Genomic DNA, 138,800 nt, shown 5'->3' with positions numbered 1-138,800 from the left:
GACAGAGAGAGAGAGGAAAAAATAAATGGCAATCATAGTAGTAATAATAATAGCAATAATCGTCATTAGCCTGTGATATTGCTGCATTTTGCCTGAAGCTGGCAGGAAGGAGGATGTGCCCCAGTGGCTAGATTTCTCTCCGTCTAAAGGCAGACCAACAACAACTAGAACAAAAAAATTTAAACCCCCAAGTCAACAGCAACCCAAGCCACTGAGAAATCGAGAAGGAATGTTTTGTGGACCAAGTATATTTAATCTGTAAGGGAGGAAACCAAAAAATATGCAATCCATCCTCACTGATCTGGAGGTCTACAGCCCAGCGCGGGATCCTAGCTGTCAGTCTCCGTGGGGATATATTTTTGCGCAGGCGAGAGACTTCTGGATGCTTGGGTAAGATTTTCATGCTCTTCCTGGAAGCTGCTGAATGTTTCTCCTCTCCCCCTGGCTCGGTGGTGAATTAAGCAAACAAGCCAACAACAAACACCCACCCAGTCCCCCGCAAAGCCCCCCGCATGACTGGAGCGAAGTCATTTGGAAGGCCTTTGTGGAGGGTTTCCCAGGCCCCTGCTCTCCCCCCAGCCCACCCACCCACCCCGCTCCCTTTCTCCCACGGTGTATGAGGCCAAAGTGCCGCTTCTGCTGCGGGGACCTGGGTGAAGAAGGCTGCCTGGGCTGATGCTAATAGAGTCGAAGAGCCCGTTGAGAAAAGTAAGACTGCTTCTCTAGCTTGGGTGCTGGCTCCACCTTTCCCAGAGATGCTGCTTCCTATTCTAGCATAGGTGGAAAGCAAAGAAGGCCCTTGGCAGGAAAGAGGGCCAGGAGAGGCTGGGGTCAGAGCCTAAGACGCGGGCAGACTTGCAGATAGTGCTGCTGGTTGCTTAGCTTTGTGCTGCACCAGGTTGTCTTGCAGAGTTGGGTCTGGCTGCATGGAAAAGCGACTCCTGGGTTTTATTCCCGGTTGTTTTATTCCGGTGTGTTTGCCTCTGAAATTGTTTTAATCATTCAAGAGCCAGGGAGGACGGTGGACTGTGTGTGGAAGAAAGCAGGTGAAGGATGCTTAACCTGTCTGCTTTTCGCTGTTGCCTGTGTGTATCTAGAGAGAAAAATGCCAGCCGGGCGTTGTAACCTGCCAGTTTAAATTAATCTGAACTTCGTCGTAATTGCCTTGATCTGAACGCACCGAGCAAAGGGCTTTCATTTATTCCTGACCGTATATATCGGCCTCTAGTCGGCTTGGGCGAGGAGTAATGGAAAAGCAGGGTATTTAAGTCTGGGTTTAGCCTTCGAGATGCCCTCGGGTAGGCATAAAAAAGATGGATTTCAATACAAAACAATCTTGGATGGGCTTCGTCTCCAGCTAGTGATTGGTTTGTGTTTAAATATGTGAGGGTTTGTAAAATGAAAATACAGTGCTGTATGGACACTTGATGGGAAAATAAAACCGAAAGAGAAAGGACGAATAACCCCCGCACTCCGCCTAGCTTGATTCGGTCGGGGGAATTCACCCAAATTCCCCCGGCCTCTGCGGCGTGGACCTGTCGTGCTGATGCGCCCCGATTTCTGTAAGAACGGGTGTTAGTATCGGCGTTTGTTGAGAAGTCGGGAAAGGGCAATAAGCGGGACCGTGAGCAGGTTTCCACCCCGGCATAGGCAAGAGCAGCCATATTAGGCTGAGGGGAGAGCTATTTTTATGGGTATCTTTGCATGACATAGGGGAGAACAGACAAGAAGCAGTCCTTATAGAGCCGGCTGAGCCGTGCGTGGGCACACGATTGCATCCTCAACTGCAGCACGTATTTTAAGCTCGTGTTCGAGAAATAGTTTCCTATAAAGGTTACACGAATACAGGTACCTTCACTATAATGCAATTCTGAGGGTCCATCAAAATATGAAGTTGGGGCTTTGAAGTCGTTGATTTGACAGCCCCAGTATAGTGATACTTCCTGTACCCGCCCCCTAAAACAATCCTTGATGAAGAAATGTCTTTACTTAGGTGGGTTTCACAATATGTGAATAAGGCTCTCCTATAAAGTTAGCAGTGTGGTACAGTAAAATCTGATGTGTTTCTTGGCGAGTTGGGCAAAATAAAATAAAATAGAAAAACCCCACAATTGAAATACCTTTATAAATCATTGTTAAAATTCAATGTGCATTAGAGAGAACCTTATATCCTATAAAATTCAGTTTAGCTTAGAATCCCAGTCTATTACCTTGACTTGAATTTCTCTGGCAAATTGTGGTTCTTGGCATCACAGGAACAGTCTAGCTACGACGACCTTGTCTCGGCGGTGAGGCATTTCACTTTCTGTCGCTTTCTGCTCTTAATCTAGAGGGCACATTATATATCTCATAACTCTGGTGTGTTGTTTGCATCTTAACTTGGTAGGCAGAAAAATGCTCGTTTGTCAGAGGTAACGCAGTAGGACTTTTTTCCTCTCATTGAATATATTTCCTGGATTAACAAATCTAAGGTCAAGTTCAAGGCATTAGTCGTAGCAATACTTTTAAATGTAAGTCGACATGGGAATGTTTTGGCGGACTTTTTTTCTTCTTCTTCTTCTTCTTCTTCTTCTTCTGTGTAGGGTAGAGCAGCATTCCGGGATATGTGTGAACTTTGCATGGGAACATCGCCTGCGATGGGGCTGTCCGTAGAGATAACCGCGTCGACTAATAGCACCGCGCTTTCAAGGGGTTTCTGGGGATGTTCCCTAAACCGCTCTGATTAATTCCACATAAAATACATCGTCATGAAAGGGGATTGATACTTGCCTACTACAAACGGCGCTAACGACCCGCTTCTTTGTGGGTCTAGGTGGGGATCGGTGGAAAGTGTCTGCTTTTCTGTACCGGCGGGTTATAACCGGGGAAGTTTGCTTTCGCACTCGTTTTAAAGCCCCGCCACTTGGTCTAGACAGTCCTCTCCAGCAGCCTAGTTTTGCCAGAAGTCTCTTGCACTCCATATTTCTTGCGGACGGGGCGGGGTGGGTGGAAGGAATGGTGGTAATGAATGACTGGATGTGCGTTTTCATATATCGGGGACTCTCACAGAGGGTTCAAGGGGAGAAAAAGAGACATTTATGGTAGCATCGTCAGTCAATTAATTTCTGATATACTTGGTTGTCTGAGAAAATATCTCCTCGTGTCCCCCTTGTCCCCAAACCTACTTCCATTCTTTTTCAAGAGCAAGCTACGAGCAGTAAAAATAAACAAAATTTTAGCGGGGTTCAGCGCCCCAGAGCCCTGGCGCGCAGGGCTAGAGAACGGGGTGGGTGTGTGTGTGTGTGAGGAAACACGGCGTTATGAGAAACTCCCCGTGCTTGAGAAGGCGCCGGGAGCTTGTCACCGCAACAAATCGTTTGGCTGCAAAAGGGCAAGAAAACAGCCGTCGAAAAAGAGACGTTGTCTATCTGGAAGAAGCTTAAGAAGCTTCCTCTCCTGAAAAAAAGCCCTGGATATTTCGCCTTGTTGCAGCTATCAGCTATCGGAGTCAGGGTCTGTCTTCAGACAGAGCCCTCGGATGTTCATTAGCGCAAAGGGATGCAAAATATCGTGGTTGGTCGCCAGCGACGGGTCGATCTCTGTACGTCCGTAGCCATTTAATTTTAATGGTCAAACTAAAGGGGAGGGTTGGAAGGAGAAAAAAACCAACCACCCTCTGAAGCTTTTCCATCTCGGCGACTTGAAAAGACACAGAGGGTGACGGAGAAAAGGAAAGGATTTCAGTAATCGATATTAAAAATCAATCTAAAATATTCTACACACAGATGAGCACAGCCTTTTGAGATGTTCAAGCCTCTGAAATAATATAATGCTATTAAATACAACAAAAAAAAACACCCTCTGAATATTCCTTACTTGAATCCTGGTTACATCTGCCCTTTCTGTTTACATGTATTTTGTAGTTTCCTAGTAAAATCACAACCATACCGCTTCAGGTTTTGGACAATAAATAGTCTGTCCCATATCACAGCACGGGGCTTCCATCTCGCCAATATAAAAAAAATAACCTATTATTTAAATTATTTGAAAAATCTTAGCTAACTACTGTAACATTACCTTCTATTGTAGTGTTAAGGGAACACAATTAGTTAAAAGGAAAAAAAAAATAGATGGCTCTGTATAGCTCCTTTCCACAACGGACAAAAAGGCAAACAGAAAAGAAACGCCAGTTAAGAACTTCTGAGCCTGAAATATTGAAAATCCAAACAATAAGCACGCTTTTCTAAAGCTTCATTCATGGGAAATTTTGCGAAGAATTATCGCCTTCTGGCCTTACTTTAATTGGGAAAGGTGGGAAGGGGTTGCGCTTCTCGTTGGCAACAAGGTTGCGAATTCCCTAATACTACGTTTTTCTAATAAGCCTTTGTAGATTGTAATCAACCCGCAAGTTTACAAAACAGTGTCCTAATTCCTGAGATATTTTCTCCTGCTCGAGCTGTAACACCCCTCACCCTTCCTACACGAAAGGAGCAGCAGCGGTTGAAGCCAGCGATCGTGTAATATTTTAATTAGCTCCTCTTGACGCAAATTCCTTTTAGCACAGTTTCTCCTGTTAATTACAGGCACCCACCCTACTGGCAAGGTAAATGGTCAGTTTCAAAATTTTTTCAAGCAAAACCCGGTGCAAAAAGACAACAATTTAGATACTGTAGAACTTGACCTTTTGGAGACGAGCAGTAGTAAGTTAAACAGTTTCCTTTGCACGCCATCTGTATATATAAAAGCTAGGCTATCGAGGCGTCCTAGCTCTGTTTATATTCCTCCAAAGAAGAGATGTAGCTTTTTTTCCACGCTTTGTTTAGCTTAGCTATGGGTAAATGTGCTCACAGCCTCCCCACCTCTTGGCCACGCTTGTCCTTTGCAAGAACGTCCTGCAGCAGAGCTCCCAAATTCAGAGCAGTTTTACCCTCTCTAATCCGGCCGAAATACATGGGAAGGCGTAACGAATGCATTTTGCTTCTCCAAACGAAACGCCTGCCTTGTTGTTTTCAGTGAGGTTAGCGAGGGGAAGGCTCGATTTTCCCCCTTCCTCAACGCGGAAGTCCCAATTACTGTATTAAAAGAGCAATTCAACATTAGACCAAATAATCAACATTGATAATTGTGCTGAACACAGCAACTTAACAGCAGGCTCCCTGCAATTACCCACACATTCCGGGGCTTTAAGCGTACATTATCTCTGTTTCACTTAACAGCAAATAAAGCAGAGAACAGCCTGTGCCTTGGGTGTCTCCTCGCTCCCAGACGAGCTGCGCCCCTCGCAGCCTTCCCCATCACCCTTCCCGCTTGTTCGGCAGGGGGAACCGGGAGGCGTTTTGGGGTCCCCTTGCGCTGCAAACCCGCTTGAAGAAATAGGCTGCTTGGTTTGGGGAGCGGCAGGGGGTGGGGAGCAGCTCAGGCTATTCAAAAGTAGGCATCGGGGCCGCACGTGTGCATGCTGTGCAAGCACACATATGCCCAGATACACGCACACCCACGCACACACACGCCTATTTCCAGTTGCCTTCTCGCCCTTCTTGCCTTAATTTCCCTTTGTTTCCCAGAGGCAGCCCCGACCTCTGGCACGGCGGAGCCTCGCACGGCGCCACAGCCCCGGCTGCAAAGAGGACCGGGGAAGAGCCCCATACAAACCTGTGCCAGCTCTGCTCCCCATTTCTAGCCCCAAGGTTTGAAATTTATTGAAATGCAAGAGGGGGGCTGCAGTGAGTCCGAGGAGGTGGCGTCCCGCGATTAAGCGTTGGGCAGCTCTGTCATGTCTGCTCTGACACAAGCTGAAGTTGACTGCCAAAGTGCTATAAAACCGCAGGTCAGTCTAGAACTGTTTTCGGTTCTCCTAGACGCGCCGTGTTCAATTATAGCCTTAAAAGCCCTAATACAAGTGCAAGAATTTGTTTGCCATCACACAGAGGCGGGGCGAGGCTCTGCAATGGTGGCGCCTTTGTTATCTCAAAGTCACTGAAATCCTTATACATTCCATTTTGTTTCAAGGAGGGGTGTCTGCGTGTGTGTAGGGTGTGGGGAGAGGTTTTTCATCAACGGATTTGAAGGGTGGGGGGACACAGGGAAAATAAACAGTGCTCGGATACCAAAAGAAGGCTTCCGACCCCCCAAACCTGATCCCACCCCCCGCCCCCACCCCCCGCAAAAGCTAGGGGGGAAGTAAATGCAAGCAAAAGTATAGCATTAAGGAAAAAGCCAACCAGAGCTCTTGCACCCACCTTCCACCTCCCCACCCCCACCCCCAGTTAAAAAAAGAAAAGAGAGGGGGAGAGAGAGGGAAAACCCCAAACCCCTTTTACAATCCCTAAACGACACTGCAGTCTTCTGCTAGCGGTTTTGACAACATGCAATCTCTTTCCATCCACTTTCTAGCAAATATGTCAAGCCGGAAGATTAATTCATTAATTTCAAGTTCAGCTCGTAGACATGCAGTAAGCGTAAGAAGTTCTTGCAGCAAACAAAACTAAAGAGTTCATTACAGGGATACGTCCAGGGCATTTGATTTGTGAACGGTAACCCTTGTAAAATAAGAAAAAGGCATATAAACATTAATGCTAATAAATTAGTTTACTCCACTACAAAGTAATTACTTGATAATACTGAATTTACAGCTTGAATTCAAACGCAATAGTTAACTATAATGTAGGGAAAATACATAATGAGAATATTTTCTCTGTGCACAACATGATTAGATTTGTTATTGAGTCAGTTACGATAAGCTAAGCAATAAATAAACAAATCGATGTTGACATTTAAATACCGAAGATCTCCAGAATTTACTAGAGAACTTTCTCCGGATATATAAATACTTCCACAGCACTGCAGAGGAAGAGGGGGGGAAATCCAAATATTCTTTCCCTAACATTTTCGTTTCCCTTCCATTAGCCTCCAAAGTCCACGGGGGCATGGATCTTGAACTACATCTGATTTCCTAAGAGCACCGACTTCAACAATAGCCTTTTGCCGTTCTGTTTTTCTATTTTGATGAAATCCAGCCGGAACCCAAATATTTCTTTTCTGAAATCGAGCATCAGAATAGCAAAAAAATATTTTTTCCGAGAGCCTAGGGATGTCCATGCCTCAAAAGGTGCTGTATTCTTTGGCGTATTTCTCTGTTTTCTTTGGCTCTGCTCATTCGGTGGGGTGTGCATTTTTATTGGCAGAGAAGTACTTTTTAGTCTCTGCCCGGTACAATCCGCTTTCTATATCATCCCTTTCATGCAACAATAGTAAAAGTTTAACCACGTTTTTAAAATAGGTCTCCCTGGGTCTCAGCCTTCAGCGACGGTACGATGCAAAAAGGAAAGTATCTCGGTACGGCGAGTTTGTTCCTAGGGGTTAACAGTATGTCAAATAATTTTAACTAGGCTTCTGGCAACTAAACTCGGAGTATTTGTCAAGCCGGGGTAGCCCAATATCCACTGTTTCTCCAAGTGTTTAGCGGCAGCGTTGAGGCAGAGAGATCAGCAAACACTCTTTAGCTCCGTGGTCTCAATTTAAAGGGCTTTCTGGCATTGCGAGTGAGGCAAGGGACGGTGTGGGGAGGGTGAGGAGAAACAACCTGCGTCCTGGGAACCCCACATTGTTAACTACGTCCAGTAAAGCTTGGCTGAAGCCGCGCGGGGTATTTGAGGTTAATATGTAAGTAAGGGAAGGAAGACACTAAGCGCTTCGGAAGTGAACATGAATGCAAGCATGTAATCTATTCACCATGAAAATCAGTACAGACTTGACCCTGGCACATTCTTTCTAGTAACGTTTCCAGAAAAACCCTGCGGGGCGAGGGATTTTGGTTTGGGTTTTTTGTGGGGTGTTTTTGCCTTTTTTGGGGTATTTTTTGGGGGGGGAGGAGGGGAAGCCGAAACCGAACCAAAACAAACTTAAAAAAAAAAAAAAAAAAGAGGGGGGGGAGAGAAAAATAAACCCGGCCGATTTCTTCAGGAGCGTTTCCCTCTCGGAAGCAGCTTTGCAGAAGAAACGGTGCCTGCATCTCTCCTGTGCCCTCCTCTCGGAGCGGGCCAGCGAGCCGCCGAGCGCCCCAGCAAGCACACAAACAAACAGAAAGGTCTCACCTAACCCTGGGGGGATTGCTAAGCCTCGCTACTCCAGAGCCAGTGGGTGCCATGGGCCGGGCGGCCAAGCCTGGGACAGTGGCAACGCGGCTTTGTGTCCCCCAAGGCTACCCCCCCGGCCAACCTGCGCCCGGCTCGCCCTTAGGCGCTGGCGACGAGCTGTTGCTTCCCCCCGCGATGGCCACAAAGGGAGCGGGGCCCGGACCCGCCGCTCGTCAATGTCAACGTCGGGCCACGTGACCGCACCTCCCTGCCGCCGCCGGGGAGAGCTTTCCACGTCAGCTTACGTCTCCCCATCTCTTACTTCACGGATCTGCTTCAAAGAGGCAGCTGCGTTAGAGAATCATGTTAAGCTCAGCTAATGCGGAGAAGCCGAGGTAGCCCTAATGATGGATTTTGATGAGCGTGTTCCTTGTTCCTCTAACATGTATTTGCCAAGTTGTACTTACTACGTCTCGGGTCCTGATTTTTCCAGCCTCCCTTCTTTTTTGCCCCAGACCCCGTCTTCTCGCCCTATGACATACTCCTACTCCTCCAACCTACCCCAGGTCCAACCTGTGAGAGAAGTTACCTTCAGGGAATATGCCATTGATCCCTCCAGTAAATGGCACCCCAGGAACAATCTGCCCCACTGCTACTCCGCAGAGGAGATCATGCACAGAGACTGCCTGCCTGCCACCAACACTGCTAGCATGGGCGAGATGTTCGGCAAAAACACAGCTAACGTCTACCACCCCAGCACCAACGTCTCCTCCAATTTCTATAGCACGGTGGGCAGGAACGGGGTCCTACCCCAGGCTTTCGACCAGTTTTTCGAGACGGCTTATGGCACGGCGGAAAACCTGGCCTCGGCGGACTACCCGGTAGACAAGAGTGGCGACAAGGCGCCCGCGGCCGCCGGGGCGGCGGCGGCGGCAACTTCAAGTTCGGAGGGCGGCTGCGGCAGGGCGGCGGCGGCGGCGGCGGAGAAGGAGAGGAGGCGGCGGCCGGAGAGCAGCAGCAGCCCCGAGTCATCTTCCGGCAACAATGAGGAGAAATCCGGCAGCTCCAGTACGTATAAAGGCAGCGCCCGAGCGCTTTTAGGAAAGGCAGCTTGAAATCTAGCGCACCGCCGCTGTTAAATTTTTATATGCTGTTTTATAAGCATATAAGGTTTATGAAGGGCCTTTAGATTTCCCCCAACAAAACTTTGTTATAAAAGGCGAGATCACGTGTTTAGTGCTGAAATTGGCCGTGAAATACCCACCGGGCAATGGATGCCTTAAAAAATTTTTTTCTTTCTCCTTCCTCTTTTTTTTTTTTTTAATAATAATAAAAAAGAGCTCTGTGGTCAACTCTCGAAAATATAATAACGTACGTTCGGTGCCTGTAAATTCGGCAAAAAAAAGGAGATCCCGACTCCTTTGATATCAATGTAATCCAGTGATTTTATAAAAGCCATGTGTTGCACCAGAAGTCTAGTTAGGAGCTGAATTCAAAGCCTTCGCCGTTTTAACGATTGCACTAGAATAGCGTTTAACAGATAAAGTAGCCGCCTGAACTGTAGCAATATATTAAAAGAAACAAATTAACCTAAAGCTGGCCTTTTTGTCTAAAGGAAGCCATTTTACTAAGGCACTGTGGCAATTACGTGTTGCCTTCTGTCCAACAGTTTGTTACTTACAATTGTTATTCAATCTGTCAAAGTCTGATTTTTTTATGTGGGCTTTTTAAAAGGCAAAGCTAGTATACGGCTAGAGGAAAAAAATACCTCGACAATGAACTGTACCAGAAAAGGAAGTTTTTAAAGGGATAGCAGCTACGTTTAATGTAAAGAGCTCCTGAACCTTGAAACCTTTTATATTCTGCTTAATGAACTTTAAAACCGTAATGGATAATCGAGAGAAGAATACCTCGATGCGGTGGAGAGCCCGCTTGAAAATAGCCGGCTGGGGGAGAATGAGGCGCCTTAGCCTCGGGCTCAGGGGCTTTTCCTCTGCTGGGGACGCAGAGCCCGGATTAGTCCAGGGAATGAGGGCGAGATCCGAGCGGGTAGGGCTCGGGGAGGGCTGGGCGCTGGGTCCCCCTGCCCGATGCCGCGCTGCCTGGGGCAGTGTGCGTGGCGCCTGGCGGAGCAGCTTACAACGGCTTTCTTCCCGCTCGTGGGATCCGCAGGAACCCCCCGCCACCACCCCTTCCTCCGGCCGCCCTCCCCGCGGAGGCAGCAAGGCTGGATCCCCGCGTCTCGGCGGGGGCTTCGCCCTGCCCCGCTGCCCGGGGCCGCGGCACTGCGGGAGCCGCCGGGTCCCGGTCCCCGGCTGCCCGCGCCAGCCACGGCGGAGGGCTGGCGCCCAGCCTCGGACCTGCCAACGCCGGCCCCGGAGCGAGCAAAACGCGTCTTTTCCGTATTAATATGTTTTGCCCGAATGTCCTCCCCCCGACGCCTCCTCAGCCCCCACAGCCGGCCCCCGCCGGGTCTCAAACGCTTCTGCCTTTTTTCACTCCACAGGTGGACAACGTACCCGTAAAAAGAGATGCCCATACACCAAATATCAGATTAGGGAGTTAGAAAGGGAATTCTTTTTCAGTGTCTACATAAACAAAGAAAAACGCCTCCAGCTCTCCCGAATGCTCAATCTGACCGACCGCCAAGTGAAAATATGGTTTCAGAACAGAAGAATGAAAGAAAAAAAAATTAACAGGGACCGATTACAATATTACTCAGCTAATCCACTACTTTAAAACTCATAGCGTTTTTCAAGACGAGATTAAATTCAGATTTCGCCCTTGACAAGGTCAAGCCACGGGGTTATGTGGAGGAAAGAGGTGTGTATCTGACGGGACTAGAAGAATCCAAGGTTTTACGTACATGTAAATCCACTCTGGAACTTCAATGATGATTTTTATATATATATATATATATATATATATATTTACATATCAACTGGAATCGATTTGATTTTGACACACATGGCATCCATTTCTCAATGTGCACGTCACCTCTGAGTGCAAAATCCATACCTCTTACCTTTCCAGGCACTGCGGCTCGCCCTGCCACCGCTTTCGGCAGGCACAGGCGGGGAGGGCACCTCTCCGTCCCCGGACTCGCCCACCGCCGGCCCTCCCTCACCCCTGTGCTGCTGCGGAACAGCTGTCTGGAGGTTGCCAGGTCGAGCTCACCCAACCAGGACCACTGCAGAATACAAACTCTTGAGAAATAATCTTTTGTCCTCCCTTAGCGGAAAATGTCTAGGTTAGAGGCAGTGCTCCATTGCCCATGGGTTTGCAAGGAGAATTTAAGGGACACACACAGAGAATTAAAGGGAGGGAGGGATGACATGCCTACACCTTCACGAGGCCAACCGCGAACAGTTGTAATATGGATGTAGACATGGTTATAATAGTGTTTCCTTTGGGGGTGTGGGGAGGGATTGGGTAGGGGTAACAAAGAGGACTAAATGAAAGACTTAAATATTTACTTTAAAAAATCAGGTATGAATTCGCCATATATCGTAAAGAAACAATCACTGAAAAAAAAAAAAAAGATTTAGCAAATTTTAATTAGCTCTCGTTTTATTTATGACAACTGACTATGCGTTGCCATCTTTTCGGAGACAAATCATATTTAAATACTAAAAATAAAACGGAATAAAAAAAGTGTAAATTTCAGTGTTTTAAAAGAAACAACTCCATAAAGGAAACTAACCTTCTGGCTTCTGGCTCACAAACTTTCTTCAGGAAATACCTGTGGAGAACGACAGTTTAGCAAATACCACACAACACTTAATTGAAACTTGGAGTTGTGCAATGCACTAACGTTGGATCATTAAAATAACTCGATCGCATGTTCGTTTAAAGGTGACTAGTGAGGAGTTTAAACAGAAGCCAAACAATGTAAATATGGTAATTTTCTTGTTGTCTACTCTAAATGTCACGAGCTCTAGCTCTACTTTATCGCCCAGTCGACATATGCAAAGAATGGAGAGTTGTTCGGACTTATTTTGAATATCTATAAATATATCTATTTCCCTGCAGGAACCAAAGCGTGAAAAAAAAAAAAAAAGCAATTTAAAAAATAAAAGAAAAAAAAGGAAAATATTTAAAATTCTATATCAGTTTACAAAGGATATGGTGTTCTATCGTTAAGGTAATTTGCTGTTGAGAATATCTGAATGTATATTTCATACAGGAACGGTGTTTTACAAGATTGTAAATAATAAAAAAAAGAACCCATGACCTATTTTGTTTGAATGCCTTCCCCCTCCGGTTTTTTTCAGTTGGGGTTTTTTTTGGTTGTTTTTTTTTTTCCTTTGGGGCTAAAGGGTGTGGGATTTCTTTACATGTGCAACAAAGTGGTGATAAGAATGTTTTTTGATTAATAAATTTACCAAATGGATGTAATTTCTTTGACACAGTTCACAAAATGCAATATCTTTATATGACATCACTGTTTGCAATATGTATCATCTGTATGTATATACAGTTTTCTTTTAATATGCGAAAGTATTTGGTTGCATGTATACAGTGGAACAGCGCACAAAGAAAATAAAAAAATGGAAACTTTATATTTTTACTCTGGTGTTACGTTACTGCATGTTCTTTTATCCAATGTAACTCTGGGACCCGAAATTCCTCATGACCTTGTTCAGTCATTTGGGGCGAATTATTCTTCTTTTGTGAACTTCGCCATTAAATCTTCTACTCTGGAGTTAACAAGTGAACCCAGGCTTGTCCAAGCATCGTTTCAGCGGGTCACAGGAAAAGGAAAATGAAGTATCTTCATAGCTCACTACGTGTTAGGCCTTTTCCTTATCCTGCCAACGCCAGTGGGGCAAGGTCCTGCGCTCGAGGGTTTGATGTGACACTGCTGTTTGCTCCCCATCACATGTGTCCAGGAGAACTGCTCGATAGCGTTTGGGGCAGGTTTTATAAGCCTGGCACCAAAGGGAAGGTACAAGCCAGCCAACAGATGTGGCTAGAAGTGTGAGAGCCCTAAGAAAATTGTTGTCTTTGGGGAGGTGGGGGATCTGCATGGCAGTGTGGTGGAAATGGACTGTTTGAAATTGTCCTTGATCTCCAAGGAGGGAGGGGGTGGACTGAGGTGGGTGGGGGAGGGGGGCGAGGCGGAGGTCTGGAGGGAGAAAGCTAGGAGGGAGGAAAGAAAACCCCAAACCCCAAACAATAGCTGAGATAAGAATGTGTTTTGGTGAGAGTGTTGGAATCCTTAATGTTGACACTTATCCTAATCAGGAGAAGAAAGTACGGTCTGTTTTCGCATTGTTTACTGGCTTTGAACTTCTGTATTGCTTGGACATCAACCATAACCTTGAGGTGAAGGACTTACTGACTTTGGGCCTCTGTTGACAACGCCACACAGCCAGACAATGTCTACCCAAAAGAAATGTTAAAAAGTCGGGGGTGGGGGTCGGGGGAAGGGGACGTTTTGTTTGTTTGTTTGTTTGTTTGTTTGCATAGTATGTAAGGAGGAGCGGCGGTTAAAAGGAGATGGACAGACGGACGGGCTGTGGGAGAGGGACAGAGGGACGGATGGAGAGCTGAATGGCAATGAAAGTTAAGCCAGCAAGCTTCCTTTCCTGGTTAAAAATTAACTGGCATTCATGGCCAATCCCAGAGGCAGCTAAACCATGGAGTTTCTCTCGTCGGGGTTTTGATTTCCTAGCCCAATAAAATCGCATCCTCTGTGTCGCTGTGGCAATGTGGCCATAAAAAGTGCCCGTGACTCGTCCGCTCGCCTGTACGAAATGCATTGCTGTAAAGGCAGCGGAGCTTCGCCCGGAGGTTTGTGCACCGGGAGGTGAGCGGCCGCTGCCCGCCGCCGCCGTCCGCCCGCCCGCCCGCCCGCCGTCCTGCCGCGGGGCCCCGCGGCAGGACGGCGGGCGGGCGGGCGGGCGGACGGCGGCGGCGGTTTGGGGGCTGCTTTGCCACAAGATGGCGATCTTCAGATCAATGTCAAAGCCGCCCGGGGCGAGGGGAGCAGCCCTGGAAGAAGGAAAAAAAAAAAAACAAAAAAAACCCTCTTGGCCTTTGTTCATTTTGCATCCCTGGAGCCGCACGCGTAATTATTGCACTTACCGGGCTCCGCGTTACAAAAAGCCGCTCGGGATGCCGGGGAGGCGAGGGAGGGGAGGAGATTTTGGGGCTTCTCGGTGGAGTTAAAGCCTGTGGGCTTTGGGTTAGGAAATGCGCGAAGGTAAGTGTTTTATACATCTACCCTGCGTGGAGAAAGGCGAGGAGTGTGCGGTGATCGGAGTGGCTGGGGTGGCCCCTGCCCCGACCACTGAGCACCGCGGGAAAGGACCGTAGGGAGGGGAAGAGATGCAAAAAGTTGGTGATTACGATGTGAAATAATATAGAAGGGACTTTCTAAGTTGCAGTTGACCTTTTATTTTCTCTACGAGGAGTTTTGGCCAGCCGCGTGGAAAATCCACGTTATCTGGAAATATTTTTTCAAAGTAACTTGTAGCTTTCTTCCAGTTATAAAAAAATTGTAGCACTGGAAATATTATGAAACTTGACATTTATGTGTGGAGCAGTAGGTGTCTTCAATCAAATAGATCTATGGCAACACAGACTGCAAATGACAGACAATTCTGACGATCTTATTGGACTTGAACTGTAGTTTAGTTAGGGTCGTTTGGTAACTTTAAAGGGTAGTCTGCTTCCTTGCAGCTGGACACAGATTGTGGTAAACAAATTTTGACAGGCTTATGCTAAAAACTTCATGTGATTGCATATTAAATCAATGCTCATGCAAGACCAGATTTGGATTTCCCCTTCCTTTCTTCCTTCCCTCCTTCCTTCCTTCCTTCCTTCCCTCCTTCCTTCCTTCCTCCCTTCCTGCCTTCCTTCCTAAACCAGCACATGTGCTGTAAACAAACAATAGTCACACATTCTCATGTGCTCAGGGCTGCTCTGGGTTGTAGCTTTGAAACTCTATCCTCTCTGCGAGTATCCCTAACTCCAGGTTACTTTTCTCGCCCATAAAAGTTTCACATGTTTTTGTTATGTCTCCATTTGAGAAGGGCGGGAGGGGAAGGTGGTATTATATGGAGGAGATACTGGTTTGACTACATATTTTAATCCACGTGTTTCTTAGGAGAGACTGTACAATTTTTAAATTTCTGTCCCGGGGGGTGAAGGGAGGAAGAGGATGATTTTGTCCTTGCTCTCGTATGTAATGTAACTTGCCTGCAGCATTTTTTAAGAAAGCGCCTTTTAAAACTGTGCTTCCAGGGAACTGTTGCAAGCGTAGTTAAAAGCACATGGTCGGTCGGTAGAGAGCAGTTTCTAGATTATTATCGGAACCTATCGATTTCATCAAAGATGCTCCATTAAAAGCTCGGGGACGTTGATCTCTTTTGACCTCCCCTTGGCAACTCCAGGACGTGAGAAGCCACGTCTTGGGAAGGAGCAGGGCGATTTGAGGGTCCCTCTGCAACATTTCATTTTACACCAGTCAAGTTAAACTCAGCATATTTGATCAAATATTTATTTTTCCCCTTGTTGTTTCCCTGCCCCATTCAATACTCGGCTGAATAAATCAAAGGGACCCCAGCAGCAGCTAAAGCGCCCTCTGGTTACGAATTGTTTACTGACGGCCGCGGTCATAGGATAATATTTAAAAAAAACAAGCTTGTTTCTTACAATAACTGTTTATTATTTCACATGATTTGGGTTTGCATGTTTTGGAGGGAAGAGGCGAAGCCAATTCAGTGTCTACAGTGTGTTTAATTAATCGTGTACTCAACCTCAGCTCGCATACCACATCCAAACCCCTGGGAGGCTTTTTCATAAGCTCTTTGGGTTTGTGTTTTGTTGTCTTTTTTTTTTTTTTTTTTTTTTTGTCACAATCTTTTCATTAAATGCTCTGAAATCGAAACTTCAGGCCAACGTGTGTGCCTGAGAGCCAAGCTATACCACAACCAAAAAAGATATTTGTATATGCGTCCAGATCTTATTTAAAGGAAAGACAGCTACAAAAAAGGGAAGAAGGGATACAGTTTCAAATGCTTAATACAGCTGTGCGACCCATCTCTTGCAATATAAGGGGTACACTTAAAAGACGGACTTAAGATTTTCCCGACACATATATAACCCGATACCGTTGTTGCTTCTGCACGGGGTTTGGGGCTCTCCGGACAATAGAAAGCCCGTTGTTCTCGCCGGTGCTGGAGGAATGGCGAGGAGATAAAGCCCTAATGAATTGGTTTGGGTGTATTTTGTCCTGCCGCACACTAGAATTCGGAGCTCGTCAGAATTACTTGCAAAATATGTTCCTAATCCAAATGAGTAAAACGATACACACATACTATAATACATAGTTAGGAGAACAAGCCTCCGGATGGCTGGAATAAAATTAAATCTCAGGCTAATTTTTAACAGAATAATCCGCCAAAACAAGCCAACCTCACCACCACCACCAGCGTGAAAGAATTTCTAGTAAAGATAAAATTAGTGGGGCTGTCATTTGTCACCTAACTTGGCACAGATGCAGTTCCTAAACCTCCTGTTTGAAATCCGCCTTCTTTGGAGCAAATCCAGAAAAGTGGGGGGAGACAAAAAAAAAAAAAAAAAAAAAAGGAGGAATCTGGCACACACGCACGTTCCTGACAACTGACAGTTCCAGTATTAAATAACTATACCCTGATTGCATTAATTTTTGGAGCTGTATAAAATGTAATCCACGGCTATATTCTCAGATAGGCGGCGCATGCACTCCTGCAACAGACTGCAAGGCCATTTACGTTTTCACAAATTGCAGTTTGCCCGTGTCTGCAAATAAAAGCATATTTTAATTAGCTCGCAAAATGCGTCTCTGGATTAACAGTGCTGATCTTTTGGGTTATACGGGCCAATAATAAAAAGATAAATCACGGTTTAACATGATACATTTTGAGATTTCCAGTCAGAATTTACTTAGGCTGAGCTGTCGGGTTTTATTTATTCCCTTTTTGTTTTTAATTTTAGTCCATCCAATAAAACGGCTTAACGACACTATTAATGCATCTATTATATTTTTCTTAGATCAATAAAGTTTTATTTTGATAGCGTTGTCTATGTACGCCTGAATTTAGATTCTCCGCGAAAGCACCTTCTCGCCGATTTTGTTATTTATCAGAATTTTATTTGCTCGGTTTTATAGACCCTCGGATAGCTGTACTTACAGAAGTAGAATTAAAAAGAAAGTATTTCTCGTCCCCTGGCGTCCACAATATTCTTTAAAATTTCTTTTAAATAGGGGTTAAGCTCCAAGGGACACATTGTTAAGCGCTGGAAATGCAGTAGCTACACCCAGAGCATGCCAAATTAGCTCGGTTTAGTCAGAATTGACCATTATCTTTTATAGTTACGAATCAAGTGAACATTATTAGTTTTACTTCACTGGGTTTGATGATGCTGGTTACTATTTGCCTTGGCCTTGTTAGCGATTAAAGAAAGCGGAGATAATGCAGCGCCGAGCTGAGTTCATGATCTAGATGGAGGCAGTGCCTTGACCATCAAACCGGCACCGTTCACAGCGATCAGCACAACCCCGCACGGCCTTGCCGGCGGCAGCTCCCGCAGGATATGACACGGGGGGCAAGCCCCAGCCCGCTGCTACAAAATCTAGGAGGGCAGGCTAAGGAAAACTTCAAACCTTCCCGGGTTTTTCCCTGGCCTCCGTGCCTTTTGTCTGCTTTCTCTGCGTTAGCTTGCAGAGAAGGAGAAGAATCCAACCCGTGTTTCTTCCGACGCATTTCGAGTCGTTTTATCCAGCTGAAGAGGATTGCAACGTACTTTTATAGGCCTTCTCTCCTCCCCCCCCCCCCTCCAATTTTTAAAAGAGAGCTGCTTATTTTAAAAACAGCTTTGGAAGTATTTCAAGTGTTGCTCCTCGGTTCCGTATGGCTTTTAGGTTTGCAATCCATTTCTATTTAATTTGGCAAATGCAAAATAAACATACCACAAGAGCGGACTTCCCCGGAGTAATTTTTATACCTGACTTGTGTAGAGAAATGTATTTGGAACGCGGCGTTGGGACTCACGTTTCATTTTATTTAGATCTGTATTTATAACGCTAAGCCTATTGATAATAGCCTTCCCGTATACCACCCAATAAACCGGTGCCTTATGTGGTATTAATTTTGTTAGCAGTGATACGGCCCTCATAGGAATCTGATAAGGGTTTGTCCATCGCACATTAACACATCGCGGGGTTAGTCGGGTTGGGGAAGTACAAACAGTATTACAGGAGAAAATGCGGGAAGGAAAAAAACCAAAAAACTCGAAGGGTTTCTATAGGCTGTGGGATCTACCCCTGTCACCGCATCCCACGGGCCGGTCGGGAGGAAGCCGCGCCGTGATGCTCGCCTCATCACACTGGAAAAAATCAGACGCGTTTTCATAAAGGTTTTATGGGTGTTGCAAAGTTGTAGCAGCCTCCGCCTGCCCCGGCGCTTCCCTCGGGCGCGGAGGGAGGCTGGGGAGGGCCTCGGCCGGCTCGGCAGGTCCGCGGTAAGGGACACTTGCCTCCCGCCGCAAGGAGGAACCCCTCCGGAGGAATGTCACGCTGTGGAAAAAGCATTTCCCCGTGGCAGGCAGGCACTGGGGGACGAGACCACGTGGGGCTTGACAGATCCGTGGCGCGAGGGGAAAGGGCCGCCCCAGCCCCTGCCCCGTGCCGCTCCCCGGGGCCGTTTGAACGCCAAGGGTAGGCGCCGGGGGATGCGGGGCTCCGCGCCCACCCCGCCGCCACCCCGCCCGGCGGGCAGTGGCCCCGCCGCCCGGGACGGCGCTGACGCCCGGCCGGCAGCCGCTCTCCCCCACCCACCCTGCTGGAAGCGGCGACGGGTCGGCCACTGCTTCACCGGGCAGTGTGCGGGAGAGAGGAGCGAGCACTGCTCCGCAGGGATGGGCAACCAGTACCGGGCAGCCTCAGGGTCCCCTTGGACTAAAGAGCCCTTAGTTCCTCGGGCCAGGCAGCGAGGCGACTTCAAAATGGCATAAGCGAGGGATGATGGAAGCGAAAGCAAGCCATCATTAAGCGATTCATTAGAAAATCTATCTGTCTGTCTTGTTTGCGTCCCTGTCTGTCTGCTATCTGTCTGCTACATCCGCCACAATTACATATTGACTGGACAGAGCTGTCTAGCATCTCAAGATTCATCTACTTACTCTTCTTTCTATTATTTAGTACACTGCTTGTGAAAGAGATGGTGCTTTTGAAAAGGCGAAAAGTGAATGACCTAAATGGAGGGGGAGGGGGGGGACACACATATAAAAATGATCGTCCAAATATAAACACATCAATAAACAGGGTGCGCAGCATCTTGCGAGGATCCATTTGAACTGCTCGCGTCTGGATTCTTTCTGTGGCATATGTCTGGCTTTATATTTTAAATGGTAATCAGACCTCAGGAAGAATCCAGCGTTAACTAAAGCATTAGGAGCGGCAACCGCACAATCAATCCTCCCAGAGTGGCACTACTCCCTAAGAGATTCTTCAGCGCAGCAGCGAGCATTTTATCTCCAGGAAATTTAAGCCCAGCCTGGCGTCGTGGTGGTGATGTTAGGCTGCAAGCAGCCCCCTTCCTCGGTAGTTTAAAGCGAGAGGCACCAGGCCCCTTTACGGTTTCCAATGATCCGTGATAAACAATAACACGTCTTTTATTTCTCAAAAAACGAGACAATCAAATAAAATGAGCAGAGCCTGAGCATAAAACACCGGGCGAGCCGTGGCTTTATTAATTTCGTGAGACACACAGGCTGCGCGGGGAGGTGAGCAGGCATTGCTGCCGGAAAGCCCAACCGCGGGGAGAGAGGAGTGATAGTAAAAGCTTCATCTGGACACCGCTTCAGCCTAGGTATAATAAACATCAGGACCGCCGGGCTGTTTTATAGCGGTGCGTGTGATAAGAGGGGAGCAAAACTTGGAGCCAGCACCAGCAAAGCCCGCTCCTTCCCCTTCCCGGGAGCGCGGCTCCCGCCTGGGCGCAGGCACTCGCCCATGTGGGCGAAGCGTGCGCGGCTGTGTGTATGGAAATCCATATTACACATTAATATACATCTACCTCCCAAATTCAGAGGTCGACCTGAGAGCAGCTCGGCGCATACGAAACCAGACGGGGAGGGGTTGCTGAGGAGGCCCGGGCTTCCATTGGCTGCAAGCGTCTGCCGTGGTGCGGGGGTATCTCTAATCATATTCAGCATGTTTTGCACAAGAAATGTCAGCCAGAAAGGGCTATCTGCTCCCTTCGCCAAATTATTCCACAACAATGTCATGCTCCGAGAGCCCGGCTGCAAACTCTTTTTTGGTAGACTCCTTGATCAGCTCGGGCAGAGGGGAAGCGGCGGGAGCAGGAGGCGGAGGCGGAGGCGGAGGCGGCTACTATCCCAACAGTGGTATCTACCTGCCACAAGCGTCCGATCTGTCCTACGGGCTGCAAAGCTGCGGACTTTTCCCCGTTTTGAGCAAACGCAATGAAGGTACTTCTCAAAGCATGGTCCCCAGCTCGCACCCCTACGTGTCAGGGATGGAAGTGTGGCTAGACCCCCCCCGGTCCTGTCGCATGGAAGAGCCGGAGAGCCAGCAGGCCACCTCGTGCTCCTTCGCTCCAAGCATTAAGGAGGAGAGCTCCTACTGCCTCTATGACTCAGAGAAATGCCCCAAGGGCTCGGCCGCCACAGACCTCGCTCCCTTCCCCCGGCTGAGCGCCGAGGTCAGCCCGGCCAACAGCGGCGGCGGGGTCCCCGTCCCGGGCTACTTCCGCCTCTCCCAGGCTTATGGCACCTCCAAGAGCTACGGCGCGGGGCCGGCCGGGGCTGCCCCCTTCCCTCCGCAGCCCCCCGGCCGCTTCCAGACGCCTCCATCTTTGCCTCCCGTCCCGGACGCGGGGAGGAAGGAGGACGAGGAGCGCTCCCCCAGCCCCTTGGCGTGTGTCTCCCAGAGGGAGGACGAGACTCAGGCTTCATCTTCCACGGCAGAGGAGCTCTCTCCGGCTCCGTCAGAGAGCAGCAAAGCCTCTCCCGAGAAAGAGCCCGTAGGTAAGCGAATGATGATGGTGGTGGTGATTAAAAGAAAAAAAAAAAAAAAAAAAGAGGGTGGTGGTGGTGGAAAAAAGCGGTTAAGGATCATAGTGGCATCACGATGCGAAAGGAGGATCCCAGCTGCCCCGCGGGGCTGCCAAGAAGCGCTGCTCAGACTGACCTTCTGAACTTTGCAATATTCGGGCACGGGGTTGCCGTAAAAATTAATGTCCATCCTATAGTTTAAAACCCTTAGAGCCTCCGCTCTGGGCAACTTTAGCCTGCATGCTGCTTAAACATATAGAAAAACAAGATCAGTCTTTCCCCTGTGATGTGAAGGTGCCTACCAGATAACAGAGATGTTTGTAAAGCATCCAAAATAAGCAATAGGCAGTGCCAATAAATAAACCTATTAACGCGGTAAGTTATATTTTACGATCCTGAATGCTTTTCGGAATAACAGCCGCGTTGAAATGTGCCATCTATGAACTGCTATCAAATTAGACTGATGAATGCACCGCGAATATCCTTCAGCGTCTACACTAGATAACAGGATTGTTATTTATTCATTTGCCTATTTATTTCCCTTTCGGGTCCCCATGGTAAAAAAAACCAAACTCCCCTTCCCTGGGCGGCAGACTTTTCAGACGATTCCCTCCGGCCGCATTTCAGACGCCCTGTTATTCCTTCCGGGCGCCCCGTAGGAAAATAATAAGATCAAAACAAAAAAGAAAGCGGAAAACTACTAGAGAGCCAACCCCAAACCACGAGCCACTCTGAGCCATCGAGGGATCAGTGTTACTTCTTTCCCAGCCAGTTCCACCGACAGGAGTAAACACCCTGCAACAGGGGATGTTTAATTTTTGGGGGTTTTCTCCCCCGAAATGGTTGGAAAAGAGAGGGCCGGGGCGCAGCTCCCCGGGCAGGCAGGGGCTGGAGGCTGGGAGGCTCCGACTCCGCAGCTCACCTTGTTTTCCACCTCCAGAGCACACTTACAAAGTTCAGATCCGCAGGTTTTGGTTTTTTGGAAGCAGGTGGCCGGGGAGGTGGGGGGGGGGCAAATAAGACTCCAGGCCATTCACCAAGCCGCCCCCAGTAATAGTGGGCTCAGAGCGGCCGAGGGGTAGCGGGTAAAAAGCCTGTTTGGGGGGGGTTAGAGATGAACTGCCCAGCAGGGCATGCTGCCCTGCCGGAGGCTGCCCGGAGCTTTTTGAGCAGAGGCAGATTTTCTCGGGCGGATTCAGGACTTTTGGGAGACCACTTTGAAGCTCTCAGTTCCCACAAGAACACCCCACTTTCCAACTCCCCGCAGCTGGCGGAGCGAGCCCCCCGCGCACGCACAGACATACACACAGATGCTCCTTCAACCCTCTCCCCTCCAGCTCTTTGCCTCCTACCCGCTGGTAATGTCCCTTTTTTACTTTCTCAAAACTAGGCAATTCAAAAGGAGAAAATGCAGCAAACTGGCTCACGGCAAAAAGTGGCAGAAAGAAACGGTGCCCTTATACCAAGCATCAAACTCTCGAGCTGGAAAAGGAGTTTCTATTCAATATGTACCTGACTCGTGAGCGTCGCCTAGAGATCAGCCGCACAGTCCACCTCACAGACAGACAAGTTAAAATCTGGTTTCAGAACCGCAGAATGAAACTGAAGAAAATGAACAGAGAGAATAGGATTCGGGAGCTCACAGCCAACTTTAATTTCTCTTGATGAACCTATAAACACATCTTTATGGTTTAAAGAGCCAGTATCATTTTCCTAGGCTGTAGTCATCCGCACCTGTATGGATTAACGATATTAGACGTTCTCAATATGTCCTTAACCTCTTAAGAGCTACTTTGGGGGGTGGGGGCTGTGGGGGGGCGGACTGAAGCCACGCTAATGCACAAAATGCCGTGCGTGAACCTCCCCGCTTCCTTCAGCCTTCCCCCGGGCCGATTTGTTCCTTTAAGCTTTGAAACCCAGAAATACCATTTCGTGAGCTGGAAATATCTTCCCCTCCCGCCCCATCTCTCTCTGAAAAGTAAACAAGCTTGGTTAAAGGCGCATTCTTTTAAATTTTAAGCGGTGTAACTTTGTATGTAGCTGCACAATGAAGAATTTAAGCCTTGCCATATTTCTATACATTGAGAGCTTTTCCCCCCTCTGTTTTTCTTTTTCCCCCCCTCCCCCCTTTTTCCTTCGAAAAACAGGACTTACAATAATGAAATGCAGGCATCCTTTAAAAAGGCTTCATGGGAACGGGTGTTAAGAGCGATTCTTTTTTTGCTTTACCTTAAAAGTCAATATTACAGCTTTAAAATGGGCCAGGAAAATGAAAGCTTTTCTCTTTAAAGGTATAAAAGAGTTCGTGTTGCTCATGGACTAAATTATGACACTTACCTCTGAATTTCTCTCGCTCTTTCTGGTTGTAGATATTTACTTAATGTAGTTTTGCTTAAATATGTGGAATTAGTGATTTTTTTGTCTATAAATAACGTTACCGTTGGTAACGCATGACAAGCACACAGAAATTCCCCCTTGTGAAGAAAGCAGTCACTTTTTCCTCACTGATTTCACTGAAAATATATATATCCTGAACATCAGAAGGACTTTATGAGCCAGAGTCTGAGATTGCGAGGGAGAATATGTTCGTCTTCCTTTATACTGTGAAGTTACATACATTAAGGGGTCAAACATATAGGTGAAAAAATTAAAAAAAAAAAAGAGAAAAAAAAAGAAGGGGAAAAGCTATAAATACAGATATGTATAAATGTCTATTATTATTAAAATGCCGATACTGTTTTAAGCAAATGCATTCTATCGTTATTATAAATGTTAGTTCTAGCTATATCTAGTTCTTACCTTAAATCGGAATAAATTAATATTGTAATGCTGCTGTGCGTGAAAAAGACGATGTTTATGTTCTCATAGAAGAATAAAAACCCGTGGAAATAATCCTTTTAATTTTACCTCTTTTTGTGACTGTTTATCCTCAGGTTCTACTTTATGTCTTCGAGAACTTTTACAACAGGAATAGTTGCCTAACCCCCCTGCAATTACTTTAGGAATCTATTTAAATATTACCTAGACGGTCGTAATTTGTCTGGGCCATATAGCGATGGTGCTCTAAGGTTTGTCGGCTTTTGTTCAGTTTTATGACTTGCTAGTATATCTGGATTGTTGCTGTCTTGAACGAGTGGTTTCAGTTGACTGAGGAGCTGCATAGACTGAGGAAGCAAATTACTATTTCTTGAGGGTAGGGAAACGATTTTTATTTTTTTCTTTATCAAACACCTACAAGTGTGCGGAGATCTTTAACTCCAGAGGACGGTGACAGAATTCTAGCTTTATCTCAGGGCTGAGAAGAAATCGTAAAGGTGAGCGCATGGGGAGGGGGGGACCCCAGCCTCCCCTCCCTGCCGGCGGGCCCCTCCAGACAAGGCTATTCCCTACCTGGCTGCATGTGGAAGAGCTTATTTCGCCCAGGCTGCTTTTTTGCATCCTCCCTTCCTTGCTGCATGTTTAGCTCATAGCCTTGCACAAAGGGAAGGCAAGAGGAGGGCTGGGGGAAAAGCGACAGCTAATGCTGCCTTGCAGGGTGTATGTATGCTGGGAGCGGGGGGGGGACAGACTTTGAACCCGGGTTTCTTGGGAGCCGTTAGCTTTTCATGATGTAACATTGTCGTGCACGGCCTTTTTCTTCCCGATTGCATCTGCATGGAGAGGCGAAAGCTGCCCGCGGCGGGGGGGTGGGGGGGGGTGGGGGGTGGGTGTTGTGTTATTATATTTTTCTCTTGTTTTCATTAACCCACCCGAGGCTGGCCGGGGGGTGCGGAGGGGCGCCGGCGGGGCGGGCGGGCAGAGGGATGTTTTAGTCATGTTTCTGGTTTTATTTTCGTAGCGGGATCCTTGCGTTAAGGACCACGGCAATGGGGAAAGTAATAATTAGCGCCTGAGAACTGCTCTGTGGTTTAGGTAGTTTCATGTTGTTGGGGCTCCACCTTTCTCTCTACAGCACGAAACTGCCTTAATTACTTCAGTTGATATCATCACCAGGTATGCTTGGTGCGAGGGTCCTTTCTGCCCGAAGAAATCTTAGCGCTGAAGTGATCTGTAGGCGTCAAGTCCCAATGCCATTGTTCCCCATCTGCAACGGAGCCTCCTTTGATTCCTCAGATAAACACAGCAGCCGAGGGGGGAAGCTTGACAAGTTCTTCAAGGTTAGCTAGCTTCTAAGCGAGTCCCTGCCTGCTTGCGGGGTTTTAATATATCTCGTAGGCTGCATTCAAGGTCAGGTGCGTTTTTGCATTCTGCCCGGCGCGGGTCGAGCTCGGGGGGCGGGGGGGAGGAGGGGACTGTTTTTATTTTTCTGCCTGGATTTATTAAAAAACAGAGACCCAAAAGCCTGCCAAGGGGAGGGGGTGGGGAGAGATCAAGTCTACCGGCCTCGCTCCGTGCACCATCACAAACAAGTCCCTGGAGCGCAGTGCCCGCGGCCGGGCGGACCCCACTCGCGGCGGGGGTGCCCGGCCCCGCCGGCGGCTGTCGCTCCCGTGGCGGGTGACTGGTGCCCGCCGGGGCCTGTGGCAGGGCTCCGCCAGCCCCGCGCCGCCGCCCGTCGGGCCCACTCCCCCGGGGCTGCCCGGGGGCGCCGGCTGCCCCGCGGCCCGCAAGGCCTCGGTTACGATCACGATTGCGGCGCGGGCGCGGACGCTCTCCGCGGTGGCGGAACGGGCAACAGCGACCTCTCCGGGCCCGCCGCCGCCGCCGCCGTCTTTTGTGTCCGCAGCGCGACTGCGGGCAGGGGCGGCCTCCCGCCGGGCCCTCCGGCCGGCAGCCAGCGCCGGCGCGGCAGCGGAGCTGGCCACCGGCTGTAGCGGGAAGGCGGGCAGAGGAAAGGGCAGCAAACTCACTCGCTGGGAGTTTATTTATACATATGTATATATATATATATATTTAGTAAGCGTGGTTATTCTTGCCTAAAAAATAATAAAGAACTAAAAAACCCAACCCACTATAAACTTTTTCGAAACTCCAGGCTGGGCTGCAGGCCCTCGGGGAGGTTTGGATAGCGGTTTTAGCTAGACCCGCCCTAGCGGGTTCCTTAGAGAAGCAGGCGTCCTCGGCTGGGGCAGGAGCAGAGCTCTACATCGCAGTCAAATTTAAGAGCTTTTGCCTGCCTTTGCACACACTGCGCATCTGATGGCTATCTGCTGGGTCTGTGTACATATGGAGAGTGTATATACAGTGTATATGTCTGTGCGTGCCTGTATGGCGTTTGTACATATCTTTACCTCTGCCCTTCATTTCCCCTTTGAATCGCATTAGCCTGATTGGTACTGCTTCCCCCCAAATTCTGAATCATTTTTTCTCTCCGCTGTGCCAAAACTTCTCCGTGCATTCGTAGCACTGGCGATTCCGTGAGAGAGGTTTGCAGTGGCAGGAAACCCTGGGGAAAGGCGATCCTGAACTTCCCGTTCAGGAGAGATCGCCAACGCCCGCGAATTCCTGCCCCGCGTCCGCGGACACTCCGCGCCTCTGCGGTGCGTGGGTAATGGAGCAGGGCTTGCAGATGCCCCGCGCTTAAAAACCGACGGGGTCCTTCCTGTTGCAGCCGAGGGTAAGAGGCAGCAGAACGGGAGCTCTGCTGATTTGGTTATATCTGCATGGAGGGCAGGGAGCATTTTTTCATGCACGATGGTTCCAGCGGTGCTTCGCTCCTGGGAATTCCGATTTCATATCGCAATTTGATGTGAACGTCTGTTTCTGCCCTGTTTGGGGTCTTTTGCCTCCGAGGGTGTAAGCCACCAAAACCTTCAGTAATTTGCAACGCAAATTGTAGGAAGCCCACGATGCCCCCGCCAGCCTTCGTGGCTTGTACGCAGAATATACTTCGGGGAAAAAAAGGGTCGAAAAGGGTGAAAAGGGAGCCGGGTGCTGCAGTGTTATTATCAGTAACGTGACTGCATGAAAAATGCCTGTAATTATTGCCTATATTCTACCTCTTGCCTTCTGTACGCCCTCTCCTGCCGCTTGGATGCCGGCAATGAACAAATGCAGAATTTTACAGGGAAATAAAAATGCAGGCACGTTCTTTTAAACGTTTTTGTTATTGTTATTCATTTGCTATTATTTTTGGTGAGGAACCAAAAAAATGAAACCCGCTGCAAGTTGAGAACCCAAATTCGAATATAAACATCCAGGACTCCTGCAGCTAAGATTATTTTTTCTGAATGGAAAAAGGAAGTTCTACAATCACATTTCACCACAGCTGACTCTTAATAATAAATACAAATGACGTCGAGTTCCGTCTTTCCAGGAAAGAAATACAATTATTTTTTTTCTATTACGGCGTGTCTATACAATGGCCAAAAAAAAAAAAAAAATAGCAGAGGAGAGCTTTATTTGCATTTTTTAAATTGTTAGAAAATAACGGGCTCCTTGTTTGTGGAGATCTTGCAACTGTTCCGTAATTTTCGAACTCTAATGGGGGATAATAGTTTCATTATGGGCCTTTGTAATCCTGAACGGGGGGAGAGAGAGTTGTTAAAATAGGATCTCTGTAAGATTTCGGATTAAACTGTTGGGAAGACATGAAAAGAAAAAGAAAGAGAGAAGGAGAGAGGGAGAGAGTCAGCCCCCATAGCGATGTAAAACTAATTAGAACCACACTTTCGCATGCACAATATTTACACGTGATTTTAATTATTACTCAGCCGTCCCTACCATTTGCTGGGCTCTATTTTCAATAAAAGATATTTCGAGTAAACTGAGCCTTTCGCAGAGATTTTTTTGTGACCCTGCATCCCACTGACCACGCTCCTTCGCCAGCCACGGGGATAAACAGCGTGAGCGTCCGCCGGAGAAAAATCAGGGAGTCACAGGCATATTTGCAAAGCGCTCAGCCACGACTTTAATTCCTAACACTGGACTTGGATCTGGCCGCCTCTTACTTTCCCCCGCGCACCCTCCCCTCCTCCGCGGCGGACTGTAACCCTCCGCTCGGCTTCCGATGCCGCTAGCGTGTGTCCTGCAGTCAAAGGAGGTGCCAGCAAATAAATAATTATATTTGCACATAAATTTGATTCACCAGAATGCGGGACGGCCGACTGCGAGCGCCCCTTTGATAGCCGCCCTGAGAAGCAGGGAGCCTTTCGGCAGCGGGGAGACGGGGCTTTTTCTCCATTTTCCCCCCGCTGCTTCCTTGCATAGTTAAAGAATTAATCGTCGTGATAAATACCGCCGCCCGGCTCTGCCCGCGCTCCTTCCCTCCCGGCCAGGACGGCGGCTCCGCGCTGCTCCGCTCCGCGCCACCCGGCCCCGGCTCCTGTCCCCGGCCTGGCGAGGGGGTCCCCGGCCGCAGCGGCCCCGTCCAAGGGCAGGGACAGGCAGGCGCGGCGGGGAGGACGAAGACGGTGTTTCGGTCACTGCCGCGCTCTGCCCGGCGGGGTGGGTGGTGAAGTGCAGTTTGATGCGGGCCAGCCAAAATACCGAGCCAGCGCCTGCCCCGGTCCTCCTCCGGCCGGGCGGGGAGGGCCGGCTCGGCGGCGCAGTTTCGGAAAGGGGATACGTTGAATTTGACTTTCCGCTGCCAGCTCTGAGCCGATCGGAGCGGTATTATTTACAGTGAGTTCCCAAACTAAACACAATAGTATAATTTAACCTTTCCAAGCACTCGTAAATTTTTACTGCTGTGAAACACAGCGATGCAAATGAGCGCGCTCATAGTTACTGACTTAATAACAACCCCGTGGCTCCCGAAACAATAACTCCTTATGAAATATAATAAATATATATTTAAATACAGTATACCGCAACTGCTATTTTGCCTTTTTTTTTATTGCTTCAATTATTGTATAATTTTATGTGAAGGTCTCCGATCACAAGGGTGGTGGTAGGGTTTTTTTTTCGCGGGGAACACGACCCACTGATGGGATGATTAATTATGATATAAAATAGTCCGCTTAAACGGGGTGGAGGGGGGGGAAAAGGGGAGAGAGAGAGAGAGAGAGAAAGAGGGAAGGGGGGCTGTAATACGGAATCTGATCTTTTAATCTCAGTTGGCCACAATTAAAACAAACCCCGCCGTATAACTCAAATATGCCTTTGCATAAAAACATATGGCCTCGCTATAAAAATTATGGCTGGAAAACACTGACCCATTAATAGCCCGCGGACTGATTTATACTTTATTGTTCTGCTCCCCCGCCACGTGACCGGGGCAGCCAATGGGCGCCCGAGCTGCCCTCAACTTATTACTGACTCTACTTCTCCGCCAGCACCAAGTTGTTACGTGAAACCCGCAGCCCCGAACCGCGGCGGGTCCGCCGCCCGCGCCCGCCATGTCGGCTCCCGGGACCCTCAGCAATTACTACGTGGACTCCTTCCTGGTGCCGGAGGGGGACGAGCTGGCGGCGCCCCGCTACGCCCCCGCCCCGCTGGGGCCGCCGCCGCCGCCGCGGCCGGCGGCGCTGTCCGAGCACCCCGAGCTGGCCCCCTGCAGCTTCCAGCCCAAGGCGCCCGTCTTCGGCCCCCCCTGGAGCCCCGCGCACCCCGCCGGCGCCAGCGGCGTCCCCGCCGTCTACCACCCCTACGCGCACCACCAGGCGCCCGTGGCACCGCCCGACGGCAGGTACATGCGTTCGTGGCTTGAGCCTGTGCCGGGCTCCTTGTCTTTCCCCGGGTTACCTACCGGCAGGCATTACGGCATTAAACCTGAACCGCTGGCGGCCAGAAGGGCTGACTGTACCACGTTTGACACTCACACTTTGTCTCTCTCTGATTATGCTTGTGGTTCTCCTCCAGTTGATAGGGATAAGCAAAGCCACGAAGGCGCATTCTCTGAAAGCAATGGAGAAAGTGAGGCAAACGGAGAGAAACCGCAGATCGATCCAAGTAAGTGGAACTGCGAGGGTAATGGACTTCAGGGCGCTGCGCCGGCCGCGGGGAGGTGTCGAGGCGCTGGGGCTAATTACGCGGCCGAGCACCGGCTGCTGCTGCTGCCGCCGCTGCTCCAGCTCGCCGGGCTCTGCGATCTGCCACGGCCAGCGCTGCCTGTCGCAGGCTCGAACGGGATCTAGGATGGCTCGGGCTTTCCAGGCTGAAAGGAAAAGAAAAACCCACCCTACAACTGCAACTTAAACAGAAAGAAAAAAAAAAAAAGGCAAAAGACGCCACCCCCCGCCCCAGCCACCCCGGTAAACTCCGCAGGACGTGCTCGCATCCTCCTGCCTGGCCGCGCTCCCGGGCGTGGGCAACCGCCGGGGAGAGAGGGGGTGCCCCAGAAAGCATTGGATGTGAATCTGATCTCTTTGAGACGGCTCGCAGGCCGGGGCAGCTATTGCGGGGCTGAGAGCAGAAACCTCGCCGTTGACTTGGTGTCCCCTCCTCCCCCCTTCGTCTCCTCGGTGAAAAACCCCAGGCTGGATGCTCTCAGGGCTGCGGGACTGATGGCAGAGCGCCTCGGGATTGCTATCGCGATTAACGCCGTGCGAATAAGGGTCCTAAGCGGGCGAGGTTTTAATTATGCCAGCTGTAAACCGACTCGCCAGCTCCCTGGGTCTTGCCAGTGATGACACGGGAGAAGGTCGATATTAAAAAGTGAAATAATTTCGATGACATGTTGGTCTGGCTGGTCACTCCCCGGGCTGGCAGTTGGGAGCGGGGGGCGGGGGGTGGTGGGATTGGGGGGGGGGGGCGGGGGAGGCCAGGAAGGAGGGAGGGAGCTACCAGAGAGAGAGAGAGAGGAGGAGAAAGTATTTTAAAATTGCATCCTACAAACAATAAAAAAGGCGAGTGGAGGCGGGGGCGGCGGGGCTTTGCCGCGTGTAGTTGCGTGTGACCTCTCCATGTGTCTGTATTTTGGAGTCCATTGTGCCTCACCATCCTCTGTGTCTGGGGAAAAGAGCGCCACGTCCTAAACCCCAGTACCCCAGTATCGGGACACCTCCGCGGCTGGTCCTGCGTGCGTCTCCCTCCCAGCCCCCTCCCTCCCCCCGCCACCGAGCCTGAACTTCTCCTGTTGTTTTCGTTGCAGATAATCCAGCTGCAAACTGGCTCCACGCAAGATCCACCAGGAAAAAGCGATGCCCTTACACCAAGCATCAGACGCTGGAACTGGAGAAGGAGTTTCTGTTCAATATGTATCTCACTAGGGACCGTAGATACGAGGTGGCCAGACTCCTCAATTTAACTGAGAGACAAGTGAAAATCTGGTTTCAGAACAGGAGGATGAAAATGAAGAAAATCAACAAAGATCGAGCGAAGGATGAATGATGGCGACACGCGGGTTAAATTGAAAATGCATAAAGTTTAAAAATATAAGAAAAAAAAGTTAAAAACAAAACAAACAAACAAAATACCCTCCCCTCGAGCTCTGCCATGCAATGCGTCTGGGTCCAGGCCTCATTTTTTTCCCTTGGCAAATTCTGATTATGATTGTACCTTGTCACAGAGGCCAGTTTGCCAGGACAGGTACAGTAAGACTTTTCATTTTCTAATAGGAAAGAAAAAGGGGGCATTAGCACGAAGAGGCTGTTTAGCTGGCTTGTATAAATCTACCTGTTTCTTCACTTACGGAAAGAAAAAAAAGAAAAAAAAAAAGGAAAAAAACTACCTTTTCATAATGCACAACTATTTACAGACTGTATAGTTTAGTCTACGTAGCTAATTTTATTCGCTCTTTGCGCGGCAGAGAGATCTCTGCTTTAATACTTGAACACTGTGTTTTATTGTGGTAATTATGTTTGTGACTCAATTTATGTGCTTGGGTGCTGTACCGGATGTAATGTTGTAAGCTAGAATTCAATTTGAACTCAGGTTGTTTATTATAAAAATTGCATAGAGTATAGCTCTGTAGTGTATTAAGTCTTTTCTGTATAATTAGACAGTTAACCTTTGATTGTAAAATATATATTATATAAATATCCCAACGCAAAAAAAAAAAAAAAAAAGAAAAAAAAAAGAAAAAAGAGTTCGTCCGGGATGTCTGAGAATTACGGTTCTCAAAATCAAGTCATTTTAGTATGCACAGTTGATACATATAGAGTACTGTCTTTGTCGGTTGTATATATAATCTATATATTAAAAGAAGTAAATAAACAGACTAGCTTAAATATTGTTTTTGCACCAGTGAGCAGTTATCAGATTTCGGAGCTATACGTATATGTGAAAAGGGTAACTACCTATGGTTTACGTTTTAATTTTAATCGAATGATTTGATGGTTATTGTAATGAAGGTTAATTTTATTGATAATAAATTATACAGTATAAAAACCTACATTTGGTTATTGTAAATTTGTATCGAATTAAAAAAATAAATCTGGGAAGTTATGTTGATGGAGAACGTACACTGTCTATTTTGAAATAGTTACCTCATGGCCTACTGACCAAATCGTTGTGTTGAAATTATATTTAACTTTTTGCCAAATAAAAGATATTGATTCTTTTATATTTTGTGATGTTTTAAGATTATTAAGGAGGGGTTCTTCTACGGCACACAGAATCTCACCAGCTAGGGCAGCTGCGGAGGCGAGGTGAGCAGCGGTATTATTTCTGAGCCAAGACAGTCCCCCGGTTCTGTAAACGAGACCCCAGGTGATGAAAATTTAGGCTTATTTTCGTCCTAACTGGGTAGATTCAGGTCCTAAATGCCCTTGCTTGGCTGGAGGGGAGGCATTGCTCCCCCCTCCCGGGTATAACTTGGTAAGCGGGCGCTCAGCAGTGCGAGGGGGGAGCCCCTTCGGGCGGCGGCGGGGGCACAGCCGCGAGGTAACGCGGTTTTAATAAATCCGCCTGGCGGGGCGGGGGGGATTCAGGACCAAACCAAAATGTCCGACGTTTTTCAGTGCGGACAATAATGTAAATCAGCCCAGACAGCGACATTTAAGCCGAGATGGTTAATTAGCCTCCACCAGAAAATGTCCAGCACTAAGTGTGCTTCAACAAGCTCTGTGAGAAGGCTCGCCTTACCAGCGCCTTCATTGTAAATTCCCTTCTAGAGATAATTGCCCATGCAAAATATGTTTTTTTCAAACATCATCTATTTTCTTCCTTCCCTTCCCTTCCCTTTACGTTTGGGATTTTTTTTCCTCTTTTTAAATATCTCGTGGCAAATAAAAACAACCCGTTGCCTTTTACTAGCGCCTCAGATTATACATGTATGTATAGATATAGATACAGATAAAAATTTACTGAAAATTACGGTAGAATTTATGCTGTCAATTTCACTCGCTGATTTAGCCGAAGGAGAGAGGTGGGCTGGCACCAGGCTAATGCACAGAAGATAAATAGGATTTATTAAAAAAAAACAACGCAGAAAGAAGGTTTATTTGGAGTGGAAGATTTCCATACACACCCCCATTGCACCCACCCCTCCCCCGCCGCCCCAAGCCAAACCAAGCTCAGCAACAAAAGAAAATAGCGAAGTCTGTGAGCTTGCTGAAATTTACCCTTGTTTTGGGCGGACATCTTACTGCTCAGAGTAGATATCCTCCATAATATGAGCCGCAGCACACTTCTGCGTCACACCGACCCTTGTTTGCAAATATGTCGAATAACAATAAAAGCATTCTCGTTTTACGGAGGTACACTTACACATATATATGTACTTAAAGCAAAATAAGACGGAACACACTTATGGTCTTGGCAGAAGCTGTTGTTAGGAAAATTCAGAGCCATACAGTGCAATAAAAGAAAATGACTGCTGTAACCGTTTATGGGGTGTAAAACGCTGCAGGGCTAAAGACAAAACTTAGGGAGCCGGCAAGAAGTTTACAGATGTGCAGAACTGCGGGAGAGAGAAAAAAAAAAAAGCTTTCGGCTTCACCTTAAAAAAAAAAATCCAGGATAAGATTTGATGAGTTCTAATTAGCAAAGGGGAGCTCGTTCTGGTGTGCACACACACAAAAAGCCCCTAATTGATCCCTGAGCCAGTATTTGGGGATGCTGGGACGCCCTCTGTTGTTGCAGACAGAGGCAACTTCAAAGAATCGGCATTAAGAGTGTGTAATAAATGACGGGTCTGCAAACTGTCTGGAATTCGGCTCTTAATGAGTTTACAACTGTCCAGCCACAATTAAGATTTTCTACAAAAGCCTTTTCATTTGTTTTGTCTGGCTGTTTTAGATAAAGCGGGCGAGCGGAAATAACAACCTTTTATTGGCCTTCCCCTGCTTAAATCCAGGCTGGGAGGTGGACATTTATCTTCCCGTGCGCTGGCGGGCAGAGGCGCTGGCTCCGCGGGGCCGACGCGGCGGGGCGGCGGTGGTGGCGGCCGGCCGGCGGCAGGTGGCGCTGTGAGCCCGCGAAAGAGCGCGCGGCCGCCCGCCATCAAGCGCTCGGCCGCCTCCCCGAAAGCTCCTAAAATGTCGACTTTATGGGAGCATAACTAGGGTCGGAACCGCCGGTGTGGTATTCGCAAAGGCCGATAGGTTTGAGTTGTTGGGGTTTTTTTCCCCCCTTATCCCGGGAGTACGGTGAGGGATGCACCGCTGCCACCGGGTGTGGTTAGGGTGGCATTTTACGCCTGGCCACGCTCGTTGCACTCGTGGTAAAAGTCAAGCTTGCTCTGCACCAAGGACATACCCTGCATTTATTATTCTCAAAACAGCAAGGCATTTCCTAGTAGCTGACAGAGACGGACGGAGCCCTGGCACCGAACTGCCAGCTCCTCTTCCCCTTGCCCCAAATCTTCGCCCTTCTCCGGCGAACCTCTGAGCCTGCAAACAGGGTGTCCCGATCTCCCGAAGGGCTGGTGAGAACTGAAATATTTGGAGAAAGGGGTAATCGAGGAGCTCGGGCAGGATCAGCCCGATCAGCCCGGGAGGAGAGCGCCCGAAGACCTTCGCCCTGGGGGCGGGGGGCGAAGCGACGGGTTCTCCAGTGTCCTCTCGCCCCGCGTAGCTGGAGACACAGCCGTGCGGGGAAACGGCAGCGCCGCAAACCTCTCGTCTGAAAATTATTTACCGGCCAGTGAGATTCCTCAACAGCTGTCTTTGATACAAATAAAAATCCCTGCCTGTGTCCCCAGCAATTCCAGATCTGTGGGACCCGTTGTAATTATATGATACAGATGCTAGCAGGCTGATGCTCTGCAAACTTGACGTGTCTCAAAGTCATTCCTAACTTCTCGCCTTCTATTTTGATTTCCTCCAATCGTTTTCGTATTTTTTTCCGTTTTGCTTTTGTTGGCTTTCGTGCCTTGAGAATGAGGCTTAGCGAGGAATTGCGGAGTATTTTCAGACTGCAGTTGCCAAAAGAGAGGGGGATAAACTAATTGGAAGGAAAATAAAGGCAGGAGGAAAGGAAGCAGAAAATGTGGGCTGAAGTATGAACGTTGTATTTTTCAAGTTTAAGCCAGACAACTAAACAAATCGCTGCACAGTACTCCGTAACAAAACTACTTTCTCTGTGTTTTATTTACTTTTCCTTAAATCAAAGCCAATCTCTTTATATCGAAGTTCAGCATCGGGAAGGAATGCAAGCACTGAGCTATTTTTCCCCCGCACTGTTTCAGAGATTTAATTCTTTCCAGGGATAAAGAACAACAGCCACTCCCTGCTTTCTAACAAGAGTCTTCCTATCAAATGTTTGTCTACAATGGCATTGCTAAACTTATTATGATTAATTATTTTTTTTCCTCGAGCAGTAAAATTATATTGAAATTAAAAAGTGTTTATGCGTCGTCATATTGAGTAATAACTTGGCACAGTACGCTCCATTATAATTGTGGATAAATTACGGCGGGAACAGATTCCAAAACAACAACATCTTCTCTAGTATGAACCACATCAAGATACTGCTTAATACACAAGCCATAATCATGTAGTGCTCCCAGGTCGCTTATAACTTATGAGCACCATTTTATCACTACCTTTTACTTCCCGGAAAAGCTCAGAAGGCAAAGAGAAGTAGTCCAGAGCTCACACGAAAAAAAAAAAATACCACGAATCCCGCCTAGAGGATTTTTTTTTAATCGTGTGAGAATATTGCGGTGGTTGAAACCTTGCAGTCTGCTCCCATTCGCCGTTTCCTCGGCTGGGAAAAAGAAAAAAAGAGAAGGAAAAAAAAAGAAAAAAAGAAATTAAATTAAATGTATGTTTTCAGGCGCGGGGATGTAGCCTAGTTTTGGAAGCGACAAAACTGGAGATTACAGAGGCTGTTTCAGAGGCAGTGCTATGCCTAACACGCAGAGGGTGGGGAAAGTAAATAAGGTGGAGGGAACCCAAGTCTGGGGTTCTTTTAAATTTATTCAGTGAAGACTTTTTGAGAAATCTTGGGGGTTGGCTGGAAAAAAAAGCTGAAAGCAAAATATGTTAAAAAAAAAAAAAGGTGGCGGCAGTAAACACACACACGCAAAGAAAAATACATAAATGTGCAAATTGTACAGAATCAGAGAGCTCGAAATACAACCACCCAGCTAATCTAAGTGGTTCTACGCTATCCATATTTAAGTCTAGACATTGGTTATATTTGCTGTTTCTTTCTTCTTGCATCTTGGTACGTTGTCACTAGAGGAGCAATTTATTGGTCTAATGTCATCTACTTCAGCCTCTTTGATCTTCTTGGTCGTCGTCTTGTTTGCATCGCATTCGTTTAACTTCTTGGGCCTTTATTTCCTTTCCAACAGCCTCTTCTGCCGGCGTGTTCCCACATCGCGATTGCGACCGCGGGGATATTGTCTAATATTGGCGAATTGGGAGAAATAACCGAATAGGGCTCTTTCACCAGCTTCTGCCTTACGCCTGCAAATAATAACTGCATATTCACGTACTTAATACTTGGCAAATATCTACATACAGCCGCCACATTTGAATGCTCTGAAGCACCAATATCTTAGGGATCCGGCTTTAGAGAATTTACTTGCTTCTGTCAGTAACCTGTATTCATGGGGCTGCAATAACCGGGCATAAAGAGTCCCAAAGGGTTCGCGCGCGCGTGTGTGTGTGTGTGTGTGTGTATATATGTCATGGAGGTGTGTGTGGGGGTAGACGGTGTCCCACGTTTACAAAACGTAAAGTTTAGGGTCCGTGCGAAATATCACCGAGAACAATTTTAACTGGTGAGAAAGTCTTTGTACACGGGGCACCAAACTATAATTGAAAGGAGAATTTCCGGGGCAATTCCATTGTGCTCCTTCCAGTTTATGATGTGCAATACAGGCAGGCAGTAAAAGCTGTCTTTACCAGGACTCCCTGTCTGAGGGAAGGAAACTCATTTTACGATCCGTTTAAAGGAAGGGCACGGTGCAGCATCCTCAATGGAGAGCCATTCGCATTGTTGGGGAGCCCAGTGTTTAGAAAAGCAGCGGCGCTCCCCGTCATCTGAGCGTGCCGCCGCCGCCTCACGCGTCGGGCTGTAAGGTACGTTAGGGCAGAAAGGTAAAAAGGGGCGGCTGAGATCTGAAGCCATTTGTAGGCGATTTCTTCAAATCTGGGGATTTTGGTTGATTTTGTTTCTTCTTTTCGAGGCGCTCAGAAAGTTAAGCGCTGGCATAATTATTTTTTTCTTCATTTTTGGTGTTTGGGTGGTTTAGGGGTTTTTGTTTGGTTTTTTTCCGGGGAGGGTGCCCGTGTTTTTTCCCGGGGGGGGCTGGAACCCGGCGAGGCTTACTCCAGGGCGCCGCCTTGGATTTTCAAGGCTCGGGCAGCCCTTCAGGGCCGGCGGCGGTGCGGCTGGGGCCCGGCGTGGCGGGGGTACCCCCCGCAAACCCCGCCGCGGGGCTCCCGCCCGCTTATTTTCCTCACGGAAAAAAAACCAACGCGTGGGTGACGAGCGGCCACCTTCGAAGTTTCTATTTTATTTTATTTATTTTATTTTGTGTTCCGAGACACCCCTCGGTCCGCCTGAAGGACCACATGGTGTGCGCGCCCCGTCGGCGGGCCGAGCGCCCCCACCCCGTGTCGGCGCCGTCGGGGGCGAGGGGGCGGTGGCGGCTGGAGGGCGCTGCCGGGCGCGGCGGCGGCGGCGGCCCCGGCCCGTCCATGGCCGGGCACCGGCGGGCCGCGGCCGGCACCACCTGTGAGGCGGGCGGGGATTGGCGGGCGGCGTCACATGACCGGTCACGTGCTCGAGGCAGCTCAGTCCAAAAGAAAATGGGGTTTGGTGTAAATCTGGGGGTGTAATGTTATCATATATCACGCTACCTCGTAAAACCGACACTGAAGCCTGCCGGACAACAAATCACAGGTCAAAATTATGAGCTCTTCGTATTATGTGAATGCGCTTTTTAGCAAATATACGGCGGGGGCTTCTCTTTTCCAAAATGCAGAGCCTACTTCTTGCTCCTTTGCAAGCAACTCCCAGAGAAGCGGCTATGGACCAGGCGCGGGTGCCTTCGCCTCCTCCATGCCCGGCTTGTACAATGTGAACAGTACCATATATCAAAGCCCGTTCTCTTCCGGATACAGCCTGGGCTCTGATGCCTACAACCTGCATTGTTCCTCTTTTGATCAGAACATTCCCGTCCTCTGCAATGAGCTAACCAAACCCAGCTGTGAGAAAGCGGAGGAAAGCAACCTGCACAACCAGGCTGAGCCTAATTTCCGGATATACCCCTGGATGAGGTCTTCAGGTAGGGGCAAGCGGAGAGGGCTCGGAGCCGTGGCAGCCAGGCAAAGCGTGTCGCCAGAATTACTGTCAGCACAGCCTTTATGGTTTTAATTATAGCCGAGGCGCCATTGCGTAGAAAGCCCGTGGCATTGTATGTAAATGAGTATCATAAAACTTTTTATTGCCCAATTAATGGGTTCTAGCCTCGTAAATTTATTTAACTCCATTTGCTATGGAATTTTAGCATTGAGTTGATTTGCGCTGTTTGCTATAGAAATGTGGAGAGTTGGCTGCGGGCTCCCAGAGCCCCCACGGGTAAACGTCTCCCCTGCCCTCTGCCGAAGTTGGGCAAAGAAATCCCGCTGGCGGGGGAAGGCGGAGGGGAGAGGGGCGTTCAGGAGCGGGGGACGGGCTGCTGAAGACTTTGCCAGCCCACGTTGCCGAGACGTGCCACTTTCGTCCCCCCTGCCCTTTCCACGGAGATAAGGATCTATAGAAATGTACTAAACAGGAAAACGGGGCGGGGGGGGACGACGACGACACGGGGGGACGGGACTGGGGGCGAGAGTGTGTGAAAAAGGAGAGCTCTCTTCTGGAGCTAAATGCGATGTATTGTTTACGATCCAGGCGGGGTTGGGGGGTGTGTGTGTGTGTGTGTAGGGAGCCCCCGACATGAAAATAAAATAAATACAGCCCAGCCTTCCAGCTTTTTATTTCCCCTTGCGAAACGCGAAAGTCTGGAAGGTTTTAGGGAAATACATAGCCTGGGGGCAAAGTTCCTCCTCCCAAAAGCAATTTCCTCCCCCACCTCCTCTCCTGAATGCTTTCTCTCCACTTTTTCTAGGTCTCGAGCAACTTAATTTTTGCCCTGCCTGAGCAGGGCAGGTCGTGTGGCTGAAATGTCTTTGTTAGGGCAAAGTGGGGGGGCGGGTGGAAGTGAGGGAAGGGGATCATTCACTCTCGCTCGGCCGCTTTTTGTTTGTTTAATAATAATAATCATAATAACAACAATAATGAACCCAGACACACACCCAACACTAAAAAGAGAAAACTTTCCACTTCTCTTCTTGCCTAACTCCTGGCCGTGTGTGCCTGCTTTCAGGTCCAGATAGGAAGCGAGGGCGCCAGACCTACACCCGCTACCAGACCCTGGAGCTGGAGAAGGAATTCCACTTCAATCGTTATCTGACTCGGCGGCGGAGGATAGAGATCGCCCATGCCCTTTGCCTGACGGAAAGGCAGATCAAAATCTGGTTCCAAAACCGGAGGATGAAGTGGAAGAAGGAGCACAAGGAAGAGAGCTCCAGCACCCCGGCTCCCAACGAGCCCACGTCAGCAGCAGCCTCGGTCGAGAAAGTGGAAGAAGACGAAGAGGAGGAGGACTAAGGAGTCCCACTCGAGGAAGCGATCTCAGTATAACGTATGCACATGACAGTTGGAAAAGCTCCCTTTAAAGAGGGGAGAAGAAAAAACAAAACAACAACAAAAAAAGAGAGACACTCACTGTTTTTATTTAAAAAAATACAAAAATATCAGTTCCCTTTAATAATCATCTTGCAAGTGAGCATTTGCAAACACGAAAATGTTTCTTGGGGTGGCTTTCCAGCCTTCTCTCCACTCTCTTGTACTCCCCAAATCTGCCCTGTGCCGAACTTCTCGGTAATATCTCCTAAGAGCATCCTACAATCATTTGTTTTTTCGTTTACCCAAACCTGGCTGAGTTTGTCCAGGAGACATTTCAGTGAGAGAACTGCTGCTTGCACAGATGGTAAACCGTGACCTTCCGAAATAACTACCTGACTCAATAGTCCCAATCATGTGTAAGGGGAAAAGTGCATTAGGCTCACATTAAGAAAAACTACCTAATTTTGAATAAGTAGCTCTGCACTTCTCTTTTTTTTTCTTTTTTTCTTTTTTTTAATTATTGTTAGGAAAGTATCATAACTAACAGCTACACTAACAAAAGGTTAAACGGCAAGGGGAAAAAAAAAAAAAAAAAAAAAAAAAGATGTTCCACAAACCACTACAATCCACAGCAATGATTTGTACTACCTATTTTCCAGACTACCTATATATCTTGCTCCGCCTACCTATCTTCGAAAGTATACTGTATTTTAGTAGTCGAAAGAAGATAACATTACTAATGTGAATCGCAAAATGCTTTTAGAAATGTAAGTGTAGTCATTTGAAAAGCACGCATCAATAGCTTTGGTATAGAATTTGGTACCGAAAAGGCTGAATATATTTAAATTTAAAATAATATATTTATTCCAAAGCAATTATAAATGAAAACCATATGCTGCAATATATCTTTGTTCTCGATTCTTTACTATTCCGAGGAAGCAAACATGCCAATATTGTACAAAGCGGTTTAATATCTCCCGTTGGCTTCTACCTTCGGCTGCCTCTGCTAAAGGCCGTTTTATTCTAGGTTGATCTTAATATAGCGGGAAGTGTTCTTTGAGAAGTGAATTTAAATGACCATGTAACCACCTTTAAAAAAACCCTGTTTGTCCTGAATATCTGAACGTGTTAATATGTAATACCGTGAATTTTCCTACAATAGCAGATACTGGTTGGGGTTTTTTTTGTTGGTTTTTCTTTTTTTTTTTTTTTTTGTCATTTATATTCGTCTTGGAGTTAATTTGTAAGATCATGTCATAAATTGGGAAGTATGTAATTAATTTGGAAACTTTGTAGCATGATGTATTGTTAAGAACTCTGTATAAATCCGTCTTGAAGGTTTGGCGAAAGTTTATTCAAAAATTGTATGTTACAATGTGTTTCGATGTGTTCGTTGTGAACATTTGGGTATGCCGTGTAAGTATTGGAAGTGGGGAAAAAAATGTCTGTGAACTCTCTTTGGAAGTGATACCGTGTTCAAACATCTCCCACAATAAATGTGTTTTATGTTACACAGAAAATAAATATGCTTGTTGACAATGAATTGTGTTTGTTTATTAGGGAAACATTTCGAAGGAAGCATAAAAAAATAATTTACACAGACAAATAGAGAAATCAGACCATATAAATCTTCTTCTTCCGTAATCAAAGGAAAAAAATGCAAGGTGATGAATTGATAGGAATCAGTCAATTTCTGAATTTTTTTTCCCCCTAGCGCAGTTGATTAATAAAGCGGAAAGCCTTCTTTATGGGAGGGCTTCCTTCCACCGTGTTCCCGTGTCCTCTTGCAATCATAACCTCTGTCCAGCCGGCCGGCGATCAAGCCGAAATCACATGCAGTGAAATAATAATTTGTAATGAACAGAAAGTGAGATGCGAAAGTTCCAAGCATAAATGATCTGGTCAAGTACGTGTGTGGTTTGTGCGTGCAGCTTTTGGGGGGCGGAGGGGCATCAGGATAGCATTAAAAAGGGGGGAAATCCCCCCGCTTTAGAAAATGTATCGGTTTTGCCAGCTACCACGTAATGTCTAGGAGATCTAATATTTTCAATCTTTTTTAAAAAAAGAAGAAAAAAAAAATCTCCCCCTAAAAGTCCCTTTATTCGGCCGGGTAAATGCAGGTAGAACCAGAGCATCATTTGCACAGAAGTTCCCTTTTCCTGCTATACTCCATTCCTGGTCAACGTACTAATTGTAATTTTAATAAAATTAGTACAAACTCCAGGTCTTTTAGAAAACTCCAGGGCTGCCTCTGTGGTAAGATGGCGCCTCTCTAAGACCTGCCTCTTCTTAGTGATGAGGAAAAGGCCATAAATCCGTTGTTGTTTATGAAAATTTACAACTTTGCAATACAACTTTATGAGTTGTTCGGTTTTTCCATTGGTCGTTGTCGGTCATGTGGATGGTAACCGTGAACATGAACTTTTTTATAATTTCCCTTGCGAGAATAGAGCCGCATTCTTTTGCTGAGCTCTGTCCTGCTTCGGATCTCTCTGGCTTTCAATCCCCATTTCATTTGTTCTTTGTAAGGCAATAGTGAACAAAGTGTGCGGAGGTTCGGCATAAGCAGCCGCCTAGAACACAGATCCGGGATGGCAATTTCCAGTTCCCCCGCTGGAAGGTGTGGCATATTGGATTCAAAGCACTGGCGTGGCAGATTTTCAACTTGCAACCTGGCTAATTTCCTGCTTCTTCTGGCACCAAAAGGAGGGCGATTCGTCTCCTGTGCAGCCAAAGCGACAGCTGTCAAAGTCGCAGGGGCTCCTGTGAGCCAGAACCTAAAAGGTGAGAAATGTATATGACACTACCGTAAGCAGGGAAACATGGTTTAATACGTTTAAATATTAGACATGTGCAATTAAACCAAATTGAAATGTTACCGGCCAAAAATAGAGGTGGCTGCAGCTCAGTTGATTTTGACCAGTGCATGCAAAAATATGCCTAAATAAATTGTCTACTTTCTATTATTTAGCAAGGACGCTGTGGATTTTTTTTTTCACGAAGTTTATTTCTGTTTGCATTTGCCAGAGGGTTGCTGTGACATTCAGGTTATTTTCTCAGAATGTAGGTTTATAGTATCAATCCGGGTTGGTTTGATTTTTTTTTTCCCCGCAGCACAAGGAAAAAAAAAATTAACCCCCCCATATTTTTTTTTTTTATTTCGTAGCATTAACTTAAAGTTCATTTGCGGCAGCTGAAATGTAGATGTAATTTAATTTTTACTGTTTCAGAAAAAAACCCAGCAGTCAGCACAATGACTCCTGGCTCCCCTGGCATGTTCAGGAGAAAGGTTATTTCTGCGCGGCGGAAACAGCGCGAATGTGTCTTTGATTTTCTTTATCAGATCAAGCGCTGCCTGCAAACCCCCCATGCCTCGCCGTGGGTCCATCGGAGCAGAGGTGCCGGCGCTTTCCGGCGTGGGTAGCTTGCGCTCCTCGGCTGCGCGGAGCGGGATTTGCAGCAGCTAAACTGATCTCAGCGCCGGAGATGGAGCTTTTTTCCCCCCTTTCCCTCCTTGTTGTGACTGTTACGGTGCGGCGCTGGGGCGGGGGGAGCGGCGGCTGGCGAGCCGGTGCCCCGCGGTGTGTGCCGACGGGGGGGGGAGCGGGGCCCCGGGGACGGCGCCCCCGAGACCCCCCGCCGCCGCCCGGCTCCGCTCCCGCCTCCTTATGGCAAGTGAGCGGCTCTGGGCGCTTTAAGTGTTGGCCCCGGCTCTGCTTGTACTGCCGGGCTGATAAAGCATTGCATTTGCATTGCATTGCGGTATCCGCCGGACTGGAGCTGCAGTGAGCGCCGGATTATTTATTGCGGGGCCGCGGGTGCTCAGTGCTGCCACGGCGTGGCGGAACGGCGGAGGCGGGCGCGGAGCGGCCCCCGCAGCCCCTGGGAAGGGCAGCGCTGGGAGCCTGCGCTGCTCGGGGGAAACCCAAATAAAAGACCAAATAAAATAATTAAGAAAACAACAACCCAACAAAAAAATCTGGCCTACCTTTTTCTATAGGAGCATCGCGGCTCGCCCCCGGGCAAGATATTCCTGCGGGACCGGCTCTGCCCCCTCCCCTTTCCCTCCGCTTGTAGCTCGGTGCGTGTCAACTGTAAAATATTACAGTGGGAGCGGGCTGGGAGGACCCGCCCGCGCCTCCCCGGCCAGGCTCCCGCACCCCGTCAGCCTAAACAACGGTTCGCCTTGCCCAAACTGTTTGGATTAGGAGCTATTAGTTAAAGGTTGGTTTTGGTGACGCTGCCGAGCATGATAAGGATTTGTAAGTGGTTTTATATCCTAGGAAAAGGAGGCTTTTCAGTTTAAGAGGGTTACTGCCCCCGCACCTGTATCCGAGGGTGGCTGAGGTTGCCGTCCGGGTTTTCGGCGGGAGGAGGAAGGCGAAGTGTGTGGTGGAGGAGGTGCTGGGGATGCGGGGAATTCCGAAAACAAATAAAAGGCGGATTAAATACACGGGTATCGCAAAGTGTGATTTTGTTGCGGTGGCAAAATGCAGCGGTTGGCTTTCTGCTTTCCAGGGGGGGAAATGGTGAAGGGAAACTGCTGCGAAATGTGTCCGGACAGGGCATTTCCCCAACAGAGCTGGGGGGTAACAGATTATTGTAATTCGGGGTTTTCTGGGGGTAGGGGGGAGGAGCGGAAAGGATGCCTGAATGTGACTGAAGCGGAGATTGCAGTGCAGATTGTTTAGCTGTCACTGTAACTATTCTAACACGACCCAGCCAGGCAAACGTGCACATTTCATTCCTTTTAATATTATGGGATCAACGAAGAAATATTTTCGCTGCCTGCCGTCGGGCTTTCGACAGTTTGGTTTGGAGGCAAACAGTATCTTGAAAAGGAGGAAAGAAACAAAAAGAAAAAGAGAGAAAGAGAAAAAAAATCAGTCTGTAACTGATGCTATAAAATGTAAATATAACTAAACTTAGAGTGATTTTTTTTTTTTTTTGTCTCTGTGTGATGGATTGAAACAAAAGACTGTCTGGCCACAACTTGTTTAAAGTGAGGCTGGTGGGTTTCGCTCGGCCCGAGTATTCATTTTTCACGGTGCGTTTTCGTTCTGACCTATGTTGGCGAAAATCTACTCTTTTAAAGACCTCTTTGTATTTAGCGTGCTGTGTATCTGTTTGCTGGTGTTCCCTCATTTTTTAACTCTATTCTCACTGAGTAAAAACCTTTTTCTGGAGAAGGCTGGCTTTCAGGAAATACATGTTTCTGAAATGACCTTCCAAAGCATGCAGCTAGTGAGCTGTAATTCTACCAGGTGTGTTTATGGATTAGCCGGGCTGAAGAGGTTAAGGAAGTTGGGAGCAAAAAAAAAATAAAATTGGAGGCAATCAACATCTGAATGTGAAAGTCCAGCTGAGACTGTGAACAATACAATCTATTGTGGAGCGATGTTTTAACTCACTACTGTTTTATAGGTATCGTAATCTGCCCCCGGAAATGAGACAAATAGTCTCCCAACAACAACAAAACTCTCCTTTGAAAGCTACTTTAGGAAACAGGGCTCGTACGAATGTCACTTTCCGTCAGAGCGCGTTTAAAGTCAGGCTATTCAATCTGTTGTAATGAGCACGGATTATGAGTAAATACAGCTTGGAATGAACAACCTCATGTTATCTCCAGGAACTGCAGGGTTACGGCTGAATTAAAAGCGCCTCAGCGTATTTCATCAGCACTGTTACTGTCCCTGCCCTGGGCCAAGAATTATATTTCCGCTATGGGGTAACTGCCATGTTGAAAAATGAAGGTGGAAATATTTGTTTCACGTATTATTTTTTTCCCTTTTAAAGACACACATCCACATTTAATCAAATTATTCGGAGCAACAACGAAACCGATTGGCTTCTGCTGACTCATTAGCAGGGCTGTATTAATTGGGAATAGTCCTACTGGCTCGTTTTTTAATTTGAATGTTTTATTTCCTCGGGTGGACTCTGGCGGGGGGCGGGGGAACTCGGGGAGAAAGGACACGTGGAACTTTATCTGGGCTGCTCGGGGGGCGCCGGGAGCCCGCCCAGCCCTTCCCGGGGCCTTCTCGGGCATTTGGTGCAAACCAAAAATCCCCCTCCCCGGAAGGCCACCGTTTCCTCCCCCGGCCACAACCTTTGCGTTAATTATGAGGGTGTTCATTAAGATACAAGACCTCTTCCACGCAGGACGCGTCGGCCTCTTTCACAAAAGCTAGGTTCGGTGGTAAGGCGGGCTCCCCGGGCGAGCTCCGCAGGGAAGTCTCAGCGGAGGGGCGGTTTGCGGGGAAAATAATAAAATAAAAATCGCCTAAACCCTCCTGGATGCGGTTGTGGCTTCGGGGTGGGAAAAGGCAGAGAGGCCGCCCGGCCCCCCAGCGCTGCGCGGCGCTCCGCTCCCCCTTCACGTGCTCCCTCCGCTCCAAACTTTCCCCCGCCGCATCCTCCGCCACCGGAGGGCCGGGGGCGCCTCGCCCGCCCTGCCCGCGGGGCTGCGCCGCTCCCGGGGGCGCCAAGCCTGCCCCGGGGCCCCCAACTTTTAAGGGCGCCCCCCCGCCTCCAGCCGCCGGGTGGGGGGGTGTCCCCGTCCGCCGCTGTCACGCTGCCCGCACCGCCTGCTCCTGCCGGGAATTATTCCTGTTATTATTACTGTTGTTATTATCGGAATATTTTTCCTCCGGAGGGGCGGTGCCGCCCCGGGGGCGCGGCCGGTCCCAGCGGCGCGGCGTTGCGTTGCGCGGCGCTGCGCGGGGCGGCGCGGCGGGGCCGGGGCTGCCGGTAAGTTGGCGGCGCGGTGGCGGCGGCCCCGGGGGAGCGGGCGCCGCGCGCGCTCCCATTGGCCGCCCCGCCGTCAGCTGCTCCTATTTTCTGCTGTCGCTTTTGGCGCTCGGCCATCCAGAAACAAACCACTTCGACGACTCCTAATAGTTATCGCCAGATGTACTAATACACAACAAATCACGGTCCGGGAGAGGGGGAGAGCAAATGAGTTCCTATTTCGTGAATCCCACTTTCCCGGGAAGCCTGCCCGGGGGCCAGGACTCTTTCCTCGGGCAGATCCCCCTTTACCCGGCGGGCTATGATGCTCTCAGGCATTTTCCGGCTTCGTACGGGGCAAGCAGCCTGCAGGACAAGACTTACACCTCACCTTGTTTCTACCAACAGTCCAACACCGTCATTACTTGCAATCGGGCTTCCTATGAGTACGGAGCCTCTTGTTTTTATTCGGACAAGGAAATTAGTAGCGCCTCTCCCTCCGGCAGTGGCAAACAGAGGGGGGCCGGGGACTACCTGCACTTTTCTTCCGATCAACAGTACAAATCCAGCGGCGTCCAAGCCAAAATTGTAAATGACGAAGGCACCGACCGGAAGTACACGAGTCCTGTTTACCCCTGGATGCAGCGGATGAACTCCTGCGCTGGTAAGGCGTTTCGATGCAATCAAGGGGGGTGGGGGGTGTGTGGAAGGAAAAGTTTCTTTCCCCAAGATTTTGGGGTGGTTTTTGGTTTTGAGATGAAGTCCTGACTGCTGGAGAGGCACGGTTCCTGCAGGGCAGCGTGTAACACGAAACCTTCCCAGGTTATTTTAGACCTGGCACATTGGCACCCGGGGAACAGTGGCCGAGAGCCCAGCTTGTGGATTCACTGCTGGAAGTTACTGGGGAATCCTTAGGAAGCGGGGGTGTGTGGGGTGGGGGGGTATGGGAGAAAAAAAAAGAGAAAGAGGAAAAAAAAGGAGCACAGCAGTTTTACCACCCTCCTAAAGCCACCCCAAAGCCTCTGTTCCGCTTCTTCATTGTCAGAGAGCGATGCAGGGAATATGCCCTCTGTACTGAGGATCCAATGCATTTGTGGCACATTCCTCCTCGCCCCCCTCCCCCAGCTCATTAGCCTGTAAGTATTGGATATTGAGAGCACGTTTCTGGGGCCGTGGGCGCACTTCCATGGCATCGCGGATTTTCTCTGACTTACGAGTGAACTTCACATAATTGAACTATTCTGTCCAGGAGTGATGCGGGGTGGTGGTGGGGTGTATTGGGGTGGCACTTATTTTTAATTATCCCGTATTAAGACGTTTACTTCCAGTGTTTGCTAATGACTCCCATCCTCTCCCCTCCCGAGTTCATGTTTGCTGGACTGTGGGTCGCATTTCTTTTTTGGAAAGTTAAACTTTTAGCAAGACCATTCTGATGCTGCTTTGCATTCGAGGGCAGTAAATTCCGGAGCAAATGGCAAAGGCTCTTCTATGATCTTTAGCTGATGTCTATAATTATACTTCAATTACAGATCCTCTGTAGTCACAGCCATGGCAATAGAGTGTGTTTGTGTAAACACACCCGCATATACGTGCGCACACACACACACATATGCATGCGTTCAGCTCCCCGGATCGCGCACACGTGTGTGTGTGTGTGTGTGTGTGTGCGCGCGCGCGCGTGTGTGTGTGCGCGCACAGGGTCTCAACATGCATCGGGTAGACACTGCTCAGCGGTTCACACGGTGCGACCTACTTCACTTTCCCTAGTTCCACCTTAAAGCCTCTTTGTATGCCAGTTGCCCCACCACCGTAAGCACGCTGCACATCCGCATTTGCAGCTGGTCAGGCAGGAGAAAGGAAAAGAGGGGGGGAGGAAAAAAAAAAAAAAAAGGCTCCAGGAAACCACAGCAGCTTCCCCCCTCCCCGTGATTGTGCCTGCAAAAGGAGGCAGAATATACTAATCGCTCTTTCTGGTCTGAAATCAGTGGGCCCTGTCCAATGCGATCGTTTTGTCTTTACTTCTACAGGTACAGTATATGGAACTCATGGGAGACGAGGGAGGCAAACTTACACCAGATACCAAACGCTAGAGTTAGAGAAGGAATTTCATTTTAACAGATACTTAACCCGAAGACGACGTATTGAGATTGCAAACGCTCTCTGCCTTACTGAACGCCAGATTAAAATATGGTTTCAAAACAGGCGGATGAAATGGAAAAAGGAAAACAAATTCATAAATTCCACACCGCCCAGCAGCGAAGAAACAGAGGAAAAGTCAGGGGAGTAGAACCATGTTTAATAAACGCTACCAGGCCTTTCCTTAGTGCTTACTATTACTATTATTATTTACCTTGTGTTCCTTCTGCTACTAAAATCCTATAGGTTTTTCACAGTCTATTAATTCCCAAAAGGCTTGGTTAAAAGATGTACATTTTCAATCATCTGTGACTTTCTTTAATGTATGTGGAAGCCCTAGCTTTCGAGCTACAGGCATGTATGTATATAACCATCTTTCGAAAGCATAGATGGCGTTGCTTAATATGTTAGAGAAATGGCCCAGATTTTTAAATATTTGAGGTCAGCTTCTGTGTGTGGGTGCGTGTCCCCGGTGTGCCTGTGTGAAAAGACATAAGAGAGTGATTTTTTTTTTATTAGAAATGTTAGTGTTGTAGAAATACGAGAGATTTTAGAAAACCCTGGGTTTATTTTGTTGCTAACTCCCGCCATGTCGGGCCATCTCGTTATGTTGTTTGGGAGCTTATGGTCTGCAGGGAAGAAAAAAAAAGTTTTACGCATGTGTAAGATATTTAAATGGCAAAAAGAAGGAAAACACTGTTAAAAAAATCGTTGTACAAACCCCTGGGCATAAACTTGCAGTTAAAGTGAAGATGAATTGCAGGGAGATTTTTAAAATGCCGCTGAACTGCCTAATCTGCACTACTAGTATTGAAGTAAAAAACTCGGCGTTAAACTTCAGGGGAAGCGAGGAAAGAGGTTTCAAAGCGGTCGAATTTCTGTGGTTCCCGTTGAGCTTACACTGAGGTTTCGGTGAGCTCAGCTCTACACTGAAGGGGCTTTGAATTATGGACTACGTTTCTTGGGGCTTCGTGGGCTTGGGTCGATCTTCCTTTCTTCTCTTTCCTTTCTTTCCTTTTTTTTTTTTTTTTTTTTTTTTTAATTAAAAGAAAGTGTCTGTCATATTAACTCGGGGATCTTCTTCCCTGCTTTTGTGTTATCTTAATTCACATTCGCATTTCTTAGCACTGGAAAAAATAAATAGATACTCTAAAGAAAAGTAGCTGCCATAAAATGCTTCCATTTCGAGTTCTCTATAAGTAAAATAAGCGCAGCGAAAATATCGATTAATATATACGATGTATCTCTATATATTATATTGTGTGTGCGTGAGTGTGCGTGTGAAGCTGTGTACAAATACACTTGTATAAGCATTAAGGCTCTTTTGTTTGGAAGGCAGCGCAGTTTGGGCTACCGCTCTAAATATTTTAAAAGCCAAATCTGGAAAATACTAATGCAAAATGGCTACCGCCGCATTCAGACGGTTTTTTTTTCCCGAGAGGCGGAAAAATAACGGCGACCGTAAAGGCGCCTGGAATTTGACCCCCTAGTTAGAAAAACGCTGCACGATATTTATCTTTCATAGGTACCTGCCATTTCAGATCGGCAGGACCCAGGCGCCTCTCGAAACCTCCGGCGCGGGAAAAAGGGGGAAGGGGGGAGGAATCATTAAAAAAAAAAAAAAAAAAAAAGTAAGAGACATAAACGTTGCCAGCATAGCATCCGAGGATGGGTAACGTAGGATATGTGAACCGGTGTAAATAAGCCTCGCGCGGGGGAGAACAGGCACAAAGCGGAGCGGTCCCCGCATGCCAGGCTCTCCGGCGGCCGGGGTCGCGCAGCAAGCTCCGCCGGCCCCGCAGCCCCGCCGCCGGCTGCCGGTGCCGCCGTCGGCGGTGGCAGGCTAGGCGGCGGCGTGCCCCGCGCCGCTCCGCGCCGCCGTCGGGGGCCGTCACCCCGGGCCGACCCCGCGGAGCCGCCGCCATCCCCCGCGCCGCCAGCGGGTGGCGCTGGAGGCCGGCGGACGGGCGGGCGGCGGCGGCGGCGGCGCGCGGCGGCGGCGCGCCCCGGGCCGCCCGCGCCCTCCCAGCTCCCCCACCAGTGCACGAGTTTACCTCTAGAGGTCATCAGGCAGGATTTACGACTGGACAACAAAAGCACGTGATGTGAAGCCGTACCCCATATTTGGGTGCCTACGTAGGAGGGAACCAAGTACATGTCCCAGTCATTTCCATAATTCATCATAAATTGTGCAAGGGTGCTATAGACGCACAAAACGACCAAGAGCCACAAATCAAGCACACATATCAAAAAACAAATGAGCTCTTATTTTGTAAACTCATTTTGCGGTCGCTATCCAAATGGCCCGGACTACCAGTTACATAATTATGGAGATCACAGCTCGGTGAGCGAGCAATACAGGGACTCCGCCAGCATGCACTCCGGCAGGTACGGATACGGCTACAATGGCATGGACCTCAGCGTCGGGCGCTCTGCTTCCACCCACTTTGGTGCCAATGAGAGACCCCGCAGTTACCCGGCCAACACCACCTCTGCCTCGACAGAGCCCAGGTACAACCAGCCCGCGACGTCTTCCCACTCGCCTCCCCCTGACCCTCTGCCCTGCACCGCCGTGGCCGGTTCGCCTGTCAGCGAGAGTCACCACGGGGTGAAAAACTCCCTCGCCAACTCCACCAGCACTTCGTCCAATTCCAGCAGCAACACGCACATCAGCAGAGACGGGGTTGGCACCTCGTCTGGGACTGAGGAAGACACTCCAGCAAGCAGCGAGCAGGCAAGTGCCCCGACCGACCAAAGCACAGCCCAGCCTTCACAGCCCCAGATCTACCCCTGGATGCGAAAACTGCACATAAGTCATGGTAAAGCATATACCCTGTTCTTTCTTTATTTCTCTGGAGGAAAAGGAGGATTTAATGTAAACCGGGTGGCTGCGCCGAGCAAGGTCGGGGAGAGGGGGAGAGGAGGGCGTGAGAGCGGGCAGCCGCCGCGCACAGCACAACTCTGCTCGCAGGGAAGCACGCTCCCTTTCCCGGCGAGTCCTCTCCAAAAGGGAAAAAACCGCCCGGCCCCAAAATCACAGCCCGCCTGGCTCCCAGCGCCGGCCCCGGCGGGCGGCGGGGGAGCAGACAGCGCCTTCCCGGAGGGGGATCGGGAGCAGAGGCTGCTCCCGGCTCTCCTCTGGAAGGGGGATCCTCCAGTGGGAACGGCGCGGTTGACCCCATTTATTTTGCCAAGCCGTATCAAAAAGAGAATAAGAGAGGGCGACGAGGGCAGTTTTCACTGCTGGGAAGCCATGGGGGAGGGGGGGGGGGGGCGAGTCGCCCCAAACTCCGGGGAGAGGGCTCGAGGGGCGCGGGGAAGCGGAGCAACTTTCAGCCCGGCGTACCTGCCCTGCCCTCGCTGCTGGGGGAGCAGCCGCGGGCTCGCTGCCTCCCAGAGCCTCCCCCAGCTCAGCCGTGGGAAAGGGCTGCACGCTTCAGCTTTGCTCTCCCAGCCCTGAAATCCAGCCAGCAGCAGAGGCACCCCCCAAACCAGCTTATCTGGGGCAGGCGGAGGCGGGGGGGGGGGCGAATTAGTCTAAAAAAAAAAATTTTTTTTTTTCAATTTAAAAAAATCGAACCCCAAATCCAAGTGAAAACTTACCGAGACCACCAAATCCCCCTCCCCCAAGCCTTTCCGAAAAGGGGCTGGAGGAGGAAACTTGTTGAGCGTTTATCCAAGCCAGAAACAAAACCAGGCAGGACTGAGAATAACGGTCCTGGTCGCTGGTAGCTGCAATAAGACACGAAGGCTCCGAGTGGCTGCTGAGAATCTAAATCATGTACTTTTCTCTTCCAGACAACATAGGGGGACCAGAAGGGAAAAGGGCTCGGACTGCTTACACCCGCTATCAGACCTTGGAGCTGGAAAAGGAATTTCACTTCAATAGATACCTGACCCGCAGAAGAAGGATTGAAATAGCACATGCTCTTTGCCTCTCAGAGAGACAAATAAAGATCTGGTTCCAAAACAGGAGAATGAAATGGAAAAAGGATAATAAGCTGAAAAGTATGAGCATGGCAGCTGCAGGAGGGGCATTCCGTCCCTAAGCGTTTGATCAATTAAAAGTACTGAGCAGTATTAGCTGACCCTGCGTCTCATGTCAGTACTAAGTTGACTTTCTAAAACTTCCTTGTGTTACTTCTGTGAAGAAACCCTGTTCTTGTCGCCCTTATTCATCTTTTAATCATGAGCCTGTTTATTACCATTCTCTCGCGTGTATAAGTAGATCTGCTTTTATCGTACATTTCTTTGTCTTGAATGGCTTTGTCTTGAAAAAAATAATAGATGTTTTAACTTATTTATATGAAGCGAGCTGTGTTACTTGAAGTAACTGTTAAAACAAAACAAAACTAAACAAAAAAGAACAAAAAAATAAGGCTAAAAAAAAAAAGGAGAGAGAGAAAGAAACCCTCCCCCCGTTTAGTACAAATGTTATGTGTTGCACTCAACCTGCTTAACTGTGCATGTGTGGTCAAGTGTTAATGTCTGTATAGCTCCAAGCTGTTAAAAATATTTTTATTCAAACTACCTATATAATTCCTGTGTAATTAATGCTGTTGTAGAGGTGAAATGATGAAATCAACTGAACTTGTCCTACGTGTAGTGAATAGTGAATCTGTGACGAAAACTGTGATTCCAAGCAGTATGTCCTTGCTGTGCCTTTGTATATGACTCTTTGCACGAACTCTTAGAAGTGGCTCTTATTAAGCGCAGCTTCTGTGATGTATGTTTTTTGTGAACAAAGTTACAAATATAGTCAAAGTCTGGCTGTTTGAGCAAAATGTGATCAGCTTTTTTTTTTTTTTTTTTGTATTTGTTTTTAAAAAAACTGACTGGAAATCAACAAAAAAAATAAACTTTCTATTGTAAAGTTTTCGTGATCTGGTCTGTGCAAAGCAAGAAGTTGTGCTTCCTGATTTGCCTCTGGAAAAGATATTAACCAGTGCAGAGTTTGTAGTAAGATTTTACCTGGCTCCTGCTGCACGTTTCAAATAGTAGATGCTGCGATTGTCCGCTACCAGTATTTTTAATTGAAAGTTTGATCAGAAGTTCCTCCTTACTGGTTTCTCGCTAGGTGTAAAGCTGCATCGCAGGACCACAATCAACACCCTTTGTGGGTAAATCAACTGCTAGCTGTTTGCTGATGGTTGAAAAAAAAAAAAACCCAAAACATGTGCTTTGTTAAAACACGCTGCTAACTCAAGCCGTGTTTGCGTCGCTCTAGAATTTCTCCTGTGGTTTCATTAAGTATATTTGCAGGACAGCCACGTCCGAGCCCTCTGCGTCTAATAGCAACCCTCGCTAGCCACATTCCCACTTTTCACCCTTTAAAGATTTTTGGTTTTCTTCACTACGATTAGTTTGCTATAAACGTAATGTTACTTACCCCATCAGAGCTTGAATGGTTAACTCTTCTGGGCTTCTAAGAGCAACTAAAGATTTGCACATTTACTGACTGGTTACATTGATGCCTTCCCTTAAAAGTTATAAAACAGTAAACTTTATAAGCCCCAGTTCCGGCTATATGACATTTGGGTGCCAAATGAATAGGGTTTTGTCTATGAATTAGATCGTAAAATCATCCATAGCACAGACAGATAGGCTCACTGGCTATAAAAAGTCACGTGGTGCCATTAAAGTAAGTTTTATGGTTTTGGGGAGTTGACATCCAACATTATATACCACATAACATATAATCTCACTGACGCTGGACTTCATTTGACTCTTTTGCAGGCTACGTGTGCCTCCTGGCCATTCAAATTGTCAGGTTTAGGGACAGAAGTATCCAAACCACAAGTTCTCAATACTGTATGAAAAATGGCTCCTTGCAAGTCAAAGGTAAGTTTTGTGCACAAGTTCCTTAAAGTTTATTTGTACAGTGGGGAAGCCGAGGCTCCCGCTCGCTCTCGCTGCCTCTCTCTCCTCTCTCTTTCTTTCTCTTTCCCTTTCCCTTTCCCTTTCCCTTTCCCTTTCCCTTCCCCTCGGCCTGGAGCTTTTCAGGACGGTCCCACCGAGCCCTAGGGGCAGGATCAACCACTAACGATCCAGGTTGCGCTGCAAATCCCCCCCCATCCCTTCACTTGCAGCAGCTAGCTCTCTATTTTAACGATCAAATCAAAGTAAACCACAATAAGCGACTTTGGCAGAGATGGATTTTGGGGCCTAGCTTTAATCACTTTGACTACCGCAGAAGATAATTACTTCCTTTGCTCCAATAGACTCTCCAAGTTTGGAGAGGTTTTGTTTAGCAAAGGGTAGTTACTGCAGGCAATTAAAAAAAGGGGAAACAAAATAGATAGGGCTTGATATTATCTGGGCAGTGCTGTATGTAGGCATGATAGAGTTGGAGGCGTGCTGATATGGTAATAATCTTTGGATTGGTGAAATATGTTGCACATCAGAGCTAGTATTAAAATGGCACAGACTGTATTTGGAGCGCTTAAGATTCCTATTTTCTGCATTGGGTTGTGCAGAAAGCTTTAGCTATGTATGTATGTCCATCTGCGAGCGTGTAACATGTTTCGGGGATGTGCATTTATAATGTTGCTGTAACTTTTCCCAGATCATATGTGTAATTGCATAAATATATTTAAATTATGTGTGTCTGTGCATGCATGTACGAATCAATGTATACGCCTGTATAAAGCCGTGCACATGCGTATGTGTGCCTAATATAGGTGTATCTATGTATACAAAGGGTGTGTACGTGTGTATATGTTCCTGTGACTTTTTTTTTTTTTTAAGCGAACCAATTGACTGTAACTTGTAGCATTAATACAAGAGACTACAGGTCATTAGAGTGCTGCAAATTATGAAATACGGGCTTGGTTTATTGAAGATTGTAAATATCTCCTTAGCTCTGCTCCTTCCCTCTCTGCCTTGTATTGCTGGCTGCCATTGTGGGGTAGGCCCCAGCTGCGTGTTTACTTCAACATTCTTTTTATTTAAGTGGACTGTTCTCACTAGAGTGTGATTACTCAGCAATAAACTTTATGGCCGGATTTAACTTTAGTCTTTGAATTTCCAGGACTTGAATGAAAGGGTGAAAGGAACTCTGTCTTTCTCTGGGTAGCATTAAGGCCTGATCCTTACCCTCAGATCTGTTCCTTAGGCCAGTGATCTCTGGGGGTGCAGACCAACTAGTTGGGGGTTAAGTAAGAGATTTAAGAATTGCCTCAGATATATATATATATAATTTATATATATACGCACTCACACACACAAAGCAGCTGTGAGTATCTCTTTCTCTGCTCAGGTTTGGAGTAGCAGGGATTAATCAGATCACTTTGTTTTCCTTCATGTGTCATAAAGTCGGGTTTGCAAAAGAATGGGGTGGTTTGATGTGAGCTGGGAGATGGGCTTTGTTTTATTTTGCTAGTGCTATCCTGTTTGAATATTGCGATTCAGGCTGTATCTGCTACTGCAAGTAAAAATGAGAGAAAGGCACAGGGGTACAGGAGGGTAAGGTTGGTGTGTACCTCTGCAAGGTCTGCACATTGTTGACTGATTCCTATTTTTAATTTATTTCTCTTTAACGTTAAAGAAACGGTAGTATATAAGGTTGGCTCAGCTCAAAGTTCTCACACTTCTACAAATATTTAATATTTAAAGTCAACCCCTTGTGTAAGATAAATGAGGTCTGAAACCTTTGTGCCAATGTATTCTTCCTACAAACACTAAACAAATACATACGCATATACTTTCTATTAAAAAAAAATGGGAAAAGCTTTAAAAGAGCATATCCAAGTGCACATTTGAAAATCATTTCCGTGATAAGCAGCTGGAGATTTTATAGTACACTAGCTGTCACATTTTTGTCAATAGGAATACCAGAAAATTATATATGATAGGCGCATATGATATGATATTATATCATACCTTATAAAATTTTATAGATTGGGGCACAGGTATGAAAAACCTTTAAAAGTTTGGGCTTCATTCATATACGGTCCTTTTCCAAGGAAAATCCTTCGCTTATAAACGGGAATGAGAACAGACACCGTTTCCAATTACTCAATATTCAACAACACTGCGTTATTTGAAATATCTGGTGAATATACAAACACACGCACACCCGTTCGACCAATATTTTAGGAACCTGGATATCATCGCGGATTGTAATTTTTCATTGTCTAGAGCAAAAAGATTTGCTGTTACATATTCTCACGTTTTTAAATGTGGCTTCTGGAGCATATTCCACATCAAGCAGTATACAGAGATTCAAGAACTACGGAAAAGAAAAATACCCCCAAACCCACAAGCATATAAAACCGCCCGTACTGCAAGAAACTCTCTAACAACAAAAGAAAGTTAGCTAGAAATTACAACTTCTCCTTATTTCTGGCCCTGCCCTGTCCTAAGCAGCACAGTTGAAGCCATTCAAATCCAGAAACGCATTAAGATTTTCTAATCCGCTTTGAAATTCAAACAACCCTAGACTGCCGAACTCTACCAAAATATTCCCAGGTCCGAATTGTTTTCCGAGGAAAAATGTCATGGAGAATAATCACTGGGAATCAGGAGAGAGGTCTTATCTGCACACATTATTTTTCTGCTGTGTTTGGGGGATTTATACGTGCGAGTTTGTTTTACTTTAGGCATGGCAAGTGGCGTTCTGCGATTTGAAATACAGCTTACCTAATCCTTTGAAAGAAATACTTGAGTGTAGTGTGTCATGTCTAAGCATAAGGCCAATTAAAGATTAGGCAACTCTCTAATGTTTTTAACTAGTGACTTTGCAAGGCATAACTTTCTCTAAACCAGAACTATAACAATCCGATGGAAAGTCATCCGTAAATTACAGCTCTGCAGCCTTGTCTAAACCCTGCAAACGCCCTAATTGCAGAACATTACGGGGAAATTATTATTCTGCCATTTCCTTACATTTAATAAGTGTGTATCTGTGGAAGGGTGACAATAGAGGGGTTTGCAATCTGCTCCATGGGAAATTGAATGGAACAGATCATGAGGGGCGGATCAGGAGGTTTCGATTTCAAACCCTGGATACTGGAGCAATGCCTTTTCCCTCCCCGCAAATACAGATTTAACGTATTAAATGCAGACATAAATAAGTCTCCCGACCAAGTTAAGACGCCGCTTTGCCTTCTTAGCTCTTTCTCTTTCCTGCTTTTAACGTTTCCCCGATTTGTTGCTAGTTACTAGGCAGAGCTCAAAAAACACAGCTCCCACAGTCGCCTGGTCATCTTTGAAAATATTATCCCTTTCAAATTAAAGCATCCTCACTAATGTCTCTCTGGAAGGCAAATACCCATGGACCATCACAGTCACATGTTCCTGTAGCTACATGCACAAACAATACCAAATCTGACATAGAAAGCGTGTACAATTTGCAAGGATTTCGCCTTATAGCACGCATAAGGAATCTTTCCTATATCCCCTCCCCAAAAAAATGTCTTTTCAATAATAATATTTGCTATGAAGGTTATTGGGTAATTATTGCAATTTTGTGGAACAGTCCTTGCTTGAGGTGAAGTCTGTCTCTGGATAACAAATGGCAGCCCGTGCAGTTCACTGCCAGGTTAAGTAAATGCAGAAAAGATAAATCTGCACACCCTAGGAATCACCAGCAGAGCTCGCTTTAGACCAAGTTCACAGTCAACTCGTTTGCCTAGACAAGGCTTCGCAAACAATTAGACTTGTTTCTTTATGTTTAAATCAAGGAGAAATGACTAAGACCCTCGCAGCAGAGAGCTGCAGCTTTTCCCCCAACGCTCGTCGCTACATTCCTTCCAACCTCACGCCCAGAACTTACCCAGCATTTCACCTGCAATTGTAACCATATAGCGCCTTTGAGTAACAGGCTTCCCTCCAACGCTGCCGAAAGGCTGTGCAAACTGATCTAACAGCACTTTACAAAGCTGCGAGATTAAAGAAAAGGAAAAAAAAAGCAATAATTAAACATGCAAAAATATCCGATTTCTCAACAGCAAGAAGAAGGAAAAAGAAAAAAAAAAAGCCCTTAGAAAGCTGAGGGAAACGGCAGAACTATTGAAACAAACAGTGCGAGTCTCTTACTCCTAAAAGAAGCTGCATAGCTTTTGTATATCTTTGTGGTTAAGGGCGTTACAACTGCAGGTCAAAAAGTTGAGGGTCAAAAGTTTACGTTTTGCACCACTCTTAGTCATTCGCCCAGACAGAGTTTGATGTCAATGTTATAGCCGAGATCTTGACTATCAGCACAAAAGATAAAATAGCTTTGAGTTACGTGTGTATCACAGTATGGACTCCAGGTGAACCCTACTGGCTGAATGACCTCAATTACCGAGGAAAGGATAGAAAATTCCTCTTTTTCAAGAGTAATACACGTTGTATTTCATCTTGAATTATCGGCCACATTTGTGTCTGAATATCTCGGGTTCATCCGCGGCAGGTAAACACGCGTGTTACCCCCACAGCAGCCGCTGATGCTGCCTCCTCCGCGAGTCAGGTAGCAAAATATTTCGCCCTTGTTTATTATATAATAACCCGCTTTAAGAGGTTTAATGTTAAGCCTTCTCACTTTGCAAAATGGGAGGAAGATAAGATAGGAGCGATGCTATTAACGTGTGTATCGATCCTCGCCGCGTCTTTGTTTTTGCTCTCATTTCTGTAGCGACCGCTAAACTGTGCTTAAACAGGACACGCTGGAGATAATACGGCTTATATGTCTGGTCCGAAGGAGCTCGTTTAAAATGCGGAGCCGTGGGGCCGCGTTGCGCTACCGATGGAAAATGCTGCGGAGAAGCTGGCGCCCGGCGCCGCTCCGTGATTTGGAGGGTTCTCACAGCCCTCTGGAATTACCAGAGGCAGCAGTTCCCAGCGAAACGGGGAACAGGGAGGGTTGTTTTCCTTCCCTCCATACACCCCCCGCCTCCCCCTCCGCCCCCCAAGAAAAAGTTTAGTGGAATTTCTTTGCGCAGAGACTTATTCCCACATTGCTGGGATTTTTTGTTCCCAGTGCCGCCTCGGTGTTAAAGCTTTAGCTCCTCGGTTAGGCTTGTTTGTAGGGAGAACTGGCAAATATTGCACAGGGAATTTCATTCTGGGGTAGATCACTGCAAACCCGATTCAGCCTGAAATGAGGAGGATGAGGGGTCGATGCAAGATGGAAAGGTTATTCCCAAATATTCATAAGCAGATATGAAAGGTGTGGAGGAGGGGACAGGGCGACGAGAAAGTCCGAGAAAGAGCGCACCTCACCCCCATCCATGCATTGCTGCCTTCCCACCCCCAAGTCAGGAGGCTACACCGGCCTTTGCGTAGCTGGTACGCGTGAATTATTTGCCAGAGACACAGCTGGATCGTGGCAGGCGAGCGCTATTTCTTGGGAACGAATATGCGAGAGGTTAGATTTCCGATTAGCCAAAGTGATTCTTGGAGATTTTGCCTAAAGTACCTGCTGAAGCCTGGGAAGTATATAATGCAAGTGTTCGCTCGTATAGGCACTGTTCACAAGTTGCTGCTGTTGCTTACTTGTAGTCGAGCGCTTGCATTGCACGTTTGGGGAGCCTGGCCTCGCTGAGATAGTATATAACCTTTCACATCCAGAGTATTTATTTGGTGTAAGAGTGAAGCCTGATAGCAAGCTAAAACCCGTAGCCAAATATCTATTTTGTTAGAGAATAGCAGGCGGATTGTTTCCAAGAACAACAATGCGTCTTTGATATACCCAGAATGAAAGCTGTTACTATAACCGGCTTACTCAAGAGTAGGTGACCGAAATGCATTTGCTTTCTCACCAAAACTATTAGTAGCTCGAATTCCGTATTTTCAGTCTGGTTTAGAATAAAAATATCGATGAGAATATTTTAAAAGAACTTGAAATGGAGACTTCAGTAAATATTGACTCTTCTGAATTCTTGTTTAAATTATGTCTTTAAAAAAATGGCAACAACCTGGAGCAGAACAGTTAATAATTTGAGACGAACACTTTCTGCCCTTTCATTCTTTGCATTCAGCACACTGCTGTCTGGCGTGGAAGGTCTGCTCAAAAGACCATTCATTTAAAATCCGAGAACAAATCAAATTTTGCGTGTGTTGATGAACCGAGCCAGGACAGAGCGAGTAAATCCCGCCAACCACCCCGTGGTTAAGAGGAGCCCTGGTACCAGGGCAGTCATCGCTTCTACCACATGCTAAACTTGGGGCAAAACTGCGAGCATTGCCCCGGCAGCGGCCACAGGAAAGAAGCGCTCCCGCCCGCGGAGGCAGGAGCAGCCTCGGGGGCTGTATCATTCCCAGGAACAAAGGAGGGAATACAGTCGATACATTCCATAACGTTTACATTTTCCCGCGATTTTTTCTTAATTTTCCCTTAGAAGTAGTGACCTGGGCAAAGCACCCCGCTATCTAAAAGACACTGTTATAGACCTTTTAGAAAAACTAAGTCCAAGGCCGAGGTGAACTTCAGGTCACCGCGTCTAACAAATATGAAAATGTCGCCTGGTGAAGGGCACGCCTTGTTATTTAACAAAGACTGTCAATGTGTAAGATTAATAAGAAACAAAATGCACACGGTGTCACTTTTCGGTCACTTTGAAACTTGGGACAGCCTCGCATTCAAGGGGGGAAAGCTGGGGCTAAATATATTCAAAATGGTTCAAATCAGATTCAAACCAGGCTGCTAGTGCGAGTCTTCCTCCTCCTACCGCTCTCGGTGGAGGATGCCCGGGCACGGCGAAAGGTTGACTTGAATTATTGTTATTATTGTTGTTGTTGTTGTTATTACTACTACTACTGTTACTGTTCTTGCTACTGTTATTATTTTTTCTTTAGGAGTAATTACATTTTAGCCGCGCATGTGGAGGGTAGCGGGAATGTTTGCTTGTTTCACAAGAAAAAGGGGATCCCCCTTTTCTCCCCTCCTTGGGTATGTATGAGGTTGCCTCTTCTTGGTGCATGAAAATTGACTCTCTCCTTCTCAACTTAATTCCAGTGGGGTCCCCATCTCCTCCTCGGCCAGCGTCGGCCAGGAAACTCTTGCTCCTTTATTAACTGATTAAAGTCTCCTTCACCAGTGAAATCGAGCCTTTAGTCCTTCTGGAAAACTGAGGGAGCTGGCCTATTTTTTCCTCTCCTTTTCTTTCTCTGAGAGCTTAGGATGATGCTACAAGTTTGTTAAAGGGAAGTACCGGGGGAAAAAAAGGGTTTCTGAGATTGTTTATTACAGCCATAAATCTTGCAGTAAAATGTCGAAATGGCCGTGTGCAAGATAACACTTGGTGGTCTTGGCTGGGTTCTTGTTTATGATAACAAAACCACAAAGACATGGAACAGGCCTTTTGGAGGTCCTGCCTCAGCACATCTTCGCAGAGTAATAGAACCACACGAAAAAAACAGACTTGGGCTGAGCAGCTCAGGTCACCTTGCAGATTTACAGTCGTATATAAAATTGTATCCTTCTTTCTGCAACTGAGCGCCAGAGCCCCACGGTAGAAAGAGGCGCAGTGAAACGAGTACACTTTGAGATCTAATCACGGTAAATAATACGAAACAGAGCCCGGTCAGCTCTCCCAGTATAGCGCCGAGCTTACAAACCGAGACACCACTTTTCGTTGTGTTTTACCGTGGCTTGGGAACACGGCAGACCGCTGTAGTGCTCTGCCCGTAGTGTCTCAGGACTTATGCCGAGGATAATATTTACGATAACCCAGTGTAATTCATCTCGTGCGGGCCGGCAGGTATTTGTACGTATGTGTCTGTACGTGTGCATGTATCTCTTTACGCCGGGAAAAGGCTCTCCGCTCGTGATGCACTTTGGCAATCTTTTTTTTTTTTTTTTTTACAGTCATGTAGGTGGGAAATTTATTATTTTACAACATGGGTCGCTGTTGGTTTTTGAGAGGGATTTTGTTGCTGTTGTTGTCTTTAAATATATATATAAATAAAACAATCTCCCCTTTCCTGTCAATTGCGTGTTACTGAACAGTTGCGGCTGCCTCTGTGTGCGTGTGTATAACCGCATTTCCTCTCCACGCAGAGTAAATAGAAAAACTTACCTATTACCATAGATAATAGGTATAATAGAACCAGAGTTCCATAGATGTGCTGTTGGAAATGAGTAAGTAAATGTGTTCTAACTCTTTATACAAATTAGACATTCGATAGGAGGAGGAAATGAGTGATTGTTTAGATAAGTATCCCAGTATACCCAAGTGCTGGAAATGTTCTAACATATTACAAGTCGCCTGCAATGTGCGTGCGTGTGTGTAAAATATAAATCGATACGATGTGTGTCTTGTTAGATAGAATATATATTCAAATATAATTTTATTGCATGTATCCATTATCTATAAAACTGCAAAAGACAATAATCTGAATTTAAACCAGGCTAACTGTTAATGCAATATCTTTAGGAGGGCAAGATCTAAACCGTATCAAATTTACGCTTGATATATTAGAAGTATTTTCCCATACCAGCAGATGAGTTTATCCACTCAGCAATTATATTCTCGAAGGGTGCGGTAAATATTTCTCTGTGTTTATACGCTTTCCAGAAAAGGAGGGGGGGAAAAAAACAATCCGAAAAGTTCGCTTGTAACTCCGAACGTACCAGACCAGCTGACGTTCAATAAGTATTTTTTCCCCTTAGAATAAGAGCTTAATTAGATTAACCATCAAATTTCAATTACCTAAGGTCAGGGCGGTTGCCTCCTTTCCCTCTGAGCTGCAAATATCGTTAACAGTCTCAGTTTTAGCAACGCTGAAGTGCCCGAGTGCCTTCTCCCTCCCACGCCAGGGTTTACGAGTCACTCCTGCGAAGGCGCTAGCGATTTCTCATGGAACAGAAAATTAAGAAATAAACCCAAGACAAGGCATACCAAACCGACGGACTTAAATTCGTAGTTTGGAAACCGCTCCTTCGCGGGGAGGGACGCTCGCAGTGAGCCCTGCGGTCGCCGGTAGGAAGTATTTGATACCATCGTGTCCGCTTTCCCCTCTCTCCCTTCCCCCTCTCCTCCCCGTTATTTTCAGGCTCGCTATAGCCCTCACACCCCGCAGGCCACTCAAGGACTTTCCTCGGCCTCCCCGCGACCTTCGTGCTAACTTTTGCATCTATTCCTCCAGCTAGCACAGCTACAAAGGTGCAAAGGGCTAGCCCGAGAGCTGCCGGCCGGCCGCGGTGGCAGCGGCAGGGCGCTGGGGGCAGACCCCGGAGGGCTGCCGGTGGCCTGTGCCCGGCAGCCGCTGCCGCCCTCTGCCTGCGCGCAGCCCCGACTCCAGGCGTTTGGAAATGGGCTTGTTTAAAAGGATTGTGCAACGCCTTGTGCAATGCCTGCCTCCCTCCGGATCGCGCAGCTGGGCTGCGCTCTGCTTCCTCGCCCCGCTTCCTACGCTCTCCCGCGGGGGAACGGAGAAACAAAAAGTGCTGGGGGCGGGGGGGATGTGCAGAGAGACTGTCGGGGCTGGTTGAGTTGATTCTCGCCTGACTGCCGGACGTGGCCCGGACCGGCGGGCGGGAGGAGCCGGGGATGCGGGTTAGAAGCGGCCGCGGGGCGCGGGCGGCCGGCAGCCCCCGGCGGGGCGCCCCCTGGGCGGGCACTTGCCGCCCCGGGAGGGGTCGCGGCGGCAGCGGCCCCCTGGAGCGGCCCCCGCCGTGGGTCCGTGGGCGCGGAGCTGCCCCGCGGCCGCTCGCCCTCCTTCCATTTCCTGATCCGGGGTCCGCGGCCCCGCGCGGTAATTGGCGGTGGCGGTCAGGTGGTGATGGGGTGGCGGGGGGTGCGGGGGGGTGTGTGTGCGTGCGTGTGTGTTGTGTGTGTTGTAGGCGCTCCAGGGGTGGGAAGAGAGGAAGGGAGGGGAGTGCGGCGGGGAAGGGGTGGGGGGAAGCTGGAGGCCCAAACTTTGGCAGCGGCGAGCACTTGACAGCAGCGGGAGGGGGAGAGGGAGGGAGGGGAGGGAGGGGGGGGAAGGGGAGGGGCCTCGCCGAGCCCAGAAAAACGACAACGCGAGAAAAATTAGTATTTTTGCACTTCACAAATTAATGACCATGAGTTCGTTTTTGATAAACTCCAACTACATCGAGCCCAAATTCCCTCCCTGCGAGGAGTACACGCAGCACAGCGGCAGCGCCGGCAGCTCCGCCAGCTACCACGCGCACCACCCGCACCCGCACGCCCCGCCGCCGCCTCCGCCGCCGCACCTGCACGCCGCGCACCCGGGCCCAGCGCTGCCCGAGTACTTCCCGCGGCCGCGCCGGGAACCGGGCTACCAGGCTCCCGCGGCGCCGCCGGGGCCGCCGGGGCCGCCTCCCGAGGCGCTCTACCCCGCGCAGGCACCCTCCTACCCCCAGGCGCCCTACAGCTACAGCAGCGCCGGCAGCGCCGCCCCGGGCCCCGAGCAGCCGCCCCCGGGCGCCTCGCCGCCGCCGCCGCCGCCCGCCAAGGGCCACCCCGGCCCGCCCCAGCCCCTGCTCCCAGGCCATGCCCTGCAGCGCCGCTGCGAAGCGGCCCCCGCCGCCGGGGCCGGCACCGGGCCCGGCTGCCCGCTGCTGCCCGACAAGAGCCTGCCCGGGCTGAAGGGGAAGGAGCCGGTGGTCTACCCCTGGATGAAGAAGATCCACGTGAGCACGGGTGAGTTGCCCTTGCCAGGGGGAGGTGGGGATGCGCCTGCAGAGGAGGGAAGGGGGGAGGGTGCTCCCGCGGCCGGGATGGGTCGTTGCGTGTGTGGATTTTTTTTTTCCCTCCCTCCTTCTCCCTCCGCGTTTCCTAATAAAAAAAAAAAGAAAGAAAGTGAGAAACCTTTTGTATCCGGGGTCCTTTATCAAAAGATTTACGAGACGCCAAACTGTTAGGGCAGTAATTATAGCCCCCATAAATTTAATTGCCCTGCAGTGGCTCTGGGCCATGTGTCTTTGAAGCTTTTCTTCTAACCCAAATGCCCATCACCATTTTTTATTGCTCCTCGATTGTCCCCACCGTCGATAGGCTGTGAAACAATTTTTCTTGCCGTTTATGTATCTTATGCGAACCTGGTGTCAAGTTATTATATAATGATTATGTTCCATCGCTTTCCCCCCCTTCTCCCTTTCTTTCCCCTCCGCGTGCGTGTGTGTGTGCGCGCCTGTGTGTGCACGTTTCAGTCAATCCCAATTACAACGGAGGGGAGCCCAAGAGGTCTCGCACTGCCTACACCAGACAGCAGGTCCTGGAGCTGGAGAAGGAGTTCCACTTCAACCGCTACCTGACCAGGAGACGACGCATCGAGATCGCGCACACCCTCTGCCTCTCCGAGCGCCAGGTCAAGATCTGGTTCCAGAACAGGCGCATGAAGTGGAAGAAAGACCATAAACTGCCTAACACAAAGATGCGCTCCTCAAACCAGTCCACACTGAGCCAGCAGTCCAAAGCACAGACACAAGGCCACCCCCATCCTCTCGATGGGGCTACACCCAACGCAGCTGCGCTATAAATACGTGGGGGTTGGTTTGTTTGTTTGTTTTTGGTTTTGGTTTGTTGTGGGTTTTTTTTAATATATATATATATATATATTTACCTATCTATTGGGGTTTTCCAGCTGCCCCGTGGTGGAGGCTGGCCGTTTGGACCAAACAACTGTGTAAAACAAAACAGGAGCAGGAAAGGAAGACGAGACGTGCCCAAGAACGGGCACATGTTTAAACCAAAACCCGGACGATTGTCTACATTGTATATAGATAATGGTTCCATGCCCATCATTTTTTTCTATTTATGGAAACACTCTCTTGCCCTCGGTGTAAAACGGGGCTGGATGCTGTCACGGACGAATTCTCTGTACCTAAGACGGACTCTTTTTTCTTTTTTTTTCTTTTTTTTTTTTTTTAAGAGAGAGAACACTTTAAAAATAAAAGACGGTTAAAACAAAGCAAAAACCTCGTGAGACACTTGTGTAAGGCATTGACTTGAATAGCGCTGCTTCGTGGCGTGTTCGTGGATTCCCGTGTGCGTGCGTGTGTGTGAGGGTGCATACGCTAAAATGCACACACACCAACACGACAGAGACAACGAACATGTCCACGGAAGGTTAAAGACTTATGAAAAATGTCCCCTTACACTGTTCAAAGGGAAATGTTTTATGTATCAAAGGTAACTTAACTGGTTTTAAGTGTAGCCCTCGCAGTAGCTGTGATCTATTAGTTTTTCTCCACATTCCCTATTGCATTTATTTAAAAAAATATTGCTATAAAGGCTGTTGCTGTCTTCATATTTGGCACCGTCTAAATCGTTTGGGTCCATGTACAATTTGTGGATTTTTGGTGTAATGTACAACAGTGCCAGGTGCTGGTAATAAAGATTATTCTGTACAAAAGAATTAAATGCTTGAAACACAAGTCCACTCAGTGCTGTTTCATCCACCTTGTGCTTGGCTGGTGTAGGCACCAGGAATGAAAAACAATGGTTTATCGTATTGTTTTAACTTGGATTCATCTTGTCAATAAGGTAATGGTTGCTTTAAATATAGTGAAAAACGTCCTGACTCCTAATTGCCTGGCTGAGAAAAAGAGCGCTGTAGGACGAGGAAAGGTCTTGCTGCATTGTATAGGTGAGTGGTATTCTCTGTAGCGGGACTTGTGGCAGAATGAGTCCAGCTCTCCATCCCTCTCCGTATGTGTGTTTTCAGCTGCGTTACAGGGAAACTGTGCTTCTACTGGGAATCAATAAGCTCCCGTTACAGATTTTGCTGGGGAAGTCATACATGTTCCCCATGATAATACTTTAAATCTTTAGCCAGTCGTGATTTATTCGTTCATTTTCACCTGATTATGATTTCTCTATTGGCTAGCATTTTTGAAGGGGGATCCATGGGCGGTAACCTAAAGTTTCTCTAAGCTGCCTTTTCTGTTTCTGTTTCCTTTTATTTTCTTTTTAAGACTATTTCAAAATTTGTTTAGAAAGCCTGAACAGAAACATGAATTTGGGTACAATTCAAGAGTTTTACTTGACCAACATTATCGAAACAACTGTGGATAAATGGGGTTCAAGTGGTTCCAGATCAGGCTGCACCTCTCTGCTTCCAGGAGTGCAGGCAAAGTGGAGCTGCTAAGGGGGAGCCTTGTTCAGGGTTTCCACAGCAGAGAGTAGCACTCAGCTGGGTAGGAAAAGGCTTGGAAAGAAGCTCAAGTGCTAGTAAATCTTCCAGAGAAGGCCTGAAGGCCAGGACTTATTTACTTACCCAGACACATCTGAGAGGCATTTTTTGGAACCAGTGCTTCTCTTCGCGTGAGTGAGGCCACCAGGACCGGGTGCAGCATCACCCCCTGGGTGAGGTGGCACCAGGCCACAACGGTACTGCCAGCATCCCTGTCTGGCCATGGAACATGGATTGTCACAGAGAAAAATGTAACATGCCACTGGCAGGACACATTCAGCATCAGAGAGGTGGCAGCTTTAAATACCCTCAGCAAACACTGCTGTCTCCAAACCTGACCAAGAAGCAGGCCTGAACAGCGTGCTTCCACTCACATATTGCTGTATGCTGAGTCCTGAATTGCCAGCCACCTCCTCATGAAGGAGGAAAAATACAGCTGTGAGGTAACTACTATCCACAAGCGTGTAACTCTTAGTTTTGTTTATTGCTTGAGAATCCCTCAATATATTTAGAGCCAAAGTTAGCACAACTGAGCAAAATTCCAGCTGAAATGTATTAACTGGTGATGCAGTATTTCTTTAGTGTGCAGCCTATGTGTATAAACCTGGTTTGCTCCCATTGTAAAAAGAAATGAAATCACGCTGCAAATAGCAATTTTAGCGAGAATCATTAATCACCTCCTACAATAAATACTTCTTTGTAATTCAACAGCGGTTCTGAAAGGCATTCTCTTGGAAAAGTCTGTGAAGACGCAAAGGATTTTCCTGGGGAAAAAAAAAAAAAAAAAAGTGGTCATGTGTAAAGACACAGCATCTTGCCTGTCTGCTAAAAAAATGTGCACTCTCTTGCTGGAGATTGAACGGCGGACTGCAAATTACCCCATGGCAGATTATCATCGTTTAAGGTACATTTTCCTTTTCCCCTCAACCTTCCCCCTGTGCCTGTGCTGGGAGTGGGACGCAGCTCCAGGGCTGGGAGCCCTCTGCTCCCCGTCCATCTTTACAATAACTTCGAAAATTACATCGTCCAGTTTAAATTCTCGCATTGTGTTCCCTTTGCTAAGGCAACCGGGAGTTCACCGAGAGGACAAATTTTCTATCTCATTAATTGTTTTTTTTAGAGGAGCAGACTGACCCTTCAAACCCTTGACCTTTAAAGACAGTATTCTTTTTAATCCGGCACTTGGACCTAAATGTCCCTTTCCCTCCCTCCCTCCCGCTCTCCCAGTGTCTCTCACACACGGATTTATCTGCTCTGGCCACAAAGGCGAGAGCGGCCCAAAAAGCTGGAAGTGGAAGTTTGTCAATATTTCAAAGAAAGACCAAGTCACCTCAGAGTCACTTGCTGGCCGCAGGGACGGCCACGCCGTTAACTCCGGTACCCACCTCCCCTCCCCTCCACCCACCAAGAAAAATGCTCCTTTTCCAAGATCCCCCTCCTCGTTCCTCCTGCAAGCTCTTGCTATACCTGGTGTTTTATTACACGGGGAACTCAGCTGTGACAAGCGCCTTGTGGTATTTAATAACTAGAGCCATCCTGCATTAGAGGATTACGCAATGCTGAGACTTTTTTTCCTTCCTTCCTTCCTTCCTTCCTTCCTTCCTTCCTTCCTTCCTTCCTTCTCTTTCTTTCTTTCTTCCTTCTCTTTCTTTCTTTCTTTCTTTCTTTCTTTCTTTCTTTCTTTCTTCCCCCCCCACCCCTCTTCTTCAGGGTCCTCACCGCCCCGTGGCCTTCTTGGACAGCGTTTGTAAACGAGGAAGGGGTGGGGGGAGCCCTCACACAGGCAGAGATCTTGACAGGCTTGCCATGGAGCTCCAACCCCCCGGTGCCCCCCTGCCCCGCGCTGGGGCCCGATCCGGGCAGCCCCGGGCCCGGCCGCCGTTCCCACACCTCCGCCGGGGCCGGCCTCGGGGAGGCGGGGGCTCTCGCCCAGTCCGGTGCCTCACGGCCTGGCCGGGCCGCGGCGGGGTGGGACCTCCCGGGGGTGCCCCGGGGCCGTCCTCTAGGGCGCGGCGAGGCGCGGGCGCCCAAGCCCAGCCCACGCGGGTCCCGGTGGGTCGGGGCTCCGGCGTGGGCAGGGGAGGCTTGGCGGCCACCTCCCCACGGACCTGGGCAGCCACCCTGGCTCCGCCCGGGCCCGCGGACAGGCAGTTCTGACCCGCGGAGGGCAGCCCGGGGGACGCCGCCCTGATGCTCTCCTGTCCCCCTGCCAGCAGTGCGCAGAGCCCCCTCCCGCCCCGCTGCAGACAATGAGGATCTGGGTTCAACTGGCTAATTTGGGGGAGCGGGTGTGTGTGTAAAGCTGCCCCATCTCGCTGTACCGAGCGGGACAAACCCGCGTTATTGATGCCCAAGCGCTATCCCTAGAAGCTGAGGAGCTTTGACAGCCAGCAGAGATTAGGGGACCCAAGTACAAGGATCCCTGCGCTCGCAGATAAAGGTGTTGCGTCTGTTCTGGGGGAGATATTGAAATTTTAATCTTTAGGGTCACGTGACTCATTAAATAATTAATGCAGATAGTCAGGAATGGATCTGTGGCCGTCAGTCCTCACTAGGAGTGATTCTCTCAGAAGTGAAACTCAACTCCTTATTACTGGAGTTTGTTTTTCTTTCTTTCTTTCTTTCTTTCTTTCTTTTTTTTTTCCTTCCCTTTAAAAAAAACCCACCTGATTTATCTTGAAAGATTCTAAACTTCTTAAGCAAGCAGTAGGGTCTGTGTTGGTAAGTAGGTAGTGTGTATTTCTAGCTTGATGACTTTAATTGTTTGTGCTTGCTTTGTCTGCTGAGCGTTTGCTTAACAAGTTTAATATTTAGAAATGTTAAATCTTTGTTTTAGCTGCCTTGTGGTCACATTACGGCTTTTGGTGATTAAGTGTTACCGAGGCAAACACATTCGATAATGTTCTAATTCACACTGTGGAAGGCTGGGTGCCACAGTGCAGGAGGACCTGCTTTGTTCAATTTTCCTGGCGTTAATAAATCACCGGCTCCTAATGCAGGGCCAAAAAAGCAATGGAAAGGCAGTGAGCATTGTAAAGGAAAAGTCATGGGCGACTTTCTCTATGACTCATTAGTCTGAACGATTTATGTACGAACTTAAAGTGCCGCAATGAATATTAGAGTTTGGGATAACAACTAATTAAAAAAAAAAATTCATAGCGTTTTTAGAGTGCTTTATTGCTACTTAACAACTCTTTCAAGAAGCAGCATAGTTTAAAGGACTGTGGCAGTGTAAAATAAGGTAGCGTGACTTAATAGCTCCAAAATAAATAACTGAAAATCTCTGGCACCATTTTCAGATACACGCTCCATATTTAACACGAGTGGGGCAACCCAGTCACGACGCACTTGATCGACGAGTATTGCCGTTTGTAACGTGACTATAGATTAGGGATCAAACCGGCTAAGGTATGAATTTGAACCTAAAATGCCAGGGGGTTCCCCCTGTGTTGGAGCCGAGGGGAGCGAAAGGTAGAGATAAGAATAACCCAGGCAGCAGCGCCCGGGATCTGTGATTGCAGACTGAACTTTCCATTTTCTTTTGTGTTTGCCAGTAGATTTTAACAGTCAGCGCTCTCAAATTTATGAGACGGCAATAAACAGCTTAGTAGGCTATTATTGCATGATTTTATGTAGACTGAAGTTCGACACCAAATCTAAAATTATTAGCGTCATTATGGAACTACTAAATTACCAAAGCAAAGCCTCTGCTCTAAAAGTTCTCCCAAGACAGACAATATTTCCAAGGCTCAGATGACACCCTTCCGCAAGAACTGTGTTATTTAATTATTAGCATTTACATTTACTGACAAATTTAAGATGCTTTAGATGGGTTTTATTAGCGAGAATGAATACGAAGGGTACATTATTATATCTGACAAATTCTGTAAACGTGATACATGTAAAGTGGCATGCCAATAATCTATTGTCTTTTTGGATTGTGCAATATTGTTTATTTTAGGGGAAGAGAAGCCGTCCAGGTTTTTTTTTCCCCTCTCCTTCAATGGCTTTCAGTGTGGTGGGTTTGGTTTTTTTTTTTTTTTAAAAAAAAACAACTTTGGGCCCGATCCCGCTTCAGTGAGGTCAGTTGTTAGTCTCTTATTGCACTAGTGGTGACAGGATCGGGCCCCGGCTAACCATTTGAATAAAAGCCCAACCACAATACACCCCGCATTTAAACTGGAACCCTTTCCGCGTTTTATTCAGCAGAGATGAACACCACGACTTGTGTTTAATGTCTGTTCTTGATTAAATGATCCTAAACAAAAGTTTCCCAGAGGAAAATAAAGCAGACATTCATGTAACAAGAGTTTGGAATGACAATATTTCCAAACACTTGGAGACAGAAGGCATAGCTGTCTACGGGAAAGGAGGAGAAAAAAAAAACAAAACCCAAACCCAAAACCCCACACAACCAACAACCGCACGCTTTTATTTCTCAGCTCCCCGTGCTGTTCACCCGGGTGGGAACCCACGCTCCGCGCCGGGAGCTCGCGCCCGCTCCATCCCTGCCCACCCCGCTCCGGGGCTCCCCCAGCGCACCCGGCAAACCATGTATTGCCTATGAAGAGGCAAAATACCTCCCCCCGCACGCCCCGGTAAGGCACTGTTTGTTGCTTGTTTACAGGGAGCCCCGAAAAAAAGCCGCTCGGCTGGGGCGGTGGAAGCTGGGAGCGCGTCAGCTCAACTCTGCGCAGCTGGAGGAGGTAAGAGCCGGGAAGCGGCCAGGCTGCCGGCCGCTGCTTTTGCGCCGATCGCAGCTGTAAGGGAGCCATTTGCCTAGTACCTGCATGCAGAAGAAGCCTGCTGGAATGAGATTTTTTGTTGTTGTTGTGTTTGTGATAAATATTTAACCTAGCTGGAATTTTTTTCTGGATTGGCTCTATTCATCTTCCGTGGGTGGTGAATGCGCGTGTCTGGGCAGACAAAGAAGTGTACGGGACCTGAGTGATCACCATCCATATAAAGGCACTGGGGACAGGAAGGATGCAAAGTCATTTGAAGAGCGAAAGAGGTTGAGAATTTCTTTGTCCATTCTTAGCTCCTTCCCAAATCAAAGGCGTAAGGCGAAGGGCAGCGGGTTGGAGCCATTTCGGTGTTGAATGGCTTATCGCGGCTTGTCTGTTTGCCTCCTCTTCGAGCAGTTCCGCAACCAGTCCTGCAAACGTGGAGTGCATGAGGGGATGTTAGAAAACCTGATTTTTTTTGTCTGCGTGCATGCACTAGAATAGCTCGCGAGTAAGTTTCGGGTGTTTGTCTGGCCGGGCCTGCTTTGCAGCGGGCGGAGGTCTGTGTCTGGTGGTTCAGAGTTGCTGGAGTCCTTGATGCGCTTGGTCCTTCGGCAGGAGAAATGTAATGCTTTTCATAGTGACCATTTTCTTATGCCGGCCGCCGAGAGGGGAGGATTACACAGAATTAGCTCAAAGTCCTGCTAGATTTACCTGCTTATTTTTGGACGCTGATGTACAATTAGTATATTTTACTACCTTTTAAAAGAGGCCATAAATTACAGGACTACAAGGGCTCTTTGTGTTGGCTTAATGGGCTGCTTAAATCTTAACTACAAAAAGGCGCTGCAAATGTCTATTCACGCTTGTGTTAGGAAATTAAAAGCGAAAATACGGTACGAAGGAACCTTCCTCCGGTGGCATGTACCCACAGCATTGCGTACAGAGATATTTGGGATTCCTTAACGGACCCAACACTGGCAGACTCAGCTGACTCTAAGCAGAACTTCTCCCATAAGGGCACACAAGCGATAGCTCTATTCCCTTTATCTGCTTGGAAATGATCAAAGACCAACTTTATCTCTATCAGACGCACAGATGTACGTAAACAGCTCTGCGTCCTAGCAGATTTCAAATCTTTCGAGGAAGCAAGGAAATAAATGCTTATATCGTACGGTGATTCCCATTTCGCCTCCACATGGGAGTGATAGGCTTACCTCTTAACAACTGGCATAAAAGTAAACTTGAAAGACAGTAAAAATTCTAAATCTAATTATATTGAAGGTAACTGTAAATAGCATTAATGCTAAGAGTGGCTATCGATGCCAGAGCTGGCACAAAGGGTCTCTCTTAATGAAGCACGTTATGAACTCAGATCTGTTTGTTGTTACTGAGCCTGGAATTTCAGCTCAGCTCGAAGCCATGTGCATAAAGCACAGAAAAAATCAGTAGCAGACCTACTGATAAACTCCACATTTTTCTGCTAGGAACCATGTTTCAGGTCTCCAAATCATCGAGGTAATAAAACACAACGTTGAATGTCCAGGAACTGGGACAAAGCAATATATGGGGAAATCCAGCGTCTCCGACAGGCAAAATCATTTGAATTTGTATTTGAAAACTCGTAATCACGATACTAGACCAAAGCAAGCTTTCTCCAAAATCGGCGGAAGGGAATAATTTTCAGCTGCGATCCAGGACAGCATAAAGTTAGGCAGGCTCCCCCTTCTGCCCTCCCAAAGCACACCCTGTGGAAGGTATTCACACGTCAAGAAGTTACTTTTCTTTGAGAATTAATTAGTTTCCCCACTACATACACGAAGTTAATTGTTAAGCAGTAGTTTTAGGATTAACTTGACCATTAATACTAATAAAGATGTTCATAGAAACAGGGTTTTGAAGCCAATAGCCATAGCTAGCGTTAAGGCATTTAAGCTGACTTATGATTGTGATTTATTGCTTTTGTACTTTCTATTTGCTCAGGACTGTAACTTCTAAAGCCATCTTTCTGCTTTTGACGCAAAGCAGTCGATAACTTTTTAGAACAGCCCCAAGAAAGACTTGCTCTGGTTTTTTCAACATCTGCTCCATTCCCCATTAATTTCAGTTTCATTGTTGCAGAAGAACTTCTCTCTGTGTTTCTTTATGGGATCTAAACACATCGTGTTTAAAAGAGCCGTGAATCCATCTCGAATAAATATCAGCCTTGGTTTACGTTAAGTGCGAGAGCTGAGGAGTTACCAGTCGTGCTGATAGCTACAGACTTGGGCATGTCGTGTGTGGCTAATACAGTCTCTTTTCCAAAGGTGGATAGTTTTTATTCCTGTTTTTAGTGAGGGATAATATCCATATACCCTGCTACTAGCTTAGTCACTTCCATATGAAAAATTGCAAATTCTTTCTCTGTTGTAATGTCACGCTGACTTTGCTGCAATGTCCACTACTACACACTGCTACTGATGGGTTTAAATTCCAGTGGCCCACTTTTACAATCCAAGTGAGAGTATATAAGGCTTGTCCGTAACACTAAAAATTGCCCTTAGAAAGAACACTCCTTCCATTCAGTTTAATGGAGTGCAGGTGAAGCTGCAAGAAGGGATATGCAGTTAGCTGAAAGTTCTCTACGAGCTCATGGGGGATGGTGGAAAGATTTAGGCAAGTGTATATACATCATGATGTAAAATGCTGGAGTCACAGAACCAGACTAGGGGCACCTTAAAAGCGTGAACTATCTGATTTTCTTTGACTCCTTCCAGAAGAGCTATGTGAGTTGAGGGTTTCTTTTGTTTGATTAGCTTATTGTGTCAATAACACAAGTTAAACAATCTTACAGGGAAGATGTGGTGTGCTCACACACAGGCGAAGCTGCGTGGCTCGGGGGCTGCGTACAACTTTGGTCTTTTCTTTTTTTCTTATTTTTCCCCCTTAGGCAGCAAGCTCCCCCTCCCCAATTTTTTTTTTTTTTTCATCGTTAGAAACCTATAATTTTGTGCATCACTCAAACTAGCTGTATAGGAAATGCGTAAGCACAGGTTTAACAGCAAGGTCCCAAAAGGTTTTGCAAAATTCAGAGCCACGCCAGTGAAGGAAGGTGTACTCTTCATAGTGTGTTACAAGGACAAAAACCAACTAGCCTCTTAGAAGAGACTCTTTTTTGCCTTTGTCAGGTAATTATAGGTCTTTTTAGTTTCTACAGGAGCCCTGATGTAGCGTGTGGGAGTTGAGCAAGCCTTCTACAATGGCAGGGTAGAGGCGGCTGAGGGTGTGGGGGGAGTCTGGTAATCGCCCCATTTAGAAGGGGGCTGGAAATAATTGTATTAAGATTTGGACTTTCTTCGGGGGTTGCAGAGGACATGCGATGTGGAGCAGAGTGGCGGGCCTGGGGAGCAAATGTCGATTAATTAGGCTAAGTATCAAAGTGCAGCGTAATCCCATATTTTAAGAAGTATTCTTCTTACCTTCCAATGGGCTTTGTGTAAAGAAATATTGGTGTGGGAGGAAAAAGAATCAAACCAATCTCCCCTCTCTCCCCGTCATCTGCATCTCTTGGATTATTTTTTTCCCCTCCCTTAAAACTCTTCTTCAACATATTGGGTTAAGGCTTTAAAAAGCAAAGGCTCGCGCTAAGAAACCCTGTTCCTTCAATGATTCCCTATTTCAAATAAAAGGATTTAAGTTGACGTATGACCACGTGAGCACATAATACAGCGCATTATTGTGGCATTTGGAGTGGAGACCCGGTCTGGCTCCGTCTGAGATTACGCTTTTCCAGTTTCTGTTCAGAGCAAGCACTGCTTTCTGTTATTTTTTTTTTCCTCCTGCCCCCATCACCGTCCCCGCAAGAGCTGGCCATTTCGCTGACAGCTTTGGTTCCTTATGGAAAGGTTATTGTCGAGCCGAGAGGACGAAATGCTTCGTTAGAAAGGATGGATTTTATTTTAAGGTATTTCCGTTGATTGTTCATTTATGTGGTGAGTTATTGCTGTTCGAGGCAAAGGTCAGTAGCAGAGGCTGGAGCGAGTGCGTGTGTGTGCGTGCGGGTGTGTGTGCACCCGGAGCCTGGCTGCTTCCCCCTTTGTTTCAATTTGCTGCGGTAAATATTCAACTCTCCCCTCGCAGCGAGCAGAGCAGGGAGAGTTTGCTTCTTTATTTATTTTTCTCCATAGAGATCCCACACTGCTGTTGATGGCCAGCTGCCTCTGCTCCAGCCCCTCAATTGCCATCTTATAATTATTTAAGACTGGCTAGAGAGGGGAAGCCTCTTTTATTATCGTGTTTGGATGGATTTTTCCCCTTTATTTCATTTTATTTTAGTATGTTATTTGTGTGTTTGTGTGTTTATTTATTTATGTATTTGGGGAAGTCGAGAAAACGATGAGGGGAGGGGGGGGCGGGGAGGGATGCTCCTCGGTCGGGGTCGTGCTCGAGTGTGCGACGGCGGCGGCCGTTGTTGTTTTATGGGTGTTTGTTCGGCCGCTGCCGCTCCGTAAATCGATGACTATGCGATCGTGCTGCCATTTTATTTATGATGGTTTAGTGGTACTTTGTTTACCGTGCGCGGAGGGCTGCATGGGCGCTCAGCTCTATGGTGAAGCTTCCCCTTCTCAAATGAGAGGCTCCTCTTTATTTCCTCGCGGTGAGGAGGAGTTGAACCAGGAGCCAGCCATGGCTTCTAACAATAAATCAGCCCTGGAAATAGAGGGTGGTTTTTTTTTTTTTCTCTTTCCCTCTGTCCGAATGTGGATCTGTAAAGCGAGAATAAAATGGGGAGGAGTGGACATTATCTTCTGGGAGAACATACACTAGTCCTAAATTCATACCTATACCGTCGTTTACATAAATATAGATATATTGCTGCGTATAAATATGTAAGCATTTGCATATATTGATAAACATGTGTGCGTAGCTATAGATAAAGAATGTACTTTAAATGACGAAAATGAAAGATTACTTGGCTGTCCAAGGAGAGCAAAATGCTCTATAAAACGACATTTCCTCGGTGTGTCCCGGCTTTGGGAAAGGTCGGAGCGCTGGGACCTGCTTTCCTCCAGTTCGCTCCGTGCCTCTCGCCTATTCCTGCCGCACCATTTTGTGCCCAGTTACCGGGTGCTTGTAATTACTCATCTTCTAAGGAGTCACAAAGAGGGGGAGAGAGAGGAAGAAAAGCCAACGATGATAAAAACTCCTCTGAAAACAACAACAAAAAAGGGTTATTTACACTCGAAGCTGTTGGCGACCGTTCCGCAGAGACCTGCAGGGCAGAGATGCTGGGGCTGGTTTCTCGCTTTCCTGCTCTTTAAGCCGCTCTCCGAGCAGAACTGACCCAAAGAAATGCTATTTCTCCTTCTCGCCATACTGAAGCACGTTGTCCTTTCTTAAACCCGGTGTCTCTCTTCGGCGAGGGGAGGAGAGCTGTTTCGCTCCCAGCTGTGTGTTTAAAAGCCAAGGTTGGCTTTGCCGTATTTTAAATGGGTCAAAACGCGCCTCAAAAATAAAATGCAAGCTTTAATTGCAGCTCAATTACTTGGCAGCGTTTCCTCTGATTTATGACCCAGTTCGGATGCATATTGACCCAGTTAAAACACTCATAAATAACACAGTCCTGCTCTAGAGCAAAAGAAAGCAAGAAGAATTTTGGAGGAGAGGGGGACTTCGGCGAGTTGTGTAAATAACCTCAGTCTGCTGAGCAAATAGCAAAGAATCCGTTGCCATTCTTTAGCGTTAGCGAATATAAACAATAATTCAGATTAGCCGCGGCTTGCTTCGGTTGTCCAGTCCTCCTCTAAGGCAGCTAATATGCCCTCCTAACTCTCTAACGACTTGGAGAGACACCACTTTCAGAACTGGTCCCCTTCTCCAGCAGCACCTCGCCTTGCTATTTCATCCCTAAGAGATTCCCCCAAATCAGCTTCGAATTATAGTGCTGCCTGCTTCCACCTCGGAGCATCCAAGGACAATAAGCTTTACAGGCATTATTTTATTCGGAAACTAAGAGTAATTCCATGAAAACGGGGGGAGTCCCGCAGAATGAGACCCTTCGGGAAGAAAAGGCAGCTCATTTCTGACCCGGGAATCGGCACCAAACGCTGCCGGTCCCTCCCCGAGCTGAGCCCTATCGCTCTCCGCGGAATAGAGCAGAAAGAAAATATTCGGCCTCTGGGAGGGAAAAACAGATAAAAGCAGCGGGGATCTGTGCGTTGGGACACTTATCCCGACATCACAGGAGACATTAAAAAAAATAATCATCTTCTCATGTTTAAAATGACCTCTTTGGGGACAGAGGGGGCGTGGGGAAACGGAACTAAGAGGCAAACTCTCGCAAAATACTCTTTGCAGGCAGTAAGACGAATGGAGGAAATACTTCAGTATTCTTATGAACCACTTCGGTTCTCACGATTAAAGTCCCTTGCAAATCCCTTCAGTTTTAAAAAGATCCCCTCCCCCTCCCTCCTCGTCCCCGCTCTTAAATACAGACATGTAGTCAAAATATCCCGCTGGAGATCGTTCCCAAGTTTAAACGCACTCCTAGGAGAAGATCGCCCAGGCTTTCGGCAAGGGCTCCCCAAACCGGCAGGCTCCCCCCGGCGTCCGCAGGTTCCTGCAGTCCCCAGCTCTCCCTCGCCAAATCCTCCTCTCCGGTCCGGGGGCTCCGTCGGGGCGCAGCGCTGCCTCTCGCTATTTGGTCGGGCAAGTGGGCGAATGGCAGATCAGCAGTTTCAGAAGAAAGTGTGGGGTTGATTATTGACTAAAAAGACTTTTTTCTTCCGATGCGACATTCAAGGGATTGTTTGAAGCAAAACGCATACGCGGTATTTTTGCCTCTCCTCTCCTCCTACGCTGCCCGCTTCCCCTTTCATGTGGTGCCTTCTCACTTATGCCATAAGGAGCAAGTGTTTTCTGTTTTAGTACTCTGTTTACAGCTTTGGTGCATGAAGTCATAAATCTTGCATAGCCATAAATGACAAAAACCATTGGTATGCGTAAGAGGCCACCCCAGCCTTATAGTGCTTTTTATTTCTCGCTTCCCCCTCGCTTTGTTTGTGCTTTAAGATGACACCGGGCTCCCTCGTGCTTTAAGCGGAGTAGTTATATTTGTAACGCCTTAATTAACGAAGTAACGTCAAATTTACACCTAGGCATTATTCGGAGCCTCTGCTTAACGTGCGGAGCCCGTAGTCCAGTTACCGGCTTCCAGAGGGGCAGGGGCTGCAACTTCATTTAAGTTCACGTTTGCACGGTCGCTGCCGTGTTTCTGTTACAGGGAAGAGGGGGAACATCACCACCCCCAAATCCCGGGCCGCTGGAGCGAGAGGCGAGCGCCTGCCCCAGCGCTGCCGAGGAGAGGGAGGCGAAGGCGGGCGGGCTGTGCGGCACCGGGCCCGCGTCCACGCGGGGCTGCCGCCCACGCGTCCCCACAGGGGGCTGCGGGTGTGTGGGGGGGGGGTTGGTGTGTGTGTGTGTGTGTGAGCGCCTCTGTGCCCGTCCCGAGTGCTGGGGATATCTGGGGGAGGGGGGTGTGTGTGTGTCTGTGTGTACATCTGTGTATGTGCGCGCTCACGCATGCATGAGTTAATAATTAGTAACTCTAATGATTTCCAGCGTGGCTCTGAAAGCATTGCCCAGAGCGGGGATCCTGGTGGGCTTCGGTTGGCTCTCCGGACCCAGCCCCGGCTTTCCGAGCTTTGCCCTCTTCCCCGGGACTCGGCTAGGGCTTTGCGGGGCTCCCGGCGGCGGGGAGCGGCAGAGGGTCTATTTCGCAGCCGCCCCCCAAGCCCACCGGTAAGAGGGACAAACCCAAGGCCCCCCCCAGCAGCACCCCCGGAGGCTGGTGAGAGCGACCCTTTGTGAGCGCCGTTTGTCTTCATTAGCATAATTTTCCTGGACTTTGGTGACGCCCGGGTGCGGGGGGGGCCGCACTCCTTCACTGCCGCGCTCCTCCGCTCCCTCCCCTGCCCCCACCCTGCCCCAGGCTTCCCCAGGCGGCCGCCTTTCTTTCTTCCTTCCTTTTTCTCCCCCCCCCCCCCCCTTTTTCCCCTCCACACCCCTCTTTCTCCTTCCCTCTCTCTCCTTCCCTTCCCAGAGCAGCCCTGGGAAACATCCCCGTCCTCCGTGCCCCGCGCAGGGGGAGCCCGGCACGCCGGGGACCGGCTCGGGGCAGGGTGGGCAGCCTGAAGCGGGAGGGGAGCGGGGGAGGCGGGGGTCCGGACCAACCGTCCCCATCCCGTGCGGGGCAGGGCTCGCCCCTCCCGGCCGGGGGGTGCCGGGTGCGGAGGAGCTGAGCCGGTGCCCACCCCGCGGCCGCAGGGACCGGGCTGGGGCAGACAGCCCCTGCGCCCTGGGTTGTGTCGCCTCCAAAAAAAAAAGAGAGAGAGACAGGGAGAGAGCGCGAGCATGCTGGCTTCCGCCTCAGTCGTCAGAAGTTAAGGTAAGCAGGCCACAAATACGCTGCTATCAGTCGTGAATGGCGGAGTTTATGTCCCAGTGATTTATGACCGTAGACTTAAATGTCGGTTCAAGAAGAGTTCACAAGCTGGGGCTTCCTTCCAGGCAGTGACTGATACCCTTACACTTCGTGTTCAGGCAGCTCTCTCTCCTCTCTCCCCCCTCACCCCCCCTACCTTCTCTCAACTTTGTCTTTATCTTTCAGGAAATCTTTCAGGGGGCTGCCTGGTTTTTCATCCTAGAGTCAGAATTTGGGGCTCGGATGGGAGTTACAAGGCAAAAACTGGTGTGCTTTGGAAGGGGGGAAGGTAGAAGGAAGGAGAGGGTAGGGGAGAGCTGAAGTGGGGAGTGGGGGAAATGAGGGGGACTTGCCTCACCCTAGCAGCTTTCATCTGCTGTCTCCGGGCTGTCTGGATGGGGGGGAGAGAAGCTGGTTAAGGGGCAGAGAGGTGTAATGCACAAATGGGAGATGGAGACGATTAAAAGGGTACTGGAAAAATTGGGGGCCCATCTGTGTTTGTGGTACTTGGCCTTTTGTCTCCGAGGGGGAGAGGAGAGCTCTTCCCATCCCAGGCACCGGCTGGGGTGGCAAACTGCTCCCCCCCCCGCCCTTCCCCCCTTCCAGTCCCGTTAGGGCGCCGTTATTATGATAGTTGTCGCTCTTAATCCCGCTATTCCCGCTTTTGCCAGGAATGGCCGGGCGCTCCTCAGGTTACCCCCGCTTCTCTATAACTTTGTAGGAAGTGATTAACTTGGCGAAGCCAAAGGCGGGAGCTGATTTATTATTATTTTTTTTCCTTGCTGGCAGGCGGCCGAAGCTTCAATAATATTTTGCCTTCCGAGTAAAGTTGCCTATTGTCTGCGGGCAGGCGGCTGCGGGAGCAGCGCCCTCCGCATCCCTGCGCAGCGCTGCCTGCGCTGCCGAGCGGCCAGGGGACGGCGGAATATTTGATGTCGCGATCATGAAAGGCGGGTGCCTTTGTAAAATCACCGCTGGCTCATTATTTCCTCTTTCTCCTCTGGCAGTGGCGTCTACATTTTCTCTTTCAAAGGAATTGAGGAAAATCACACCAGGCCTCGATAGCACCAGGAAGGAGAGGCGAGGAGCTGGAAATGGTGCGCGCACCTCAGACCTCCATCAGCTTATTAGCTTAATAACATCCAAAGAGCTCGATTAGTGCAATAACAGGGTAGCCGCCCTGCTGTAGGTGTGTTACCTTCGTTCTGTCACTACCCAACAAAGGGAATGCTGTTTTCTAAGAACTTGTATAACTTGAAAGGCGTAGAAGGAGCTCGTTTGGTGCATATGTTGTGTAAGGCTTTTCGCCCCTAAGCATTTGTCCCTGTTAGATGTTTGGGGGGAAAATATCCAGCTGCTGAAGTACAGGGAAAGTGGCAAAAGAAACGAGAGCTCCCCATCCGAAAAGACGTGGTTGTTTCTCAGCAACGGGGTAAGGGGACGGTGAGGAACACACTTTAATTCCTGAGAACAATGTGAGTGCCTGTGGAAAGAGCTCCTAGATCGGAGATTACTCACAGGTCTTCTCTCCCATTAATGTGGGGGATTCTTTAACTGGTTATTTTCAGGCAGGTGACCAGTAGGCTTTAATCTGGGCTGAAAAAAAAAAAAAAAAAGATCCCAGAAAGAAGGACAGGGGACCAAAGTGAGGGGGGGGGGGCGGGGGGGGGACGGGGAGGGGAGGCAAAGAAAGGGATTCGCCCCGGCAGAAGAAGCATTCTCTCTGGGTTTGTGTCCACCCTCTCCCTAGCCAAGTGACCCTCATACATCAAATTACATAGCAGTTTCCAAGACAGAACCTATTATCGCTAAGTTGGAAGGAAAGTTCAAGCCGTGGTCATGGAGATGAACGCTGGTTTTTCAGGTTCCTGGTGTGGTTTTTTGCCCAATCCATCATGTTTTAACAGGTAGGATCTGGCTGATTCCACGAAAAGTTAGTGTCTTGAAAAAACTGCTGAAAAAACCAAACCAACAGCCGCCAAAGAGCCCAACTTGCCCCGCTGGCCTCGCTGAAGGGGCTTCGCGCGGCGCCGGGTGCAGCGCGGGGTCCGGACTCGCTCGCGGGTGGGAGGCGGGCGGGGGCTGCGCGGGGCGGCCCGGCCGCGTTGCGGGGGCCGAGCGGGAGCCGCTGCGGGCGGCGGCCGGGGCTCGCCCGGGCAGAAACCGCTGCTGCCGAGGTGCGTGACCTGGCGGCTCAGGGTGCTGCGTGAGCACGGAGAGGAGAAGGCGCTGGCTTTGTTTATTTTCCTATCGAGCATTTCACAGACAAGCCAAAATCCGTCACTTGGGATCGGGATGTTGAAGCATCCCTGGCTAGGAAACCTTTCCACCCTGCTCCTGCCCCCTGCCACACGTAGACAGGAACAATCTCCCGCATTTTCTTTCGAGTTGTATGGAAAACCGTAACCTGGAGAGAAAGGCTAAAAATAAAACGACGCCGGTTACAGGAGAGAGTTTGATCCTAGAGCTGGAATGAAGGAACAGCCCAACCCCTCCACATTACTGATTCCTCGATCACCCTTATCTCAGAGACTGGTATTAAAACAGCCTCTCGGTGATAAACGATTGACTGCCTTGCCGTGTGGTGCCCTGCTCTGTTTCTTAAGAAGAAAGAAAGAAAGAAAGAAAAAACCCTAGAAAGCCCCTATCCCAGTGCAGCAAAGTGCATATTTGTAGCTGCCAGTAAACCCAGGCAGCTTTTATATCGAAATGCTCTGCGCCTGAGGCCAAGTCATGCTGCTAAATATTGCTGACCACTTTTTCTTTTATGGCTTTCATGTCACTTAGCTATTGAAAGTAAGATGGATTTGTACCATTTCTTCACCCTGCTCTGCTCTCCCCACACCCCAGGTCTGCCCGGAGAGGCCATTGGAGGAAGAGCGCCACGTGACAGAGGGGTGCCAATGTTATTCTCCAAGGGTGTCAAGACCCTGTCAGTTTGCGAAATAAAAATTGGGAAACAACGAAATGCAAAAAGCGACCTACTACGACAGCTCTGCAATCTATGGTGCCTACCCCTACCAAGGAGCAAATGGTTTCACTTATAATGCGAGTCAGCAGCAATATCCTCCATCTTCATCACTTGTGGAAACTGAGTACCACCGCCCCGCGTGCTCCCTCCAGTCCCCCGGCAGCTCTGTGTCCCACCACAAGGCCAATGACGTCAGTGAGAGTTGCATGAGGACCCTCCCCAGCCAGCCTCTTCAGCCCCCCGGCCTCACTGACCCACAGGCCCCACCGCAGCCGCCTCCAGCCCAGCAGGCACAACCTCCACCTCCATCCTCTGCCTCACCATCTCAAAATGCCAGCAGCAACCCTGCCCCAGCCAACCCCACCAAGAGTCCGGCTCTTAACTCACCCACCATGTCCAAACAGATATTCCCGTGGATGAAAGAGTCTCGGCAAAACACAAAGCAGAAAAACAGCAGTTCCAGTTCAGGTATGAAACATGCTACCCACTCTCCCCCGGTACCCCTGGGCTGGTCACACATCTTGCGGCAAGGAGGGCAGCTCTGTCCACCTTCACTTTGGGGAAGGGTGGGAGGGGGCTTTATTCCTCTCTGAGTTGACTGCTTTGAGCTTTTGGAAAGGGGTTGCCATCACTCACAAGGGGATCTCAGTGAGCAAACCACCCCCCGCAAAACTTTCCCAGCCCTGCAGGATGGGTCCAAAGTGATTTTGTTTCCTGGTGGCTAAACCACTTGTGCGCTCCTGCATCTATCATATTTCCTAGGTAATCCCCCCTCCAGTAAATCATGTCAGTGCAGAGCAGCCCAGGCTTTAAGCCAGAGGCCTGTCCCAAGTACTTTGTTGGCATGGTGCTGTTAGATTAATAAGACAGTGACCTATCTCTGCTGAAGTGTAACAGGAATAAAATAGCTCATAATCATGTGCAGGCAGGATCAATGCCCTGCATGCAGTCAGAACCTCTTCCTATTTTAACAAGCTGATTGGCCAAGTTACAAGCCTGGTAAACAAAAATCATTCTGGAGTGCCATAAACTTCAGCCCATAAAATATTATCTTCAGGATGGAAGTGTATATTAACACTTTTATTACTCAAGAAAACCCCAACTGATAACACCAGTGGTACTCCCAATGCCCAGGAGCTGGGCCTATATTAACCTTTTCCTCTTTTTCTCTTACATGTGCCTTGGAAATAGAGTTCAAAACCAGCAAATGTCTTTGCCAGTCTGCTTTTTAAAGCCCTGGCAACATTGCTGTTTACAGCCTTCCATATCATGTATTTATTTTATTAAAAAGCAGTAACATTTAAATACGTCTGTATTCCTATACACAAGCCTAGCCACCGTATGTTCTTCTTAATGTATATTATACTTCCCAAGGACTACCATATGTTTATGCTATATGCTAGATGTTATAGAAACACTATACTGTCAATTCTATGCTTATATGTTACATCGTTACATTGTAGATACCTAACTTTCTGGCATCTGTGTATATATCAGGGCTTTCAGAAAAAGAGGGCTGCAGATCTTTACAGCAATGGAGCGCAGCTAGTTCTCAAAGACTCTGATCCTGCTGTATTAACAGAGCCATAGGTTCACCTTCAGAATTTCTAAACCCCACTGTGTTCCCCTGAACCTTTCTTATTCCTTTATGCAAAGCTCAAGATACTTGTGTGCTGCCATTCTGAAAGGAAGCAAGTATAGTCATATAGTAACACTAATGAGGTGAAGGAGGTCTATTGAGACTTGTGGCTTAGCACGACAAAGCTCATGCCATGGGGTAGTACTCATTGCGCGTGTGGACATCCACCTCACGCCTGAGAGCTGGACACTGGCTTCTGGTGTTGTTGGCCATTGTGTCTGGTTGCTGTGTCCGGGTTTGCCATGCTGATTATGTTCTTTGTGTGATTTACATAGGTGAGAGTTGTGCTGGTGATAAAAGCCCTCCGGGGCAAGCCTCCTCTAAGCGAGCCCGTACAGCTTACACAAGTGCCCAGCTGGTAGAACTGGAAAAGGAGTTCCACTTCAATAGGTACCTTTGCAGGCCACGAAGGGTAGAGATGGCTAATTTGCTCAATCTCACAGAAAGACAGATCAAAATCTGGTTTCAGAACCGCAGAATGAAATACAAAAAGGATCAAAAGGGCAAGGGCATGATGACCTCTTCAGGAGGACAGTCCCCAAGCAGAAGCCCTGTCCCTCCAGCTGCTGGGGGATATCTAAACTCTATGCATTCTTTAGTAAACAGTGTCCCCTATGAGCCCCAGTCACCTCCACCATTTAACAAGCCTCATCAAAACACCTATGGCATCCCTGCATCGTACACCACTCCTCTTAATAATTGCCCACCTCCTCAAAAGAGATACACGGGGACGGCAGCTGTGACACCTGAATACGATACTCATCCTCTTCAAGGCAACGGTTATGGGAATCCACATATACAGGGAAGCCCCGTCTATGTAGGGGGCAACTACGTGGAAACCATGACCAGTTCTGGGCCTTCCATCTTTGGTCTAACTCATCTCCCTCATCCTCCCTCTGCCAACATGGACTACAGTGGGGCTGGGCCAATGGCCAACAATCACCACCATGGACCTTGTGATCCGCACCCAACATACACAGACCTTACCGCTCACCATCCTTCTCAGGGAAGAATTCAGGAAGCGCCCAAACTTACCCATCTGTAAGAGACAGGAGTCACTAAGTGGAACAACAAGCCCCCAACTTTTGGAAAGTACTTGCCCCTTCCCTTCTCTGTCTCCTCCTCCCACCATGTGCCCTCCACTCCTCTTCTCGTTTCTTTTGTTCGTTTTGTTTTGTTTTGTTTCCTTTGGTAAAAGCGTTTTCTAGTTTATGTGACGTAGCAATATTTGTTGCTTGAATTGCTCTATAGTTTCACTAGTGGATATTTATCTTCTTGAACTGTAGCCTTGTGTCTCACTTTGGGAGTATGCAGAGGCTTTATACTTTACCTTCTACACTTTTATCAAAACAGGGTATATGAACAAATTTTCTATAAAAGGAATTCTTAAATGTGAATTTGTTCGTACATGATTGATCCCACGGGGAAGCAATTTTTTTTATTGCACTTCTTTTAAATAGCAAGAAAGACATCAAAAGCGCTTGGACAGGGACTCCCTGGACAATTATTAATACGTGTAAGTCTTTCAATGTGTGTATGCTGGTGAACATTCAGATTTATTTATTTTTTTTTTTTGCAAACATTGAATAATCTAAGTGTTTAAAATTTTATTTATCCCCATTTGTTCATATTTATATATATATAAAAAAATCTGTACCCTGAATATTCAGGAGGTATTTACCTGGCCATATGTTAGATGGCATATCGGCACGCGTTGGAAATATCATTTGAAAGGAAACTATAACTCCTTTTATTAAAAATGGTGATAACGATGATGATGCAATAAAATCTGGGAAAAAAGATCACGGTTTGAATACTTTATGCTTGTAAACATCCAGCTAGGTGGAAAGCGTGTGGAGCTGAAAAGGCTAGATTTGTTTTGAAAGTTATACATTCCTTGCTGCTCACGTTCATAAAAAAAAAATAAAGTTTTTATTCTGAATAATAAAGAGTTAAGGACATGTTCTTCGCAGCGCAAGGGAAGGGAGAGCCCTTCATGACGTGGGGAGCTGGGAAACTCGTCTGCAAACGCACACGAGGATCCGCTCGCCCACCCGAAGGGCCCCGCGACGCCTTTTCAGCATTTCATAAGCAGGGAGAGGGATTTTTTTTTTCTTTTCCTTTTTTTCCCAGCAGGGTCTCACGGCCCGTGGCGGCGGCCGCCTCCCCCCGCGCCTGCTGCGCGGTGCCCGCCCGGCGTGGAGAGCAGGGGGGCGCGGATCGCCCCCTCCCCGCGGCCCGGGGGTGCGGTGGGGGACCGTCCCCTGTCCCCGGGCAGGGCCCCGCGTGGGCGCGGAGGGGCCGCCCCCCCGGCTCGGCGCTGGGGAAGGCGGGGGGCCGCGCGCAGCCGGCCGCGGGGCCCCGCCAGCGCTGGCAGCGGGGTGGCAGGGCAGGGCCCCGGCCAAACCGCAACCGCGCCGGGGGGATGGATGCTGAGGGCCGCTGCCTCCGGACGTGGCTCCCGCCGCCGTTTTCTCCCTTTCCCTTAAAGCAGTGGATTTTATTTTTTTCATTGATATTATTCTTATGTTGTTAATTATTATAATTATTTTTATTTTATTTGCTGTCTGTTTCATTTTTGCTGAGCCGCCCTCCCTGCCCACCGCAGCCTGAAGCTGTGGGGGAGGGGAGCCTCGCGTTCCCTCTCTTCCCGCGGGGGTGTGGATGTGTGTGCGCGTCCGTCCGTGCTGGCAGGGCGGGGGGGCACGGTTCTGCAGAAGGGTGACTGTCTGGACCCCAAACGGGCACCCGCGGAGGTCTCCGGTCCGATTCGGCTCGAGGTGGAAGGCAGAAACCCGCAAGCGTGTGCTTAAATCCTATTTTTCTTCCTTTCAGGCGAAATGTCCGTAATTTTTAGATTGAAACTTGAAAGATAAATCAAAATGGACCTTAATAGACTAGGTAAAATGTACCCCTGCACGTTTATAAAGACATATTCCTATGCTGTGTAGATGATAACGCACGCTGTTCACCATCTGTATCTTTTAGAGCACAGAAAAAAATGTCGCCATTTTGGTCTCATGCTGAAATATTATTAATCTTTGGGCTTTATCTTGTTCCCAGAACCATCCTTGCCTGATGCTGAAACATTGTCATGCATCCATAAATCTATATAGAGCTTTTCTGCATAAATAGGTAAAGCATGCTCAGTCAAAGAAAGGGATTGCAAATATATTTATGCCGTGCTGTTTGTTGTATATATAGATATGTAACGGTGAAAGGACAGGTTACGTGGTCTGATATTTTTAATTGAAACCTGATTATTACCCACTACAGACCGACGACTGATTATTATTTTGTAGGCGAAGGAAGCATTTTTGCAACATTGCGAGACACTGCCCGTTTCAGATGAGCGCCCATATAAAATTCCAGCCGCTCCCACCACCCCCCCCCGCCCCCCCCCGCCTCGGATCAGCTAGGTTATACACAACAAAAGGTAACGGTACAGTCGGTGATTCTTACTGTGTGGCTCCTTTAGCACCACGAATTACACTTTAGGAAAATGTTCAAAGAGAAGGAATTTGGCGTTTCACCCCCCTCCCACTCCGAAGAAAGAAAAATACAGGCGATTTTGCCCCCTTCTTTCCAGAAACCGTACTCTACCCTTTCTTCGGAGCCTGTAGGTTGCAAATAAGAATTTCTGTTTTTGCATTTAAGATTCGCCCGATTAAAAGATCCTGCTGGAGGCAGAAGCAATTGATTTGCCCAAGAATTTCGCATCCTCTCTCCAAAGGTTGTGTTCCAGGTGGTTTTTGTATTAGACTGACCACACGAAACAAATGTGCAGAATAGAGACACCCACACAGGTTTTACTCACAAAGCCTGGTTAAAGTCCAAACCTCTCTCTTTATTATTTGTCATCCTGCTGTTAATCCCAATATTTTCCAGAGGGAAAAAAGAAAAAAAAAAAAGCGCAAAGAAAAAGAAAAGCCCGACCCCAATGTAGGCACTGAGAAGCAAAATAAAAACGGACTTTTCCCACAAGCAGCCCAGTCCTCTGCCAGCATATTTTAAAAGCAGCTTTTTTCCTTGTTTACTTGCGTTTCTTGCTCTGCCTCTTTTCTCGGCCACATTTGATCTTGGAAAGAGCAAGAAGCTTTAAATGTGTTCTTTAGGGCCAGTAGCTGTCAAACCTTTTGGCGGCCAAGATTGATCGCGCGCAGACACCACCAGAGCTTTGTTTGGACTAAAAGCAAGAAAATTAAACCCCTTGCATTTTCCAACAGCATCGATATTTGTAAGGCATCCCTTTTGAGAGATTAAATGACAAGTCTCGTTCTATATTTTATTTAAACAAGCAACCACCAAAAAGCCCATTTAAAGCCTCCCGGCCCCTCCCCTCCCCCTCTCTCCAATGCCTTCGCAGATATGCTGCATCTTGTGGGTGCATTAACTTAAAACCGATTTTTAAAATGCACTTCGTGCAGTCTGGACACAGACTGATCCGCTGAGTACTTGAGGTCTTGTTTCCTTCCCCCTCCCCTTCTTTTTCTTCTTCTTCTTTTTTTTTTCTTTCTTTTTTTTTTTTTAATTACGAAGACGGTTGCCGACTCCTTTTTGGCAACCCCGAAAATAAAGCGAGACGGCACCGCATCGCGCTGGCGATGATCTCTGGCTCCTTGAGGACGCGGAGAGCGGCTCGGAAGCGCTTTACCCCCCGGCCCCCCGGCGCACCCCACCCCGCCAGGCACCCCGGGCTCCGCGGGAAGACAAGCCCAGTCCGGGCTTGCCCAGGGCGGCTGTGACCATAGGATTCATCAGGCTGGGGATTGTGGCCATCATTGTCATCGCTCTCCCTCTCGCCTCAGTCTGGTTGGAAAATTGTGCCCAAAGCATCCAAATTCGGGACTTGCCTCGACCTAGCAGGGGCGACTGGAGGCGGCGGCGGCGAGAGCCCAGCGTCGGAGGCGAGTGCCGTCTCTCAAGTCATAACCCCGCAGCATTTTCGCTCTGCCTGGCCCCGTGAAAACAAACCCGCTACCAGCCCATATATTTCCTGGTAATCGAAAATACTCACCAGACCCAGCCTACTACGGTTATTAAGCAAATTATGCCAGCAGACGGGAGTATCGTTTGCAAGCTAAGGCATAGGATTTGTTTTGTTGTTGTTTTTTTTTTTTTTTTTTTTTAAAAAAAAAAAAAAGAGGCAATAGCCAGACGCGTTCGCAGCCTCGCGATTTGGCTCGCCCGGAGAGGTACTCCTAGGGTTATGTTTTACGGTCCAATCCCGGGAAGCCAACTGGAGAGGGAAGTCATGAAGCACAAGGGCTGCTGCCTATGTGACTCTTCCCCTAGAAGCAAGGTTGCTGAGGAAGATCCTGTTAAACAATGGCTCAGCACCGGCGGCCAATTGTTCTCCGTACTGTACACCCGATAGCCAGCAAAAAAAAAATAATAATAAAAAATGTTAAAAAAAAAAAAGGAAAAAAGAAAGAAAGAAAAAAGGAACAAACAAGGGGGAAAAAAACCCAGGAAAGAAAAAGGAGCCCATCGAGGCTGAGTCGGGAAGGAGAAACTAGTTTTGGAGGAAGTGGTATTCCTAGGGAAAAATCAAGACCCTCTGCTTCAGACTCCTGCCTGGGTGCAACTTCTTATGCGGGGGCCTGGCGGTGTCAAAACTTTGAAGATTAATGGATTACTTTGTTAATGACTCAAGGCGTCAGATTGAGGTGCTTAAATGATTTGTGAGGTGCAAAGCGTTTTCCTGACAGTCCCAAACAATGAGAGAAGAGTGTGCGGGTGGAGGCGAGGGAGGCAGCAGGCTGCAGGACAGACAGCCACACACACACACACACACACACACACACACACGCACACACACACTCGCGCGCAGCGCGCGCACACACTCGCAGCCTCTCACACAAACATATCCACGCACACGCACCCTCCCCCCCACCCCCGATCATTTCAGATTAGGACGCCAAGGGGATAGATACTCGAGATATCATTTCCCTCTTTAAAAAAAGTGTAAATAAAGCCTTTCTGGCCCCCAATGAGGCGTTCCTTCCCGACTTTTTTGGATCAATCAAACAGACAGTGGCTTCTTTTGATTAAAGCCCAAATTGTCATTGGGCAGAGGCAATCATGTGACAGCCAATTCGGTCCAATTTCAACCTTGTCTCCATGAATTCAATAGTTTAATAGTAGCACGGTCCCCATACGGCTGTAATCAGTGAATTAGAAAAAAAACACCCCACCAGCGATCTTCTATGCTATATTTTTTTCTCCTCTCTCTCCTTTTTCCTGGGCCTTCCCCCCCCCGAGCCCCCTGAATCCGAGGGAACTTTTTCTCCGCGGGGGCTGCCAGTTGAAGGCCATGAATTTCGCATTTGAGCGAGAGATCGGTTTTATCAATAGCCAGCCATCGCTTGCTGAGTGCCTGACATCTTTTCCCCCTGTCGGTGATACATTTCAAAGTTCATCAATCAAGAACTCGACGCTTTCACACTCGACACTGATTCCTCCTCCTTTCGAGCAGACCATCCCCAGCCTGAACCCCGGCAGCCACCCTCGCCACAGCGGCGGCGGTCGCCCCAAGGCGAGCCCCCGCGGCCGCAGCGGCAGCCCGGGCCCCGCCGGCGCCCCGCCGCCCCCGGAGTACCCCTGGATGAAAGAGAAAAAGGCGTCCAAGCGATCCGCGCTGCCGCCCGCCTCGGCCTCCGCCTCAGCCGCTGGACCTGCCTGCCTCAGCCACAAAGGTCAGTCCAAAGACTTGCCGCCGGCCCCGCCGGGCCGCTTTTTTGGCTCCCCGCATCCCCCCGGCTTCGCGGGGGGACGAGGCGGAGGGGCGGGCGGGCGGGGAGGACGGAGCTGGCGGGGCTCTCTGGAAACCCAAACTTTCCCCAAACTTGCTTAATGCCGGATGATTTATTTGAGTTGGAGCTGACCCCTCTTGTCTCGCCGTTCTAGAGTTAGGATATTTGACAGTAATGAAGAGTGATAGATTGCTCCCGCTCAGCTAAGCAGCTGATGCATTAATTATAAATTGCGGTATGGCTAATATAAAGTTTGCTCTGGTGTGGGGAGGTTGGGGAGCTGGAGGCAGTAATTTTGCGGAGGTGGCCGAGGGGCACGCAGCACCGGGCGCTCAGCAGTGTAACACAATGGGTTTACTGCATCCAAAGGCGGCCATTTTGTTGCAGTTGCTATTTTATGCTATATGGACATATAGATATAGACACATACGTGCAGAGAGAGCACTCCCCCCCATCCCCCACCCCCGGGGATGCGATGTGCTCGGGTGCTGAAATTCAATCCGTGCATTTATCTGTTTTGGGTGTGCGTGCGTGTGTTTTTGCTTTCGCTGTTCTGGCGATGGTGCTTTGGGGTGCGTGTGCGTGTGGTGGTGGTGTTTTTCTTTTTCTTTTTTTTCTTTTTTAACAGACCCCCTTGAAATCCCCGATAGCGGTAGCAGTGGATCTAGGCGGCTGAGGACGGCTTACACCAACACCCAGCTTTTGGAGCTAGAGAAAGAATTTCATTTCAACAAGTATCTCTGTAGACCGAGGAGAGTTGAGATTGCAGCCTTGCTGGATCTGACTGAGAGACAAGTCAAAGTCTGGTTCCAGAACAGGAGGATGAAGCACAAGAGACAGACCCAGTGCAAGGAGAACCAAAACAGCGAAGGGAAATTTAAGAGCCTAGAGGACACGGAGAAAGCGGCGGAGGAGGAGGAGGAGGAGGAGAAATCCCTCTTCGAGCAAGCCCTCAGCAACGTCTCCGGCGCGCTCTTGGAGCGGGAGGGCTACGCTTTCCAGCAGAATGCCCTCTCCCAGCAGCAGGCGCAGAATGCGCACAATGGCGAGTCCCAAACTTTCCCCGTTTCGCCTTTAACGAGCAATGAGAAAAATCTGAAACATTTTCAACATCAGTCACCCACTGTTCAAAACTGCCTCTCAACAATGGCCCAGAACTGTGCAGCTGGCCTGAACAATGACAGTCCTGAGGCCCTAGATGTCCCTTCTTTACAGGACTTCAACGTTTTCTCCACAGATTCCTGCCTACAGCTTTCAGATGCAGTTTCCCCCAGTTTGCCAGGATCTCTGGACAGTCCCGTAGATATTTCTGCTGACAGTTTTGACTTTTTCACAGACACACTCACCACAATTGACTTGCAGCATCTGAATTACTGAGAAATTAAAGACGTCCTCTCCAAGGGTCCTGCTTTCTCCTCTTTATTCTTCTTTATTTTTTCCCGTGAATTAATTTTATTTCCCCCCCTCCCCCCTTTTCCTGGTCAGTATTTTCTGTTTGTTACCTCCCTCTGCTATGCCATTTTGCCGTTTCTTACGAAGTTTTAGTTGTGTTCAGTTTTAACCTAGCCACATTCTAGGTCCTTCTATGAAAGCAATATATGAGGTCTGTAAGAAAGTGATCATATAGGAATTGTATCTTCACTTTCTTTTTATTTTTGTATTGCATTAGGATGCGTTGTCATAAGTATTTTTGGTAGAATAAATTCTTGTTTGCTACAAGGAGCTTTCTCTTTTTTCTTTCTCTTTCTCCCTCTCTCTTTATCTCTCCTTTCAATACTGGTAACATGACGGGTCTTTCTCCCCATCCCTTCTACTATTAATTTACTAATAATCAAAATCCAACATTCTGACTATGAGCTCTCCCCTTTTGGTAATTTAGGACTTTCATTAGAGAGGAAAAACACATTCAAATTCTTTATTGCAAGGGTTCTCACAAGGGTAAAAAAAACAAACCAAAGAAACTAAAACCATTCGCATCTTTGATGAAGACTTCTTCCTTTTAATGGATAAATGTAGCATCTTATGCCTGTGAGAATACAAAGCTTGGAAATGGTGAGCTGTAACAAAAGCATGAACGAGCACTTTCTCGTAAGAGACTCAGTAGGAGAAGTGTCTCCTGCAGAAACTAGCCTGTTACACACACGAAAGGCTTTTTTTTTTGGAAACAATCCTGTTTTTCTAGAAAGTAGTGCTTAGCAGCCAGCAAGCTTTTTCAGGAAGCATATCTTAAAAAAATATTAGAGCTCACAGAGAATGCGCTTGGTTACTTCTTACGTGCTGAGCGGTCCAAGAAATCAGCCCTAGAAAGAGAGGAAATGGAGAAGTTAGTGACTGTAAATTAAAAAGGGTGGCAGAAACACAGGGGGAAAAAAAGCATGTAGGGAGGAATCAGCCCCTCCACTTGGTCTTTTTGAGGGGCGGTGCGGGGGCACAGCCGGAGATATCTTTTCTGTTTCAACCTTCTTGCGGGGAGAAGGACTGATAAGGAAAAGGGGATACCGACTTTAAGTTAAAACTTCCTAGGGGCTCCCCACTCTGCTGGCGGCAGCAAAGATGGGCTTTCAGAAATCTCCAACAAATTGCCTGCCATCCGGCTAGCGGCGTTGCCGAACGCCAAAGCGGAGAGTGAGCCCCGTCCTTCTGGCTGGAATTGAGCAACAGATGCCAGCGGGGCTCTGCTGCTTCGGGGCCAGGGGATCCCGGGCGGGTGCGGTGGCGGCTCCCTGTGTGCCTCTGAGTGCGTGTGAGTGTATGGTAACACCACACAGGCGAGTGGGGCTGGAGCGGGGTCTGTGCACCGCTGGCCGTCCATGCGGGGAGTGCTGTCTCCCAGCCCTGCAACATGTTGTGGAGCTGGGATGCGTGGATTATAGCTGGAAGGACTGAACGCAATTCTTCCGAAAGTCATAAATCAAATTCTTTCTATGAATGAGAATGTCATCAAAGAGATCAATTGCAGGAACACATGCACAAATAAAAATCCTCTTACGTATTTGCCGGGGCTGGAGATCCCCGTCTAAAACCATTAAGTGAGAAGGCGTTTAGTCATAATTCATTTTTATTGCTCTTTTAAAACAACAGCTTGGCTGAGCTGCGGACGCAGCGAAACCTCGGCCCTGCATTTTCTCCTTCCCTCTGCTCCAGCCCTGTCCCTGCGGAAAGCGAGCAGCCTCACCGGCATTTTAACTCCTCTGCCACTGGGTTAATTTGGACCACAACGTGGACGTACGGGTTGAGGTTTCTTTTTTGTGCCTAGATTTCTGGATGCTGACAATGCTTAAAAAAAAAAAAAAAAAAAAAAAAGAAGAAGAGGAAAATAGGCTTCAAGATTTAAACTCCATTTAAACAAATGGGGGGATACAGAGAGCAGGAGCCGCCTCCGATTCTCCCGGTGAGCCCTGGGGCCACATCGGGGGCACAATCCCACAGAAAAACCTAAAGCGCCGGGATCGCCCCCTTGGCCCCAATCCGGGGGCAGGAAACGCGGAGCGGAGCCGCGGAGGGCCGCGGAGGGGCCGGGCCGGCCTGCGGGCAGAGGGAATGGGCGTCCCCTTTGCTCCGGCCCTTCTCGTGGTGTTGCCCCCGCGCACAGTACAGGCAGCAAACCCCCAAAGACCCGCCACAGAGACAATGCAACAAAGAAGACAATGGCACGAAAAAGGGAGAGAAAAAAGGATTTCAGGATGCTGGAGACTGTAAGAGAGGTGCTGTGATTCAGCAGAATTGAAGGGTAAACCGGCTCTATTTATAGTAAAATATATATTTTTTTCTTAGCTGGCTGAAAAAGCACTGAAAAGATGCCAGCCCTTTTATTAGTAAACAGTCCCAGCGGCCTGCCTTTTTTTCTCTGCGTTATGCAGTATTTATCATAACTGGTTTACAAGAATGAAATAAATGTGTTTACAGCTGTAACCATAGCCAAAATCGGTGCAGTATAATGCCATAAATGCCTCTGGAGTGTTGTTGCTCTTGTCTTCCACCCCGCCCCCCTGGAGTTTAAGAAACTGAACCTTTCTAGAGGGCCCTTAACCATCCGTGCCTGCCTGGTAAACCAGAACCATTAGAAGTACTGAAGGCATATGGATAGACGCGTGGTGGAGAGGGCAGCCCTTGGGTTTGGGTTGGCAGTAGAGAGGCCATGGAGGTGGCATGGGATAAGGGCTGACCTAATATAGTGGTAGGAGAGCTTTGCACCTAGAGGAGGATGTTGTCGTTCATGTGGGAGGGAGGAGCTTGAGGATTTGTGTCTCTCTGTGTGTTCGCGAGCTGGGAGAGGTGGCGGGGTAGAAGACACTTTTGGATTTCAAAACAAGCAAGAACCGAGCGTGAGAACAGAGGGACGCAGGAGCCGGCTGGAAATGCACCTGCAGAAATAAAGGCGGCAGCCCCTCCTGGGGCTGGTGGCAGGGAACATGACTTTCCATCCTTCTATCCCCCGGGTTCACGTTTCGCAGGACGCCTCTTTGAAGCGTGTTGGTGCCGTCCTCTCTCCCTGCAGACGGCTGGGTGCCCCGGGATGGATGGATGCCCGGCCTTTACTTCCCCTTGCCTTTTCCCCATACGTAAATCGAGTATGAGGTCGCAACCCACATCCCACCGTCCTCTCTCCTTCTCTATCCACGGACACTTTTTTCTTTTTTCCGTGGGGGTGGGGAGGGGTGGGTTTGAGTCGATGCTCAGCGCGGTTCCCAAGGGTCCTGGGGCCGTCTCTGCCACTGGCCATCTGCCACCTCCCGCCACTACCGGCCCGGGCTGCGGAGCGCAGGGACAAAGAGGCCGGGGCGGCGGGCCCTGCGCCTCCCGCCGCTCCCTGCCCCTGCCCCGGGCCGCCTCCCCGGGTTGCCGGGCTGCGACCCGCGGCACTCCAGGCAGTCTTCCCCCTGCCCGGTCGCAGGGCGGGCGTGCTGCAGCGGCACTGCGGGGACCCAGCAGATGGGCTGCGGGGCCCGCCGGCCCCCGCCCAGTCATCCGTCCCCCTGCCCCCGGCTCCTCCTCCCCTATCCCAGCTCCGTACTGGCGCGGGTGGGCCCGGCGGAGGTGCGGGGGGAGCAGGGATGCGGGCCAGGGGGAGGCCGGTGGGCCTGGGAGCGCACAATGGCCGGCAGTCCCAAAAGCGGCTCATTTCTATGCTAATGTCCGCGGCCGCCTGGTGATGCGGCTGGACAAGCCCCTTTAACTCTTGGCGTGGCGTCGCGCTGGGACTGCGGCGGGGCAGGACCAGCGAGATGTCTTGCTCTTGTTCCTATCCCCATCCTTATCCCCATCCGTGTCCTCGGCCCCATCTCCATCCTCCGCTTTATCCTCATCCCCGTCCCTATCTCCATCCCCATCCCCGCAGCAGTCCCCAACCACATCAACAGCCCCGTCCACAGGGCTGACTCTCCCAGTGCTGTCGTCGCCTCCCTCCCCCCCCCCCCCCCCCCATCCCCCCCCGCCCCGTACCGGGGATTCAGCGGCCCCGGCCGGGGGGGATGGGGGCGGGGGGCGCGGAGGTGCCCAGCGCCAGCCTGACAGCGCCGACAGCAGGGGACCCGCCGGGGCCCCCTCGCTGCAGCAGCACTCACCCTGGAGGGGACGGCCGCTGGGCTCCGCGGGCCGGGCGCAGCCTCCGGGTCTCTCCTGCCTTCCCCTCTTCAACCGGCGGGCGGGACCTCGGCGGCAGCAGCATCAGCGGCGGCGGCAGCGGCGGGGCGATGGCCCGGCCCGGCCCCCCCCGCCCCCCCGGGGGGCCGCCGCCGCCCTGCCCCGCGGTGCCGTGCCGTGCCGCGCCGTCGGAGCGCTCGGCGTTTAAATGCCCCCGACGCAGCGATCTATCAGCGGCAGGAGCCGAGAAAGTCCCGCAGGCGCCGCAGCCATTGGCTGCCGTCCCCCACGTGCCTGCCCGCTGCCTGTACCTTCGTGTCATTTTCCTGCCGGCCCCATGGAGGAAGTGGGAAAGTTGGCGCGGCCCCGCCGGACGCTGAAGACCCGGTGGCGGCGTGACAGAGGGACGCGGCGAGGATGAGCTCCTTCCTCGAGTACCCCGTCCTCGGCGGCGAGGCGGGGGGCTGCGCCGCCCGCGCCTACCACCCCGACCACGGGATTACAACTTTCCAGCCCTGCGCCGTCAGCGCCGGCAGCTGCAGTGGGGAGGACCGCTTCCTCGCGGGCCGCGGGGTGCCCATCAGCCCCCACCGCCACCACCACCACCCCTCGGCCCAGCCCGCCGCCTACCAGCACCACGGCGGACTGGGGGTGTCCTACGCGCACCCCAGCTGTGGCCCGACCTACGGCGCGCAGGGCTTCGGACCGACGTACGGCCCCTACCCCCTCGGGCAGGACGCGGAGCTGGGCGGCGGCTTCCCCCCCTGCGCCCCCGCCGTGTACTCGGGGAGCATCTCCGCCGCCGCCAGCGCGCAGCACCCGCACCCGCACCAGGGCTACGCGGGGGGTCCCGCTCAGTACGTGCCTCCCCCCTACGGGCAGGAGCAGCAGAGCCTGCCCCTGGGCACCTACAACCATGCCCTGTCTCCCCTCCACGCCGGGCACCGGGCAAACGCCCGCTCCCCCTCCGCCGAGACCTCGCCGCCGGCGCAAACCTTCGACTGGATGAAAGTGAAAAGAAACCCACCCAAAACAGGTCAGTGGCCGCCGGGAGCGCCGGGGCGGGGGCCGCCCGTCTCTCTCTTTGCCCTGAGGTGCGGGGAAAGCGGGGTGCCCCACGGGGTGCGGGGCAGGAAGGGCGGCCCGCACCTCTGGGAGCAGCCGCAGCTGTTTGCCCGCGGAGCTGGCTTCCAGCGCCGCGTGCTCCCGACTCCCCCTCTCCGCCTCTCCCGCGGTCATATTTCTTGTAATTCATAAACCACTTATCAAGTTTCCTCTGACACTAGAGGCTGACTCCGGTTTAGCACCTCGCACTCCATCACTCACCCTGCCGGGGCTTCCCTCTTATCCTAAGAAGTTCTTGCTCCCTATCGCTTAGCCGGTGTGGACATATTGATTACGTCGCCTATAAATCATTTGCGCTTACTTACCGCTGCATGTCCCCTCGCAGGCAAGGCTGGCGAATACGGCTTCGTGGGGCAGCCCAACACCGTCAGAACTAACTTCACCACCAAGCAGCTGACCGAGCTGGAGAAGGAGTTCCATTTCAACAAGTACCTGACCAGGGCCAGGCGGGTGGAAATCGCCGCCTCCCTCCAGCTCAACGAGACGCAGGTGAAGATCTGGTTCCAGAACCGGCGGATGAAGCAAAAGAAACGGGAGAAAGAAGGGCTGCTGCCCATCTCCCCCGCCACCCCCACGGGCTGCGAGGAGAAGACGGAGGAGTCCTCGGAGAAGTCCTGCTCGTCGTCCTGCAGCGCCTCGCCCGCCTCCTCCGCCTCGGACACGCTCGCTGCCTCCAACTGAGACCCGTCGTGCGCCGACGGCCGCCAGTCGCGATGCCCCCGCCAGCGCAGCTCGCGTCCGTTCACCGCGGTCATGTCGGTCCCTCGGTCGGTCGGTCGGTGTCCCCGAGAGGTCCCGGAGCGCCGGCGTCCCCCCCCCCGCCCCCCCCACTCCCCGCCGCCGTCCCGCCCGGGGGTGCCGGCTCCGCCGCCTGCTTGCCTCCCAGCCGCCAGATCCCGGCGTCTCGGTGCCAGGGCAGGGTTCCTTCGCCCCCTACCCCCAGCCCTTTCTTCTGGAGGAGCTGTGTTGGCACATGTGTAAGGGTCTCCCTCCTCTGCTGCAAGGACGGTCCTCCGAGTTTCCCTGAGTGAAAGACAGGTTATATAGGGTACATAACCTCACGAAGAGATGCACTATTGCAAGTGTTTACACAACTTCTAGGACTTTCATCCCCTTAATTTAATGTATTCTTTGTTCGTGTCTATGAGTTTGTTGCTTGTAAATACTTTGTCCGAGAGATTTATCTTTTTACAGATTTTTCTAGAAATGATGTTTCGATTATCAGGTTAAGCAGGGTGAGCGCATTCGCCAAACTGGATTCACTTTTGTATTGGTAAAGCTGATGACCGTATCAAGTAAAAGTCTTAAGCTCAAGCAGATACCTCAAAAAAGTAGCGCTACTTCTTTAAATGTGACAAACAAGGCTTCGATTGCACTAGGTTTTGTAAACCTGACCCGGTGTGCTTGCCCCCTCCCCTTCCCTCCCCTCCTGGAAAGCTGTGTTGGATTATGCTCAAACCGAAGGGTATAACCATCCAAAAGACCTCACCTCTTCCTATTTTCATATTAACCCTCCGTTAGACTCGATGTCTTTTCAACATACTTGTGAATGTGACGAATGGCCAAATGAATGTATAATTTCTGTGGTTGGTGTCCAGACCATTGCATGATGCACCGTGCTTTGCTGTACTGCGAGTACACTGAGTTCTATCAGTTGTCACATGTGAACGAAATGTCGTCCTGATTTTCTGTACAATCATGAAAGGCTCTGGGATTCCGCCAGTGATGGAAGCCAGGGCAGGATTTACGGGTCCTTATAATGTCTGTAATAAATATATTCCACTTTCAGGTAGCTCTCATCTGCCTACCTCTGCGTGACGTCAGCGCTGAGTCACAGGCTGGGCTCAGCAGTTTGGTTTCCTTTATTTTCCACGGCTGGGGCCTTTCCAAGGAGGGAAAGGGAGGAAGAGTCTCCCAGTGTTACCCTTCATGTTTTGCCGGGGTCAGAGCTCTGGTTGCCCAGCCTGACTCATAACACAAAGCTTCTTCCTTTCCTATGCTCAAATAATATTATTTTTAGAAAATATAAGGCCCTCCTCTCCCTCCTCCATATAATCCTGATCTATCTCTGAAGCCAAAGATGAGAACTTCCTGGGTCAAGTGCTAACCTTTTCACCTCGGGATGGATGTTGACACTTATATAAACAGAGCACCCTTCAAAAGCAGAAACTGTCTTCAGCAAGTCTTTCCTTGCATCCCAGGCCTCTCGCCGAGGGCTGCACATTTAATTAGCCCGGGGACTAAGCTGGGCTTCCCTCTCCCGCCGCCCCGGGTGCCATCCCCAGTGGCTGATGGGTGCCAGGGTGGGAGACGGCTCCCAGGTCCCTAGCAGTGTGCTTCTGGCATGAACTCCAACCCATTTTGCACCCCCCAACCCCCTTCTTTTTTTTTTTTTCTTTCTTTTTTCTTTTTCTTTTTTTTTTTTTTCCCTCGGGAAAAAGAGCAAGCAGTCCCAGGTAAATATCGTTTCCAAGAGGCGTCAAATGAACAGCGGGGCGGGGAGGGGCGGGGGAGCGTGTGTGGGGAGAAGCCGGGTGGCAGGACCGAGCAGAGACATGCTCAGCGAGGTGCGGGGTGTCTGAAGTCACCGGTGCCTCCTGAATTTCAGTGCAAACACGCGTAACTCCTCCACTCGGCCTAGCTGCGGGGCAGTGCTGCCGGGCTTCTCCCGGGGGCCGGGCTGCCCACGCAGGCTTAGCTTTGCGGGATCCGCAAAGAGTCAACGAATTTTTCTTCACTTGGGTGTCAAAAGAGACAAGCCCTGATTTGCAAGGCGCAGCGGCCATATCAAGAGCCGAGCTATCTGCAAGGGAGCAGGGCTGTTTCCAAAGGCTCCCGCCGATGCCTCTGTTACTTTCATTTCCCCGCCTGCCATATACTTTACCTTTTGTTTATTAGTGTAAAGCCACAAAGCAAAACAGATGGCCTTCTTCCAGAGACCTAGATGTGTTAAAGTGGCATTTGCATGCCAATGAGGGCATTTCAATATCGAAATTTGGATCTAAACATTGCTGGAATCCGGATCTGCAACCCGGCTCCCCCGGTGTTGACTTAATGTGTTAGAAAGAGCGGCCATAAATTACAGCCTAAATGTGAGAGACAAGACACTTGTCAGTGCGTCAGTCTGCGGTGAGCGATTCATCGGCAAAGAATTCCATCTCCTTCCAAGCCCAAACCCCGGGTAATTCTTCTTTTTTTTTTTTCGCAGTTTTGATCGATTTCAAGCAAAAACACCCCAAACTTCCCGATCCTGGCTCATTCTTTTTAGCGTTATTATTATTTCGATACGATCAGCCTTTTGGATCAGCGGGTGTGGGGAAGAGAAATGAAGAGCTCTACCTTACAGTTTCTAGCGCAAAAATATCGCTAAAAAAAATCACAGCGTGCTTTGGCCTGATAGAGACACTGATCTGCCATCAGCTCGTGGACATCCTGTTATTTTTACACCTTTAAATTTTTTTTAAATTTTTCTTTCTGTAGTCCCAGGGGAAAAATGAGGGGGGGGGGGGGAAAAACTCACCATACCAAAAAATCCCAACCCGAACCGCGTCCAAAAGTCGAACGGAGTTTAGCATCTTGCTGTCATAGTTAACGCCGTTTCTGCTGTTCACCTTTAAAGTTTACTTTTGGAGGCTATTGAGATGCTTTGGTGTTTTCCTCTGGGGCAATCAGATTGAAACCGATCAATATTTACTCAGTCTGAAAGGGCTGTTGAAAAGGCAGCTAACAACAAACTGCTTAGCTGCTCTCCCCTCTTTAATCTCAGGTTCACCGAAAGTTCAAGCAGAAATGAATTCGGTGATGGGTCACTTTAGAATAAATCCCAGTGGTTAATCTCACAGCCTTGGTAAAGGCAACAATTACAGAGTCATCCCTCTCCCTCTCTCCTTCTCAGTGTCTCCCCGTCATCTCAACTTCCCTCTCATTTTTGCCCAGCAGTTTTAACTAAATTTTAACGGCTTTCCGCTGTTTCGCGGAGCCACCAAACCCCAGCGTGTCCCGCGAGCCCGCGCTGCGCCAACGCCGGGGTAAAGGCGGGTGCCTCCGGCGAGAGGTACCGGGGGTGAGGGAAGCAAACCCTCCCGCAAGGGAGCCGGCATTTTCAAGGGGGGCTCCGGGGGCAAAGGGAGAGATGCTTGGGGCTTTCTCCCCAGCACGGACGGGGGGTGGCGGGGGACGACTGGAGGCACGCCCGGCAGCTGGAGGCGCTGGCAGAGCCGCGGGGCTGTACGTCCCTCTCCATCCCTTCTGGGAAAAAGAGTAGAGAGAAATCTGGGCAAAACGCGATGGACGTCGCTGCTAATTGCAGGGACTCTTCAAAGGCCAAAGTTCACGTAATCGCTGCATAAATGCATGCTTAAAAGGGATTTATTAGTACGCCTCTAATGGCAGCTCACGTTTGGGCTATAGACTCGAGCGGGTTTTCACCGCCAAACTGCTTCTCAGGAGCTACCCCTCTCCCACCGAGGCACTGCCGGGGGACCCCGGGCTCGACAGGCGATGGGCTCCCGGCCGGGCCCCGGGAGAGCCTGGGTGGCAGCGCCCGCCGGGGAGGGGGCCCGGGGGAGGCTGCTCCCCGCCCGGCAACGGCGGGGGCCTCCAGGCGGTGGGGAGGGGGGGTCTGTAGTCTTTTTTTGGGAAAGAGTCGTTTAACAATGTTTTTCCGCGTAAGCTTAGGAGCAAGATTTCCTGTTTGTTTTCCCTTAGCAATTAGCTCTGTGAAAATTGGCAACCACAAAAAGGGAATACGTAAATAATAAAATGAATAATATGAATAAATAGCGATATAATGTCTTTTTTTTTCCTCTTCCTTTCTCCCCTTTCCTTCTTTCCTTCTTTCTGTCTTTTAAACGGTCTTTCTCTCTTTTTCTCTCTCAGTTTTCAAGGCAAACATTCCTTTTCTTCCCCAGGCACACTACTTGGCTGACTTTCACTGTTAACATTATTCTTCTATAGTTTATGTGTCATAAAATATTACAGGTCGCAGTTACTCCCGTTTCAAGCTCAGAAAGGCCATTGAAATCAATGGGAACTCTGGGGAAAAGAGGTCTTCCCTTGTGCCTAAGAGTCTTGGGGCAAACTTTGTTAATTTTGATCGCGCAAAGAGTCCTCTTTGCCATGCAACTTCAAAAGGATTACACATTGCAGTAATACGAGCCGAAATTGGCCCGGAAAATGCTTCCACGCCTGTTTTTTACAGGGCAGTGACATATTTTAAGCGTTTGTTCCAGAGGGAGAATGTTTCAGCCTTTACTTTTACAATTATTTCGGCTTTCCGATCTACTTCCCTTGAAAGCGTCTCTCTCGTAAAGTCAGATCGGGACTATTGATTCTTATAAAAACGTGGCCGAATAATGATCAGCCTCTGGTATGATGAAACTAATAGCCAGTTCGTGACTTTTCCGGATGCTCAGTTTATAAATACAAACTCAATTTATTGCAAAAATTCTCCCCGTTCAGGAAAGTAAAAGTAGCAAAACCAAAAAAGTCAAATAAAACCAAATACAACCCCAAACGAGGGACAACGAGAAGGACACGAAGCCAATCTCAGCCACACGCTCTTTTGCCTATGTTCACATCGGTCTAAGATGTGGAGTAGCCAGCGGGAGGCGGAGGGATTAGGAAAATACAGGGACTCATGGAGCGTTTTGCTCCCAACAGTTGTAGGAAGTGTCCGAGCGGTCGGGAGCCGCGGGCGACCCGCCCGCCTTGCCCCGGTGCCGCCCCGGTGCCTGCCCGGCTTACCGGCCCTGCGCAACGGCTGCTCTTTGCATCCGATACGCTTGGCTTTTCCCACAAGTATTTATACACGTTCTAATTCTGACCTACGCGGGGTTGTACGTCGGCGGGACACTCGCCGCCAGGAAGAAGAAAAAAAAAAGGCAATATGCTATCGATTATTAAAAAATAAAAAAGAAATAAGTCCAAGGAAATATCTGCTTTGATTGAGAGCTTCGCTAACGCATTTTGTAGGGATCGATTGCATTCGCAGCTGTCGTCGGGTCTGATCTTCGGGAAATGACTAATACGGAGAAAATTCGTTGTGTGCATTGTAATAACAACGAAGCGGGGCTGCGGCCGCCGCGCCGCTCCGCGCCTCGCCCCGGCAGCCGCGCTCCTCCGCACCCGGCACAGCGGGTCGCTGCCCACGGCCCCCGGCCGCAGGGGGGGCGAGCACCGACCCCAGCTGGGGGGTGTCCCGGCGGCCCCCCCGCCCCTCCGGCCGGCTGCGGGCTGCTGGGTGGGAGGCTGCGGGCCGGCCGGCCGCGCCTGAGGTGGCATCGCAGCGCTGCCAGGGGTATCGCCTCTGATGTCCTTTGTCTATTAATACAGCCATCACCAAATTCTGGATAACCTCCCTCCCCCTCTGTCAACACCCCTCTGCTCCTGCCCGTGCTGGGGGAAGAGGGATGGGACCTGCCATCGGGGTGCTGCAGCGAGGGGGTGCCCCTTTTAGGGGTAACTTGGTGACAGATGTTGACGTTTCTAGGGAGCTCGGTAAACAGAAGGTTGGACTGGACTTCTTCATAGCCCATGTGGTTTTCATCATTCCCCATCAGGCTCAGACCAAAGGCAGAAGCTTCCCTCTTCACACTCCTCATCCCCTCTCATCTTCCGCAGTCACTCAGCCCCGGTGACATGGGATAAAGAGCAGAGAAAACACATGAGACCAGGTTTGTTAAGTAATGAAAAGAGATGGGGGTGAGGATGAGGCTGGCGATGGAAATGGGGGGCAGGGGGGAGTGGGAATCTCTCCTCCACTGCACACTGGTGAGACTTCAGGTGCAAAGCACATCTATGTAAATCACAGGCTCCATCTGGGCACAGATCAGGGGGGGCACATCGGAGGAGGTGCAGAGAATAACCACTTGTCCAGATTTCTTGCTGCCTTCACAAGAAGGTGAAGGTTATGGAAGGGGCTAAGCAACAGGGGTGGGGGATTTCTACACAGTTTTAATTGAAATGCCTCTGTACCAATAAAACAAAGCTTTTTAAACCAAAGCTTTTTCTTGACTTTTGCAACAGGTCTACTACCTCAAATAACTGCTGTGCAAAACATCAGCTGCAGAGGAAATGCCATCCCAGCCTCAACTGATTTTCTTAGCATAGTTGTAAAATATTCCTGCTAGCACCCAGCAAAGGTGAAGGCTTTAACCAGACTCGTCTATTCCGCAAGAAATAAAATCACTGCGGCACTACTCTGTAGTATCAGTGGATTTAACATCCATGCATTGTTCTGAAGACAGATGGATCATAAAACAAAATGCATTGGTTTGGGGTAGCCTCGTGTTCCTCATGCTGTGCTGGGAAAAAAAACCCCTAAAAAACCCCAAACCACTGTCTAGAAACTGAAAGGTGATCCCGTCCAAGCTGAGCCATCGAAGAGCCACACATATTTCACTGTGCAAAAATGTTATCTTGGAGGAACACACCTTCCAGCAAACAGTATTAGCATGAACAATATGTTTAGACATGGATGTGGGTATTGCAGACAGGCAGGACCCCATGGGCCTTTGCAGTTTATTACATTCCCCCCAACCCATATATTTTATTTTTTGTATTTCTGACAGTGCTAGGACGCAAGGCAATGATAATGAAAATAGAGGGTGAGGCAAAAAAGAGTCTGAGAAGACCTATCCTCAGTGACACACCTCAGCTCACACTGCACAGGAAACATGCCATGCTTTTGTCCAGAAGAAGATGTATGTTTCCCTAGAATTTAGAGTCATTCAAAGAGGCATTACCAGAGCTGCTTTCAAGTCAGCTCACAAAACAAAGATTTGGATGTTAGCAGAGGCTTGTACTAAACCCACGCATACATTGGCTTTGAGTGGGACCTACTGTGGCTAGTAGGGAGATTCAGCTCACCTGAGACCCACAGGTCTGCCAATCAAAAGATTAGCCTCATTGAACCTGGTAATCCACTAGCAAAGATAACTTTTCTCTTCAGATGACACCTTTTTTACCCCAGGGTTTGAATGGCACGGTAGAGCATATAAAGGAACACAGACAAAAAACACTGAAAATTCTGTCAAGGCTCCGCTACCAAAACTGTTTGATTGCAAATCAGATGACAGACTCCAGAAATCCAGATAATCTCCATGTAATCCCCTTTTTGAACATGGTGATGTGTTTCAAGACCAGTCAACCATACAGGCTGACTCCCACTTTCACTGGAACTGAAGCTGAAGACACACCCATTACCTTGGGCTCTGGATCGGGCCCCAGCTGCCAGCTCTGTATTCAGCAATGCACAAAATTTTCCTCTCTGCTTTTCACTGAGAAGACAGCAGGGCAGACTGCACTGAAAGCAGTGGAAACCTGACAAGAAATCTTCCGGTCAGACGTTGAGAGGGTTTTTGTATCGTGTATGTGAGCAACCACAGGGGAATCCTACTGGTGGAAGGGGAAGATGATGCACTGAAAATATCTGCTGCTATCTGAAAGAACAATTTTGCTCACTCTATTCAGTAGGTGTGAAACAAAATAAATGCAAATCGTTGAGGTTTAAATACAAATCTTAGCTGCAACCTCACCTATGATCCTGTTCAAAATACAGGAGCGGAGGGAGGCCCTTTAGTAACCTGTCTTAACCAGGATTAAATACGGAACACATAACGGGACACTCTTCTGCAGACCTTTTTCATTAAAATCAGTGGTGTTTTGCCTTAGAACATACTGCAGACAGGATTTTTTGAGCTACTCACCATTTTTCAATGTGACATTTTACAATTTAAAATAATAAGTGAAAATTAGTTACCACAAACGCAGCATTTAAAGCAACAGTGAGCCTATGTTAACATTGATTTCTCTCTGTGTGTCTCCTTCTCTCTTTCTTTATAAAACTTATGTACTCTGTCGATACAATGCTACCCACTTTGATAATAAATCTGTTGTTTCAAGCTAGGATGCTACCGTTTCCTTTCCCATGTAATTTATAGTTCTATTGATTCTAAAGCTGTGGTTCTCTATTTCCCCCCTGTTGTATTAAAAATGAGCTCTAATTGCAAGGCAAATGATCTTTGGTTGAAGCACCTCACAGAGTATTTTAACTTGGCTAAGGAGATTTAATGTGATTAATAGAGAAATGAAAGCCTTGAACATTTAAAATTATAATTTTCAGTTTAGGAAAAAAAGATGTAGAGAAAGAAGGGAGGTTAATGGAGCCAGGGAAAGCATTCATAGATCAGCATGAGCAGATGTTCTTTTGCTTTTCTGTCAACGTCTCTGGTTTGTTGTGCATATAGAAAAACAAGCTTTTCAACTCTCACCATGATTTCAGCCTGTTGCCAGCTTTGCTTGCCTGCAGGATATCTGCTTATCTAGCACAGGAGCAGGATCAGGCCTCCTCCCCTCTGGCCTAAAAGCAAAACAACCTTTCACATGGGGCGGCAAGGTTTGTCACACTCCCCCCCCTCCTTTTGCACACACATTTTCAACCCTTAGATCTTTATTTCGTAAAATTCCTTTCTTCTTAGAGACTGAAAAACCGGCCAGGAGATGAATGGAAGAGCTGAGCAATATTAACTGCATTCAGGTGTGTGTTGGCTGAGGGGAGACAAAAGGAACCCGGCCCCTTCCTCGAGGGCAGCGTGTGCGTTCAGTGGGATGGTGGTCCCCACACAGCTGTACAGGGTCCCCTGTGCCCCTGCTGCCTGCACTCAATAAGAAGGATGCTCTTACTTCACATAGGAAAACCAAGCAACCATTCTCCTTGGTGAAGCACTTTTGAGATCTGCCTTGCGTGCTAGCATGTCTGGAGTGTCCATGTCGAAGGAAGGGAGTGATCTGTGGGTGCATGGGTGTGTCCTTTAGGATTCATGAGAATGAGGCATGTTTTTTCATGTTTTTAATCCTTAAAGCAGGTCTTTTGTTTAGTGCAATTCCATATCAATTCAGAGCAGAAGCACTAAAGGTGATGGAGTCCAGATTGAGCCTTAAAATCAGCTTTGTTTGTCTCTAAATAGTCTCCAGGGCAAGGAATAGATATCAGCCTTTGGAAAAAAAGCAATCTGCATTTAAGTGAAGATTAAATAATCTTAGATTTATTGTTCACATATCAGAGGGTAGGACTTTTTTTTATTGTAGTAAAATGTTTAAAGCAAAAAAATGCCAGCAGGCATCAAATAGAAAATTCCCTTTCATCACAAAAGGTTAATTCCTGCTATATTTGTGCTATATAAAACACTGTAGAGGTTTCAGTAGGGACTTTCTCAGAAAAAGGACTGTCAAGTAGCTCCAAAAGCCACTACTCATAGGGTGAATAGGTGAATACTATCTGAGCTCAAAGAGAAGAGGGAGAAAGGAATGAAGTCTGTCAGCAGTCCTGTCTTGAGCTTGTCCGAATGCAGGCACCGTGTTTTGCTCCAGAGATCCTGTGTGCTAGATCTAAGGGACATTCCTTGAGCCATCACATGTGAACATCCCTTTAACTATGAGTAGGAGTATGTGTGGCTAGCCAAAATATCACTACTGAAAATACTTTTTCTTGACCAACAAAACGAATTCTGGATGCACTTGAAGGGTGAAGGGCTGCAAAGTTCTTATTAGGAAAATGGGGGGAAGGAAATCCTCCTTACATACAGCATACTGTCTTATTTAAAAGAATTTAAAAAATAAATGTTGTTTAGATGTTTCCCAGATGCTTATCCACACCTATGAGACAAGCTCTTCAGCATCTGTTCGTTGGTGCTCCAAGCCTTTCCAGTTTTTCAGACCTCATGAGCTTATGTGCTTTAGCACTTGGTGCAGCCCTTCCATTGCTTTAATTCACGTTACGATGGGGGTGGTCAAAATGGCAAGGCTGCTATGAGGAAAGAAGAGGGACAACCATGCAGGGGCTCTACTGGCCATTGCTGCCACTGTCTCCCAGGCTGGGCAGGAGCAGGGGGCCAGCATACAGAAGAGAGACTTTAGTGGTGATATCTCTTCCTTTCCCAGGCACAATGTGAAATTGCTATAACGCATGGAGAGGTAGGTATTCCAAGTTGTGTTTCACACGACCGTCCAACAGCGTTGCTATTCCTTAATGTATTTTATAATATCTCTGTGTTCTTTCTTCCAGGTTTTTGCACTGTTTACTCTAGCTTGGATCCCATTACCCATGGTTTTGTGCTTTTGAGTGGAGCACAAAATCTTGCTTTTCTTTAAAATATATGTGGGTTATGTGGTAGAAAACTAATGACTTGAAGATTTTTTTAATTAATATTTTACAAAAGCAAATGTGTCTATCTGTCTGTTCATCCTTCTTTCCTTCCTTCCTTCCTTCCTTCCTTATCAGTCAGGTGTGACTGTAAGATATATGTACTTCCATTTCCCTTCTGAAATGCCCCACAAGATTTATACTGGGGTGTGTGGGAAAGAAAGGAGGATGTATGGTTTCCCCAGACCTCTATCTGCCTTTTCAGTGCAGGTTTTTAAAGTGAGGCTTTGATCTGAGCAACGGTAACTCTGCTGAGGGTAAGGATGGTGTTTTACTCTCATTTGATAGCTGTTTGTGGTTTGCTGTTGATTTCAAGTCTTCCACTAGTTCCTTTAGTCTGGAATTCACAGACTCAGACTTCTGCTGCGGGGAAAACATGGAAATTGTTTTTTCCCTTGCCACAAAGTGTTTACTAATAGTTGCCTCCTTTTCTGCTGTCTTTTCTTCTGCTTTAATATCTTTAGTAAGTGTTACCATCTGCTTGGGTACCCGGCAATACACACTGTGAACAAGGCCAAGAGCTTCAGAGGGGTTGAGATGGTGTTGTTTACTATTAGGCATAATGAAAATTGCTGTCTTTGCCTGGGGCAGGTGGACTCAGGCTGGAGCACACATAGAAATGCAGAACATGTGCTGGGGGTTGAGCTATCTACAGTTCTCTTTAAAGGAGGTTTGGCTGTTGAGCTAGTGGCACTTACTTAGTATGCAGGGACTTTTCTCCTGCCATTCCCTGGCCCCTAACATGCTTAACCTTAGAAAGAAAGACACAACATATTGTGATGCTACTAACTGGTCGAAAGGCACTATCAATTCTAGACGTGATAGGTACATGTCAGAATCAGCATAATTAACTGGAATGACAATCCTGTTATATGTGTTCATGCCATTGCACTGGCAATAAAGCATGTGTAAATTTACAATTAAGGCATGTCTTTCTTCTATACCTTAGAGACTAGTGACAAACATTTAGAAGTTGTATAGCATCAGGAGCTGAAGGGAGGTATTTATCACAATAAAAACATCGGGTGATGCATTTCCCAGATTATCTGTCCTTCTTATGCAAATACTCCTTTTGCTGGAAATTTCAGGCTAAGTAATAATTATATTTCTGATCTGAAAGGTGATATTTCACCTTCTGAATTTTTGTTGTCATTTGCAAGATGGATGAGAACCATACTGTTTAGCTACCTTGCATGAAGGTATTTGAAACAGTTCTCATTTCACGTTATACATCAATCTGCACTTCCTTTATATCAGGTACATTGCACATTGCATATCCATGGAGAAATTTTCAGGGATGCTACAAGACATTTCCCTACGTTGTACATAGATGCTACAGCCCCTGCTACAATGATGGCTGGAAAGCATCAGTCCAAGTAAGATAAAGGTGATTTAAAGTGTGTCTGTGAGTCAGGCAGTGAACTGACAGCCATCTTTAACCAGCCTGACCCTGGGATGACCCTGAGCTCAGCTGGTTGTGAGATAGTTGGGTCTATTACGGGACAAAGGATCATATGTCTGACAGGATGCAGAGAACACATTATAGGATCGCAGCTGAGTAACAGTGCAAGACATAATGTACATTTATTTGATGAACAACACAAGCAAATCTTGCCAAGAAAATTTAATTTCAACTATTTTGTTTATTTCAAGTCAATCTCTTTCTGCCACCTATTTCAAGAAATTTGTATTTGCTAGCTTTTTCTCTTCTAGGAACAAAACAGATGATCATGCTAGTGAAATTTATAAAGTATGCAGAATGTACACTGATAAATTCATATAATGGAGTTGCACGTATCTATTGTATTTCCTGCTTCCCATGCAGGCTCAGTCTGCATCTATTTGACATTAAATTTTGAACATCTTCGCCTAAAACCACATATAATTTGGTCAAGTGAGGCTGGAAATGTCAGAATGGGCACAGCAGTGCTTAGAGAGAAAGCCATGGGATTGAAACTGCACACAGCTTTGCATGTGAGTAACTGCACTCATGTGAACAGAAGACCAAAACTGGGTGTGACAAGGGTCCTCAAGAAGTGAGAGAAATACCCGAGTACCTTTCCAGGCTGAATTTCACATCTAGTCTTAGGGATAAGATTCTGGCAAGGGAACTGATATCCTCAATTTCAGCATAGGCATAAATGCTGATGGAGATATGAGTAATCTGTATAACCCTGTGCGTCAAAAATCAGATCAGCTCTAACCTCTCCTCCACAGAGCTCATTGTATGCCATGGAAGGGAATGATTGCCAGGCTGAAGACACGGAAGCTAAGGCTGGGGAGGGAAGGGATTTGCCTATGCCTCTTGACTGATCAGTCACCAGCCTCCATGCCCTGAACCCCGCTGCTGACCAACACCAGGTCTGTGATGTGGAGGAAGGGAAGGATGGGTGTCTTACTGCCCCAGGGGCAGAGCTCAGCACTGAGGGGGAGTGCAGTGCTGCATAGTCACCACCAAGCTTCTTGGCTGGACCCGGGAGCTCTGGCACACGTGAGAAACCCTTTGCAAGCGAGGTAATGGTCCTGTTGGCCTCAGTAGGCTTTGCATCATGTCTTGCCTCCTGAAAAAAATATAAACCCCAAACCAGAGTGGTTAGTAACATTCCCTCCAGCCTCCAGTAGTTAAGCTGCTGGTGTGGTGAGCGAGAGAGGGGGAGAAATGGGGAAGGGGGCAGCATGTCTGTCAGAGGGCAAGCCTCTTGTCCCCCTGTGAGGGAGGCAGGACCACATCTGCCACAGCTCCTGGCAGTGCTGTGCCCCTATCCCTCTGCTGCCCCAAAGCTGCCGTGGGGTTCGGCAGCACTGGGCAGGAGGCAAAAGCTTCAATCAGCAGAAGGAAAATTAAGAGTGTACTCCCCCACCTTCCCTTCTGCCCCCAGGGCTGGTGTGGCAGGTTGATGAGAGAACCACAGGCAAAGCCAAGAGCAGCACTTAGCACAGGCAGCTTTCAAGGGGACGGGGGACAGGGGTGGCGGGGGGACGGGGGTTAATCTGCTTCACAGGCCCTGTTGTCAGTAGCCCCATGTCCTATTGCTCCAGGCAGGTTTGGATCTGGCTCCCAGTCCTATACAAACAGCTCACTCTGTACAGAGCTGCCGAGCAGGGTGACCTCTCCTAATGTATTACTGGTTTGTATTTGGGCTGATTGCTTCCAAAGGGGAAATGACACGAAGTGAATCAGTGTGACCTCATTAGCGTGGCTCACACTGGTAAATGGATGACCACCATTAGGAAGGCTCTGTTGTGGTAGTGCTTCCATCGTGTTACCTGTGGATAGTATCATCATCTTGCTATAACTGGCTGCAAAGATTTATGCACTATGCTAACTTGTGTACTACAGCTGCTTTCTGTCTTATAAATATTGACTTCTGTGCCAAAACCAACAACTTGGTACAACAGGAATTAATCTTTCGCTTGACTGATGCATCTTTACAGACCAGTTTGTCTTTAGAAAATAGAGCTCAAGAGAGTTATATGATTTAGAAAAATACTTTATAAGTTGATCTAAAATATAGGCTGTGATAAGCAGAGGCATCATTAAAGTGACATGGGGGCTATATTTTGCCTTCTAGATTTTCCTAACTGTGCCATCTGTTTGTCATCTTGACTTCTGTGAAATTTTAAAGAAATCACCAGACTCTGAGTCCTGAATCTTTTCTGTGCGTTGCATTTTCTCTGATAATTTATCTATCACACTATCCAAGTGGTTTTAATTCACTTTATTTTTTTAATTAAAAAATATCTTTAGGCAATCTGATTTATCAAAACACTTGCAGATGTTATACCTTTTGTCCTCAGCTATAGCATTACAATGCCAGGGGAGCAAAGCACATCCCCCACCTTATGTTAGACACTAAGATGAAGTCACAATATTGGAGGATTCTGTAGTTGACAGTAAGTAGCAACACACAGACTCAAGGTGTTAAAAGATTAAAAGACAGAACATCAGCTCATCTTACCCAAGACCCTTCTAGGAAGATTTGTGCACTATAATGCCGAAACAAAGGTATTTTTTTACTGAGCAAAGGAACCATTTAGGATATTAGATTCAAAGATGAAGTTACAATATTTTGACTGTTGCCCTTTATTGAAGTTCAGGTGTTCAGGGCTCCAGTTACATTCATTTTTTGTAAGCGTGTTCATACTATGCATGAGGGTAAAGGAAAGTGAGTACTCCCTGCTGTGATGGAATTTTTTACTTGACTATGCTCTTACAGATCATGTAAATATTAGGAAGATGATGTGGTTTAGGGCAATATTGACTCAGATACATTACCACATATTATGGTCTTATACTGCACAGGCCAGACTTGACTGACTTGCAACTGAATTTGTGTTTGGATGGAGACATCAGTGATGGTTCTTTAATGATTCTAATTAAGGTTAATGCCATGCATCCCTGAATAAGCAGGCTGGTGACAGGACTTCCACTCCTGGGGAGAAATTAATACCTTGGAGCCAGACACTGGGTTTTCTTACAGTTCCCACCCAGGCATCTGTTTGGTTTGTGTAATGCCACGATGATGCCTTCAGAGCCACTAGCTCATGCTCTCCCCAGTGAAATTGTCCTTTAGGTCACTAAAATCTGTCGTAAAATAACAATAACCATTACGGGGTGGGATCATGGATGGAGACAGCTCATCTGGCTGAGGCTGTCACTGGTATGAGAATTCCTAGAACACAGCCCCTGTGAAGGTGAAGCAATCTGTATGGCTCATATTAGTTATTCCACACATCTGTTTAACTTTGCCATAAGGTTTATATATCTCAGAAAAGAAAGAACAATGGAAAATAATCCAGGTGCATAATATGAACAAATTAACAGTCAGTGTCTTAGAAAGCTTACTTGTTATGTAGTGAAATTAAGCATTTGGGTTTTACATTTGATAAACCAATAGCTTTCATTTTTTATAGTTGAGTCCCATGCTTGCTCAGTGCTTAGGAATTCAGACAAGTAGATGTTTGAACTGGCCGAGCTGTATGGCAGTCTCAGAAATGGAATTTTAAACATTTTCTGATGTCTTATCCACAGGAGATGGATATGCCCATGCATTTAAAATTATGGTGCTGAGTGTCTTCGAACAAGAATTGTTTTTTTCTTTTCAGGGGAGACAGCTAGGCAAAGTAAACTAACACCGAATTTTAAGCTTCATCTCTGTATGGGTCCTAGTAATGCAAATATTCTCATATGGGAAAAGAGTATTTATTTTGCGGTCAATCCTCTAAAAAAACATCCGAACTGATTAAGATCACTTTCAATCAATAGGAATCATAATCAGTAGCAATCTTCATCAATAAGACTTCAAAAATGTTAACTGAGTATTCAATTTCTGTTGTGATTATAAGCTCTACAGCTATTTAATTACTTCAGGCGCAATGCTGTTATTAGAAAAAGGTTAATTCATAGTAAACACATAATTGAGGCATTTTTAATATATAGTTCTAAATAGTAGCAGCGATTAGTTTACCAAAAAAAAAAAAAAAAAAGGAAATTACATGGCTGGAATCTTTAAGTGGGTCGCAGCCAGATACATATCTTCTGTAACTGCCTGATAAACTGTGCATCTAATTATAAATATGCCAAAGCACAGATGTGATCTTCAGTAAATACGTGTTCATACAGCACATTAATGGATTCATATTAAGCAAATGAACATATTTTGAACTCTAGGAATGATCAATATATGGAATGTAACACAAGCTGTAGTTTAGATGTGTTGTTACAGACCTCGGACCTGAAGGTAGCAGACCTTATGATAGCCCAGTCTTATTTCTGATTTCAAACCTATAAAACAAAGGCCATTTAGTTCTTTTTTCAACAGTTTCCACAAATGGTATGCTGATCAACAGTGCTGTAGTAATTGCTATTGTTCTTAATTTACAGAAAGCAAACCCAGACACTGGCACTTTGGTAGTACGCTGCTCTGTGGTATAGGGGTGATCAGCAGGAGCTGTGGCTGAAGGCTCAGAGCTGCCCAGATTCAGGTGGATCCTCACCTTGTCCACGAAAGCTGGCACTATTCCAGGGCAGCTGTCTGTGTTCAGGTGGGGTTGGTTGCCCTAACACTTTATGTAAGTTCAGGAAATTGTGATTTCATTACACACCGGGCAGAAAAATCTTTTTGTTTCCGAGAAAGTGAAGGTTTAGCGGAAAGGGTTTTCACCCTTATCCAGATTTAATCTTAAGATCTTAATCAAACAAGCAGATCACAGTCAGTGATATAAGGACAATGTTTTGGGTTTTCACGGCTCTCTTGAGGCATAGTCCACTAATATTTAAATATCTGACAGCACTGGAAAACAGTTTTTGGTGTGCTACCCAATGTTACTGACTTGCTTAGGCTCTGACATTGCATGCACTTGTGAGTCTGTTCCAGATGTATAAAGCTAAGAACAGGCATTACTTTGGATTTCTAGGATCAGAGCAAAGCTATGAGCAGTCATCCTGCTGCTTCAGTGCCAGCTGAGTCCAGGTCTGGGCCAGCAGGAGAAACAGACTTCAGACAGTGACTTGTGTGCATGGGGTGTTGTGAACCCCTCAAGCTGCTTGAAAAGTCCCCTTGGACTAGAAGTTGTCCATCACAGTAGATGAGGTGAACATTTCTGGGCTGGAGGTTCAGCATGGTCATTTACTCACATTTAGGAGAGGAAGGAAAGATCTTTCCTTTTCCCATGTCTCCCTCCTCACTTTCCTTCTCTTGTATTAAGGTGAACCTGAATGAGACAGCTAGCAGAAAGCTAGCAAAAAGTAAGTGGAAGATCTAGCCTTGAGTCCTACTCATGCTGCTCTGAAAAAGTTGGTTGGATTTGACTGGAGCCCATGGCAGGAACTGCATTTCCCAGGTGTCAGAGAAGTCACTCTTGGCATGTTTACTTTTTTCCTCAGCTTCAAATACTTGTAAATCCTTCCCAAGCTTCTCTAGGGCTGAAAGCTTTGATGCTTGATCTCAGCTCATAAGGGACCTTTTTTTCTGCAGAAGTTTTGAAGAAAATCTTTTATTCCAACTTTGAGTCACAGAAGAGTGAGACAATGAACCTTCTTAAAAATAGGCAAGCAAGCAAGCAAGCAAGCAAACAAAAATACCCCGGAGAAAATGATATCTAATTTTGATGTCTGAATGTTCTTTTGTGAAGGCCAATATCCTAGCCCAGCTGCAGTCCCACAAAATTCAAGGAATGCCACGCACAGAAGACTCCTGAGTAAAATTTCAGGTTTGGAAAATGGAGTGTTGAGAAACAATTTCTAAGTGTGCATGGGAAAATACACTTTGAGAAACTCTGAGATGTACAAAGAATACTTTGAGAAATACAAAGGATAATCTTCTAGTGTGACAACCTGGGAAGTGGAGAAGAGCTGTCTGTTCCATTTGGCTGGAATACCACTCTGGGGCCAGGCTGATGTGGGGCATTTGGAAATGCCTTCAGATGTACCCATCTCAGCATGGTGAGGACTTGCCCATCCCAGGAAACTACCAGCCTATTTGAAAACCATTTCAAGCACTGAATTTTGATAACTGGCTTAGGCACTCAAAGTGTTCCAAGCAACGCATTTGCTACTGGTAAGTTAGCATCAAATATCCTACTGGTGCATTTCATGTTTATTTTAAAATATGTTGATAATAGCCTTAAAATCAGTTTAAATCTTCTAACAATTTAAAGAGGTGGTTGAATGAAGAGATGGTGGGAATATATGTCAATTGTCAATATGGATCCATGGACAGAGATGGATTTGGGCTTTGCAGGGGTAACCACCTCTCTCCCATGAAGTAGTGGGTGGATGCCTGCTTAACTGGACCACAAGCATATGGATGTGTTGTTAGCTACAACACTCCCTTGCGTGGTGGTGGCTGCAGAAATTCAGTGAACTTTAATCTTTTTCATCTGATGGGTCATCTCGACCTGGGCAGATACTGATAAGGATACATAGATTCTACTTAAAATTAAAATAATTATCCTTCATAAATCACCGAGTTGATTTTGTTTTTTAAGCTGTGAAGTTCTAATCATGTTCTGTTAGCCTGATTTTGTATGATGACAAATAAAAGCCCGTAAAATAGCTGATGCCATGAAATAATACCAGCAGGAATATGTAATGAAAGCAAAGTAATAGTGTTTACAAAATTAAGGCTTATCATGCTGTGTAAATCAAGGCTTTTATTTCAGCTGCATTCAAATCTGGGCTCTTCTCACTGGTTTTGTCTTAATAACAAGCACACATCTCATACTGGCAAATAGAGCAATCCCTATTGAGAATAATATGCCCATTGTCATAATGGATCTCCATTGACACATTTAACAGCTTGAAGGTATACACTTCAGACACTATAACTTACACTAATTAATCTTTATTACATCATTAGTGCCTTGTAAAAAAAAAAAAAAAAAAAGCAGAACCTCTGCAAGAATGCGTCATTGACATTAATAAATATGCCTGATATTAGTAGTTACAAATCGTACTGTACTCTAAGATGCTCTAAGAACCTTATGCAAACAGTGAGTGGATAAACCCAGACAACTGAAACTCTGTTCTCCATTACTGTAGAGTATAACCACAGCATATTCTTATCTGATGATGAGTTACAGGTTTCTGTGTTTAGAATTCAGAAGATTACTAAAGAGATTATCTGATCTGTCAATCAAACTGATATCTTGATGGCTTGGAAAACTGCTACAGATTTAGCAAAGTGCCTTTGCTCTAATGCTCATTCTGGGTGTCATGATGAACCAACATCTTAATTACATATAATGAATAATCTCTCCAATGCCTTCTTATTGTGATACAAGCCTCAGTAGTGACATGTGAACAGTCCATAGCTGGGAGTCAGTTAGAGCTTCAGGGTCCCGCTGAAGGACTGCTATGACAAAGAATTCAGTAAGCCTTACTATGCTGAGTTGCATGAATTTGATTGTGGCCTGCTTTGGAAACTAAGTACCCTCCAGACCGTCCAGGGGACTCAGAGGACCATACAGAAAGTCCACATAGAGCAAGCACAAGCTTCATCACAGCTAAACACCTGGCCACAGAAACTAAATAACTGAAGTTGAAATAAGCCACTCATATCCACTGCTGCTACTATACTGATGCTTGCGGTGAAGAAGCCACAACGTAGCTGAAAACAACTTTTCTTATTAAGCAGTGACCTGCATCCAGGTGTCTAGTAGGACCTGGAGTCTTAGCAATGCCCTATTGGCCTTAGGGCTAACAGATCAATGAATTGGCAAGCTCACCTGTCTTCTTAACCTCACCCTCTCTGCTTTCCTAGATCAGCTTTTTGTCCTCATCCCTCCATCTCTGCTTATCTCACACAAGAGGGGGAACATTTTGGTGAGAAAGAGGTTTCCTAGGTAGTGATGGACACATAGCTGCATGCTACCTGAGCATTCATGGTATAGAATAAATGGCATTTTGCACTAACAGCTATGTAAGATTGCTTGGAGATAAGGGCTGCGGTGTGTGCAGGTAACAATGCCATGCACCAGAGAAGGAACATACAGATACTTTCCAAATTCCAGTTAAAAACCCCCTTGATAAGCAGGAAGAGTTTCAGCACAGGACTTCTTAATTTACTTGCCTTAGATTTCTCTGGCATGTTATCAGTGCTGTTCAGGCAACCCCGGGTATAACTGCTGGAAGACCTAACATGATTGAAACAAGAAAGCTTATCCTGGCAGCGGTTGCAAGGGCTGAGTGTTCTCCATCACAGCCTAAAGTGGAATTGCAGCAGAATAGTGACAGTGGGCTATCACTGCCCCCTCGTAGCTCTGCAGAGGAAGGGAATGTTACTGACATGGCTGGATCCCTTAAAACAGGGCATTGCTGATGGAAGCTGGTTTCACTAAAAATTGTTATTATAGGATACAGCTACATATATAAGCTTTTGTAATTATAGGAGGCCAGGGATGAGTTTCAAAGGGATGCTCTAAAATGGCTGAGTGCTCATCCTCACAATGATGCAAGCTCATCTGTGTTGTGCAATGCACCCTCATCTGAAATGTAGATACCTACAAATCAATGCCATTAATTCTCTGTCTGGCTACTGAAAACAAACACAACAGTTATGGTGGTTAATATATATGACACATTCCTCTGATCTGCGGGCAAATACAAATCCTTTAGGTATTGGACACATTTTCTGTGACTTTCTGCCATAGCTGCATGCAAAAAGGACCAGGTTCTCAGGTGATGTAAGCCAATACAGTGCCCCAGCCTCATAGCTAGGCTAGCTGATGGGAGATAATACATTTTTTTCAAGAAGGTCTAGGAAAGGAGTTCAAAGGATGAACAAATATGAATTCCAGTAACTGCATCTTCTTTGTTGTTCCTGTTCTTGTGGACAAGAACACAAGGAAGTTCTTGTGTTCCTGTCTCTACATAAAACTACCCGTATGAAGTACACTTGAGTATTTGGTTCAGGATTGCTCACATGCTTATCCCAACAGGAAAAGGAAATGATCTGAAATGATCAGCTACAACAAAGCTGCATGGACTAACATGAGAACAGTCATAGCCAGGCAATGGAAAAGCTGATGATTAGCTGAATAAGATTTAGAAGGAAATATGGCCAAAATGAGCCAAATTATTCACAGTTAGCATTAAGTTAAATTTTTGGTGCGTTGTTATAGGCTATCTTAATGTGTGCCTATTTAAAATTTTGCCGGATGTACCTGGTATGCGTAACAGGTCCTCTGTCACTGAGGCAGAAAGCAATGATGGGAGGAATAGAGGAGAGAGCTACAAAGTTTGTTTTACTTCATTGATGCTTCCCTGCCATAGGACAATGGCTGGTGAAAGCTGCATGATCCTAATGGTGGGGTGGGCCACCTTGCTTTACCATTTGCACATTGGGACAGATCTTTCGCTGCCGTAGGGTCATGGACTTCCACATATCAAAAGACACTCCCCAACTGGAGAGGAAAAAGCTCCCCATGCTTCTTTCTTCGGGCTCAATAGCATCAAATGAAGCAAGTGACCTTGCATACACATTATCCAAAATGATATGCATGCCGTGTTGCTCCCAGTTCAAAGAAACAGCACTCTGCATTAAAAATAAAATGGTAGAAATTGGTAATTTAACGGCATGTAGCGCAGTTTTCAGCTTTCCCTGCTGTGAATCAAGTCCATGGCTTCCTGTCTTAATCAGGATTTTATTTAAATAAGTTTCATTTTACCACAAGAAACAAAATTGGCAACTCGTTCTCTTGCAATGAGCCACGTTGTCTGCAGGGCCAGCTCAGAGCTTCTCAGCAGTGCAGGCAGGATTTAATTTTGCAGCCCCAAGGTTGGAGGACTGGGCTCGTCCTGCTGCTGGATGGGGAAGGACGAAGGAAGGGCTGGAATGGAGGTGAGTCCTGGAGAGCCAGGCTTGCTACTCACGCACCACTGGGGTAGGACATCTGCCACATCCCGTTACTTGACTTTCCAGGGCTCTGCTGGTAGGTAACACAAAAGCTATTTTGCTGTTCCTACCAGTCATCTGCTTGAGGTAACTGCTGACTTTGCCAGCGGCAGTGCCAGCTGTGGTTATTAGTTTGTCACATCGAATGCAATGTGGAAGGCAGAGTGAATACTGGGGCCACTCTGAGCCACAGTGGGAGAGAGGTTTTGATTGGCAATGTGCCTGTAAAACTGCCTTTTCCCCACTGGCTGGCTGTTCTTGTTTACTACTTTATGCAGGTATTATTGCCACCTCCTGCAGCACTGCTGTGAAATGTCTCTTGCCTTTGAACTCCAAAACCAGGATAAATTCTCCCCTTCACCAGAGTTTGACTTGTGTTGGGCAGGGTGAAAGGGAGAGAGGCAGCCTTAGTTTGATCCTGGATGTAATTCAGATTTACTGAGAAACATTAAACCCTGGGTCTGTCCTGCCTGCTCCTTGACAGTCAGCATTCCTACTGCCCCACCAGCCTTGCCTCCTTCATCTCTGCTTGGCTGTAGGACTCTCTTCTTGGAGGGAACTCTCCATTGCCCATTGCTCACCATACATGGGGTGGCCTGAAGGAAACAAAGAATTTGAATTTGGGGAGTTACCTAATTTATCCAGACCTGAGGAACATGGGATTGGGTAATCTTTTATTGGTTCTAACTCTTGCAACTTGCTTTCAGGCATCAGCAACAAAAGCCTGTCCTGGTCCTAAACTGGTTGAAGGGGATCTGTTAGGATAGGACTGCATAGGATCACAATCTTAAATCTAGTTACAGATTTTCAACTGAAATACAGAAATTGCAGTAACTTTGCAGCCAGGCGTGCCTGTGTTACCAGAGAGGGGTAACATTACTTCCTTGGGGCCAACATAACCTGCATACACAGGTGCAACCATCTGGTGGCTTCTGTAGCACCTCCTGCGGGAGATGTTTGAGTTCTTTGAATTAATCTCTGGCCTCCAGCTATCCCATCAGCCCTGCCTGGAGTGATTTAGGGCAAGAAAGATGACTCAAGGTCTGTCTTGCACATGGATCCTTCCTAAAAGGTCTCATATCACTTGCAATCAGTGCAGGCAAGATGCAGGCTGCCTACCCTTAGGCTAACGAGTGCTGTGTCTTAGGAACAAACTGGGGGTCAAAACATTTTTGGGAGCACCCTCTCTGGAGTTGCTGCTGCTCTGGGGACAGTCAGCTGGGAAGCGCTGGTCTTTCTTCCACAAACCCTTGTCCACTTCATAAGGTATCCCATGGTGAATATTTGAAACATCTAGTTATGGCCTTAAAATACTTGGATTAAAGCAGTAGTTGTAGCTAATCATTGAAGGGAATAATGAGACACTTCTAGATATCAGATGACCTTAACACAGTTATACCTGTCTTGTCACGTTTTATTGTCTAGTGACATGATGAAGGTTTTGAAGATAATTGAATGGCAGGCATTCACGAGTGCAGCGGGTGATTAAAGGAGCAAATAGCCTAACAAGCATGGTCAGGTACCGTGTGCGTTTCAGCTGTTCATTTTGCTGAAGGCCAACAATTTATGCTACACCCAGTGGCTACCAACTCTCTTCAGACCAGGTACATGCAATAAAACTGGAATGTTAATTGGGGCTGACTGCAAGGCCTTAAAGGGACAGTGTCCTTGCAGGTACTTGGTGATACCTTATTCTAAGTTGTTTCACTCTTGAATTTTAATTTAAACCATGGTTGTTGAAATACTTATAGGAAGGAATTAATAAAAGAGGCAACAGGTTTTGACACATATTGGACATCCTCATTTCAAAATGAAAGCCAGGGCTCATTTTTTTCCTGCAGGTGAGATGACATAGCAAACATTTTTAAGTAATTCCTGTGGTATATGAGAGAGGCACTGTACTAATAAATGTGGAAAAATGCCGGTGTTGTGGAATCATTCACAGATCTGATATGAAATTCAGTTTCTCCAATACCATTCCAGCTAAACAGAATGAATGGGGTATTAGACTCCCAGGGTCTGTGACTGCAGGTATATCACTCACTAAACAGCTTCCCAGCTGTGCAGTTAAGGGGGAAAGGCCAATGTTATGCTTAGAAGTACAAGCTTGCCTTTACTTTTTCTTCAGCAGGTAGCTGTCTTGCTACTTGCAGAATTACTGACTCACTACGTAAATACTGATAATCTGTCGTGTCCTCCGCCTCCCCCACTTCACCCCGCAGCTTGATAACTGAAGTAGGGATTCTTGAAACTTGGGAACAGCTCAAGAAGTAACTCCCCAAGAAATTGTTTAAGCGTCAGCTGTCTAGGCTCAGTTTCCCAAAGGTATTTAAGGTCTAACTCTCCAGTGGCTGAATTCCCATCAAGGCCGAAGGGAAGCCAAGTACCCCTACAGGATTTAGGCTTCCAGATATCATTGTGAATTTGACCTCTAGCATCTGTAAAGCCTCCTGTTGAGTGGCATAAAATGTTTCCTGCTCTCCAGAGATTAAGCATATTGGCTAGCTACACTAATCCCCACCTGTCATTTTTTTTTTTTTTTAAAAAGTGGAACAAAGATCAGTAGCTGGAAAGCAAGTGTCTCTCCAGTATAACACTAACTTGCTGGACCATCAAGCCAAGCTACGCTTGGAGGTTTGCTGCATCTTCTGTTTTCTCATGGACTGGACATAGTCAGCAGTTGAGATCCTCATATCGCCCAAACTCTCCTGACATGAGAACTGTACAGTGATTACAGATGACGGGTGTTGGTTACATCTGTTTCAGGGCTGTTCCACTCTCTGCTAACAAGCTGAACTGCCTCAGGCCAGTTCCCTGTTGTTTGTGGCTCTCATATGTTTTCTCACACTTGCTCATGAGGCAATGCACTGATATTTGTTTTGTGTGGAGCTTGGCCGCTCATTGGAACTCCTTAGCAGCTCATGTTACCAGCTAGATCAGCTGGACATCAGGCTGGAAGGGACAGATACAGTTGTGGTGAGTTCTGAATATGATTAAATGCACAAAGGCTTAGGAGGTTTTAGCTTTGCAGCTCTAAAGATCATATACCTTGTAATGGTATAGTGATTCCTCCTTAAGGAGATTTCCACGTATTTTCCTTTTGAAGAACTGGACATATTCTGTCCTGTGGAAAAGATATGCTGTGTGTTTACAGTTTTTGCCTTGATTTTCAGACTCACTTGAACACAATTTTTATTTTTCACTCAAACCACAGACTTATACACAACCCACTTTTAAAATTAAAATAAGTAAAGAGGAATCAAAAGTCTGCACCCCCATGCCCATTGAATGAGGGTACAGAGCAAAAAACAGAACAGCAAGTGAATGACTTAGAAAAAAATGAGAGCAGAAATAATAGGGGAAAGTATGGACAAAAAGTAATTTAAGGAAGCTAACAATAAGCGTCTTGGCTTATTATGCAAAACATTTTTTCTTTTTAGATAGTTTTTTTTTTTTAACTTTCAGGGAAGACAAAGCTTGAGCTTGTGGCACAGTGCAAAGGAGAGGTAAGCCTGAGGAGGAGGACTCTGAGCTGCTGGGACATCTGCTTCTCAGAAATGGCTAACCTTGGTGCTCTGGTCAGGTTTTGTTGTTGTGTCGGCTCCTTTCTGCCTCCACTTGTGTCCGCTCCTTTCTGCATCCTCTTGTTGTGTTTGGGTAGCACCTCTTGCGGCGAGGGGGAAGTGTGCTGGTCAAGGAGGTGCTCACAGGCCTCCTGTGGCCTCTGCTTCTCAGAGTACATTGTCATTGTGGGCCATTTGTCACCTAGCCTTAAATTTGGGATGAAAGAAATGAGCTTTTTGAGTGAACTTTCCCATCTTTTCAATTCTCACTTTATTCCCAGCCATCACAGTCAGGCAATACTGAGTCCTACGCCCTGGAATATAGTCTGCAGCAATCTCTGGTCTGATGGCAGGGCCAGGGTATCTCACTTGGGGCTTAATTTTGGGAACTCACTAGGTCCCAGCTTATTTTAGCCTTGTTCTCTTCTGCGTGGGATTAGAGTGCCTCTGCTGTCAAAATTACTAATAGAGCCCTGAGGCAGAAAATGTTTCTTCTGTAATGATATGTACTGTGCTACTTCACATCTGGAGCGCTGCAGGGCCACTCTTTTGGCTACCTCTCACTCTGCTGGGGAGAGAGATGGAAAAATGACTGTCTTTCTTGGTACATCTTTAACATACTTTAGTTCAGTTTACATTAAATACCCAGGAGTGAGGACAGAATGACAGCTACTGTACTATGTGAGCTGCCCAAAGGTAGAGTCTGTTAATACAGAAGTTAGACAGTGTGACAGACAGATGGGAGATAAGCAAAAGGCTATTATCCCAAGGTAAAGTTATTTCAACATACTGCCAATAACCCCTACATATAATTTGGATGAGAGGTGGGAGAGGCATGACTTCAGCTGAGATCCTTTGACTGCCATCTACACCTTTCAGTGAGGCTCTGACACTTTATCAAAGAGGGGGGAAAAAAAAGAAAGATCAGTCTTTATATTCTGGGCAGATGTCCAATAAGAAACTCCAGCAGAAGATTAAAGTCTTTAACATGAAAGAGAGATCTAGTGCAATGTGTAATATCTAGCAGTTCTAAAAATAAGCATGTTTGTCAAGTCGGCAACCATCAGCCTGATTGCTAGCCTTGACAGCATGACATACAGCTCGCAATCTGGTACAGGGGAAAAATGTTGTTCAAATATCTTCACAGGCAAGCTGGCCTTTGCACTTACGGGAGAGGGGCTGTGTGACAGCCCTCATCTGCTGTGCTTAGTCTCTGCCCCCGGCTGTGACACCCCAGTTCCTGAGGAGCTGGAAAGACAGTTTCTGAGGAGCATTCAACAAACAGCCCAGCCCGACCTTGAAAGTCTGACCAGACCCTTCTAATGGTCTTGCCAAATAGAGGGAGTCCCTGGCATGTCTGCCATGTGTCACATATTGCGACTGAACTGTTCAGACTGCCTTCAGGAGAGGAAAGATAAGCCCAGGGAGGTGATGACCATTCAGCAAGCAGAGGCAGAACTGGGGCTAGAACCATTCTCCACCCCAACACACTGAGAACAGTTGACTGACCAGAGAAAGGGCTGTACACAGTGGATGAGTGCTTGTGTGCTGATTGATTTCACAGTGTGCTTCCTTTTGAATGCCAAGTCCTCCTCTGGGAGCAGGAAAGGAGCACTACCGCAGATTCAGTGATGGGGGTGGCTTTTGGGGGAGGAGGAAAACTGGTGTGGAAAGGCCATGTAACTTGACTGTAGCCATAAAACAAGCTGATGTTCGGAGTGGGGTTTACACATAGAATTGCTCTCTTCCTGCTTTGAAGCGTGCTGAAGGAGTGCTCAATATAAGTTCAGGATAGGAGACAATCTATCAGCCCATGCTCAGAAAGCTGCCTGGTATTTATGGCCAGAAATCTGAACAGTGGAAGTAAACCTGCTTCCTGGGAGGGAGCTGCTGTCTGTGGGCTGCGAGCAGACCCTCCGTAGCAGTGCTCTGCTCCTGGGCTGACACAGGGCTCCTCTGAGGGATGCACCAATGCACAGGCAGCCCTTCTGCAGGGACTGAGCTCCAGTCACAGCTGGACTGGGATCAAAAGCAAACTCATCTGCTCTAATAAGGATGCTCCCAGACAGTGAACATTTGTTCTTTCTAAGAACTATGATCAACCTGATTTCTCTTGAAAGCAAAAAGGTTGCAAAAACTTACTTCAGCTTTCAACTCTTCCTAACTGGGCATGAAATAGGAGTCAATGCTTTCTGTGAGTCTGAGACTTGCAATGAAGTTGCTGAGCATGAAACTCTAACACCCTGTCCCTTGTCTCTCCTGGCTAACCTTCCTCTCTGCACTCCATAAGCTCTACATTTGCAAACCACTCCTTTCATTTCCAGGTGTCCTTCTGATCCCCTTCAATGCATAGGATTTTTTTTTTTTTTTTTTTTGCTTATTTTTTCATTCCAGGAAGCCAAACACTAAAATCTGAGGGTGAACATAATGTTAACCTTGCTAAACCCTGTTATAGGCCAAAAGAACAGCCACATGAATTAATGTTCTAATGTTCACCACCTCATTAAAATCCAGGACAGCTGAATGCAGATGCACACATGACCAGAATTGCAGGCATTTGCAACCTTTACATTAATAAAATTCCAGATAACTTTATTAAAACATTTGCAGCTCCACCCACTCCCCAAGACACCTCTGGGGTTTGTGAGCCTGAGGAAAGAAAGCATCAGGCAACAGAACTATTTCTGGTTCTGGCAGGCGTCCTCTGTTAACAAATAAAGTCTTTGATTCCTGTAGCTTTTCTTTTTCTTTTAAATGCAGAACTTATGACTTCATACTTTCTTCCTGGGGCTAAGCAGTGCTGGTTCATACCCGTTACTGCAGATCACCTTCTAGAGTAAATAACTTCTCATGCTCTCTTCCTCTGAAAATATAATACAAGCTCCTGACTCCTGCCATCTGGGGCAGGTCCAATTTTTACATAAATTCACTAGGTTTGGAAAAATACAAATGTTTGGGGGAAATACAGTCACAGAGAGCTGGCTTAGTATCTCACGGTTTGTCCTCAGGGCTGGACTGGATGAAGAACACCCAGTTCCACTTGCTGGAGGTCAGACCAGAGTTCATTCATGTGCTCCTTAAGTGTTCCTATGGCAGTCCACAAGGCTGTTGCCTGTGCTGCTGAGAGCCTGCTGCATCTCTGAGGGAACTGCAGGGAATTGTACTATCCTTACTATAGAAAGAGACATTGGATATACTGTGTCCATTAAACAGGTTGAAATAGTTCAGAAAGTTTAGGTAATGAGAAATGACCTTGTGGTAGCATTTGAATGAGGATTGGGAAAATGTTCCCATAGACAAACATGTCCAAAATGTCTCTGATTTCTGCAAAAGCCTTGTCCAATTCATCTTTGTAAGGTAAGGAATTAGTTAAATAGCTATAATTTATGTGCTCACTCACCCGTAAGTGTGAATTGCAGTTCCCTGCCTCCTTGACCCTAAAGAGATATGTCTGGGTTTAACGATTCTAATTCAGATGGTATTTTACCCACAGACACTGTTGGCAACGTCAGCATTTCTTTCGTGACAGGGTAAGGGTTCATTACCCTGGGAGAGCAAATCAACACTTACACCTAGGAACAGATCCAACGCTAGTCTAGCCATGCTCTGGTAACCTACTTCAGATCATCCAACAACCTGAGCACTGCTGATTGAATCTACTACCATCGGTGATGTGTTTTTTGAGATCCCAGCTGTTACCCTGGGCTCACCAGGAGGAATGGTGTGAAGCTTTCGAAGGGAGAGAAAGATCCTGTTCTCTGCCAGATTCAACGCTGCTGTGTCATGTGTCAGAGGCAGCAAAGCATATCCAGAAACCAGTAACACTGGAAGAACAGCCAAATCTTTTGTGAGTGGGGTTCCCACATGCAGCTGAGCAAAGGCACTAATGTTTCCTGAATGTATTATTTCTGACATTTAAAAATGCCTGGCTTCACAAAAGTTCAGTAAAACTTGGCCTTATTACAGTTGGTATGAATTTTATCATTGATTTCAGAGTGGAAGATCACACTGCCAGTTTAAGTTGAGTCAGATGCTGAAAGCCCTTTCACATTTGAGGCATGATACTTGGGAATAGGATGACAGCCTGTACCATTTCACTTTTTAGTAGCACATAATAGAGCAAGTGCCACCTGTTACAAAAGCTGTCAGCACTCTTTATGGTGGAAGGGTGACTGAACAATGAAAAATGCCAGTCTGATCTGGTCAGGATTTATGATGATATGCTGTGAGTACATTTTGGGTTTTAATTGTAAGAAAACTTACAAACTTGAATGCATCTATCTACATCACTGACCTTTGCCCTTGAGCTGGCAAATTTCTTTACTCCTCCTTTTGTCCTTTTCATATTTTGCTTGCAAATATCTTATTCCATACCTACTTGCAAAGTTGCTTCCTCCATAACATTTCCCTTGATCACCTCTTTCATACACCCCATTACTGAGTTACCCCAAATCTACACGAAACAAAATCTGCCCAAACTCGCCAGGATGAAGTTAGATTTAGAATTTTTCCTCTAGTTTTTTCTCTCCTCACCTGTTATTTAAGGTTAAGAGAACCAGTTTCCAGCCAGGCTGTGTGGGCAGGAGAGTTGGTAGGGAATGGAAGCCGTTCCTTTCCGTAGAAGTGCCCAGGAGGATCACCCTCTGTTTAAACATCCCGCTTGCCATCACAAGAAGGATGCTTATGGCTGGCTTCCATTTTTCCACACTGCCTTAGCTTAAGGAGAATATTTTGTCTCTCTCACTTATAAATAAATTTTATAAGTTCCCTGAAGGCTTTGGGTGAATTGTGCCAGATGAACCTTGTTTGTTAGGATACTTAGCACAATTACCATATAACACCTGTTTTGTTATGACAACATTTCCCATATGTACAATCAATCCACTGTAGTCACCCAGAGCCTGAGGACTTACTTCACTTGTTACTTAAGGTTTGTTTCTGTTTGTTTGAATAAGTATTTAAGGCAAAGCAAAGTGGAAATCCCGGCATTTGATCAGGTTCTGGCAAGTAGCTCAGAGTTGCGCAGCAAACCAAGGAGGAGACTGCAGAGGTGCATTTTGATGTCACTGGCATGCTTGGAGGAATGGGGATGATTAAAATGAAGGTGACAGAAGAGACTACTGCTAAAAGTTGTGATCTTGCAAAGCCTTTGAAACAGGCAAGCTCTTAGGGCTATCCAGGACCACCCTGATGACCATAGCTGTCCCTGCAACTGCAGGAATTGAGCAAATAAGGTGCCTCTTGCAGGTTCAAGATTTGAAGCTCCAGAGCTTGTGAAAAGCCTGGGAGGAAAAGGCAGAGCTGCTCATGTGCTGGAGTGTTTCAGGTCCCCCTTTTTCAGTCTGTCCCCCTCAGCGGGCCAAGCTATGCCTGCACTGTCATGTCATGGTGCTGAGCCCCATAGCTGAGCCCCAGCTGTGTCCCTTTGTTCTCTCTAACCCTATCACAGAGCCCTCCAGCTTGGCTCTGGTGCATGCAAGCCAGCTTCTTCAGGGGAAGGATGGAGGGTGGAGAAGGTGCTGGTGGGCAAGTCACCTCCTGCCTGCACAGGTGGGCCTGATGCAACTGTTACACCCCAAAAGGTCCAGGAGACCTTGGACATGTGGATGCAGTCAGTTTTCCCACTTTTCTGGGGACTTCTGCTGAAGGTATGGAAAACACAACGAGGGAATTTCCCCTCACAGCTCAGTCCACTGCCCTCCATGATGCTGCCAGGTATGTGCAGGAGGCAGTCTGTGCTTAGTAGAGCATGCTGGTGGAGCACCTATGTTGTGTAAAATCCCACTGGTACCACAGATAGATGTAGAATCACAGAATCATGGTAAAGCTGATGCTAAAAGGGGCCACAGGCAAGCCCCAGCAGGACCTCCACTCACAGCAAGGTCAGCTATAAGAGCAGATCAGGTGATGGCTTAAGGCTGTATCCAGCTGGGTCTTGAGAACCTCCCAGGATGTTGACAGCACAACCTCTCTGGGTGGTGACTTCCAGTATTCAGCTGCCCCTACTGCGAAAGTGGTTTTTTCTGTTACACATTCTGAACTTCTTGCTTCAGTTCATAACCATTGTTCCTCACCCTGCTGCCATGCACTTCTGTGAAGATCCCATTTTCTCAGCAATGTCCCTGTAGGTACTGAGGAGCTGCCCTTATCTCCTCCCAAAACCACCTTTTCCCCAGGCTGAACAAGCCCAGTTCTCACTGGGCAAATGTTCCATCCCTGACCACATCAGTGGTCCTCTGCTGAGCTTGTTCCAGGTTATCAATGTCTTTGTTGTATGAGGTGGCTCAGCATGGAACTTCATGTGTCTGGGATGAAGACAGAAAACCATCAGCTACAACAGCATTACCTGCATTGGGTTTTATTTTGTGCCTAATCACAGGCACAGTGAAGTTTTGCTTCACTTTCAGCTTTGTGAAAATGTCACAAAGAAAACTTTATCACATATGCTTAGAGCAGATTGTATTAGTTTGTTAGCATCTTTTGGATTTTTGGTAATACTAGTATATATTTTTTTCAGAGTTATACCGAATTAAGAACTCCATATATGTAGTTTCAAAGCACATAAAACATATAGAGTACTACTGCTATTTTGAAACATTTTCTTCTATATCAGTCACGTTTGCAATATATAGATCTACAACATTCACCATTTGGTTATTTTTTTTTATTCAGAATTAGAAATCTTCAAAGTTATTTTCAAGATGAACATTTATTTTTCCAAAAATCTGTTGAATCATAGTGGAAAACTCTAACAAAATGCCAGATTTCAGCACACAATTACTTTTTTATTAAGAAAAAAATGCTTACATTGAAAGATGTGTCAGTTAAAAAGTTTATGAAGCTGAAGCAGTTGTTACATTAATGCTGAATTTTCTAAGGGATGGATTCTAATTTAATAGAATAATGCCAACATGCCACCAACTGCAGCTGACAATTTGATCCTGAATGCAATCTCCCAGCTCAAAAAGTATAAATGTATTCAAAAAGTAATCAGAAAAAAATCTAATTGCAAAAGAAATCAGAAAAAACCTGACAGCGAAAAGGCCATCAAGAACAATTCCATTAAAAAGAGGTAGGTGTATAGGGTGTCCTTATACTGTGGACTGCTGGGTGCTGAAAGGATTTACTGAACAAAAATATCCTTGTCCTGTTCTGACAATGTTCTCTAATCATTAGGTGCCAGACACCGAGCAAGACTGGACTGAGCGATGTGGATCCTTGTTCTGTCACTCTTGATTATTTTGTTTTTTTACTTCCTCAGAACTAACAGCTTGCTAGCTATCACCAGTCACATGGTTGTCCTTTATATAGTAGAGACTACTGTACTACTTTGACTTTCAAATGAAGCCATGTTTAACTTTATTTACACATATCTTGTGAAATACAAACTGTGTGGTGCAAAACATTGCAGTGCTTAATTTCTGTAAAAACACCCATTTAAGACTCTCCAGCTGACATCAGTCACTGAGAAAAATGCATTTAAAATGTCTAAGCTCTGACTTGTTTTTGCAGAAGAGATCACATGCCACAGATGCACATTTTGTTTTCAACTACAAGCTTCAGACTTTTTTTCTCCCTGCAAGGCATACTGAGCTACCACTGCTGAGTGGTGCAGAGGATTTAGCAGGCACAGTTAGCAAAGAACCCCCTGGAAATCCCATCAGTGTGTCAAGACTGATGTTATTGATGTATATGGGGAGACTTCTCATTCCAACCCCTGCTGCTCCTTTAGAAACCCAGAGGATTGTTAACATGGTTAGAGAGAGTTCATGAACTCTGCTCTGTATGAATGCAAAGTATCTGGAACATTGATATGGAAGTGGAGACTCTCTTGCCTTTGTTTCTATTCATGTTCCTTTACATAATATTTTAATGATTAAGAACCAGATTTAGCCCTCTGATATGCCTGCTGACTCTTCTGAAGTCACCCAATTGTTACCGAACACAGAATTTAGTCCTGAATTTTGTAAAAATGAAGTGGTAAACCCCCCAGCTCTTCTAGCTTCATAGAACTTTTAAATAAAACCATCCCCTTTGGCTTCTGCCATCTATTGTTGATTCAACTAGAAAGAAAGAGAAAAAAGGAGGCTTAAAAGACACAGCACAACCCTGTGGATCTGGCTTTTGTGCTGGAGGCATAAACAGAGGCTAAGTTCCTTCCAGGGCTTTTCTACCAGTATTACACACACTCCAGCAGGCAAGTGAAGGGCCCGATCCCTTCTAGCATCCTCAGAAATGGCTTCTAGGGGTGGCAGATGTAAAGCTGCTTTCCCCAGGCAGCCAGAGGTTCATCTGCAGGAGCTGAGCTGTGCCATCAGAGAGCATGCTGCAGCATCAATGCTCAGTGAGCCATTTCACAGCATTCCCAGTATAAGCCAGTTCCAGCCGGTGTCGTGTGAAGCGCTGAGGTGACCATGAGGCATAACAGGGAAGCAGGGAATTACAATTACAAAATAAGTCGTTCCTTAATTTACCACACCTAAGACTCACTTGAGAAAATGGAATTTTTTTGCAGGACTAGTTCTAGCTCCTTCCCTGCTGCCAGCCTGCCACCAGCCACCTCCACGGCTTTCCCTCCCTCTCTGGAGACGTTCAGCAGAGCTTCTCAGAGCAGGTCCTGTTCTTCACTGGCAAAGTGCTCTCACTTCGTGAGCCAGGCACCACGTACTGGCTGGGAACTGCTGGAAGGGAGGAAAGGTTCTATGCTATAACTTCACAGACACTTCTTGAAGTACCTATTTAAAAGGCATTGCTGAGATGCCCCCTTCCTCTTTTATTTTTTTTTTTTTTAAATATAGCTTTCTCTTTTTGACAGCTTGGTCTCTTTTATATTCAGTGGGCCAAATTCTAAGGAGTATAAAATTGATTCAGCTTGCATACAAAAGGTCATCTTAAGCTGTCCTCTGAATTTCAATGTCTTGGTACTCTGAAGTTACAGGATGAGTTATGAAATGTACAATAGCCGCCAAATAATTTTAAACACCTTATGGTTATAACTAATAAAATGTTTACAGCTAGCATGTGATTAAGAAAACTGCTTGATACGTTTCTAGGCTGGTAGGTCACTTTGGGAAAGTAAATACATGCTGCAGCAGGAACCTAGTTTTCACCAGGAGTTTGTTCAGAATAACAGCTGGGGCAGGCACTTAATTTTCACAGTTATCACACTGAGTAACTTCTGAAAAACAATGAGACGGGGTTCAAACACAGAGAAAAGAGGCATCCTTGACTGTCCTACCATAACTTCTCATTTTGCTGGCTTGCTTCATGTGTTTGGGTATGGGGAAGTTTAAATAAAAGGTTCTAGCCTGAGAACTGTAATGAAATGCAGTGATTTCAGATGTGATGGTTGATGAACATGGTAGTTGATGTAACCTGGTACCACATTTTCTCTGCAGTAAAAAAAAAAAAAGAGATATATTGACAGCTGCTTGTGGACAAAGTAATTTGTTCAAACCAACTGCTAAAACAAGAAGAAGCCTACTGCCACTGCCACCACTGAAGTCACAAGCAAACAGCTCATACCTTGGAACTAAGTCTAGCTAAACACACTGCCTCTCTGCATCTAGAGAGCCTGTGGCCAGATGAATACTGAGCAATATTGCCATTTCTGGTTAGCTCTGCCTAATGATAGGCCAAAACACTTTTATGTTTTTATTCTGTTTTCAGTAGACATTTATCCAGTGACACACTCTCTTGCAGTGTAAACTTAGCTTTCTTCAACAGAAATAAAACACATTTCAACCAGCTACATTTTGCCACTAGACATAACATTGCTTTGCTTATACTGTCAATAATCCTGTCATTTTTTTCCAGAGTGTTGTATGATATTGTGCTTCTGGGTCCTGCTATAACAAGTGAAGTCAGGAACTCCCTTCTCAGAGTGAAGCCTTCATTGCTGATGGCTGTATTGACACGGAGATGATGGCTGAGGGTAATGTGTATTGAAGGCACAGCAGCCTGCTGAGATTGGTGATAGTCAGTTCTTGGAATGCTTAATACAATCTTAAATTTTTCACTATTTAGTCAAGCAAGGGCATGTGCTGTTGGAAGGTATAATTTCAAGAGTTCAGTCTGAACCTAGCTTTTAGGTTTTTAGACATGAGAGCACACACGCAGACTCCCGAAGTTCTTCCTCATACTCGGGTCCTCTTACTTGGCAAAATAAGTGGGAAAGGCATCACAGTCATCTTCACACTTGGCTGCAGGCTGTGTGGCATTTCTGTTCTTAGCAATGGCAGTCCACCTGCATGTGAGTTCTCTTGCATGCGAGTCTGCAGCAAAGTCCAAACTCAGCCCTACTAGTGTCTAAAAGGCTTCATTAGTCTCCAGGAAGGGAGAACCTGCTGCTTAATCTGGCTACCTAGCACTGAGGGTACCCAGATAAGAAAGATAAGTAAGATCTGATAAGATGGATGCAGACTTACACAGCACAGAAACCCTGACTGTGCAGAAGGCTGTTGGTTCAGAGAGACACTGAAAAGCAAACCTTCCCCTCTTCTCTTTCTTCATCCTATGGTGAAAGGACCATTGAGATCAGTGACTCATGACTGATCATCGTTACTATCTGTTATGCTTAACTTTAAGAATGTGAGATCTTCATCTTCATTTACATGACTGTAACATCCCTGGGTGTGGTGCCATTTTGGGGATAGAATGGAAAGGAATAGTCTTTTGACATGACATAGTTGGTTCCTGTGTATTCTCTTCACATCCCAGGCAGCAAATCTTGCATTTGCTTACCCAGCTGGAATATAAATGACCATTTCTGCTGCTGATGCACAAATCAGAACAAATCCCAGGCTATTCACCAACTGTTCTAGAGCAAATCTTAAATGTAGAAACATGTGTTTACCCATGTGCTCTTGCTTGCTGCCTGGGCAAGAATCTTCTCTTCAATACACTTGAGGTTGAACCTCCCAGATAATTTTTTTACCATCTAGCTATTTAATGGTCAGAAGACTAAGGGTTAAAAAACCTCTTCAGCTGTTTTATTGCTGAATTTATGATTATTAGTTTACAAAATTAAATTGCACAGAGAAAGGTCCAGTAGTTTGGAAATTCGAAACTTAACATTTTCATTGCCAAGAGCTGTGTTTTTACGAACACATTTCTTTCAAAATAATGACTGTTTCAAGTGATTTATATCTATTCTTAAAATAACACCTTATTATGCACGCTCCCTTATTATGGATGCGTGTCACTCATGCTTCAGTCCAGTGGAATTACTGGTGAAACTATGACTAATAAAATTGGTTGTGAACCAAAATTCAATAACAGCAAAGTTAATTACATGTTTGCAAGAGTACAAACTTACAGTTTGATCAATATGTAAATTCTGACCTTCAATGGTCTTTTCAGCCTTCTTTTAAGCTTTTAGTCTTGCAAAGATTAACTTACTGGCTAGAACTTCCTTTTATGAAGTTACCAGAATATGAGAACGGAGAATTTCAAATGGTGACTTTATATTTTCCAGAAATTTTAAAAAAAATATTTAAATTTAAATTTTAATTTATTTTATTTAAAATTTGAATTTAAATTTAAAAAAATACAAACTGTAGATGCTGTAACTCATTCATCTGACTGAATAGCAGCATTGAACCCATATATATATTTATTAACTATAACAAGAATAGCTACTTAATATTTTTTATATTTATTTTCATATAAATTATGCTTTTAACTATATTAAGACACCATGCCTGAAACACACTGTTTGAGACTCCTGTTCAAAGTGAAGAGTTCTGTACAAGGGATGGTTGTCTAATCAAAGCTTTTTTAAAGTTGTTTCCCAGGGTCTGCCAGAGCAGCCTTTAAGTATCAGTGATTGCCTTTCTCTGACTACTTTTTTATCTACCTTTCCCAAAGTGGATCTAAAGACACCTGTGCACTTGTGCTTGTACTGCCTCTTCTAGGGAATCCTTTCTCTTGCAGATGAAACAGGCCTATCATTCCCCGTATTTAACATGGCTATGGATAGTAACAAGCTTGACACACACAGGCTTTATTCAGGGAAGTCGAGAAAACACGTTTTTGGACGCACAACTTTCTGGTTAAGTTCTAATCTGACTTTGGGATGGCATGTTGTTTGAGTGAACAATTTGCAGAATACTGGCAGCTGCACCACAAAAATTCACTGAGAAGGACATGATTTCTATCTAGACATTCATCATTCATGTGTACTTGGCTGGTTTTGTGTGTCATGTTAAAGTCCTCAGAGCCAGCAAGGAATTGTGGTGACTGGGATGGAAACTGAAGGAAGTCCTAGCTCAGACATGGATATATCTTATTGTGTAATATGAGGCTGTATGTTTCTGGAGGATTTGTGGTTACAAAGCAAACCACAAGACCAAAGCAATTGGATGCTTTCTAGCATGTTTGGACTTAACTGCTTCTGCAGTAGGATACATGTGCTCCGGTTCAGCTCTCGGACACTGAAGTAGTTTGCTTGATGGATACAGAAAGGATTGACCTATTTTAAAAACCTGTAGAATTTCACTCAATGTTTTTAAATTATTATTCCCTCAGGAAGATCATATCTCTGATTTGGAATAACAGAAAGAACTGTACTTGAGGTGTGTGGAATCTTATGGCTTACCTAATTGTAGCTTTGCTTCTGGAGCCTCTCTCCATGTCCTACCATCCCACTATTTTTAGAGCTATCAAAGGTCTCACCGGTTCCTCTTTTCACTTGTGGTTGTATTTGTCAGTGCTAGAGCAGAAGTTCTAGCCCAGGAAGGTTTACTCCTTCATTTTAAATAGCCACGGGAAACTAATTTCTCTCCTGATTTAAACGGATATCCTCTGATATTGTCAGTGTTACTTTGGAGCTTCTGTATGCTTCATGCAATTAATTCCTCGGTTTCTGTCTTCTTAAGGTAACAGTATTACTGAAGAGAATAAAACCCCCAAATTGTCATTTTCTTTAGTATCAGCACTCCTTTCAGGCCTGACTAAAGGGGGAATAATGTTGCACAGGAATAGTGCTTTAAATGTCCAAAAATCAGAACGTTATACACATCACAGGATCATATGGGGTCAGTCTATAACAGCATGGAAAGCTTACTCTAGCCTCCAGCCCAAGAGATACCCTTTAGAAGGAGGTGGTCCTTCCCGATCTTGAGCACCCCTTTTCCCCAGCAGTGACATAACGGGAACAAGATGACTCAAGCAGCTTGCATGAGGTCCTTGGTACTTTGCAGAACTGGTTGCAGCATTTCTGTTGACAAAAAAGCCATAGCTGTATTATTGCTCACTGCTGGAGTATAAAATTTAGTGTACTTTGCATGGTCTTTGCTAAAGAAGGTTTGGTAACATACAATGAATGTATATTTTGCCCTTGTTGATGCAATTTAATTACAATGTTGAAATAGAAAAGCAAGTGTAAAGTATCAGGCAACACACGAGAAGAGAACCTAGTGAGAATTACTTGGT

The 138,800-nt window shown here is 47.3% G+C and overlaps 11 protein-coding genes and 1 long non-coding RNA gene across 17 annotated transcripts; 10 read left to right on the top strand and 2 right to left on the bottom strand.

The window, feature by feature from the left end:
• The first annotated feature begins 8,458 nt into the window (after positions 1-8,458).
• On the top strand, positions 8,459-10,793 carry HOXA11 (homeobox A11). Its single transcript, XM_056336930.1, has 2 exons — positions 8,459-9,122; positions 10,561-10,793. The coding sequence occupies exons 1-2, from the start codon at positions 8,459-8,461 to the stop codon at positions 10,791-10,793; spliced, it is 897 nt and encodes a 298-aa protein (XP_056192905.1).
• Positions 10,794-20,275: 9,482 nt separating this feature from the next.
• Positions 20,276-22,829, top strand: HOXA10 (homeobox A10). The gene is made up of 2 exons (XM_056336565.1): positions 20,276-21,095; positions 22,513-22,829. Exons 1-2 carry the CDS (start codon positions 20,276-20,278, stop codon positions 22,785-22,787), a joined length of 1,095 nt encoding a protein of 364 aa, XP_056192540.1. The 3' UTR covers positions 22,788-22,829.
• On the bottom strand, positions 22,748-24,286 carry LOC130148220 (uncharacterized). Its single transcript, XR_008821498.1, has 3 exons — positions 24,144-24,286; positions 23,460-23,596; positions 22,748-23,029 (listed from the first exon to the last, which is right to left on the bottom strand). It is a non-coding gene; the product is annotated as an uncharacterized LOC130148220 (long non-coding RNA).
• A 5,082-nt stretch (positions 24,287-29,368) lies between these two features.
• On the top strand, positions 29,369-32,460 carry HOXA9 (homeobox A9). The gene is made up of 2 exons (XM_056338618.1): positions 29,369-29,954; positions 31,096-32,460. The coding sequence occupies exons 1-2, from the start codon at positions 29,402-29,404 to the stop codon at positions 31,332-31,334; spliced, it is 792 nt and encodes a 263-aa protein (XP_056194593.1). The 5' UTR covers positions 29,369-29,401; the 3' UTR covers positions 31,335-32,460.
• Positions 32,461-38,124: 5,664 nt separating this feature from the next.
• HOXA7 (homeobox A7) lies at positions 38,125-40,557 on the top strand. The gene is made up of 2 exons (XM_056335922.1): positions 38,125-38,631; positions 39,712-40,557. The coding sequence occupies exons 1-2, from the start codon at positions 38,256-38,258 to the stop codon at positions 39,993-39,995; spliced, it is 660 nt and encodes a 219-aa protein (XP_056191897.1). The 5' UTR covers positions 38,125-38,255; the 3' UTR covers positions 39,996-40,557.
• Positions 40,558-42,666: 2,109 nt separating this feature from the next.
• HOXA3 (homeobox A3) lies at positions 42,667-88,219 on the top strand. 2 transcript variants are annotated; one of them, XM_056335915.1, is made up of 6 exons: positions 42,667-42,797; positions 54,615-54,719; positions 68,655-68,847; positions 72,571-72,649; positions 83,982-84,570; positions 86,017-88,219. In XM_056335915.1, the coding sequence occupies exons 5-6, from the start codon at positions 84,099-84,101 to the stop codon at positions 86,784-86,786; spliced, it is 1,242 nt and encodes a 413-aa protein (XP_056191890.1). In that variant the 5' UTR covers positions 42,667-42,797; positions 54,615-54,719; positions 68,655-68,847; positions 72,571-72,649; positions 83,982-84,098; the 3' UTR covers positions 86,787-88,219. The 2 variants fall into 2 exon arrangements, with proteins under 2 accessions (XP_056191890.1, XP_056191891.1); XM_056335916.1 differs by lacking the exons at positions 42,667-42,797; positions 54,615-54,719; positions 68,655-68,847; positions 72,571-72,649 and adding an exon at positions 76,396-76,613.
• HOXA6 (homeobox A6) lies at positions 46,770-49,171 on the top strand. Its single transcript, XM_056335921.1, has 2 exons — positions 46,770-47,406; positions 48,770-49,171. Exons 1-2 carry the CDS (start codon positions 46,971-46,973, stop codon positions 49,027-49,029), a joined length of 696 nt encoding a protein of 231 aa, XP_056191896.1. The 5' UTR covers positions 46,770-46,970; the 3' UTR covers positions 49,030-49,171.
• On the top strand, positions 50,506-53,720 carry HOXA5 (homeobox A5). The gene is made up of 2 exons (XM_056335920.1): positions 50,506-51,697; positions 52,677-53,720. Exons 1-2 carry the CDS (start codon positions 51,136-51,138, stop codon positions 52,925-52,927), a joined length of 813 nt encoding a protein of 270 aa, XP_056191895.1. The 5' UTR covers positions 50,506-51,135; the 3' UTR covers positions 52,928-53,720.
• Positions 64,800-67,185, top strand: HOXA4 (homeobox A4). 2 transcript variants are annotated; one of them, XM_056335919.1, is made up of 3 exons: positions 64,800-65,449; positions 65,959-66,297; positions 66,393-67,185. In XM_056335919.1, exons 1-2 carry the CDS (start codon positions 64,861-64,863, stop codon positions 66,285-66,287), a joined length of 918 nt encoding a protein of 305 aa, XP_056191894.1. In that variant the 5' UTR covers positions 64,800-64,860; the 3' UTR covers positions 66,288-66,297; positions 66,393-67,185. The 2 variants fall into 2 exon arrangements, with proteins under 2 accessions (XP_056191894.1, XP_056191893.1); XM_056335918.1 differs by having other exon boundaries at positions 65,959-67,185.
• A 2,716-nt stretch (positions 88,220-90,935) lies between the features above and the next one.
• On the top strand, positions 90,936-93,896 carry HOXA2 (homeobox A2). The gene is made up of 2 exons (XM_056338031.1): positions 90,936-92,439; positions 93,125-93,896. Exons 1-2 carry the CDS (start codon positions 92,058-92,060, stop codon positions 93,871-93,873), a joined length of 1,131 nt encoding a protein of 376 aa, XP_056194006.1. The 5' UTR covers positions 90,936-92,057; the 3' UTR covers positions 93,874-93,896.
• A 501-nt stretch (positions 93,897-94,397) lies between these two features.
• On the bottom strand, positions 94,398-98,495 carry LOC130148903 (methyl-CpG-binding domain protein 2-like). Of its 4 annotated transcripts, XR_008821697.1 has the most exons (3): positions 98,061-98,286; positions 95,672-95,772; positions 94,398-94,796 (listed from the first exon to the last, which is right to left on the bottom strand). XR_008821697.1 is itself a non-coding variant. In XM_056338034.1 (2 exons), the coding sequence occupies exons 1-2, from the start codon at positions 98,399-98,401 to the stop codon at positions 94,760-94,762; spliced, it is 378 nt and encodes a 125-aa protein (XP_056194009.1). In that variant the 5' UTR covers positions 98,402-98,495; the 3' UTR covers positions 94,398-94,759. The 4 variants fall into 4 exon arrangements, 1 of the variants encoding a protein (XP_056194009.1); XR_008821696.1 differs by having other exon boundaries at positions 94,398-95,772; positions 98,061-98,295; XR_008821698.1 differs by lacking the exon at positions 98,061-98,286 and adding an exon at positions 96,861-98,049 and having other exon boundaries at positions 94,398-95,772.
• Positions 98,495-100,980, top strand: HOXA1 (homeobox A1). Its single transcript, XM_056338032.1, has 2 exons — positions 98,495-99,115; positions 99,530-100,980. The coding sequence occupies exons 1-2, from the start codon at positions 98,497-98,499 to the stop codon at positions 99,883-99,885; spliced, it is 975 nt and encodes a 324-aa protein (XP_056194007.1). The 5' UTR covers positions 98,495-98,496; the 3' UTR covers positions 99,886-100,980.
• Positions 100,981-138,800: the final 37,820 nt, after the last annotated feature.

This window comes from Falco biarmicus, chromosome 4, assembly GCF_023638135.1.
Source record: "Falco biarmicus isolate bFalBia1 chromosome 4, bFalBia1.pri, whole genome shotgun sequence".
Lineage (NCBI taxonomy): Eukaryota > Metazoa > Chordata > Aves > Falconiformes > Falconidae > Falco > Falco biarmicus.
The sequence above is the reverse complement of the archived record's forward strand: the minus strand, read 5'-3'. Positions and strand labels throughout refer to the sequence as shown.

Bases quoted from the DNA above. Each gene is read 5' to 3' on its own strand.
- HOXA10 (XM_056336565.1), top strand. From the start codon at position 20,276: ATGTCAGCCAGAAAGGGCTATCTGCTCCCTTCGCCAAATTATTCCACA. The intron at 21,096-22,512 runs GTAAGCGAATGA...TCTCAAAACTAG, and splicing joins TCCCGAGAAAGAGCCCGTAG to GCAATTCAAAAGGAGAAAAT.
- HOXA4 (XM_056335919.1), top strand. From the start codon at position 64,861: ATGACCATGAGTTCGTTTTTGATAAACTCCAACTACATCGAGCCCAAA. The intron at 65,450-65,958 runs GTGAGTTGCCCT...TGCACGTTTCAG, and splicing joins GAAGATCCACGTGAGCACGG to TCAATCCCAATTACAACGGA.
- HOXA1 (XM_056338032.1), top strand. From the start codon at position 98,497: ATGAGCTCCTTCCTCGAGTACCCCGTCCTCGGCGGCGAGGCGGGGGGC. The intron at 99,116-99,529 runs GTCAGTGGCCGC...GTCCCCTCGCAG, and splicing joins AAGAAACCCACCCAAAACAG to GCAAGGCTGGCGAATACGGC.
- HOXA5 (XM_056335920.1), top strand. From the start codon at position 51,136: ATGAGCTCTTATTTTGTAAACTCATTTTGCGGTCGCTATCCAAATGGC. The intron at 51,698-52,676 runs GTAAAGCATATA...TTTCTCTTCCAG, and splicing joins AAAACTGCACATAAGTCATG to ACAACATAGGGGGACCAGAA.
- HOXA3 (XM_056335915.1), top strand. From the start codon at position 84,099: ATGCAAAAAGCGACCTACTACGACAGCTCTGCAATCTATGGTGCCTAC. The intron at 84,571-86,016 runs GTATGAAACATG...TGATTTACATAG, and splicing joins AAACAGCAGTTCCAGTTCAG to GTGAGAGTTGTGCTGGTGAT.
- HOXA11 (XM_056336930.1), top strand. From the start codon at position 8,459: ATGATGGATTTTGATGAGCGTGTTCCTTGTTCCTCTAACATGTATTTG. The intron at 9,123-10,560 runs GTACGTATAAAG...TTCACTCCACAG, and splicing joins GGAGAAATCCGGCAGCTCCA to GTGGACAACGTACCCGTAAA.
- HOXA2 (XM_056338031.1), top strand. From the start codon at position 92,058: ATGAATTTCGCATTTGAGCGAGAGATCGGTTTTATCAATAGCCAGCCA. The intron at 92,440-93,124 runs GTCAGTCCAAAG...CTTTTTTAACAG, and splicing joins TGCCTGCCTCAGCCACAAAG to ACCCCCTTGAAATCCCCGAT.
- HOXA6 (XM_056335921.1), top strand. From the start codon at position 46,971: ATGAGTTCCTATTTCGTGAATCCCACTTTCCCGGGAAGCCTGCCCGGG. The intron at 47,407-48,769 runs GTAAGGCGTTTC...TTACTTCTACAG, and splicing joins GCGGATGAACTCCTGCGCTG to GTACAGTATATGGAACTCAT.
- HOXA7 (XM_056335922.1), top strand. From the start codon at position 38,256: ATGAGCTCTTCGTATTATGTGAATGCGCTTTTTAGCAAATATACGGCG. The intron at 38,632-39,711 runs GTAGGGGCAAGC...GCCTGCTTTCAG, and splicing joins CCCCTGGATGAGGTCTTCAG to GTCCAGATAGGAAGCGAGGG.
- LOC130148903 (XM_056338034.1), bottom strand. From the start codon at position 98,401: ATGACACGAAGGTACAGGCAGCGGGCAGGCACGTGGGGGACGGCAGCC. The intron at 94,797-98,060 runs GTGAGTGCTGCT...CTCTCTTTCTAG, and splicing joins CAGCGGCCGTCCCCTCCAGG to GGCTGATTTCTTGGACCGCT.
- HOXA9 (XM_056338618.1), top strand. From the start codon at position 29,402: ATGTCGGCTCCCGGGACCCTCAGCAATTACTACGTGGACTCCTTCCTG. The intron at 29,955-31,095 runs GTAAGTGGAACT...TTTTCGTTGCAG, and splicing joins GAAACCGCAGATCGATCCAA to ATAATCCAGCTGCAAACTGG.